The sequence below is a fragment of the Antechinus flavipes genome, chromosome 4 (assembly GCF_016432865.1).
Source record: "Antechinus flavipes isolate AdamAnt ecotype Samford, QLD, Australia chromosome 4, AdamAnt_v2, whole genome shotgun sequence".
NCBI classification, from domain to species: Eukaryota; Metazoa; Chordata; class Mammalia; order Dasyuromorphia; family Dasyuridae; genus Antechinus; species Antechinus flavipes.
This window is the reverse complement of record NC_067401.1, coordinates 52,854,171-52,998,349: the sequence shown is the minus strand read 5'-3', so window position 1 is coordinate 52,998,349 and position 144,179 is coordinate 52,854,171. Positions and strand designations below refer to the sequence as shown.

General features: G+C 37.0%; 4 protein-coding genes and 1 long non-coding RNA gene across 7 annotated transcripts; 4 read left to right on the top strand and 1 right to left on the bottom strand.

Moving 5' to 3' along the window:
• The first annotated feature begins 17,665 nt into the window (after positions 1-17,665).
• LOC127562439 (olfactory receptor 11A1-like) lies at positions 17,666-28,235 on the top strand. Its single transcript, XM_051998157.1, has 2 exons — positions 17,666-17,935; positions 27,117-28,235. The coding sequence occupies exon 2, from the start codon at positions 27,128-27,130 to the stop codon at positions 28,070-28,072; it is 945 nt and encodes a 314-aa protein (XP_051854117.1). The 5' UTR covers positions 17,666-17,935; positions 27,117-27,127; the 3' UTR covers positions 28,073-28,235.
• Positions 28,236-32,975: 4,740 nt separating this feature from the next.
• LOC127562438 (olfactory receptor 11A1-like) lies at positions 32,976-34,508 on the top strand. Its single transcript, XM_051998156.1, has one exon. The coding sequence runs from the start codon at positions 33,053-33,055 to the stop codon at positions 33,995-33,997; it is 945 nt and encodes a 314-aa protein (XP_051854116.1). The 5' UTR covers positions 32,976-33,052; the 3' UTR covers positions 33,998-34,508.
• A 10,027-nt stretch (positions 34,509-44,535) lies between these two features.
• Positions 44,536-63,580, top strand: CD53 (CD53 molecule). Of its 2 annotated transcripts, XM_051993065.1 has the most exons (9): positions 44,536-44,697; positions 51,252-51,344; positions 54,526-54,605; positions 55,709-55,897; positions 57,740-57,814; positions 58,427-58,522; positions 59,397-59,477; positions 61,409-61,492; positions 62,514-63,580. In XM_051993065.1, exons 3-9 carry the CDS (start codon positions 54,543-54,545, stop codon positions 62,583-62,585), a joined length of 660 nt encoding a protein of 219 aa, XP_051849025.1. In that variant the 5' UTR covers positions 44,536-44,697; positions 51,252-51,344; positions 54,526-54,542; the 3' UTR covers positions 62,586-63,580. The 2 variants fall into 2 exon arrangements, with proteins under 2 accessions (XP_051849025.1, XP_051849026.1); XM_051993066.1 differs by lacking the exon at positions 51,252-51,344.
• Positions 63,581-76,062: 12,482 nt separating this feature from the next.
• LRIF1 (ligand dependent nuclear receptor interacting factor 1) lies at positions 76,063-129,271 on the bottom strand. 2 transcript variants are annotated; one of them, XR_007953103.1, is made up of 6 exons: positions 128,628-129,271; positions 100,094-101,600; positions 98,714-98,968; positions 95,514-96,059; positions 82,487-82,573; positions 76,063-82,232 (listed from the first exon to the last, which is right to left on the bottom strand). XR_007953103.1 is itself a non-coding variant. In XM_051993064.1 (4 exons), the coding sequence occupies exons 1-4, from the start codon at positions 128,693-128,695 to the stop codon at positions 95,598-95,600; spliced, it is 2,292 nt and encodes a 763-aa protein (XP_051849024.1). In that variant the 5' UTR covers positions 128,696-129,271; the 3' UTR covers positions 92,088-95,597. The 2 variants fall into 2 exon arrangements, 1 of the variants encoding a protein (XP_051849024.1); XM_051993064.1 differs by lacking the exons at positions 76,063-82,232; positions 82,487-82,573 and having other exon boundaries at positions 92,088-96,059.
• On the top strand, positions 129,246-138,371 carry LOC127559348 (uncharacterized). The gene is made up of 3 exons (XR_007953104.1): positions 129,246-129,342; positions 133,952-134,030; positions 135,310-138,371. It is a non-coding gene; the product is annotated as an uncharacterized LOC127559348 (long non-coding RNA).
• Positions 138,372-144,179: the final 5,808 nt, after the last annotated feature.

Genomic DNA, 144,179 nt, shown 5'->3' with positions numbered 1-144,179 from the left:
TAGTGAAACACTGGATATTTTTACCTACTTTGTTCCTTACCCCACTTTACTTTTATATATTATCTTCTTCCATTAAAATGTAATCTCTGTGAGGGCAAGAACTGTTCCTCTTTTTGCTTATAGTTTTGTTCTTGGTACTTAAAACATACCTGAAATATAGGCAATGCTTTATCATTGAACAACTATCTTGCTAGGTCAAAATACAGGAAAAACCTATGACCTCTTTATTTTTAGAAGCTTTGCCTCCCTCAATACAGTCCAAGACTGCATTAACTCTTTTGGTTGCCACATTAAACTGCTGACTCATACTAGGCTTCCAGTTCATCATAGCCTGCCTCTCCTACTATGTTCAGTTGGATTCTATATCTGACATTGGACCCACACCCAGATAGAGGCAGTTGGAAAAGGGTCCTTATCATGTTTTTACATTCACAAATTTCTCCTAATGTTAAATCTGTGTTCACATTTGGAGACAAAGGACCTTGGTTCAGGTCCTGCCTCAGTTACTACCTATCTGTTGGCACCTGTTTGTTTCCATGCTTAACTTTTATGATGCTTCTTCCTTTATGCTCAACTCCTCTTCTTCTACCCAACTTCCTAAATTCTTTTTCCTAAAGGAATTTTATAGATGAAAAAACTGAGACTGAGAGTAGTCAAATGGCCTTCCCAGAAAGATACTAGTAAATATCTCAAGAAAGATTTAAAACCAGGCCTTCCATATATAGATGGGCTTAAGTGATTGGGGAATGGAAAGTAGAGGTTGTATGATGTAAAGGAAGTGATTTTTGCTTAGGCAGATGACAGTTCAGTTTTTACTAAAATTAGTAAAGGAAGATTACTCATAGGCAAAAAAATGGCATCATGAAAAAATTTAAGTCATGTTTTAAACACTGCACTGGTAACTACAAAATATGAAAAAAGTATACAGAAAAGCCTCTATCATTTAATGTAGTTTTCTGCAGGATCAGTTGGAAATATGGACAAGAATCATATGGGATGAAGTGAAGAAAAGAATGGGTTGTAATCTGTATCAATAGAGAAAATATTCATATTGATAAGATCAACAAAGTATGTCAAATATAAATTTTCCATTCATATCTATATCTGGCAGTGGTGGTTTTGTGGTTCTACCATTATGTGCCATTAAAGGTATTTAGTTGGAAAGAACTAGTTTTTGCCTCTTGACTGACGCTTATTCTTGTATGGGTGTTATTTGTTGTCCCAGCCCTTCCTTTAAGAACATGCTATTTTCTTTAGTCAATTCTCTTAATTCTTTAGAGGATAGGCTTCCTTTTAAACCTATATTGAATGAGTAGGAGTAGGAGCTGCCCCATTGCCGAACTGGAACTGGCCAGTTAGGCAATAAAGCTCCCCTTCCTTTCCCTTCCCTTCCTTTTTCCCTTTTCTCTTATGTTTTCTTTCCCTTTCCTTTGTCCATATAGGGCATCATATCTTTACCTGTTGGTACTCTGCCCAAAGGAATGTAAATTTTGTTTGCTAAGACCTCAAAAGATATTTTAAGGTTCCTAGATCATGTCTTAAACCCAAATCACTCTGGGTCTCATTGATTGACCAATAACAGGCCCCAGGTGAAGACCTCTTTGGTTATGGTTTGCACCCTGACTGGCTCAGAGTGAATGTAAATGGCAGATGTTTTTGTTTTGATCAGAATCCCTGAAGGTCTTCTCCTCCCAGATTGTTATTGTTGGTGGTGGTGGTGTTTTTTGTTTTTTGTTTTTTTACTAGATAAAAAAGACTATTCTTTGCCTCATTTCTTATTTAGTCTTAATCACTGATTGGGCATTGCCTCAGTCAAACTGAAACCTGTTAAAGACCTTACCTTAAAAAGGCCAAGGTCTCCTACTGCATTCAGAGCCATCTCCAGTCATCCTGATCTGTATTTTGCCACTGAACTCAGACGGCTCCAGAGGAGAAAGTGAGACTGATAACTTTGCACTCCCACACTTAAATCCAGTATACTTCCTGTCATGGCATTATCTCTCTGATGTCATGGTTTTCTTCAAGTACAAAGGACAAAACCACAACATATTGAATGGAACAGTGGAGAAGAGGAAAACTTGACTAAAGTGACGCCTCTTGTACCAAGCTGCTTGGTTTATATGTGTTTAGAGTGCTCCGTATTCATTTGTTCTCAGCTTTTAGAAAAGTATAAAATATGAATTAATGAAACATCTTTTGTTTATCTTTAATTCCAGCTAGTAGTACCCAGCAAATAGACAAAGGATCCATCTCTTATTTTTTCCCAGCGACTATTTGCCATGATAAAAAATTTCCTAATTCTCTTTCCTGTACACTTACCATTCATCTTCCTGTCTCTTCGATGATATATAGCGGCATATATAAACTGTATTGAAAATCTAGAGAAATCAGATTCATTTAAAGCAAATGGCAAATTATAAAACAAACTCTTAGAAGCAAGTAAATGGGAGCTAGAAAAGTAAAAGAGTCATCAGTTTTGTCCTCAATAACAGATGGCTACAGGCATTCTACATTTACTCCACATGGCTTTCTTATGATTCAACTACCATCTTTTTCTTTTCTTTTTCTTTCTTCTTTTTTTTTACATTCTCTCTTGACAATGTACTTAAAGTCTTATACTAACACTCCTCGCAAAAAGCAGATATAACTTCATACAAACTCACATACTGAGGTGCCTATGTATTATGTAGGCTTTTATTTCCATTAATTTAGGGGCTAGAAATTCCTCAATTGGCTGTAGAAAAGAGGGTAAACAACAGTTAAAACTTTCATTTCAAAGTCAATTTTCTAATTACCAAATTTAGAAGGCCAGTAAATTGGTAATGTACTCAAGAACCATTCCCCAATTGCTAAATAGTCAAAGGATATGAAAACTAATATAATTAAAAGCTAACATAAAAATGATTTCTCTACATCATCAATAATAAGACATTTATATGAAAAAATTTCTAAGCACAATTTAAACCCCAAAAATTGGCAAAGAAGATAAAAGATGAAAGAGTTAAGTACGCAGGTGTTAGAAAACAGAAACACAGATATATTGCTATACTGACAATTGGCTCCGTAATATCTCCTGGATCAAATATGAAATCATCCATTTGACTTTTAAAGCCCATCAGAAACTGCGTCCTTTCTGCCTTTCTAATCTTATATCTCACATGTCCATGTACTCCATGATATGTATGGTAGCTGATTTGCATTTCATGTTTGTTCTCATTGAAGGTATTTGATAACATGGCTGAAAACATGCTAAAAAGCATGGGGGGAAGCACACTACTTTGTTTCACTCCATTGGTGACTGGGAAAACTACACTATACTAATGAACTTTTGGGGGCAGCCAGATTTTGACCTAACTTTTCTATAAACCTTTGTGACTGATAGTATCAAAGGCCATTTGAATTGTCTTAGGAAGATTCTGAGATCACCTGACAGGATAAGGGCCAGACACGAGGTCCTTTCTTGAAAACAGCCAAGCATTCCAACTCTACTGCAGAGAGCACAATTCCATTAGGCTGGCCACATGGTTCCAATGCCAAATGTATGCTTGCTAAAAAGATTATTTTATGGAGAACTCGCTTAGGACAAGAGCTCACAAGGTGGTCAGAAAAAGGGATACAAGGATACTCTCAAGCTCCTTCTGAAGGATTTTAGCATTAATTGTATGATATGGGAGACACTGACACAAAATCTCCCAGCATATCATCCCTCATCAGAAAAGGTGCTATGCTCTGTGAGCAAAACAGAATTGAAATAGCTCAGAAGCAGTGTGAGATGTGCAAAGTTAGAGAACCCACCCCAAACATGGCTATTTGTGTCTGACCTGTGGCAGAGCATTCTGAGCGCGAGTGGTCTGATCAGCCACAGCTGGATGCACTATTACTTGACTCTAACATAGTTATGTCATTTTGGTCTTCTTCAAGAATGAAGGATAATAACCAACCAATTCCATGATATAGTGACACTGGCCCTCTTGTTATTCAATGCACACACATCTCTTGACTCTATGCATTTTTACTTGCTGTCCCCAATCCATGGAATTCTCTCTGTTCTCTCTATCTCTTGGTTTCCTTGGTTTCAGGTCTCAGATAAAAACTTACCTTCTATAAAGTAGGTGCCTTTCCCAATCCCCCTTAATGTTAGTTTATTCTTTCTATATTTTTATTTGTATGTAGTTATTTAGATATTGTCTCCTTCGTTAGGTTGAGTTCCTTGAGAGAAAGAACTTTTGTCTTTATAAACAGAATTTAACTCAGTACCTAGCACATAGAAGGTGCTTAGTAAATACATATTGACTATGTTGGTGGAGCTGTGAATTGGTACAGTTATTCTGAATAGCAATTTGAGGTTTTGCTTTTTAAAAAGTTAAGATATATGTATCTTTTCAGCCAAAGGTTCCCATTAGGCATATATTTTCAAAAAAGTCTAAGACAGAAAGAAAAGTTCCTTAAATACATATTTTTGTGGCTCTTCCAATGGGATGTAAAGTTCTTAAAATTAAATGTTTCATTTTTGTATTGTTCTCTTAGCACTTGTCATAGTTTCTGGCACATAGTAGGAACTTAATAAATTATTTATTGGTTGATCAATTAAACAAACTAAAGCAAATTGAGGAATTGGGGGATTACAATCACAACTTCAAGAAGTATGTCAATTGGAAAAATATAACACTTCCAAAAAGACTTCTTAACAGTTTTTAACAGGGGATAACTAAACAAGTTGTGATACATGAAAGTAATGAGCTATTACAGTGCCCCAACAAACAATAAATACAAAGAATTCATTGAAACATAAGAAGACTTACTTGAACAAATATGTAATAAAGTAAGCAGAATCAGGAGAACAATCTACCCAATGATTACAATAATGTAAGTAGAAATGATAATAAAACAAAGTTGAATATGATTGAAACTAAACTTGGCACCTGAAAGGGATTGCAAAAATGCATTTCCATCCCTTCATTGTAGAGGTGTGGGACCACAGGTATGGAATAGCAATATGTTGCCAGCTGATTGGTTTTGTTGAACTGCTTGGTTCAAGATTATAAAATCTTGGTTATGCAGGAGGGCACACATTGGGTATGGGAAGGGAAGGGATACATACACACATACACACACACACACATACACACACGCACTCACACCTATGTATATTTATGTGTGTTCCAGAAATAAATGCTGTGTAAAAACAAAAGATTACTAAAAATAGATGCAAACAATTAATTTAAAAATAAATTTGATTTCCTCAGTTCAACCCTAGTGGAATTTCTACTGCTCACAGAAAGTATCAGTAGTTAACCACTTCCTCCTACACACAAAGGTACTTCTCCAAATTAAATTAATCTTTGATATATTTTGGTATGCACATTAAACCCCAGGCTCACTATGCAAATGTTTTTTCTCTTTCCCTCCCTCCTTCTTCCCTTTCTCTCCCCCGCCCCCCACCAGACACAAATTTAACAATGAATATTTTTTAAAAAATTTTTTGGGGGTGAGACAATTGGAGTTAAGTGACTTGCCCAGTGTCACAAGCCGATAAGTATTAAGTGTCTGTGTGAGATTTGAACTCAGGTCCCCCTGACTTCAGGGCTGGTGCTCTACCCATTGCACCATCTAGCAATGAACAAATAACCATGAACTTTGTATAGTAGTCTCTTGCTTACAGGAAACTTCCAGATTTATTAAACAGACATAAATTTATACAGCTCCATCAAGATAAATTGGTGTTTAGCTCATTTTTTCAGTCTTGATGTTTGTCTCTCAGTCCCCGTAACATAGAATTGACAAGTGACTAGAAAGCTGCCATTCCCTTCCTCCCCTCCCCCCGTCCCCCCCAAGAACATTCAGTACTTTGCCCAATGTCTCCTTTCCCAGTGAGCAGCCTTAGAACAAACACCTTTACTTGCTGACACAGTTTAGAACCTTACGGTTTATGTCCACACATACATATCCGGGCCATTTCAGGTGTTACAGGAGGCAGATGTGACTTTGCAGTTACTGAGACTTTGGTAAGATGATATTTGTGGCAGAATCGAAGAGCTCGGCCTGTTCAGTCGTCCCTCTTGGCCTGCGGTTTGCATGGGACCCCGCTCACTGGCACTCTGCCTTCCCTCTTCTGGCTGGCTTCCTATCCGAGTGCCCTCCGTGCCCTCCGAAGCATGTCTCCTAACTGTTGGGGTCTCCGAGTCTGTCCTGTGCATCTTCTCTGGGCTTCCTTTCTTGGTGATCTCATCAGCTGCGGGGTTTAATGATCATTTCTGTGCAGGTGATACACAAACCAGCATATCCCGCCCTGCTCTTTCCTTCCTGCAGTTCTGCATCCCTCACTTCAGCCACAAAATCTCTTTTCTCCTCCAAGCCAGAGTCCAAGCTTCTCCATAAAGCCTTTCCTGATAGCCCAGAATACTATCGCCTTCCCTCCTCAACTACTTTGCATTTATTTTCTTTATACTTACCGATTTACTTGCCTCTCTCCCAAACACACATAGAATCATGAAAGGAGGTGTTCTTCCTTTGTATTTGTATTCCTGGCATTTAGCGCAATGTCTGCTATACAGCAAGTACATGATAAATAGTATTGATTTATTAACTAATTTGACAAACTCTTTATCTGACTAATAAATTCATTACTTAGAAGGTAAAAGAATTGATGAAGATCTTGGACTTTATTCTGAACAACAAAGAATAACTAAAGTGGAAATGAGAGAAGCAGTATAGCAGATGCACAAAAGGGGTTAATGAGTTTTTGTCAAGTAGAGGAACTTTAGAAGAAAGTTATACATGTTATTAGAATCCACAAGGAAAGGAAAGGTAATGTTTCCCAAAGTGAGAGTGCGTACTAGACTTTAAGAGAAGTATATTTAGAAGAATCTAGCCAAGATGGTAGAATAGTCAGAAATAGTCCAGCCGAAGTGTATCACGGATCTGAAATACTCATCCGATGGCTTGTTCATATCTCCCTTTTTATGTTTCTCTTGACTTTTGTGTTTGTGTTCCAAAGTTCTACACAGCTTTGGCCTTTTCAACAGAAATGCCTGAAATCATCTATTTTATCAAAGATCTATTTTTTCTCCTTTGTAGGATTACACTTAATATTGCTGAGTAAGGAAATTAAAGAAGAAACAGTGAATTTTTCCTACTCAGATCAAAATAGGGAGACACAGAGAGAGGTCCATGCACATGGGGGTGCAATCTGGCCAGAACATGCTTCATATAAAACTTTCCATTGTGGAGATAGAATGCTACAACACCAAATAGCAACTTTGTGAATCCAACTCTGGGAGTGGAACAGTCATGGATGAAGGTCCCAGTCCACTATGAAGCAGGGAGCAGAATAACAGGGCAGAAAGCCCAGACCCAAGGAGAGCCTGCAGTTTGGTCACTGAACCTTGGGAGTATTCCAGATATTTAACAGGGACTGACTCCAGCAGTGGCTTGTTGGAGTTCAAATCAGAGATAAACCTATAGTTTATGTTGCTCAGATCGAAATTCAAAAGAAACTTGCAGAACTGAGCAAAGGAGGGTAACACTTGAGTTTTGCCCTAGATTAGACTTTATTGGGCATGCTAAAAACATTAAGTTTGTAGCCCAAGCTGTCCTTGAAATTCTAGAATAACATAACACTCAATATACTTAGAAAATAACCACAAAACCCAGAAGGACACAAAACAAGGCTAATCATAGACCATCCTTTTTCCCTAGAAAAACCTGCCTCTAACAAGAAGTCTAAAGTCGCGAAGTCAGATGGGAATAAATGAATTAACAAAAAAGAATACCATTGTATAGAACTATTATAATGACAGAAATACTCAAGACAGAAACTCAGAAATAAAGGATGACTACAAAGCACCACAAGCAAAATTTCAAGAAAAAACAAAGTTTTGGGCACAAGTTCAACTAGAATCCTTGAAGGGGTGAAGCAAAAGTATTGAAAAAGCTGAAACGTTCTCATAAATAATATTAGTGCAATAGAAGAAATAATTGGCAAAGAAATTAGCATGCTGAGGGGTGAAGATAAATGGAAAGAAAATAAGAGTTATAGAAGAAGAAATAGAAATAGAATCAATAGCATCACACACACAACCTTACCTATGCAATTGACTCCTTGAAAATTAGAATGGACCAAACAGAAGTTAATGACTCCATGAAACAATAAAAAATATTTTTTAAAAAGTCAAAATATTGAAAAATTAGAACATATAAAGGTATAATATAAAAACAACCTGCCAAAAATATTGATGAAGGATAGATACTTAAGAGTCATTTGGCTATCTAGGGGAAAAGGAGCCTAGACAATATATTTCAAGAAATCAGAAAATTGCCCAGATCTCTTAGAATCAAAGGGCAAAATGGAAACGGTGATAACTTACCAATCATCTCCTGAAAATAACCTCCACATGAAAACTTCTAAGAACTTTGTATCCAAATCTAGAACTCCCAGGTCAAAGAACAAATAATATACATAGACAGAAAGAAAATGTTCAAATGCTGAGAAGCCAAATCACACAAGATTTAGCAGTCTATAAACCAAGGAAGTGAAAAGCTTGGAATTCAGTGTTCCAGAAGACAAAACATATAGACTTACAATTAAAATATCTTATTCAGCAACACTGAATGTAATCCTATAGAGAGCAAACTGTATCTTTGATGAAATAGAGAATTTCAAGCATGTCTGTTGAAACAGTGAGAGCTATGTAGAACTTTGGCACACAAACACAAAAATCAAGAGAAACATAAAAATATAAATAGCAAGCAGTCATAAAGAATTAAGGAATGAACTGTTTCCATTTAATATGGGGAGGTGGTATATGTGTCCCCTCAAAATTCTATCATTCTTAGAAATCATAGAAGAGTCTAGTAAGACAAGAGGAACTGGAAGTGGTTTTCTTATGTTTTAAGGATATTAGAGAAAGAAAAAGGAGGAGATAAATAATATAATAGGGGAAGGAAAGGAAGAGGGAGGGTAGAAAAAATTGTTTTATGCAATCAGGGTGGTCAAATAGAAAATTTACACACAAGGAGAAAACAGGGGAAGGGAGAAAGCAACAGTTGGACATAGCTTTCATCTAAATTAGTCAAAGGAAGAAAGAATGTACACTCATACAAAACTGCATGCATTTCATTCCACTGGGAAACAGGGGAAGGTAAAACAGGGTAGTTTAAAAGAAGGATTAACAATGCTAACTAAGCAGTATATCACAATGAGACACTTAAAAGGAAAGGAAAAATGGAAGGATAAAGAACTTGTGGACTGATTGGACAGGATAGAAAAGAAGATTAAAAGAGGAGAAGCAAATTGCACCATACCTAGAGTACTGGTGCTGAGCACACTCTTTCCACTCTCTTCTTCATTGTAAAAAGGTTGGGTAAGTAGAAATTCTGATCAACATGATGACCAACTATGATTCAGAGAACTCATGATGAAACATAACAGTCATCTCCTGACTCGAAATACTGATTGATAGATAGATAGATAGATAGATAGATGATAGGCAGGTAGATATAATGTGACATACTCAACACAAGGATTTATTTTGTTTTACCATGCATAGTTTTACAATAGTTTTGTTTTGCTTTTTCTGGGGAGAAAGGAGATTGGAGGGACAGAGGATTAAATTTTCTTCTTTAAAAATTAAATTTTTTAAAGTGTAGGTTGGATAGTTAAGTCAGTTTTTTTTACAGTAAACTAATTTTATTCTGTCTAAATTTATAACAGTATAATATGCAGGTATAATATAAACAGTATAGTTAAAATTTAAAAGAAATAGTAGATAAAAATCTTTGTAACAAGTTTCTCTGACAAGAGTCTCATTTCTAACATATGTAAAGAACTGATTCAAATTTATAAAACTAACAGCCATTTCCCAATTGATAAATGGTCAAAGGATGTGAAGAGACAGTTTTCAAAGAAGGAAATTAAAGTTGTCAATAGCCTCATGAAAAAAAAATCTCCAAATCACAACTATTTGAGAAATGAGAAATGTAAATTAAAGAAACCCTGAGGTTCTATCTTATATTCCTTAGATTGTCAAGGTTGCCAAAAAAAAGGAAAATGACAAATGTTGAAGGGGTTATGGGAAAGCAGACACATTAATGCCTTGTTGGTGAATTTGTGAATTGGTCCATATTCTGGGAAGTACTTTGGAAGTATGCTCAAAATTACTGAACTATACATATCATTTGGCAAAATAATACCATTACCAGGCTTATATCTCAAAATAAAATCAAAGAAAGAGGGAAAAGATCAATAATATTTATAGCAGTTTGTTATGGTGCCAAAGAATTGTAAACTAAGGGAGTGTTTATTAGCTTGGAAATGACTAAATAAATTATATGAATAAAGTAGAAATCATTGTCTCATAAGAAATACAAAAAGAATGGTATCAGAAAAACCTGGGAAGACTTATATGAACTGATGCAGAGTAAAGCCAGCAGAACCAAGAGAACAATTAATATAACAAGCATTGTTAGAAAAAAAAAGTGACTTTGAAGGACTTGAAACCTCTGATCCACATAATGACCAACTGTGATTCCACTAGTCTGAAAATGATGAATGTTATCCATCTTCTGACAGAAAGATAATGGACTCAAGAAGCTAAACGAGATATATATTTTCCATGACCAATGTGAGAATTCATTTTGCTTATGTATATTTTTATAAGATTTTTTTCTTTTATTCAGTGGGATTGGGGAAAGAAAATAAATGTTTGTTAATTACAATTTAAGGGTAAGTTTTTTAAAAATAAACATATTTAGACAAGGTAAGCTTTTTTTAACATAGAGAATATAAATTGATGCCCCAGCCAATAACATTAAAAATCAAAATATATCTGATAAATAGGAAAGGATGGATCTTTAAATATTGAAGTGATGCTTGTATATAACTATATCAAGGAATGGTCTGCCCATATAACTCAACACACAGATTCTTGTTTGACATTTAAAATTCATCACAACTTGATCCCAACCTTTCTAACTAATTTCCTATTGCTATCAATTCTACATTTTTATATTCTAGCCAAATGTACTTCTCGTTCCCTGGACATGAAGTTTCCTCTCACCTCCATATGTAAAGATACAAATTGTCCCCCTATTCCTGTAATGTTCTCTTTCCTCATTTCTTCCTGTTTGAAAACTTACTCACTTCAAAGATCAGCCCAAGTTTAACTTCCTATTCACCCACAGATAGAAAACTGATCGATTCAGTGTGAGAATTAAAGCATTTTTCTCTTTTTTCTTTTTTTTTTCTTTTTCTTCCTTCCTTCTTTCCTTCCTTCCTTCCCTTTCCCCTTTCTTTGTTCCTTCTTTTCTTTTTTCCTTTCTTCCTTCCTTTCTTTTTTTGGAACATAGAAAATCCAGTAATTTGTTTTTCATGATTTCATATTACTAATGGGTTTTGTAATTTCTTAATTTCTCAATGGATGGGGCGAGGATAAGGTGAAGTAGAGAATTTATTCTTTTTAACCCTTCCTTAAGTACCGCATTATTAAATCTCCATTTGGGTTTTTGTTGTTGGGTTTGTTTAAGCTCCTTGAACTGATTAATTACTATTTTTATTGTCTTATTGTTCATAAAGGATATGCCAATATTCTCTTAATTGCCAGATCTAATGGCATTTTCTCAATTCTCATATTTCTTGTTCTGTCTTCAGAGACAGAGACAGGGAGACAGAGACAGAGACAGAGAAGAAGGGAGAAAGAGAGAGGGAGGGAGGGAGAAAAAGAGTCAGAGTCTGTGTGAGTGGGTGAAACACTATTTCTCCTAGTTCTTACATGTATCTAACCACTCCTCATTCACTCTTCAGTATTCTTTGTTGGTTCTTCATCAATACCACAATCCCTCTCCCTATAGCTAGTTAATGTGAACTCCATTTCTTCTGACTCTACTAATATTTTTCTGTATGCTTTCCATAAAAATCTTCCCATATTTTGGTTGCTTAAGCCAATGTGATGGGTCTCCAAACATTGCTGTTTGTGGCTGAGTTAATTTCTGGAAAATTTATCCTCTAGTTAGAGGAAGGTTGCCTTTCTTCTATTTAATTAAATGTTAAAGGAGCCGCAGTGGATAGAGCACCAGCCCTCAGGAGGACCTGAGTTCAAATCTGCCCTTAGACACTTAACACTTCCTAGCTGTGTGATCCTGGGCAAGTCACTTAACCCAATTGCCTAAGGGGGGGGGGGGAGAGTTAAACCTCAGCATTCCAATGATTACAATAATGATAGTTATTGAAATTATGGCTTCTGTTTCTAAAGAGTTCTGATAATTGGCCCCAAACTCACCTTTTAGGGATGCCAAAATTTTTGATTAAAAGGGAAGCATTAACAAAAATATTCACTGTATGATTTGAATTAAGCATGAGCTAGATCATTTATTTTTAACAGCAGCAAAAAAAAAAAAAAAAAAAAAAAAAAAAAAAAAAAAACTATTGCTGAGCGTAACAGAATTCTATCACTCAGCCTCGAATAAATCTGTCCATAAAATATAGTTACAATCATCTGGGAAGCTAAGATTTAATCCTAACCAGGACATATAGAAATTCTACAATTCTGCCAATCATTCATTTTATATTTTACTTACACACTGCACTGTCTAACCACTCCCAGCATTAGTCGGGCCAGTTTGGAGCCAGTCCTTATATTTGCAGTCCCCCTCTCCAGGAAACACTTGCTTGTTGTCATCTGTGACTTCTCTCCCGCCTCCTCCTTTCCTGGAACAGAGTTAACAGGCTCAACTTCTTTTTTTCCCTGAGGCAATTGGGGTTAAGCAACTTGTCCAGGGTTACACGGGTAGGCAGTATTAAGTGTCTGAGCCTGGATTTGAACTCAAGTCCTCCTGACTACAGAGCTGGTGCTCTATCCACTGGGCCACCTAGCCACCCTCAGGCTCACCTTCTAATTGGCTGCTGAGGAGCTGAAAGAGCTGGAAGAACTGGCTGGAAGAAGCATAATTTTGCTTTAGAAGTGGCAAGCTCGTCCAGTCCACTCATTTTGCAGACGAGGAAATTGAGGACCCCGAGGTATTTACTTACACAAGATCATGCAGCTAGTAGGTAGCAAAATGAGAATTTGAACACAGGAAAGCTACAAATCTGTTTCCTTTGAACAGGACAAACTTAAAATTTTGGAACTGCTGCCAGTTTGGTTGTCTCATCTACTGGGCTGACATTTAAGCTTGACAAAGTGCTTTGTATACATCATTGTATTCGGCCCTCAAAATAACCCTGGGAATAATGGAGAATATTCAGCAGAGAGCAGACTCAGAAAAAAAAACTTTGGAACTGCTTTTAAATATCTGGATGCATATGGAAGAGGAATTAAATTGGGCATAATTTGTTCTGAAATTACAAGGAACAATAGGTGGCAGTTACAAAAACAAGATTTAGGTTTGACGTCAGGAAAACTTTTAACCGTTACAGATAAGAAAAAGTGAAATGGGATACTTTGAGAGGTGGTGGGTATTATTGTTTCATAAGAGGTCTTTAAGCAAAGGCTGAATGGTCACTTGTCACAGATATTATAGAAAAGATTTCTTTGGGGTATGGGTGGGACTAGATGGAGGTTGAGGTTCTCTCCAACTCTAAAATCTATTATTCTAGGTTCTGTTATCCTTCTTTCACAGATGAGAAAACTGATTCATAGAAGAATTATATCTTGTGTGTGCATGATCCCACAGCTACTAAATTTCAAAATTAGGCCTTAAGCTTAGATCTCTTCTGATTCCAATTATTTTCCACTATACCACAATTAAACTTATTCAATATAAGATCTTTTAAAATTCTAACTCTGTACTTCTATAAGTAGAGAGGACTTTCAAGACCTTACTGCTTTGACATACTTTGATATGCAGAGGCTTTAATACAAAGGTAGAAATCAGCAGAACTAACAAAAATATGTGGGAAAATATGAATCAGGAAGAAGAAATTAAAAGGAATAAAGACTTGGCGACTATTACAAGGTCTCACAAATATATATTATGTGTATATATATACAAATATGTATATATGCACATAAATGTATATGTGTATATATGCATTTAAATATACACACATATATACATATATTTAAAAATACATTGATATAGAAGAAGAGTTAAAAAGAGCTAGACATGGCATGCAGTAAATAACATCACTGAAAATGCATTTATTTTAATGTATATAAAATAACTCATATGATACAGACCAATTCCAATGATCTTGTGATGAAGAGAGTCATCAATACCCAGAGAGAAGACTGTGGGAACTGAGTGTGGATCACAACACAGCATTTTCACTCTTTTTGTTATTTGTTTGCATTTTATTTTCTTTCTCATTTTTTTCCTTTTTTATTTGATTTTTCTTGTGCAACAAGATAATTGTTTAAATATGTATGCATATATTGGATTTAACATATTTTACCATGTTTAACATATATTGGAGGGAGTGGGGGTGAAATTGGAACACAAAGTTTCACAAGGGTTAATGTTGAAAAATTATCCATGCATATATTTTGAAAATTAAAAAACCTTAATAAAAAATAATAAAAATAATTCATTACTTATACGTGACTATCTATGCACAAGCAATACATACACATTGTTAAAGTTAAAATTAATAAAAAGAAAGAATAAAATGAGAAAAAGACATGCTCTGCATTTAAACAGCTCTAACATGACCTTTTAAATAAGTTACTGATGTTGAAAAATAAGATGCAAATAGATAAAGAACCTTGAAACCAATTACAATAATTTTGTATTTAGCCAGTATAAATCACTAAGAAATCCAGCTAAGCAAAGTCATCCTAAAGCCATTTCAAGATAAAGTTAGAGGAATAACAAATACATAAAAGAAAAGATCTGCAAAGATCTCTTTTTTCTTTTTTAAACCATCACCTTATGAAACTTTAACATGCTAGTACCAGATGTACTTATAGATAGAACCTTGGGCACCTGGACAGCAGGGAGAGATAAGAATTGTCCCAGGGGCAGGTGGCCAGGGAGCAGCAGGCAGAGATGTGCTGCCCTTCCCACTCCCCCAGCAGCTACAACCTATAGCAAACAGATCACCGGCTCACTTATTCCTTCACAGGTGTGTGGCAGGGCAAAGGAGGATGGAAGATTATGAGCCAGTGAAATCCCTTTGACTGGTTCAACCTGGTCCCCAGGATGCCTGTATGCTAATAACTAGCTGGAAGACGAGACCCATCATCTCCCGGACTGGCTTCCACGCTGCGGGACTCATTCCTTGTTAGGCAATTCAGAGTATAACACCATTTCAGTGGTTTGCCTGCCTTATTGCTTCCCTGCACTGCTGACAGAGGGCCACCCCAGCTCTTTGCCGGGTTTTAGCCCCAAGCGGCTCTGAGACTACATCTCATTCCATGTCCATCCCATGGAATGAGGGGCAATGGAAGCCACAGTCCTACTCTGTTTCCCTCAGGTGTTCTCCCGAGTTCTATCCATGTGTGTGAGAATTACTCTTTGGGAATAATCCTCCCTTTTTTCATCATACCTCCCTTTAGACATGCTGATGCCGTCAAAGAAAGAGTCTAATTTTGTTAGTAATTTTTGGAAACCACGAAATTCATGGGCACTTTGGAAATGTTTTTTTAAAAAGTTGAGTTTTTTTATTTCTGTTTCTTTTAGTTTTGTCTTGTTTTTTTCCAAGCAAAACTTTGACTGGAAAGAAAAGCTTATTATTCTTTGCACCAAAGGAGGTTCTGTGATGTTTGATAACACATATGGTTTTTCTCCTCCTCCCATTACCATCACTCATTGCTTTTTATGCATATATGCACTGTCAACAAAGACTATTCCAACAATCCTGAAGGAAGTTTTGTCAACAGCACAAAAGTCATCAATTTCATCAGAACAGACCTCTGGATCATCACATTTTAAAAAGATGTTGTCAAGAAATGGGAACTTTTCAGATGGTTCTTAACTGTGTGACACTGAGTAAATCACTCTCTAAGCCTTGGTTTCTTTCTCTAGAAAATGAATAGGGTACACTCTATGACCTCTTATATTCCTTCTCACTCTACAGTGATGGACCTGTGGTTCTATTATCTTTTCTTTCAAGATAAACTACTGTGGATCATGGTTTTTCAATTGTCATCATAACTGAAAATTTGTGGGTTTGGCTTTTGGTTCACTTTTAGATCCACTGAATTGCTTCATATTTGTGAACATGGAATTTCTAAATTCTTGAAAAAACAGAGAAAAATCTATTGATTCCACTAAATTCAACTTTTATTTGTTGTCTCATGCAAAGCAAACAAAAAAAAGGCGGGGAAACAGTCCCTACCTTTGGGGAACTTATATGTTATTAAATCTAAAGACTAAGAAAGCATTAATGACCTATTAATTAGTGCTCTGTTTAACTTCTTTGTTGATTGCATTAATTTTATTGTTTAAGATGAATGAAAAATATTTCAATGTGTTTACTATGTGCCAAACAATATGTTAAGTGCTAGGTAAACAAATACAAAAGTACAGATGATTCCTACTAACCAGGAGTTTACGTTTTAATGGGAGAGGCAAAATTAAATATATGTATACATATAATGGTGACCAAGGAATAAAGGGTATTTTGATTTGAGATGTAATAAGGATGATAACTAGAGCCATAGGGTAATAGACTAACACATCTTTTCCAATAGCAGTGGCAAGATTGCTTGGATTATGCTTCCAGAACTGGAAAGGGGATGGAGTGTCATAAAGGTATATTTTGCATAAGAATGACTAGTGAAAAAATAATGGGGCCTAAACACATAGTGAGAGAATACATGAGGCACTCACCAATCAGTTCAGGGGTAACTGAGAACGGGAGCTGCTGAACTGAAAGAATTAAGTTCTCCACTCATGGTTTCTATTCTGATGGAACAGCAGGAAGGCTGTTGGGAATATAATGGAGAGAGTAAAATCTAGCTGGGGCCATTTCAGTTTAATGAAATCTCATTCATTGATTGTCAGTAAAAGACAATCACGTATTTGATTTTCATAGAAGTTATATTATTACCTTTCATTTCAATGTCGATTTAGAATGTACAAAGTATTTTCACAATATGTCATTTGATCTTCACAATCACCATGGATGAGGGTAGGCAGACTAGAAATATACTCTCTCTCCTTTTTAAGAAAAGGAACCAATCTGAGACTCCTGAGATCTGTTCTATCGTACAATCACTTTTTCAGCACATAAATTACACATTCACTTTTTCTAACCAGGTTTCAACCTCTCTCAATATTTTCAAATGAGAACCATTGGGGAAATGCAAGGTTTTAACCAAAAATAAAAATAAGAAATCCAAATTTTTAGAACAGAATGACAACAGGACCCAATTAACAAATTTGCTAATTTTGTTTCCTGTTTTTCTTAGCCTTTGGTTTTAGGGGGGAAAGTGTTTTTATTTTTTTTCCTCCAAGAGATCATGTTCAGATCAAAATTTAAAATACAATAGTATGTCCATGATCTTATGAACTACATTTTCCCAAAGTATATTGGAAAAGTAGAAGTGAAACCTTAAAATATACTTTCCCTCTGAGATTAGGTTTAGTTATACCAACATGGATTCATACCAAGATAAACAACAATTCCCCATCAGAGTCATTTGGAGAATGCCCATTAGGGACAGTATCAGGGGAAGTACCAGCTTTGTCCACAGAGGACACAAGTTTGATTGGAGGAGGAAGAAAAGATGCCAAAACTCAATTGTTCCCAAGAATAGTAGTCTATCTGCATTAGGCCATGCTGGGTTTCTTTCTGAATCTTAGGACAGTTTCAGAAGTGGGGGAAAATATTTGGCAAACTATAGTGTTATACAAGCACAAGACATTCTCATTCTTATTTTTAGGCGTAATCAGGATCCTGGATGCTTCACTTCATTTGCTGTAGAAAGTGGAAAAGCTGCTCCATTTTGCATCTGCATCCAAGAAATATGAATATTTATCCTTGGGGCAACTAAAGGTATGTGAGTTCTGCTTATCTCTTGCTCTTCTCTGCATTTCCGCTTTCCTTAGATTAGGTCTTAATTTGAACTAAGCAGTCAACCCCGAAATTTCAATGGAAAAATCAGTTGAACTTGTTTGCTAAAGTTGATCGATTGCTAGACAGTCTTGAGAGGTTGTTGCCTAAACTGATTGACTTTAATTAAATCAGCTTATTCAACTGAATCCAACTGGTTGTTTAAAAGTGGCCAAACAAACCAGTCCCTAGTAGAAACTGCCTGATTCATCATTTTGTTTTGCTGCCAACCTTGTGTTTCTATGTGTCCTTATTTTTCCTAAAAATGCTTGAAAACGGCTTATTACTCATCTCTTTATGGAAGCTATATGTTTTTACTTCAGGTTAGTCAAAGCTCCAACTCCTCCTGGTCTGCATAGTTCCCATGACATCCCGGGAGTCATGTTTTTAGTGTCAGTCTGCATTAAATTCTTCATAAGGAAAGCATGATGTGTGCAGGGTTTGTGAGAAGTTTGACACCTGGTATGTAAAGGGAGCTCTGGGACAGAACAGGACTTACACAGACCTAAGATGGGCAGGGCTTTTATTGGGATTTTAAGTGTCCAATTTTTAGCTTATTAGGTTCAGGCTTTTCTTATGGAAGGAAGTGGGTAAGGCAAATGCTGAGTGTCCGGGGAATATTTTTCTCTAGCTGTCACCATTCCCATAGTCACCATCTTAGTTCAGGGAAAGACAATTTGCAGTAATCGCATAATTGGTCTCCCTGATTCAAGAGTCTTCCCATTCTAAGCCATTCTCCAACACAGCTGTCAAAATGATTGCCTTAATCACAAATGTGATATGTGATTCCCCTACTCAATAAACTCCAATTGTTCCATGTCACCTCTGGGATCAAATAAATATAAGATTTTCTCCTTGGTTTTCAAAAGGCTTTTAAGCTTTTTGTGGCCCAGCTTGATCTTTTTTTCCAACCTAATACATCATTTCCTTTTCCACAGTCTATAATCTAGCCATCCCTCTGTTCCTCATGCATGATGCTCTCTACCTCCCATCTACACACCTTTGTACCAGCTGTGCCTCACGCCCATGATGCCCTCACTTCTTATCACTGCCTCATAGAAGCACCTCCATCTTTAGAAATACCTCCAACTGCTAGAGTCTTCCCTCCTCACTTGCCTTGCATTTAATAACTTTGCATTCATTTTACATTTGTTCTGCATATATATATGTACATACATGTAGACTCCTTCATAGAATAGAAATTCTTTGAATGCACATATTGCTTTTTTCTCTGGATGTCCCCAACTCCTAGCATAACGCCAAGCTCTTAATAAATGCCTGTTGATAGATTGATCGCATGATTGACGGTACAAAAGCAAAACCTACCTAGCAATACAAAGCAGAGAGGAAATGGCTTTCTGGCACATTTTATAATTCACACCCACCTGCCACTCTTTATAGCAGAGATTCAAATTGTACTATTATACTTTTATGTTTTGAAAGCAGAATTCTTCTTTACCAAGAGAAAAAGGTCCCCCAAGTCTTGTTTGACCAGCAGGCTTCTTTTAGCATAGATGAAGAGCAAATGGATCCTTGGTAAGGCTGTCCCTAAGCACAAAGAAGCAAAGACAAAGCATAGATCCGTGGAAAGCTGCCTCCTGGCCCCCAAATGACTCACTTTCAGTTTCTACCCACCTTGTAGTCCCTCTGAATCTAAATGTAGGAGCAAAACCATTTCCTCTGTGAGCTCTTTGGACTTAGGCAGATAACTTTCTCATTTAAAAATTGAATGTTTCATGAAAATATGATGTATTAAGCCATAGAATCCCAGAATATTAGTGCTGATAGAAAGATTTATTTTAGAGCTTTATATTATATTATATATTACAACATTTATTAAGAACTTACTTTGTGCCAGACCCTGCAAACAGATCTTTGAAATCATCTCATCCATTCCCTTCATCTTACAGAAGCAATCAGATGTAGTAGAAAAGAGTCTGGTCCAGATGGAAGACCTGTCTCTGGCCCTTGCTAGATGCATGGCCTTATTTACTTCATTGAACTCTCCAATTCTTAATTTTCTTATACAAAGAAATGAAGGTCATAACATTCAAATGACCTTCTGCACAGATTGACGATGAGGAAAGCATTTTGAGAATTATAGAGTGTTATATACAGAAAATGCTTCCTTTTTATTTTAATTATCACAGATGAAAATACTGGCTTGATATCATCCTTAACCTTTTATCATCAACTGATAGATAAGATTGGCCACCCAGCTACTGAACCACAGTGTCCATCCACGTTTGGTTTCTTTCTCCTCCATAGGAAATTGAACCACAGGGAAGAGGTTTCTGTTGCGATGAGGAGGATTTCACTTATTGGGTGATAACAACTAAGAGTATTGAAAGAAGTTGTACAGCTGTGTGACCTTGAGCAAGTCACTTAATCCAACTGCCTCAGCAAAGGAAAAAAAAGAAAAGAAAGAAAGAAGTTGTATAAGGCAGTCCATAGCATAATCCACATCCATGCATCTTGGATACTGTTTTTGCTTTTCTAGGTGCACTGGGCTTGGCACCTTTCCTTGTCATGGCTTCTCGTGTTCTTTTTTCTTGTTCGTGTAACCTACATGTCACCCTTTTATAGTTTTCTCACATATAGGAGACGTTTCATCTTTTACTTCTTCCTTTAACAGTTTTGTTTATACTTAATCATACTTCCTGGTTTCTACATCATTTCCAGCAAATCACATGAACCATATAACATTTCCAGTGTATAGACACTGCCTTTGTCAGATTATGTCCACAGTTTTTCAATGAGGAAGCAAACTGCTCAGTGCCCAGTATCCATGGTAACCAAATCCATGACCGGCAGCCTAGACAAAAACCTTTTCAGTGTGATGTGAAGGTTCTGAATCTGAGAACTCCTTGTTCATGGTCCAGTTCCAGAGAGCACAACAATGTTCAGGGGAAAATGTTTTCCTCAAAAATTTTATATTCAAACCAAGCTTATGTCTGCTTGGAAGAAAATGATTCTCCCATAAATAGCTATCCACATAATGGCCAGCATCAATTCCTTATTGACTGAAATCTTTTTAATAAAGTTTGCTAGAGTATTAAAAAAAAAAAAGAACCCAATATACAGGCTAGATTGCTTAAAATATGATTGCTTTAATAACAGAAAGTTATAGCTGAGAAAGCTTTGGTTCTAATCACTACATGCATTTTATTTGCATTTGCACATGACATACACACAGGCACTGACAAAGTTCCTTACTTATGGGGTGTCTGAGATTATGATCATCATCCACTTTTTGAGTCAAATGGGAATCCTTGTTCCAACGTGCCCAGGAGATGGACCTAAGGACTTAGGAAAATGTTTGGCTCCCCATGTGAATTATCCATTTAATTATCTACTTCATGCAAAGAAGTTTGCTAAATACTGAGGGGGAGTAAAGATAAATATGATACAGTCTCTATCTTCAAATGTTGCCCATTCTCTCCTCCTTTAACCTAATATCTAGTGATGACCTGCCCTTTCTGATCATAGCCAGGCCCCTAAATATACCTTCAAATTGCCCCATCATTATGCCTTCTCTCCCTGTGATCCTCTCTCTTTTTTTATCTTTTAGTTTCTTCTCTGTTGCCTAAAAACGAGTCTAAGCCTCAGCTATTTAAAATTTGTTTTCATTTTATCCTATTATCCCCTTTATCACCCCATATCTCTCCTTCCTTTGCCAAAACCCAAGGAGGGGACAATCTGTCTGCCAACTTTGCCACAACTTCTTCTCCTCTCACTGACTATTTAACCACTTGAACTTGGTTTTCAACGGTTATCACTCAACTGAAGTTGCTTCCTTCAGAGGTACTAGTGACCCCCACTTTTTCCAATCTGATTCCTTTTCCCTCATGCTTCTTGACCTCTGAACAGCATGCGACATTGTTGACTACTCGCCAATCCTGGATACTCTCTGTTTTCTGGAATTTTATGATTGTTCTCTCTTAGTTCCCCTCCTCCCTCTATGACTGTCCCTTCTTAGTCTCTCTTGCTGGTTCACCTTTTGTGTCACATCTCCTAACTAAATGGAAATGCTCCATGGCTCTGATTTGTCTCGCTTTCTTTCTCACTTGAGGACCTCATTACCTCCCATGGGATGAAATATCAGCTCTGTGCAGATAGCTCCTAGATCTAAGTCTCCTCCATGAACTTCAATCCCTCCTCACCCGAATGCTCGTTAAACATTTTGAACTGGATGTCCCACAGGTGAGTCAAAATTAATATGACCAGAAGAGAACTCACCATCTTTTGCCTCATGTTTCCCACCACACTGTGCTTTCCTCTGGCCAAGGTCCCTTTCTCTGCCATCCTCAGCACTGTCACTTAGTTTAGGCTCTTCACTCTCCTCTCCCCACGTCTCCTACCAGCTGCCACATCTTTCTCCTATTGTTCAGGCCCTCATCACCTTCCCCCTCAACCACTGTAACCTCTTCTCATTCCACTCCATCCTCTGCCCCGATTTTGGAGTTTGTCCTGAAGGGCGGATCAGACCTCCCCTTTTCAATAAATGGCAATGACTCTGTACGATTCCTGCTACTGAATGTAAATGCTTCTGTTTGACATTTAAAATCCTTCATGACTGAGCGCCAACATGCCTTCCCCTACCTATCATACATCATTTCCCTTTGGGGTCCCTGAGGACTCACTGTCTCCCATTTCTGGAATGTGCTCTTTCACCTTTGGATCCCTGGTATCCTTAAAGATGCAGCTCAAGTGCTCCTTTCTATAGGAAGCCTTTCCTGATGTCCCAGCTGCTAATGTCCTCAACCCTTCAAAAAAATCTATTTTTATATCCCTATTATATATGCATATGTCGTCTCCTCTGATAGGAAGGAAACAAGCATTTTAAAAATATTTATTGTGGGCCAGACATTGTGCTAAGGACTTTATGAATATTATCTCATGTAATCCTCACCACAAATCTGGGAGGTAGATGTTATTAGTATCCCCATTTTGCAGAAAACTAAGGTTCTGGCTCACTTAAGTTCATACAGCTAGTATCTGAGGCTGTATTTGAACAGAAATCTTTCTGACTCCAGGCCCAGAGCTCTATCCCCTACACTACCTAAGTGCCTCTGGCTCCTTTAGGTTAAAGTTGATATAATGATTCCTCAAAGGAGTGAATTCTTCAAGGAAGAAGATAAAGGGGTTAGTCTTAGAAAAAAAAAAAAGTCAAAGGACTAGATCCAGAAGGGACCTCAATGAACAAGCTGGATTATTAAAATGTGATTGCATTAATACTAAAAAGTGAAAGAAGAGAAAAGATTATTTGTATACCACCTATGTCAGATATTGTCTGACATCCCACAGTATGACTTCTTCCCTTTTCACAGATGAGCAATCAGCTCCCCATGGTATGAGTGATTTGTCCACAATCGAGAACACTAATCTTGAAATGACTTAATGATTAGGATTAAATAATAAATAGCATGTTCTGTGATTTTTCCTCTGGCGATTTTTTGGAGATATAGAGTGAATACAGTTAAAATGGGTGGTGAGAATATAATCCAGGGTTGGTATAATATGTTAGAAGGATTAAAGAGGAATCAGCATTATTGAAGTGGTTGAGCATGGCATCTGGGCTGAGTATGGGAGGTGAACGGAAGCAGAATTGGTGTGATGGGTTGGAAAAATGAGTGGAAGAGTTTGAATGAAGAGGAGAAGGATGAAGTCAGAGAAGAGAATTTCACAGTTCAAAATACTGGAAGTGGAATAAATGAAGCTGCTCGTTTCTATATTGAAATCTTGAAAACCCATTCCTAAAGATGTGCTCTCAAGCTAAAATAAGGGCTTTCCCTGTAGTGTGATAAGAGTGAATAGAGCCTGAGGGCAAGAAAAAGATCTGAGTTCTAATCAGTTTAGACTAACTTTGTAACTGTAAAATGAGGCTCCCCTGAGTTCCCTTATAGCTTGTTTATTTTATGGTTATTCTCCTTGTCAAGGTGCTCTCCTTTCCCTTATCTGTTGGAGCCATCTTCCTGGTCTATTATCTTTGCCTGTCTGCCTTTTTAGAATGCTGGAGTGTAGCATATCTGTAATTCCAAGTCTTGTTCTGCTCAGTGGTCACTCCTCTCTGGGCCTTGCTTTGTAACTGCCTTCAATATCTGGGCAAAGCAGTTTTAACCCCTTTATTGTATTGTTCATGGACATGCACGTAGTGTCAAGTACACATGCATAGCTTAGCTCAAATTCTATAAAGAGGGATTTGTGCAATGCAGAAGTTACAAGGGTACCTGTGTGCACGTTTATTTATCTGTTCGAAGAGATAAGAAAAAGAATTCTCCTTGCCTGCCACCTCACAGAGATATTCAGAGAAAGAGCCATTTCTAGTGATAATCAACCTGCCTGGCCCTGAATGTTCAAAGGCCCCATACTAGAACGATTGCTATCTAAACCAGTGGCCCTCAAACTTTTGTTCTCAATATCTTTATCCTATTAAAAATGATTGAGGATCTGTCCAGAGTTTCTGTTTATGTGGATTATAGTTAGAGATATTGATCACATTAAAAATAAAAACTAATTATGAATTTGTAGACTCTGAAAGGATTTCAGAGATTCTCAGGCTGTTCTGGACCATGCTTTGAGAACCACTGATCTAGACAATAACTTAAGAAGAAATGGAAGAGGAAGGAGCTTCCAGTTAGTTAGGAAAGACCTGAAGCTCACATACACTTAGTCAGCTCATAAGTCACCCAGACCAGCATCCAGTCAAAGATGTAGGAGTACTCTCTGATCTACCCCAGGGTGCAGATTTCCCTTTGATATTTTTTCCCCTGGAAGACTATCCTTGGTTCCTTGCCAACATATTTCACACCTTCCCTCCATAGGGATACACCATTATGGACCCTGGGCCAAAGAATCCCACAGAAAGAGCAGCATGATGTTGGGGGTGGGAATAGACTGAGAGTCTGAATCCCTTCTTGGGCAAGATAACCCCAGATCCCTTCTAACCCTCAATCTGTGACTTTAGGATCTTTTTTAGGTTTTATCAGACCAATTTCTTGGCAATGTTAGTGCACATAGGCCTTTTTACTTCCAGCTTCCTCAAGCAGAGCTATTGTGGCACTGAAGAGATATATCTCCCTCTTTCCCATAATGGGAAAAATAATATAAATGAGGAAGGACAGCAAATGGGAAGCCTAGCAGATGGCTATTACATGACAAATAAATAAACGTTTTTTTTAAGTTGGAAGGGAAAAAGTACTTAAAAAAAAAGATCTTGTGTAATATCTATCTACTATGTTGCCTGCCAAACTTCCTCTTCTCAGTTTCCTTTGTCTTCTTCCCATCCCTTTCTTTGATCTCTAGCTGTTTCATGTATAAATTCTGTCATCCCAACTAGATTTTGAACACCTAATGAACACTCATGATATCTTCCTTTACCTTGTATCCATGATAGTGTCTACATAGAACTGTGTGTATACAAGATATTCAATAAAATCTTGTTCCCTAACTTCTCCCTTTTGCTTTCTGACTCTTCTCTTCACATTACCTCCATTTCTTTCTTCTGTTCTACCTTTTCTTTATGTTTTCCTCCCTTTTTCTCTCTGTCTTCTCTACCGTTTTGAAATATGAGAGCTGTAAGTGAATATAGGAATGTAAAGATTAATTGTAATTCTTACTCTGCTTTCTTCTCTTTCCTCTTCAACATTCATTCTTACTGATCTTCATTCAGTGCTGAATTTGAAAGAGTTGTTTTCATTCACTGTCTCCAATTTAACATCACTCACTTCTCAATTTCTTGTAGTGTAGTTTCTGATGATTTTATATAATCAAAGCTAGTCTCACCAATGTTATCAATGATATTTTAACTGTAATAAAAATTGTCTTTTCTCAGTGCTTTTCCTGTAGTTAAGTCTGTGGTCCATAACTATTTATTAAACAACTACTATATTCTGGACTCTGTGTTAAGCAGTGAGGATACAAAAAAAGACAAAAACCAGTCCCTGCCCTCAAAAAACTCACAAGCTAATGGGGAGCACAACAAAAACATATGCAAACAAGCTATATACAGAATAAATAGGAAGGAAGGTCCTAGAATTCAAAGGGGTTGGTAAAGGATTCCTGTAGAAGGTGGGATTTTAGACGGGATTTAAAGGAAGCCAGGGAAGCCAGTAGTGAGAGGAGCGAGGGTATTCCAGGCATGGGAGACAGGTAGAGGGATGGAGAGTTTTGTTTATGGAAACGGAAGGTGGCCATTGGGCAACCCTTTTCATATCATTATTCTTCACACTCCATGTCCCAGCAAAAATATACCTGCAATTGTCTCCTAAACTTAAGATTCCATCACTTATCACTTCCCTGCATTTTCAAAAGCAACCTTCTGTGCCTGGAATATGTGCCCTCTTATCCCCATCTTGCAGAATCCTTTCAAAGTCTCCTCTGAAGTTCTAGCTCTTCTATCAACCTTTCCTGATCCCTTTAGTTGTTAAATTACCTTCTATTTACTTATCAATATTTACTTATACTTATTTATGTTGTGTTCCATTGACAGAGGACAAGACATTTCCTTTTTTTGTCACTGTTATCTCCACTGCCTAGCACAAAGTATGAGTTTAATAAATGTCTGTTAATTGAATTTCTATGTTAAGCTTTGAAAGTAAAAGCAATCCATGAAAGATCTAAAATCAGGAATCAGAAACAGCACTTTCCTGCTTCAGTCTGAAGGCCCTGTGCATAAAGCACAGCGCCCTGCACAGAGATGGAAGGGAAAAGATGTTTAATAAGCACCAACGATGTGTCAGGCCCTGTGACAAGCACTTTGCCATTGCAATCTCATTGTGTCATCACAATAACCCTGGAAGTCAGGTGCTGCTATTAAACCCACTTGACCATTGAGAAAAAAGACATAGAAAAAGGTGAAAGGACTTGGCCGGGATGACACATCTTGTCAGTATCTGAGGCGGAATTTGAACTGGGGACTTCTTGACCCCAGGCCCAGCACTCTGTCCCTGCATCCCCTTCTGTCTCTTCACACGCATCTGAGTGCTTATCTCATGGCAATGAGACAAGCAATCTGCCCATCTATCCCAAACCCTCAGTGAATTTAAAACGAGAAAATACTGTGAAGGTTCTCAGGCTCAATGTCATTGCCAAGCTCACATTTCGCCATTATGATCCTCCGTAGATAAGCCAGACATGGCTCGTCCTCCCTGGGAGAATCAGACAGCCATTGTGGAATTTGTGCTCCTGGGCTTTTCAACCCTTCGGCAGCTGAACCTTGCCCTTTTCACCACCTTTTTGGCTGCCTATATCTTCACCGTCACTGGGAACATGCTCATCGTTCTCCTTGTTCTGCTCGACCACCATCTTCACATCCCCATGTACTTTTTCCTGGTAAACCTTTCCTTCCTGGAGATCGGGTACACCTCGAACATTGTCCCAAAGATGCTGGCGAGTCTCTTCGCTGGGCAGAGAGCCATATCGGTGGCCGGCTGCCTCACGCAGTTTTATTTCTTTGGGTCCCTGGCGGCCACGGAGTGCCTCTTGCTGGCTGCCATGGCCTACGACCGCTACCTGGCTATTTGCCGGCCTCTTCACTACGCCGTCCTCATGAATGGCCAGGTCTGCCTCGGGCTGGCCGCAGGCTCCTGGGTCGGGTGCTTCCTCCTCACAGCCTTCTCCATCGTCCTGCTGTCCAGGCTGACCTTCTGTGGACCCAACGAGATCGATCACTTCTTCTGCGACTTCGCTCCCCTCGTCCGGCTCTCCTGCACAGACACCTCCCTGACGGAGACCCTGGCCTTTGCCACCTCCTCTGCGGTGACTTTGGTCCCTTTTCTCCTGATCACAGCTTCCTACTCCTGCATCCTCGCCACCATCCTGAGGATCCCCTCCAATGCTGGCCGCCACAAGGCCTTCTCCACCTGCTCCTCCCACTTCACTGTGGTCACCATGTTCTACGGGACACTAATCGCCACATATCTTGCCCCCTCGGCCCATTCATCCCAGTTTCTCCGCAAAGTGTTTTCTCTGCTCTACACCATCCTGACCCCTATGTTCAATCCCATCATCTACAGCCTGAGGAACAGAGACATCCACGAGGCTCTGAAGAGATATCTGAGCAGAAAGACACTCCAATGAGGCTATGGAAACAGATGTTTGTACAGGGATGGTATCCCATGAGAGCCAGGGGTTTCACACAAACAAAACAAGACCAGTTTTTTAAATACAAAGTATTTGAACTCTTTATATGTATGTGCACATACTTAGATATACACACATATCTATTTATAGCTTGCTTTGGAGATTTTAAGGCATTCTAGGGCATTCCCTACCTCCCAGTGTGATCGGTCCACTCCATATTAGGCCATTTAATTGTTAGGAAGACCTTAGGGCAGTCAGGTGGTACAGTGGAGAGAGCATTCTCCCTGAGTTCACATCTGATTTCAGACAGAAACAAGCAATGTGATCCTGGGCAAATCACTTCATCCTGTTTGTCTCAGTTTCCTCATCTGTCAAATGAGCTATAGAAGGAAATGACAAATCACTCCAATATTTGTGCCAAAAAAACCCCAAATGAAGTCATGAAAAGTTGGACACAATTGAACCACAACAACCACCTTTGTTAAGATAAGCCCAAATCTACTTACATACACACACACACACACACACACACACACACACACACACATATATATATCATGTATCACAAAAAGCTCCACCAACTTCCCTATATACTGAGGGAGAACACCATCAAAATAATAAGATTTTCCTTTTTACACTAAGAGACTCATCCGTTTCACTTTTTGTATGAGTGTTGATGAAAACAGTTCATGGCATTTGTAAAACGGAATCTCAGTTTTCTAAGTTTACTTAAAGCAAAGATTGTTCTCATCTTAGTTCCTTATGATAATAGTAATAGTTAACATTTACTTACTGTTTCAAAGTATGCAGAGTACTGTGTGTGTTTATACAAATACACATTTATGTGTATATGTGTGCTGTTGTTGATGTGTCTGACTCTTTGTGACCCATTTGGGGTTTTCTTGGCAAAGATACTGGAGGGGCTTGCCATTTTCCTCTCCAGATAATTTTACAGATGAGGAAACTGAGGCAAACAAAGTTAAATGACTTGCCCAGGGTCAAACAGTTAGTCAAACCTGAGACCAGATTTGAGGATGAGTCTTCCTGGTTCCAAGTCCAGTGCTCTCTTATTATCCGTATTTTATAAATGAGGAAATTTATAGAAGGATAAATGACCTACGTAGAGTCATACAACAAGCAAATGCTTGAAGCAAGAATCAAACTCAGATCTTCCTGATTTCAACCCAGTTCTATAAAATATACCAACTACCATCCTATAAAACAAGGCTTTTTCAAAAAGCATCTCTTTGCAATGAATAGATTAAATTCTTAGTTTACTATTGGTGGCTAAGCTCTAGATAGACTGGCTTACTCTTCTTTGTCCTTCAATCTGGTGAGAACTTCAAGTATTATGGGAAAGCCACTATGCCAAGTGCTGAAGATTTTTTTTAATTGAGAAGTCCCTTTTCTCAAGATTCTCACATTCTAATGATGCTTGTGACATGAGCACAGGTAAGTAAATACAAAGTAATTTCACTCAGGAAGGAGCAGACTCTTAACAAAGTGGCAGAGAAGAGAATTTCACAGTTCAAAATACTGGAAGTGGAATAAATGAAGCTGCTCGTTTCTATATTGAAATCTTGAAAACCCATTCCTAAAGATGTGCTCTCAAGCTAAAATAAGGGCTTTCCCTGTAGTGTGATAAGAGTGAATAGAGCCTGAGGGCAAGAAAAAGATCTGAGTTCTAATCAGTTTAGACTAACTTTGTAACTGTAAAATGAGGCTCCCCTGAGTTCCCTTATAGCTTGTTTATTTTATGGTTATTCTCCTTGTCAAGGTGCTCTCCTTTCCCTTATCTGTTGGAGCCATCTTCCTGGTCTATTATCTTTGCCTGTCTGCCTTTTTAGAATGCTGGAGTGTAGCATATCTGTAATTCCAAATCTTGTTCTGCTCAGCGGTCACTCCTCTCTGGGCCTTGCTTTGTAACTGCCTTCAATATCTGGGCAAAGCAGTTTTAACCCCTTTATTGTATTGTTCATGGACATGCACGTAGTGTCAAGTACACATGCATAGCTTAGCTCAAATTCTATAAAGAGGGATTTGTGCAATGCAGAAGTTACAAGGGTACCTGTGTGCATGTTTATTTATCTGTTCGAAGAGATAAGAAAAAGAATTCTCCTTGCCTGCCACCTCACAGAGATATTCAGAGAAAGAGCCATTTCTAGTGATAATCAACCTGCCTGGCCCTGAATGTTCAAAGGCCCCATACTAGAACGATTGCTATCTAAACCAGTGGCCCTCAAACTTTTGTTCTCAATATCTTTATCCTATTAAAAATGATTGAGGATCTGTCCAGAGTTTCTGTTTATGTGGATTATAGTTAGAGATATTGATCACATTAAAAAATAAAAACTAATTATGAATTTGTAGACTCTGAAAGGATTTCAGAGATTCTCAGGCTGTTCTGGACCATGCTTTGAGAACCACTGATCTAGACAATAACTTAAGAAGAAATGGAAGAGGAAGGAGCTTCCAGTTAGTTAGGAAAGACCTGAAGCTCACATACACTTAGTCAGCTCATAAGTCACCCAGACCAGCATCCAGTCAAAGATGTAGGAGTACTCTCTGATCTACCCCAGGGTGCAGATTTCCCTTTGATATTTTTTCCCCTGGAAGACTATCCTTGGTTCCTTGCCAACATATTTCACACCTTCCCTCCATAGGGATACACCATTATGGACCCTGGGCCAAAGAATCCCACAGAAAGAGCAGCATGATGTTGGGGGTGGGAATAGACTGAGAGTCTGAATCCCTTCTTGGGCAAGATAACCCCAGATCCCTTCTAACCCTCAATCTGTGACTTTAGGATCTTTTTTAGGTTTTATCAGACCAATTTCTTGGCAATGTTAGTGCACATAGGCCTTTTTACTTCCAGCTTCCTCAAGCAGAGCTATTGTGGCACTGAAGAGATATATCTCCCTCTTTCCCATAATGGGAAAAATAATATAAATGAGGAAGGACAGCAAATGGGAAGCCTAGCAGATGGCTATTACATGACAAATAAATAAACGTTTTTTTTAAGTTGGAAGGGAAAAAGTACTTAAAAAAAAAGATCTTGTGTAATATCTATCTACTATGTTGCCTGCCAAACTTCCTCTTCTCAGTTTCCTTTGTCTTCTTCCCATCCCTTTCTTTGATCTCTAGCTGTTTCATGTATAAATTCTGTCATCCCAACTAGATTTTGAACACCTAATGAACACTCATGATATCTTCCTTTACCTTGTATCCATGATAGTGTCTACATAGAACTGTGTGTATACAAGATATTCAATAAAATCTTGTTCCCTAACTTCTCCCTTTTGCTTTCTGACTCTTCTCTTCACATTACCTCCATTTCTTTCTTCTGTTCTACCTTTTCTTTATGTTTTCCTCCCTTTTTCTCTCTGTCTTCTCTACCGTTTTGAAATATGAGAGCTGTAAGTGAATATAGGAATGTAAAGATTAATTGTAATTCTTACTCTGCTTTCTTCTCTTTCCTCTTCAACATTCATTCTTACTGATCTTCATTCAGTGCTGAATTTGAAAGAGTTGTTTTCATTCACTGTCTCCAATTTAACATCACTCACTTCTCAATTTCTTGTAGTGTAGTTTCTGATGATTTTATATAATCAAAGCTAGTCTCACCAATGTTATCAATGATATTTTAACTGTAATAAAAATTGTCTTTTCTCAGTGCTTTTCCTGTAGTTAAGTCTGTGGTCCATAACTATTTATTAAACAACTACTATATTCTGGACTCTGTGTTAAGCAGTGAGGATACAAAAAAAGACAAAAACCAGTCCCTGCCCTCAAAAAACTCACAAGCTAATGGGGAGCACAACAAAAACATATGCAAACAAGCTATATACAGAATAAATAGGAGGGAAGGTCCTAGAATTCAAAGGGGTTGGTAAAGGATTCCTGTAGAAGGTGGGATTTTAGACGGGATTTAAAGGAAGCCAGGGAAGCCAGTAATGAGAGGAGCGAGGGTATTCCAGGCATGGGAGACAGGTAGAGGGATGGAGAGTTTTGTTTATGGAAACGGAAGGAGGCCATTGGGCAACCCTTTTCATATCATTATTCTTCACACTCCGTGTCCCAGCAAAAATGTACCTGCAATTGTCTCCTAAACTTAAGATTTCATCACTCATCACTTCTCTGTAGTTTTAAAAGCAACCTTCTGTGCCTGGAATATGTGCCCTCTTATCCCCATCTTGCAGAATCCTTTCAAAGTCTCCTCTGAAGTTCTAGCTCTTCTATCAACCTTTCCTGATCCCTTTAGTTGTTAAATTACCTTCTATTTACTTATCAATATTTACTTATACTTATTTATGTTGTGTTCCATTGACAGAGGACAAGACATTTCCTTTTTTTGTCACTGTTATCTCCACTGCCTAGCACAAAGTATGAGTTTAATAAATGTCTGTTAATTGAATTTCTATGTTAAGCTTTGAAAGTAAAAGCAATCCATGAAAGATCTAAAATCAGGAATCAGAAACAGCACTTTCCTGCTTCAGTCTGAGGGCCCTGTGCATAAAGCACAGCGCCCTGCACAGAGATGGAAGGGAAAAGATGTTTAATAAGCACCAACGATGTGTCAGGCCCTGTGACAAGCACTTTGCCATTGCAATCTCATTGTGTCATCACAATAACCCTGGAAGTCAGGTGCTGTTATTAAACCCACTTGACCATTGAGAAAAAAGACATAGAAAAAGGTGAAAGGACTTGGCTGGGATGACACATCTTGTCAGTATCTGAGGCCGGATTTGAACTGGGGACTTCTTGACCCTAGGCCCAGCACTCTGTCCCTGCATCCCCTTCTGTCTCTTCACACACGCATCTGAGTGCTTATCTCATGGCAATGAGACAAGCAATCTGTCCATCTATCCCAAACCCTCAAGTGAATTTAAAACGAGAAAATACTGTGAAGGTTCTCAGGCTCAATGTCATTGCCAAGCTCACATTTCGCCATTATGATCCTCCGTAGATAAGCCAGACATGGCTCGTCCTCCCTGGGAGAATCAGACAGCCATTGTGGAATTTGTGCTCCTGGGCTTTTCAACCCTTCGGCAGCTGAACCTTGCCCTTTTCACCACCTTTTTGGCGGCCTATATCTTCACCGTCACTGGGAACATGCTCATCGTTCTCCTTGTTCTGCTCGACCACCATCTTCACATCCCCATGTACTTTTTCCTGGTAAACCTTTCCTTCCTGGAGATCGGGTACACCTCCAACATTGTCCCAAAGATGCTGGCGAGTCTCTTCGCTGGGCAGAGAGCCATATCGGTGGCCGGCTGCCTCACGCAGTTTTATTTCTTTGGGTCCCTGGCGGCCACGGAGTGCCTCTTGCTGGCTGCCATGGCCTACGACCGCTACCTGGCTATTTGCCGGCCTCTTCACTACGCCGTCCTCATGAATGGCCAGGTCTGCCTCGGGCTGGCCGCAGGCTCCTGGGTCGGGTGCTTCCTCCTCACAGCCTTCTCCATCGTCCTGCTGTCTAGGCTGACCTTCTGTGGACCCAACGAGATCGATCACTTCTTCTGCGACTTCGCTCCCCTCGTCCGGCTCTCCTGCACAGACACCTCCCTGACAGAGACCCTGGCCTTTGCCACCTCCTCTGCGGTGACTTTGGTCCCTTTTCTCCTGATTACAGCTTCCTACTCCTGCATCCTCGCCACCATCCTGAGGATCCCCTCCAATGCTGGCCGCCACAAGGCCTTCTCCACCTGCTCCTCCCACTTCACTGTGGTCACCATGTTCTACGGGACACTAATCGCCACATATCTTGCCCCCTCGGCCCATTCATCCCAGTTTCTCCGCAAAGTGTTTTCTCTGCTCTACACCATCCTGACCCCTATGTTCAATCCCATCATCTACAGCCTGAGGAACAGAGACATCCACGAGGCCCTGAAGAGATATCTGAGCAGAAAGACACTCCAATGAGGCTATGGAAACAGATGTTTGTACAGGGATGGTATCCCATGAGAGCCAGGGGTTTCACACAAACAAAACAAGACCAGTTTTTTAAATACAAAGTATTTGAACTCTTTATATGTATGTGCACATACTTAGATATACACACATATCTATTTATAGCTTGCTTTGGAGATTTTAAGGCGTTCTAGGGCATTCCCTACCTCCCAGTGTGATCAGTCCACTCCATATTAGGCCATTTAATTGTTAGGAAGACCTTAGGGCAGTCAGGTGGTACAGTGGAAAGAGCATTCTCCCTGAGTTCACATCTGATTTCAGACACAAACAAGCAATGTGATCCTGGGCAAATCACTTCATCCTGTTTGTCTCAGTTTCCTCATCTGTCAAATGAGCTATAGAAGGAAATGACAAATCACTCCAATATTTGTGCCAAAAAAACCCCAAATGAAGTCATGAAAAGTTGGACACAATTGAACCACAACAACCATCTTTGTTAAGATAAGCCCAAATCTACTTACATACACACACACACACACACACACACACACACACACACATATATATATATCATGTATCACAAAAAGCTCCACCAACTTCCCTATATACTGAGGGAGAACACCATCAAAATAATAAGATTTTCCTTTTTACACTAAGAGACTCATCCGTTTCACTTTTTGTATGAGTGTTGATGAAAACAGTTCATGGCATTTGTAAAACGGAATCTCAGTTTTCTAAGTTTACTTAAAGCAAAGATTGTTCTCATCTTAGTTCCTTATGATAATAGTAATAGTTAACATTTACTTACTGTTTCAAAGTATGCAGAGTACTGTGTGTGTTTATACAAATACACATTTATGTGTATATGTGTGCTGTTGTTGATGTGTCTGACTCTTTGTGACCCATTTGGGGTTTTCTTGGCAAAGATACTGGAGGGGCTTGCCATTTTCCTCTCCAGATAATTTTACAGATGAGGAAACTGAGGCAAACAAAGTTAAATGACTTGCCCAGGGTCAAACAGTTAGTCAAACCTGAGACCAGATTTGAGGATGAGTCTTCCTGGTTCCAAGTCCAGTGCTCTCTTATTATCCGTATTTTATAAATGAGGAAATTTATAGAAGGATAAATGACCTACGTAGAGTCATACAACAAGCAAATGCTTGAAGCAAGAATCAAACTCAGATCTTCCTGATTTCAACCCAGTTCTATAAAATATACCAACTACCATCCTATAAAACAAGGCTTTTTCAAAAAGCATCTCTTTGCAATGAATAGATTAAATTCTTAGTTTACTATTGGTGGCTAAGCTCTAGATAGACTGGCTTACTCTTCTTTGTCCTTCAATCTGGTGAGAAATTCAAGTATTATGGGAAAGCCACTATGCCAAGTGCTGAAGATTTTTTTTAATTGAGAAGTCCCTTTTCTCAAGATTCTCACATTCTAATGATGCTTGTGACATGAGCACAGGTAAGTAAATACAAAGTAATTTCACTCAGGAAGGAGCAGACTCTTAACAAAGTGGCAGGGAAGAAAACAAAAAAGGTTTCCCAAAAAAGGGGAAGTATTTGAGCCAAATTTTTGATAAAACTATGAATCCTAAAAAGCAAAAGTGATCCATTCCAAGCATAAGGTCTACACAGAGAATAGCAATAAAATAGCAAATTGTAGGTGTGGCTAGTTCCAGTTACCTGGAAAAGAGTGAATGAAAGGGAGCAATATAAAATGTCTACAAAGGTAAGTGAAGACCAAATCATGAAGAGCTTCAAATGTTAGGTTGAAGAGTTTGTGCTTTTTTCTAGGGCAATAGAGAGTCATTGAAAGTTTTGAGTAATGAAGTGATATAATCAGACCCATGTCTTAGAAGTATTTGTTTTTTAGCTACATGAATAATGTATTGGATGAGGGAAGGTCTAGAAGTAGGAAAAACAATTAGAAATAGTCCTGTCAAGATGTGGTGAAGTTGTAGCTTAAGACAGTAGCTATATGAGCTATATAAGGAAAAAGAGAAGAAAGAATCAAAACCTGAAATCAGAGGTGGGACAAAAGAAAGAAAAGAACTTTAACAGGAAATAAACAGTCCATTTAATTTATAAATCACAAATGTTAGGCAAATTCCCTTTCTTTTACTACCTTTTACTAACTACTACTCTTATTTCTACATAGAGGTTGTAAGAACATAGAGAGGAAAGAAATAAAAGTCATAATGAAGTACACATTTAACAATAATGTCTGTGAATATGAGTAGTATTAATTCATGCATAAAATGGAAAAAGAGTGAATGGATTAGAAAAGAGACTCTGACAACATTGTTTATCAGAACACTTTTGAACACAAAGAATTATGTAAAGTTAAAATGAGGAAGTGGAGTAAAATCTATTATGTGTCAGCTGAACTTAGAAAAGGAAGGATAACTAGCAATCAGGATTTCAGAGAAGATTACAGTGAGTTTAAATGTGATAAAAAGAGATAAGCTAGAAAATTATATTATGCTTAAAGGCACCAAAAATAAAAAATCAACATCACTATTTAAGGCATGCACATCTAATAGCATGTCATATAAATACTTAAAGGAAAAGTTAAACAAATTAGGAGAAATAGATAATAAAAATATAATAGTTTGGAACCTTAATGTACTCTTTTCAAACCTAGACAAATCTAATGCAAAGGTGAAAAAAATAAAGAAATTAAAAACCTGACTAGAACATTAGAAAAATTAAAGATCACAGTTCTCTGGTGCTTACAAAATGGGAACAAGAAGTAGTTTACATACCTTTAAGCTTGACATAGTACCTTTATAAAAACTAATATATATTGTGGCATAAAGAACTCACCCAAAATGTAGAAAGACCAAAAAACTAAAAATATTATTTTTTATCATGATAAAATAAAAATAATATTCAGTAAAGAACCATTAAATAAATAAAGAGCAGTTGGCAACTAAATAACTTGCCCCTGAAGAACTAGCAAATTAAAAAATAAATTATAGAAGAAAATGTTACTTAAAAGTAACGATTGGACATCATCATTGGACATCGTAACATGAAAAGCATCTAAAGCAATTGTAAGGGAAACTGCATAATTATGAATATTTCTCATTAATAAAAGAAAGGACAAATCAATGAATTGAGGACACAACTCAAAAACTCAATCCTTTTATAATAACAAATCTACAATCCTCAACAAAGCAACGAAATTGAAATCCTGAAAATTAAAGAAAATATTAATAAAATTTAAGACAAAAGTAACATTGAATTGATAAATGTAACTAGTAGTAGTTTTCTTTTGGGAAGGTGAGAGTGGAACTAATAAAACAGATTTTTAAAATAGACAACTTAATTTTTATTTTTAAAAAAGATGAAAACAAAAATGTTTATAGCAAAAATGAAAAGAACTTAAAAGATGAAAAAAAATAAAGAAAATCATTTAAAAAAATTTTAAAATAAGACTATACATGAACATATAAAACTGTAAAATACTTAGATTAACAAAAGAACTAGACTATTTTGATGGCAGATTTCAGAAAAAGACATTGCAGAAGACAACCTCCCCCCCAAAAAAAACCTCTCTAGGATTTACAAATACATCCTAACATTCAAATAACAAATCATTTCAATTCTACACAAGTTGTGGCTTAAGCAAAGAATATTTTTCCAATCCCTTTCTATGATATCAATATCAAGATTAAATTGATCTTGATATTTCAAAGAGGGAGCACAAAGTAGAGAAAAAAAACTATAGACCAAATATCCCTAAGGAACATGGACACCAAAATTTTAAATAAAATTTTAGCAAATTTACAATAATAAATTAAAAGGATTCTATAATCTGAGTAGATTGGATTACAATTGAGAATGCAGGCTTTCAAGATAAGAAGGATGATAAATATAATAAATTTTGTTAATATAAATAATAAAGCTCTATGATTATAGTAATAGATTCTGAAAAGGGTTTTTGATAGAATCTATCATTTTTATTAAAAACTCTAAAAAGCATAGGGATAAATTGATATTTCCTCAATCTACTAAATTATATCTACATAAATCCAAAAGCAAATATTATATGTAATAGAATAAAATTAGAGACCTTTCCATAAGACCAGGGATAAAGCCAAGATTCTCATTATCACCATCAAAGATACATAATCTTTGAAATACCAGCTGTAGCTATAAGGCAATAAAGAGAAATCAAGGGAAGAACCATGAGCAAAAATGAAGAAAAAAAATATTTCTTTTATAGATAGAGTACTGGGCTTGAGAAAGATTCATCTGACCTCAGACACTTAGTAGCTGTATAACCCTTAGAAAGTCACTTTAACCCTATTTGGTTTCCTCATCTGTATAATGGGCTGGAAAAAGAAATGCCAAACTATTCTAGTAAATTTGTCATGAAAACCCCAAAATGGAGTCACAAAGAACTGGACATGACTGAAATGACTAGACAACAACAACAACAACAATTAGCTTCAAAAACCTAAGGAATCAGCAAAAAATTAATTGAATAGTTATTAAACTTAGTGAAATTACAGGACATAAAATAAATCCACACAAATAATCAGACTTCCTATACATCACTGACAAAATCCAGCAAAAAGACCTAGAAAGATAAGTCACATTCATAATATTTACAATCTAGAGATTATTTGGGAGTGTATCTTACAAAGATGTATCAAAATTTATATAAATCTATCCATAAAACACTTTTGCAGGAATAAAGACAGACTACATAATTAGAGACAAGGATTGCTAATAGCTAGTTTGAGCCAATATAATAAAAGACAATATTACCTAAATTATTTTAGTATTCAGTACTGTATCAAACTACCAAAGGGAAATTTTATAAAGTTAGAAATAAAAGTAACAAAATTTATTCAGTTCATTCAGAGGAACAAAAGGCCAAAAATATCGAGTAATAATAATTTTTAAAATGGAATGAAGGAGTCTAGCAGTGCCAGATCTCAAATTATACTACAAAGCTGTGGTCATTAAAATGACCTAATAATGTTTTTTTGTTTCTTTGTTTCTTTTTTAAGGAAGAGGTTGATCAATGGAACTGCTTGTATAACAAAAATTGTTTTGTTTTATACAAAATGTTAAAAATTTGTACAAACTAGTATAGTTTAAATTAGAAATAGATTACTGGAGGACAGTTTTTATAAGTTTCTCTGATAAAAGTGTTTCATATTCAAGATAGACAAAGAACTGATTCAGATTTATAAAATTAACAACTATTCTCCAGTAGATAAGTGGTTAAACTATATGAATAGAAGTTTTCTAAAGAAAGAAGTCCAAGTTATCAACAATTAAAATAAAAAGTTCTCTGGATAACTAATTATTATAAAAATGCAAATTAAAGCAAATTTGAGGTTCTATATTACTGGCCAAGAAGATAAAAGAGGAAAACAACAAATATTGGAAAAGCTGTAAGAAAAGTCACATTAATATACTGTTGGGGGAGCAGTGAATTGATCCAGATATTCTAGAAGGCAATTTGGTACTATTTCCCAAAAGTCATGAACCTTACATACCCTCTGTCTTCTACTGGCTTAACCCTCCAAAAGAGATCAAAGAAAGAAGAAGACCTATATGTACATATGTTTATGGTAGCTCTTTTCATAGTAGCCCCCAACTGGAAACTAAGGAAGTATTCTCCTTTTGGCAGTAGCTAAATAAATTGTGGTATATGCATGTGATGGAATTTCTTATTGTACCATAAGAAATTATGAAATAGATAATTTGAGAGGAAATATAGAAGACCTCTCTGTACTGATACAGAGTAAAGTGAGCAAAGCTAAAAGAATAATTTATATATTGACAATAATATTGTAGAGGAAAACAATTCTGAAAAGCTTTGGACCTCTGATCAACATCAATAAATTCTTAGTCTAGAACGCTGAAAAGCAAACAAGCCACTCACTTCCTTCCAGAGAGATAGACATTTTCAAATATGGCCAATGTGGCAATTTGATTTTCTGGATTATGAATAATTATGAGGGGGTTTTTATTTCTTTTTTCCCCCTTTGGTTCTCTTGGGGGTGGAGGGTTTACAGGAAAGACAGATAATAAATACATGTAAAAATAAATAATTTGTAAATGACTGAAGAGAAGGGAATGTATGCCAAAAATGTTGTGGCAGGTAGAATATACAAGAAGTGGCAACTGATCATATTTGAGGATAAAATTGAAAGAGATGGAAGAATTGAGAATGTCTTCAAGTTACAAAGCTGAAAAAATGATTTTATATATGTGTATATATGTATCCACATCCATTATGTATGTATATAGAAATTTTAGATGAGGAAGGCATTGAGGAGAAAATACAAAATCTTTTTCTTTCTTTAAAACTCACCTTGAGTGCTATGTTCTAATCAAAGTCTTCTCCAATGCTCACATTTTAGGGAAAGAGAAAAGAGTAAATATTTATATATATATCTATTATCTGCCTATCATTGTGCTAAATGCTTGACAGATATTTCCTTTAAATCTCATAACAATTCTAGGAGATCAGTACTATTATTATCCCATTTTACAGTTGAAGAAATTGAGACAGATCAGTCCGCTGCTCCACAGAGTTGTCTAGCTATCTTGAGAGAAAAATATTGCTTATCCCAATCCCTGAGGTTCCTCAATTACAGTTGTTATTTGACAATCAGTAGCAAATTTCCCTCCTGTTCTGATTTAAAACTCACAGAGATGTCAAAGTGTTTTGGGTTCTGCAGAAAGAACAACCATCTCTAGTCATATCTAGCCTGCCAAGGAAAAACTGGAGTATGAAAGAGTGTAAAATAGTCAAGATCCTTGCTGAATGGCACTGCAACCTGACCGTCTTCTTGATTCTCTTCTGGATTCTCCAAACTCAGAAAAGGAGAACACTTAATCTGTTGGGCTTCTACCAGGAATTATGGCTGTGGTCTTCTGTGCTCTCATTCTAGACTTAGCTATCCACTTCCTCCCTCATGTTCCCCTTTCTTATCACTCTTCCCTTTCCTACCTACTTTCTCTACTTCTATATCCATCATCTTTCCCTTTAAAAACTCTGGTGCTAAGGGATGACCTCACTCCCTTCTGAGTGCACCTATTCCAGGAAGACTTCTGCAAATCAGTGGAATAACCTAGCAAATTGCCAACCTATGGCAACCCAAATATTCAAACTGAACACAAGACTTTTTATAAAAGAAATAGCACTGTCGGATTAGAAATTTTTTTTTCCAACAAAAAAAATTAACAGGGAGAAGTATTCATCTTGAGGAAGACTTGGAGAAAAGAATACTTAAAGGGAGAGGGAATGAATATGTCTTCAAGTATTTGGTAAGATTTCATATGTAATACAGAATATACTTATTCTGCTTGGTCTCAGGAGGAAAAGGTAAGATCAGTGGAGAAAAGTTAAAAGCTTCTCCTTAATACAGGGAAGAATTTCTTAATTATTAGTTGTCCAAAAATGGAATGGATTGCTTTGAGAAGTGGTAAATTCCTTATTCCTGAAGATCTTTGAAGGCAGCTGAATAATTTGTGGGGGGTTATGCTTTAGATTGGAATTGAATTAGATAACTTCTGAGATCTTGCCCAACTCTTAATAAATCTACAAGTTCCCCAGGCTTGGGATTCTATACCATGGAACCCAAAAATGGAAACACAGAATACAAGACCATACAAAGGACCTTGCAGGTAATTTAACTCTTTGCTTGATGGATGAAGTGGCTTAAGCATTTATAGAGCATTTAACAACGTAAGGAACCAGCAGGGAGTAGGAAAAGAGAATATTTTAAAAGGAGATTAGACTTCTCAAATAGGGCAATGTTCCTAAATATCCCAATATAGTTCTGGTCCTGATCCTCACTGTCACACCGTAAGATGCAGGTGAGTCTAATCAAACCACCAGGGAGCACTGGCCCTTGTGTAAAGTTGTAAAGCAGACAAAAGATCGACAGAACTGGTACAAATTTGGATCCAGGAGACTTGGATTAGGGTCAGACATCAGCCTGCAGCTGAAAATACTGGGACCTCCAACAAAGGCTTTATTACCTGGAGTTAGGCCTTAGGCTTTATGCCTGGAATCAGAACAATGGGGACCTTAGGCTTAGGTCTCCTGAACCGGGAACCACCTGAACAGCGCCTCCTATACCACACCTGGATTTGAAAAGATTGGGATTTCAAACAAATGAAAGCCTTGAATGCCATATTCTAACTACAACAAGAAATTCTGAGACCTCAGGCAAAGAATTCTGACCCAAATCTCCACTGCTATCACCCCCAGCTCTCCAATATTGGAAGAAGCCAAGTATAGCAATGTCAGTCTTGGACATCACAGAACCTTAGGAGACAGAGACCCTAACAACTTCCCTATCCTATGGTAGTAAATTCACACACTAATGATTCAGCATCTCCATCTTCTGTTCCAAAAAACAACTCTCTTCCCTGCCTCCTCTTTAACATTCTTCTGTCTTTCAGGTCAGTCTCCAGTCCCTTTCTTCCTCTGATCTCCCCTTTTACTGTGCTCTCTGTACTCTCAAACCACCCACTTGATAAGGAGCAGAGTTCCCATTATCTTAGAACTCTTCTTGACACTTTCCATTTTCTTTGCTGGTGACCTCCATATTCCCTAATGTCTGCTCTAGGAGTTTTCTCCATCATCCATCATTCCCTCTTTTTCTCTCATATTTACTCTCTTTTTCACCCTACTGGCTACAAAAATGCTCACTCCTTAAAATAAAACCCTTAACTTTGTCATCTTATCACACTGTCCTGTGTCTCTCTTCCCTTTTATTGCAAAATTCCTAGAATCGTACACACTGTTTCCTCTCTCCTCTCCAGCCACTCCTCAACCTTTTGCAATACTGATTAAACTCCACCACTCAGCTAAATTGCGCACTTCAACTTTATTTATAATCTTTAAATTGCTAAATCCAGCTGTCCCTTCTTAGTCCATATACCATACCTGGTCCTTACTTTCTAGCAGCTTTTAACACTGTTGGATGATCCACATATCCTCTCTTCTCCTTTATCTCCTTTCACACTATTCTTCCCTGGTTATCCTCCTGTGTCTTCTGACTAATCCTCCTCAATTTCCTTTACTAATTCATCTTCCATCTCCTGATCCTTTAGTGTAGGGGTTTTCAATCCAGTAGTTATGGCCTTCCAGGGGTAACTTTTACCTGCCTTTTCTTGGATATTTACACATTACCTATTTTTTTAATCTCTAAGTGTCTGTTTCCCAAATTTCTCTGGCCAATTAAGCCGAGTTATTATGTTAATGATTGTCAGTAGGTTTGCATTTTAATAGGGCCCTTCAGTGCCTTAACTCAAAGGAGTAGTTCTCATTTCTGGCCTTGGAGAAGACAGAATTTGGGGCAAGATAGATGGGTAGCTACAGAGCCCTGGAAATTGGAGACCATTCAAGAGCCTTTCCATGTAGGAGAATTCTGGGAAGATCCCTGGAACTTCTGGCATACTCCTGCTTAAAAGTCAAGAAATATGGCTGAGGTAGCATTTGAACCAAGGACTTTCTGATTACACAACTACATCCCAAGTACTCTAAACCAGTTTTGTTTCAGACAGTTGATGAATATCAATCATTTGCCTGGTAGGGAAGAGAACACCAAGTGGAACAAGTGACTTTATTCAATTTCCTCCAGCCAGAAATGTCTCTTTTTTGTCTTGCCACCAGACTTGGAAGATTTTGGAAAAGTGTAACTAACAACTTTGTGCAAACTCTCCCTCACTTAAATATAATTCATGGGCAAGTCACTCTCATGTGGTCCTGGAGCCTCTTCAAAAATGGAAGGAACAACAATAAATCTGAAACTGCAATGAATATAATTAAGTGAGAAGAGCCTGGGGGGGGGGGGGGCGGGAAACGGGTCAGACCAAAAAATGTGTGATTATCCTACATTTTTACGGCATTTGTTTGTGGTGGTACAGCAGATGGAGTGCTGGGCCCGGAGTCAGGAAAACCCGAGTGTAAATACAACCGTGTGGCCGTAGGTATGTCAGTCTCCATCTGCCTGTTTCCTCAGCTGTAAAATGGGGATAATAAGAGTGCCTACCTCCCAGATTGTTGTAAGGATCAAATGAGGTGATATTTGTGAAGCCCTCAGCACGGAGCACGCATTCGGCTTTAATAAATGCTTGTTCAAGGCCTTTTCTTCCAGTAACCCTGGGACTGCTCAAGGTCGCTCGGGCTAGGCAGACCCAGAGAAGGTGTTGGGTTGGCTCCGGGTCACCCTGGTAAGTGTTTGTGCCAAACTCAAAGAGATTCCCGACTCTCATGTGCCCAGCCCCTATTATACCCGGAAATCAGCCTGAGCCGGCAGGATGGTCCAGGGAGTGGAGACTGTTTTGCAATGCGTGTGTGTCTGTGTGTGAGGTGTTTGTGTGTGTGTGAGCACGCATGTGCTTACAGGTGTGTTTGTGTGCACATGTGTGTTGTGTGTATATGTGTCCATGTGGGGGGAGCGCTTCCAGAAAAAAGATTTGTCGAAGGCCACCATAAGCAGTTGCTCTCTCCCTGGCCGGCGGTGGGTGGATTCACAATCACTTCCTCTCCTTTCTGACTTGAGCTTCCTGTCATCTCGACAGGATGATAAATTCCGTGAAGGGCTTCACTTCCCTTTTTCGCCCACAGCGTCGGAAGCGGCATCCTCGGCCCGGCCGCCAGCCCGGGGAAAGGGCCCTGAGCTCTGTCAGAAGGACGCCGGACGCGGCTGCCCAGGAACAGTAAGTCCTGTCCCTTATTTTTCTGGCTTGCAATCAGTGCTCCCAGTCAAGGCCATTGCTTTGTTATGGGGAATTGAGGCCAGGCTTCAAGAGGCTGCTTGTGGACCATATCTTCACACTTGGGTCTCCAGAGAAGGAAATGGAGGGAGGGCAGGATGTGCGGCCCCAGGGGCCCGGGCTTACCAGGCTCCCACCAGAGGCTCTTCCAACCGAGGGGGAACTTCAGGCCTGCGCTGCGTCCTGCCCCAAGGACTGAGCTCTGCTGGGGGAGAACGAGGGGAGTCCCCGAGCTTCCAGACCTTGGGGGAGGGCAGGGAGGTTTTAGGGAGACTGGCCATCAGGGAAGCTCCCCTCAGGGCCAGGGAGCGCGATCGGCCCATGCTTTCTTCCATGATTTGGGGCACTGTTGGAACCAGAGCCAGTGACTCGCAGAGGGATTTCGGAGAGACTGACAAAAGCAAGACGCTTTTCACCAGGGCTGGAGAGTAGATTCTGCTCCAGCACGTCTAGACCTGTGACCCTTGGGGCCCTCAGAACTAGCGAGGCTGCGTGGGAACCCAACAAACACCTTAGGCGTCAGAGCAGAATCAGAAACGCCTGGGGGCAGATCTCTGGCTGCGAAACCCCAACGGAGTTAGGGAGGGAAGTGCAGGGCTTCCACTCTTGAGAGATGCCAGTCCCGAAGTCAGGGGGACCCAAGTTCAGGTTCTGTTTTTGACACATTTCAGCTGTGTGACTATTAACAAGTCACTTAACCTTTCTGGGCCCCAGAGAATTAAGTCGGCAGCCATTACAAAGATTGCATCTCCATTAGTGAAAGGGGTTTCTATACTGGGAGTGTCACCAACTGAAGAAGTTATAGCTTCGGGTTTTTTAAATACATCAAACAAATCAATTAACTCTAATAATCTTTTAAATCACAGACTGAACATCCACTAATTCTCCTAATAACAACAGCTACCATTTACATAGCACTAGAAAAAGATTGCTCCGTTTTTATTCTTACAACCCTGTAAGATAAATGTGGTTATTATCCCTTTTTACAGATGAAGAACCTGACCCTAACCCTAAATTCGCTGCTTGCCCAGGGCTATGCAACTAGTGAGTAGCTCAGACAGGATTTGAACCCAGATCTTCCTGATTCCAAGTCCAGCACCGGCTCCCCTTTACTATGGAGCTGGCTCTGAGTGACGCCTCATTGAGGCACGATGTAGTATCAGATTCTATAGGACTGTGCCAGCTGAGAGAAAGCTCTGGCAGCCTTATCAAGCTGCAAATAGGGGCCCAGTGATGAATTGTGTGTGTGTCTTATCAACTGAAAAACTGCCTGGAGACTTTCAGAGACTCATTGCCAGAAGTTTGGCTCCTGGGTAATGATTACTTGGCCATAGTAAGTCATAAAAGCCATCTAATAAATTGTAGTGTGATTGTGTTCTCTGGTCCATGAAGGGATTATTCATAGGGATGGAATCTCTGAACCATGGAAATAATCACATGTTAAAACAATTTCTATTTCATGCTCCTAAACTGATAACTACAGCTATAACCATGCACCAGAGGAGAGCCATCCATTAACAAACAGATCTTCTCCTTGCTGGATTCTGTCTTACTGTAACCCCACAACACCCTGTGAAATAGTTGCCTTTTCTCCTAGGTAAAAGAACTTACCAAGCTCCAATCTGATTATTCCCAGACAAGGGCTGAGGGTACAGAGTTAAAAGACCCAAAGCTACTCAAACCAGGAGGATTTGAGGAAGGGGCAGGAGGAAGAGGTTACACAGAGCCTATGCCCTCAGTCTAGATAGTATTAGGGTAAAAGCTCAGGAAATATGTGTGAATGGATAATCTTTATAAAATGAGCAAAATATTCAGGATTTATAGGACATGCTCTTATCTGTTGGGGAGAGTTCTGTGGTTAAAGAATAGAATGCTCAACATATAAGAGCCTAAGGAACCGAATAAGACCTGAATTTTGGCTGCTAACTGATCTGGACCATTTCATTTTCTCCCCCTGGAACTGAATCTGAACTCTTGAAATCACAGTTTAAGGAGTGTGAGGGCCAAATGGCCAAATGGCCTGAATCTTGGGTCTGAGTCAGTTCCAGCTTGGTTTAAAATGAAAGGATTACTTACCATTGCTCAGAGAGCAGCCAGTCTGACACCAGAAGCCCCGATATCGCTTGAAATCTTTGTTCTGTCTTTAGTACCCATGAGACTTCAGGCAAGTCCTTTGATCTCTCCAGGTCTTGGTGCCCTTCTCAGAATGGCTGGACGAGCCTTCTCCAAGGTTCCTTCCAGCGCTAAACTGCTTACTGTCTTGACCTTCTTAGGCCGTTTCCACAACCATGTTCTTCCACTTCCTCCACGAGTGTTCCAAGAACACTCATTCGCAGTTTCTGTTACAGGAAATAGCCGCTAGCTGTGGTTTGACTGTTATTCTAAAGTTAGTCAGTCAACAAAAATATATTTGTCAAGCACTCCCTAGGTATACCAGGCCCTTCCTTTGGGGAACCCCCCAGTCTAATGGGGAATATCAGAAACAGACACAAGGCAAAGATGATTATAGTCGTGACTCAGTTGTACTTAGAACTTTACAAAGAACAATTCTTCAGCTGCTTGAAGGCAATTATCACGTATCCTTAAGGAGACTGGAGATGAAATGTTATACTGGGAACAGCAATCAGATCGATTTAACTGGAATAAAGCCCTTAGGGGGCTAACGAACAATGTCTGGAAAGGTAAACTAGAGCTAGCTTGTGAAAGATTATAAATTCCAAATAGAAACCTTGGTATTTTGCTCTGGTGGCAATTAGGAATCATCACATCTTAAGCAGGAGAGTGAATAAAAAAGCATTTATTCCAAATACTATACTAAGGGCTGGAGATATAAATACAAAGTGATGACAGTCTCTGCCTTACAGGGATATCCAGGAGTAGGACACTCTGGGTTTGATAGTTATAGAAATAGTGAGTTGACAACATTCTCTATTCAAAAATAACAGCAGAGTTGATTTAATCATATTTCACTTTTCCAGAACTGGAAAGTGGGTCTGGAAGGGGAAGGAATGGGTAGGGAGGTAGTTGATGCTAGGGGAGAGGGAGGCAGCTGATGAGAGTGAAGTGAGTCCTGGCTGGTGCTTTCCTGAAATGGTGTTTCAGAAGAAGTATTCACCAGTCAAGAAGGTGGGGATCTGGGGGGAAGTTCTTCCAGGACATGATCTTTTATTTGACCAATGAGAAGGCTGGCAGAGAGCTGTTGGAGGTGGTGAATGCAGAGAAAAGGGCATGGTCACTCGGTCAGAAAGCTTTATTGAGCCTCCACTCTGCATCTAAGCGCTGGGGATACTGAGAAAGGTAAAAGCCAGTCCCTGCCTTCAAGGAGCTCTCCTCCTAATGAGAAGGCAATATGCAACTAGAAACAAAATACATGTAGCATGAATTGGAGATAATCAACAGAAGGAAAGCACTAGCCTTTAGAGAGGTCAAAAAAGGGCTTTCCAGGGCAGTTAGTTGGTGTAGTGGACAGAGCCCTAAAGTCAGGAGGACCAGAGTTCAAATCTGACCTCAGACATTTAACACTTCCCAGCTGTGTGACCCTGGGCAAGTCACTTAACTCCAATTGCCTCAGGGGGAAAAAAAAGGCCCTCTGAAGGACTTGCTATGAGATGGGTGAGAATTCCAGGCATGGGAAAGTCAGTGAACATTCATAACCAGCATGGAGTCAGGAAGTCCTGAGTTCAAATTCGGCCTCAGATATTTCCTAGCTGTACGTCCCTGAGCAAGTTACTCAAGCCTGACGCCTCCAAAAATAATACAATGTGTGTTCAGGAGATGAAGTATCTTATTTGAGGAACAGCAAGGATCATGTCACTGTTACACAGAGGAGAGCAACATGTAAAAAGAACAGAAAGTCAGCCTTTGAATGCCCAGCTGAGTTTTCTTCTTGGTCCTGGAGGCAAAGGGGGCCACTGGGATTTACTGGATGAATGGCCTGCTCAGATAGAGATATTCCCTTTGACCCTGATAGCTGAGTGGGAACAGACTGGGGTGAGAAGCAGGGAGACCTGCCAGCAGCCTCCCCCAGGAGTCTGGGGTGAGTCCAGGTGACTCACAGGTAAGAGGAGAGATGTAATGGATAAAAACCCGGCACAGGGTACTGACAAGGGAAGAGGGGAACCGAGACAGAGGAGGCTCATGAAGCCCCAGACCACCAGAGGGGGCAGAGAGGTCACCAAGTGGAATAGTGGAAAAGAGATCACAAAATATAGTGATTAGGAAATCATGGGTAACTTTGAAGGCAGCAGTTTCAGCTGAAGGAGGCCAAAAGCCAGAGGAAACAAGGAAGAGAATGAGAGGGAGGAATTAATTACCGGCAGTGTTCTCCAGTTTAACCACAGAAAGATTTTAGTTCAGTGGCCTGGAGTCAGGAAAACCCGAAATTCAATCTCGACTTAGACACTAGCTTTGTAACCTTGGGTCTCAGTTTCCTCAGCTGTGAAATCATGATAATAAAGCACCTATCTCCTAGGAGTTGTAAGGATTAATCCTAAGGTCAATTATCTTGACAAAAGATATTTGTCAAGCACTTAGCACTGGGTCTGGCATATAGTAAGTGCCATCTTAATGCCAGCTGTTACTGTCATTGTTGTAGTCCCTGTTGCTAGTCCGTGGGGCTAGATGGATGGAGGATTTCTGAGTGAGGAGGCGCAGACGTGGTAGGAAGCAGTCAGGAGACAAGGAGGAAATCAAGATAAGTGAATGGTGGAGGGAGCAATCTTCTAGAGAAGATGAGATGGAATGGGATCCCTTGTGCAGGCAGAAGGGCTTGTCTCTGCAGAGCAAAGGCTGCCCTTCTGTCGTCATGTGGGACAATGGTGAGCATCTGGGTGATGGGAGGGGAAGAGGAGGAAAGAAAGGAGAGCTTTTACCAAGAACTCAATAAATAATCCAGTTGGGGGCAGCTAGGTGGTGCAGTGGATAGAGCACCAGCCCTGAAGTCAGAAGGACCTGAGTTCAAATCTCACCTTAGACACTTAACACTTCCTGGCTGTGTGACCTTGGGCAAGTCACTTATCCCCAACTGTCTCAGGAAAACAAATAAATTAATAAAAATTTTAAAAATAAATAATCTGGTCTTTTTCCCATGAAGGTTCTCAGCTGAGCGGTGCAGAGAGGGAGTAATATAAAAAACGTGGAAGGGGTGAAAGATTTGGAAGAGCCACTATAGAGCGGGATAGTAGAGGTGCAAAAGAATAATTTTGCCATAGTAAATTATGAAACATAAATCTGTAGCACATTCAGCTAGCATTATTTCATAATTTTATCCAGCTTTGTTCCACAGCCCCTATGGGGAAACAAACAGTAAGTGGTGGGGGTCATTGAGAGCTGAGGGCTGATCATTGATTCAGTGAAAAAGGAAGGGGATTCAAGGCGATGATGTAAAATTGAACTGTCAAGATAGAAAATGAGACCTCAGCTAGTGCAGAGGCAAGGACCTGGGAAAGAAGTTAGGGGATCAAGAGATTAGATAAGAAAGGGATTTGGGAGGTGGAGTGAATCAGGTATGTAAATTTGTGAATATGAAAGGGAGTAGATTTGCAGGTGATAGCAAGATCCATAGGCTGAGGGAGGAGACCACGTGAAATGAGTAAGTTGATCAAAGGTGAGATTAGGGTGCTGAGGGAGATATTGATATCAGACCTCTAACAGGAGTGCAAGAGGAGACAGACTGTGTGTGAGTCTGTTCCTGAGAAGAGGAAAGGAGAACGTGCTGGAAGTCAATAAGCAGAAACTCCCAGAATTTTGATAGGGTGATAAATATGGAATGAGTAAACTTCAGATGAGGAGAGATTGCTTAGATAAGGAGGTGCAGGGAGAGGGAGAGCAAGCAGTGTTCCAACTCCTCCACTTTGACCAGTGACTCAGAGAGAATGAGGGAAAGTGTCACCATGGCTACAGACATCTTGGACAGACATAATTATTTTCATGTTGTCTCCTTCACATTAGAACGTGAACTTTTTAAGAATGGGGTCTCTGTTTTTGCTTTTCATTGTATCTTGAGCAACTAGCACTATGTCTGGCATATGGCAAGTTGTTTAGTGACTTGACTGACTCAATGATCACAATTATTTGTGGATGCTATGCCCTCCCCTTAGTGGAAGATCAAATTAGCTTTCTTGATCACTATTACACTGTTAATTCATTTGGAGCTTTCAGTTCACCAAAATCCCCAGCTCTATTTCAGATGAACTGCTATCTTGACACAACCATAATATTAGAGCATTTAGCATAGAAGGGGATATGTGGGATCTTTTAGACCAGTCTGCTCCCTCATTTTAGTGATGTGGCAATGGAGAGCCAGAGAAATTAAATGCCTTTTCTAACATCACTTAGATAGTGGAATTCAGACTCAGTCTTCTGATTTCAAATTCTATACCTATCATCCAGGCTCTCTCCCATTTTGTATTTGTGAAGTTGATTTTTTTTTAACCCAAGTATAAAACTTTACATCTAACTGCATTAAATTTTATCTTAATTTTCAATTTGTTCCGTAGGTTTAATCAGTTAATTCTTTTGGATTCTGTCATCCAGTATATTTATCATCTCTCCCAGATCTGTATCACCCAAAATTTTATGCCTTTATCCAAGTAAGTCATTGATTAAAAATGTTAAAATAGCACCAAAGACTCAAATTGTTTCTGTTGATAGCCTCAGAATTGCACACATCTCATCCCTCTGGGGCTGCCTTTTATAAGGACCTACCTATTCTTTTTCTGAACTTTTTGAAATTTTTTGCCAATATTTGTTCAGCTTTCCTCTCTTATTCTATCATGCATTCCAAGACAGAGCATCATTTCCCCACAAAACTGCTATCATTTCTACTTTCATAACCAATTCCTCTTTGTTAGAATTAACTCTAAAATAGATTTATCTACTTTTAGAAAAATGAAATTATTAAAGTCAGCCAAAATCTATTAGCTTATTTGCTATTGGCATAGAGCTCCAGATGTCCAAAAACTTTATCATTACTGGACCATATCTCTGTAGCAGGTTTGTGATTTTTTACTGAGACATCTTTCCTCTGAGCAATTTTCTTTCTCTTACCATTGAACTTAAATTTGGCACTGTTTTGCTTCCTCTCTCTGGTTTCTAGATCTTCTTACCTACATTTTCTTATTTCTTAATATCTCATGAAGTTATTAGCTTCTATCTGCCCAATTCTAATTTTTAAGGAATTATTTTCCTCAGTGAGCTTTTGTACCTCCTTTTCCATTTGCCCAATTCTATTTTTTAAGAAGTTCTTTTCTTCAGTGAATTTTTGTATCTTTTTTTCCCATTTAGCTAATTCTGCTTTTCAAGTCATTCTCTACATTGGATTTTTGTGCCTCTGTTACCATTTGGCCTATTCTATTTTTAAGTGTTAATTTCTTTAACTTTTTTTATGCTTTCTTTACCAAGCTGTTGACTTGTTTTTCATGGTTTTCTTTCATCACTTTCATTTCTCTTCCCAATTTTTCCCCTTTTTTATGTTTCCTTTACCAGGCTGTTGATTTGATTTTCATGGTTTTCTTTCATCACTTTAATTTCTCTTCCCAATTTTTCCTCTACAGCTTTTACCTGATTTTTAAAATGCTTTTTGAACTCTTCTATGGCCTAAGACCAATGCATAGTTTTCTTTGAGGCTTTAGATGCAGCAGTTTTGCATTTGTCTTTTCTGACTTTGTGTTTTGATCCTCCCTGCCAACATAGTAACTTTCACCATTCCACCCTTTTGTGGCATTTGCCACTCCAAAATTTGTTTTGAGGTGACATTTAAAACTGTTTGGAGGGGAAATTTGGGAGAACTTAGGCAAGTTCCTGCCTTTTCTTTGTCATCTTGGCTCCAATATCACCCTCCCCCATAAATACATTTTCTTTAATGTGCAGCGCTTTTTCACCATCTCTTTTCCTTTAAGATATTCTGCTCCTTTTGAATTGTGTGTTTTCTTCCAAATCCACATTCAAGTAATAAGTTCCATCTCATTAAGTTTCAATGACACCAGTAAAGTTGAATCAACCTCCTTGTATTAGAAATTGTAATGCTCTCTGCTTGTTACCTATGTAAATGGCCATGTGTTTCTGGCTTCACTTAGTTTTAGCAACTAGGAAATTCTGAGCGCCTTGAACACCTCATGATGTAAGCAATTGCTACTGCTTTCCTGGCCATTCCATGGGCACTAAGTCCAACCCAGCTCCTCTGATGTCAGTGAGATATTACACGCTGATAGGAGACTCCCACAAATGCACGGAAGTACCTTGCCACTCTGTCCCTTTCTTTGTCTCAATTCAGCCAAAAGCAACTGTTATCATAATGTGGTCAAATGTTCTGAAGAAATCCAACTTCCTGGTCAAACATGACATACTTCATTTCTGTTACGTACTCCAAACTTCTCCTTTGTGAAGGTCACCTTCAAATGAGGGCTTCCTCTAACCTGCACAGAGCAGCACTCACTGCTGATTTCTTGGTCACAGCCGTAGTATCAGAGCATTTAGCTTAGAAGGGGATATCTGGGATCTCTTAGACCATCTGCTCCCTCATTTTAGTGATGTGGCAACAGAGAGCCAAGAAATTAAATGCCTTTTCTAAGATCACTTAGATAGTGGAATTCAGACTTGGTCTTCTGATTCCAAATTCTATACCTATCATCCAGGCATAAGGTAGCAACCCTATCCTAAGAGTAAGAGGTTCCCAGCCTATCCTAAGGCCTTCTTCCTTCCCTCTTTTTTTCTTCTGTACATTACTGGGAATCTCTATTTCTCCTCTCTTTCTGTGACAGTGACTTCATTATCGCCAGCAATGCTTTCTAGATTTTTCTTAGCGATATCCATTCCCAGGTGAATCACCAGCTCCTACTGTGGTACATAATGGTCTCCTTTCTGGCCTCAGGTTTGACCAGACTTTGGAGGCTCTCCATCCTACGGTGAGAACATAAGCCCTACGCAGATAGCCAGTGTCCCCATTGTTGATCAACTGGCCTAGGTTATAAATGGAGCTCCCATGTTGGTTAGTAGTGGGATTGAGCCCTTGAATAGCCCCTTACTTCTAAGCTTTATGAGATGGAGAACCAATCTAAAAAAAAATCAGATTGACTATATAGTTTCTTATGATAATAATTAGAGCTGTCCAAGATAGAATGGGATAACTTGGAAGATAGTGAATTCCTTGTCAATAGAGTTAAGGATATTACATATGGGATTCAAGCTAGATAACCTCTGCGATTTCCTTGCAATTCTATTATTCTCTGATTTTGGGTGCATTGTGATATATTTCTGGTTTCAGAGACTAGAAAGATCTGGAAGTTAGGGGTACTTAGCAAATGGAAAGATGATTCAACTGCAGGGAAGACTTATGATCTTTCCAAAACAGATTCTCAAGTATCAGGAAATTGAGTATTCCAATGTACATAAAGCCACTTTACATAGCCAAAGTTCCTTTGTTTTCTAACCTTAGCTATGATGCCTTGGCTGGTTTTGTCCCTCCATCCTGTAAGTGTATTTCCATTGGTGAGTTCCTCTCAGAACCTCCTAAGGAAGGGCTCAGATCAGCCATCCTTCATTCTCTGTACTTCATCACCATGTTCTCTTCCCCTTTTCTGCTCCCTTTTATGTGTTGTCTTCTCTACCTTAGAATGTAAGCTTCTTGAGAGTAAGAGTAATTTAATTTTAAGATGTGCTTTTTTTTTTTTTTTTTTTTTGCTTAGGTTATATGTTCAGCACAATTCCTGGCACTTAGTAAGCCTTCAAGAAATGCTTGTTGATTGATTCTTCCTCCCAACTTCCCTCCTCTAGGGCAAGACCACCTCAGCATGGGCATGAGTAGCTTGAAAGCACTGAAATATGTGGTATTTTTCTTCAACCTGCTGTTCTGGGTAAGCATTATTGGCTGGTTTGACTTTCTTTTGTCCAATGGCTCTTCACTCCTCTCTCACCATCCTGAAAAAAATAATTATTCCATCCACTGTACATGGTGGAGGTGGAGGGGAAGAGGAGAGAGAGACAGAGAAAAACAGAAAGACAGAGACAAAGACAGAAAGAGGAGAGGGGGTGGAGAATAATAGAGAAGAGAGACAGAGAGAAGGAGAGAGAGACAGAAAGAGAGAGGGAGGGAGAGAGAGAAAGAGAGAGAGAGAGAGAGAAGAGAGAAAAAGGAGAGAGAGGTGCAGCAGAAAGAGAGGGGGAGGGAAGGAGGAAGAGAAAGACAGTTTCCCTCCTTTCTTCCCTCTGTGCCACAATATAGTCCCCATGTAATTAAAGATATTAATAATTTCATCACCCCATGATCTCAAAAGATTTGGAGAATTAATCCCACTTTTCTTAGCTTTTGCCACTCTACTTCTACTATGGGACATGGCTTGAGAGCCACACACTCAGGAATGAAATCCTTGGTGGGAACCATTCTGGATTCCTTGAATGAATGACTGAATTTCAGGCCATCCATTCCTGAAAAGTTTTACTGTGTCAAACTCAGTGATCCAGGCCCAAGGAGATTTGAACATAAGTCTCTGGGTTGGTACCTCGGGTTCTCAAAGTCTCTGCATAGCAGGAAGAGCTAGCTGGGGAGATTTCTACCCTTGTTCCCCCATATTTGGGCAAACTTTCTACCCTTGAACCAAATCTAAACCTCTAAAGGAAGGTGATCCCAGCGGATATTTCAGGGAGGGTGAACTTGGGGCAGAAGAGAGCCAGTACTTGGGAATGGGCATGTTTTAATGGGGACCAAGCCTGCCATGTTCTCTAAGCTGTTTTGGACAGATGGACAAGAGCATTCACTTAAGAAAGTTTCTCTTAACTGCCCTTTCTCCCTGATGTTCCATCCCTTCTGGTGCTGAGGCCTTAGAATCACTAGCCAGACTCTTTGGGGCAAGAACACCGTGGGGGAACAAGGATAGTCAGCCTCCCACTCAAGGGAGAGCCTAGGAACGCTGTGGCCATGACTTTGTCCTCAAAGGTCCCCTGGTCTCGCCTGTCTCAGGTCAGTGGATGCACCATTTTGGGCTTCGGGATCTACTTCTTGATCAGTAATAGTTTTGGAGTCCTGTTCTACAACCTTCCCTTCCTCACCGTGGGCAATGTCGTCGTCATTGTGGGGTCCATCATCATGGTGGTTGCCTTCCTGGGGTGCATGGGCTCGATTAAGGAAAACAAGTGCCTTCTCATGTCGGTGAGTGCCGGGCCTGGGGGGGATTGGGATGCTTCTTGGGGTTCAGTAAATAGATATGGGGGAGGGGGTCCGGCCAGGCTTAGTTAAAAAAAAAAAAAAAAAAACACCCGAGACACAATCGTAGATCTGAAATGTGACCTGACTGCTGTCTCCGACATTACCAGAACCTCAAAGCGGGAGATGTGGTCTCAGAGATGGGGAGCGCCCCCCAGGCCCCTTAGCAATCTGACACACATTTCTCACCCACAAGTACAGCTACACCTTCTTGACCCTTATATTTTCAGCTTATGCTATTGTTTGAGGTTAAATACTTCCTTTTCTTTTGTTTTTCTTCAAGTTTCAAGAGGTCACAGTATATTGTAATATTTCAATATATAGTTAAAAAAAAAAAAGCCTGGATTCATTCTAAGATGAGCCTTAATTTAATAAGCCTTCCTCATACCCCCTTCTCTACAAATCTTTTTAGAATGAAGACTTTTATCTTTTTATCTTAGCTTTATCTAGGCAGCCAGCTGCCGCTGCAGTGCATAAATCTGAACCTAGAAAACTCTTTCTTCTTGAGTTCAGATCCGGCCTCAGACACTTGCTAGCTTTGTGACCCTGAGCAAGTCACTTAACCATGTTTGCCTCAGTTTCCTCATCTGTAAAATGAGCTGGAGAAGAAAACTCCAATGAGATCATAAAGAATAGGATATGATTGAAACAGCTGAACATCAAATTATATGACAAATGTCCTTGTCCTATTTAAGAAATTGGTTCAAGATCTGCAATTTGATAGAGAAACTAGTATCCTCTGGACATTCTGGTTCTGGTCTTTTGTAGAAGAGAATTTTTTGTCCCATATATTATATCTGCCCTTTACTGTGGGCAATTAGCCCCTATAACTATTCCATTTTCATTGTTGTGCTCTTAGCAACTGGCACGTAATGAATCCTTAATAAAGGCTTTTTGACTGATTGAATAAATGTTTCCAAGACTAACCAATAAGGTTTAATAAAAGAATTCCTGGGAGTGATCCACTGTTTGACGCCCTAGATAACAGGAGGAGCTCTGTGAGAACAGGTCACTATCTCCCTACACAGGACACTATGCACAGGATCAAACCATGATATGAACCAACTACCCAAAATTGCCCAATCAGCCTATGCTTCATTCTACCCCCTAATAAGTCTTGGAATACCAATATGGGAGAGAAGGTGGAAATTTCTGTTCTCCAGATCTCCCAGGTCAATAAAGAGCATGTTCTCCATCCCCTTGTATCTGTCTTTTATCCAGCTTTATTCAACAGTCTGTCTGTCTGTCTCTTTCTCCCTTTGTCTGTCTCTGTCTCTCTCTCTCTTTCTCTCCCCTCCTCTGTCTCTTCTCCCTCTCTTTTCTCTATTTCTATCTCTCTCACACACACCAGCCTATATGAGAAAGACGTCTAAAATAAGAAATCTCCTAAAATGTAAAGAAACACAAGCCACATCCATCCAATCAGCATGATTCATTTCTTAATTATATTCTCCCTTATGAACACCATAAGATCCCTGCCTTCAAGATGTAACATGGGTCAAACACGAAGAAAGAAATATCTAAATAAATGTACAACTCGAGATGAACAAAAATGTCCATATAAATACTAAGTGATGGGGCAGGACAGAATGAAACAAATAAAGAGTCAAATGAATAGTCAGAAAAAATAGTTTGTGGAATGACTGGATCTTAAGGTTACAGAATCTCAGAGTGGGAAGGATATCTGGCATGCTCTGGCCCAATCCCATGCTGAAAATAACATGCTCCATCCGTGCTGGTCCCATCGTCGTCCCCATAACCCTAACCCTGTTCTCTCTTTCTTGGTAGTTCTTCATCCTGCTCCTATTCATCCTTTTGATTGAAGTGATTGTGGCCATCCTGCTCTTTGTGTATGAACAGAAGGTATGTAAGGCATAATGCTGTTCCCTGTATCATTTATAAGAAGGAAAAAGTTTGATTTTGTACATGTGTATATGTGTGTGTGTGTATGTGTGAGAGACAGACGGACAGACAGACAGACAGAGAGAAAAGCCATGCAGAGGTTTGTGGGTCTGATTTACATATGGGTCCTGGACTCCTATAGGCTGATTGATAACGGTCATCCTTCTGAGCACCAGGAGCAAACATCCTCCAGCATGTGGTGAAAGCAATCTCAACTGTCAATGCTAATGCAGCTGTCTAAGTCTGCATGACAGGACTGAATTGTTTTTCCTGAAAATGAAATGATATAACTGAATGACCAGTATCCCAATGCCTAAATCGCTTCAATATCTCGGTCACTTTAAAAAATATGGTTTTAAATTAAAATCTCCTAACTGCCAATAAGTTAAATATACGCAGGACATTCATTCTGTCCCTCTCTTATCTTTGGCATTCTCTCCAGCCCTGGGAGGAAAGACTACAGAGGAAGTAGAAGTAAAACAGAGATAAACTATCTGTCTATCCTAGACCGCAGCCTTGCCCTTCAGTGACCTAACTCTTGCTTCCTGACATCTTCCCTTCTGGTTCCCTTAGATCGATGAATACGTGGCTAATGACCTGAACCAGAGTATCCGACGCTACAATTCTGATAACAACACCAAGATGGCATGGGATGGAATCCAGCAGTATGTAAGTCAAGCCGACATCATCCGCAGGCAGCTCTGCCTGATCAAGGGGCCAAAGGCAGGACTAGGCTGAAGCATTCTGGGAGTTTACGCCCTGGAGACTTGGGGAAAGACTCACTGGTATTTAGTTCTCTCCACTTTCTGCCAGCCCCAACTCCCAGAGTGGCACATTGCTCACCGGAGGGAGGGGGGGGGTCAGAATACTTCTCTTTGTGCAGGGCTGCATAATACTGTCCAGAGAATAATGGCCTTGGAGTCATGAAAAGCTGGTTTTGAATCCCCTCCTTGACAGAGCTGAGCTGAATAACTGTGGGCAAATCAGTCCTTTTGAGATTTAACCTTTTTGAGCTTCACACTTTTATCTGTAAAAGGGAGATAATAGCTGTAGTTCCCACCTCACAGCATTGTGGTGTTGATTGAGATGACATCCACATAAAATATTTTGTGAACTTTTAAAGTGCTACGGGCACATCAGCTGCCATTGTTATTTATCTCTGCCTTTGGACTGGTTTACCTGAAAATGGAATGGAGAATTGAACATAGAGATGATGCCCAAACACACCTAAGTGTTCCCCATGCTTGGTGTCCACTGCCTGACCCTGACCCTGCCTGATGGGCAAAGAAGGGGGTGGAACTGGGCCAAAGGCAAAAGACAGGGAGACTGAGTCTGACACGGCCCCTGTGAGCCAAACTTGTGATCCAGATCCAGCCCCGAGGCTGACCCATGTGTGCTAGAATCCCTTCGCTAGCCCAGGCAGCCGGTGGTGAGCTTCTGTGGAGGCGAGCTCCAAAGCTTCGCCAGAGAAACAGGGTTACTCAGTCTGTACTCCTTAAGTCACCAATTCCTTACAAATGACCTTGTGGGGTTTGTATTTCAGCTAGAGTGCTGTGGTGTTAATGGCACGAGCAACTGGAATGGTGCCCCCCCGGAATCTTGCCCCAAAGATGAGGATGTAAAGGTAACTCCAGTAATGACCATCCTATTCTGGTTCTTTAGGAAAAAAGCATGATTGCTTTGGAAACTGTCAAGTAATTGCGAGGTCACAATTCTCCAGGATAGAGACAGCAGACTTTAGGTAAGGAGACGTGACAGGAGATGAACTGGTTAGTCACTGAAGCTGATTAATAACACTTCCATGCCATTTTGGAGCTAGAGTGAGGGAAAGGCCTGCAGAATGTGGCCAGGGCCCTGTACTGGTACGTTAATAAGAAGCACTAAAAGCAAGTCATTCAATTTCCTTAAGCTTCTTCATTTATAAAACTGGTTTACTTGCACAATCCATCCCAACAGCTAGCAAAATACCAGGTATCCTTCAGGTACTGACTAAATACTTGTCACTATCTATCACATAAGTATTGTGTTTTGTGAACCTCAAAGTGCTTTCTAAATATGGGTTATCATTGTTATTAGTGATGATCACTGACAGACTGCTTGGGAGCAGGTAGCATGTTGGATTGGGAATCCTAAATTCATATCCCACCTATGACATTTACTAGCATTGTGACCATGGACAAGTAATTTAATTTCTCTGAGTTTTAGGCAGTTCTTTAAAACTAGAGGTTCAAGATGAGCTCAGTTCAACCTCATCAACAAGATCACAGATTTTTAATGTATTGACATAACAAAAAATAATAAATAGAAGGAAAAGATTGACCTGAAAAGAACAGGGTTTTGTCTCATCACTTCTGAGCCTGTAGTATGACCTCTCCTGTTCAGAAGTAGGAGCCAAGGGATAGACCAAAGTAGGGTATCTCCTTAAGCCCCCTGCAAAACACCTCTCAATGAAGGGGAAATCTGAAGATTCCAATAAGCAATTATGGGGTCCATGACAAAGTATGTTCCCACTAATTGTTTCAGACCTCTAAAAAGAGCATATTCCCTGCCCCCTACACTCCCTGTCCATATAAGAATGGGGCACTTTCCCAGGATAACTGCCCTACCACTCCTGAGCTAATCTGAGGGTCCCCAGTCTTCTCCCGACCTTGGAACTGGAGGATGAGATCCTTTCCACCGTAGGCTTCAGTTTCTCTATTTAATCCAGTTCAAGAAAGAACACACCTACTCTGTGTAAGGCACTGCAAACACAAAGACAAAACAAACCAGACAAATATTTACCTGATTATTTGTGAAATAACAGTTTTTACTCAGCAAAATAAGGAAAGAATCAGCAAAGGAGGCAGTACGTGAGCTGAATCTTGAAGGAAAGGCAGGTGTTCAAAGAGGTGGAAGTGAAAAGGGAAGCTGGAGCACAGGGTTTTGTGAAAGGGTGTGAGGGAAAAAGCATCAGGGGGCAGGCTGGAATTAGCCTGGGAAAGTCAGGGCGTTGAATCACAAACCTGAGAAGTTTTTATTTTATCCCAGAAACAAACTGGAGCCTGTGCAACTTCTTGAGTAAGATGATATACTCTTATTGTGTGCTTTAGGAAGATGACTTTGGCAAGTGTATGAAGGATAGACTCCAGAGAGGGAAAGATCAGGAGCCCAAGGAGAAATGTGTAGTAATAGTGTGAGTGAGAAATGATAGGGAATAAAAACACTTGTTTTTCATGGAACTAGCTAAGGGAAAATGTGAAGACCGTTCTAATCATCTGAAAAAGCCAGATACTTTAAGAATATCCTGACTTTTAAAAGAAAGCGTGATATAGAGAATAGGAAACTGGTTCTGGAGCTTAGATCTAGGTGCAAGTTTGCTGCTTACACATCTGGCTCTGTGAGCACGACTGAATCATTAAATTTCTTAGGACTTAGACAATTCTCTAGGGCTTTTAAGTTGCAGAGAAAGCTGATGACCTGTATTGGTAGGAGGAAGTTACTGATATGGGAGTTCCCTATGGACTTGCAATAACAAGCTCTATCCCCATCAGTCCTTTTATCTTCTGTTTTTCCTAGGGATGCTACATGAAAGCAAAATTATGGTTTCATTCAAATTTCCTGTATGTTGGAATCCTTATCATTGGTGTATGTGTCATCCAGGTAAGAATTCTGTTTCCAGGACTAGTCCAAATGAAACACAGGTGCATCTTTCTGACATCTATCTCTTAGCCTACTCCAAGTTACTCCAGTTTGGGTGGTGGGGAAAACTCAGAGCAAGTCCCACCAGCCAGATACCAAGAAGCCCAGTGGTTGATTTGGTCTCTGACAAATGAAACTCTTTTAGCACAGGGGCCAGCTGGGTAATCTGTCCTTCATGGTCACCAGGTGTTCTGTGCCAGGTGGGTGGTCCAGCCAAAAGCCCTTGCACTGAGCTCGCTGGCCCTGGCTCCAGCTTTGCTCTGAGGGATAACCTGGTTCACATCCAGAGGCCTCCTTTAGAACCTGGAGAGGTGTAGCAGATGGGCACTGGACTGGCAGTCAAGAAGGCTCAGTCAAATCACCCTTTCTCCTAGGCATTTATTAGTCGTGGGACCCTCTCTGTCCCACTTGACCTTGGCTTCTTCATCTGTAAAATAAGAAGTTTGGACCCAGTGACTTCCCAGGTCTTTTTCAGGTCTAAAGCTGTGGTTGTGGGCTCTTTAGGAAAGAGATTCTCACCCTTGAGAGAGAGAAAAGCAGAAATGACTGTCCCCAACTGCCTTTATCTGTTTTTCTCTCTGGGAAACACATGAGGGAGAATGTATGCTTCAGGAGCTTATTCCTCATGGGAGACACCAAACTTCGACTTTCCAACCCTATCACGCCCTGCTTGATGGTGGGGGCTGAAAGCACTTCAAGAAGTTCTCGGGGGATCAGGTTTTGGGGTCTTGCAGTTGGAGGGGTGCGTCAGGTAGGCTCCCCAGATGTCAAAGGCAGGGTTTGCTTTGGGGATGGTCTCTGTAAGCTCAGATGCCATATCTGGGCATATAAAATATGCACCATCCCATGGAGCCCCTGTCTGTTGAGGGCAGAAGCAGTGATGAAGGGGAGCTGGTTACCCAGACTTCCTCGGGTTCATCATGGTCTGTGTGCAGAACATGGTTCGTCCCAGGCAGACCTCAGCTTTGACCTATCCTCCCAGGTGCTCGGGATGTCCTTTGCACTGACCCTCAACTGCCAGATTGAGAAAAACAGCCAGTCTCTTGGAATATGACCAGAACTATCCAAGCTGGACGAGGGACTCCGTGACCGTGGAACAAGCTCCCCTGCTGGAAACCCTTCCTGCATCCTCCTTCTGGACACAAATCCTTGAGTCACCACGCTCAGAAATGGCTGCTTGGCTCTCCGTTGCTGCTTCTCTCAGCCTTGCTCTGCCTCCTCCTCCAACCCAAGCAACTGGTGCAGAATGGATTATGGGTCAGTGGGAATAAAGCTCATTGGGCCCCCCATGATCCTGGGAACTGGGAAGACTTGGCGGGTGCTGAAGGCCAAGAGAAGCTCAGAGCTGAGAATTCAGGCTGACAATTATTTGCTCAGCGTTTCCCACCAATGCCAACTCATTTTTTCACCTTATAAGCACTGACTGCGCGCCAGACATTGGGGCACAAAGCGCCATGGCGGCCTTTGGATGTGAATGGTCTGGCTCTCCTCTAAGCAGAAAAAAAAGGAGGGAGTCTGAAAGGTCCCAGCTTTCTCCAAGCCCTCTCCCTCCAGCCCCCTCACACTCAACCCACTTTATCCAGGGTAAAGACTCAAGATGTCCAATGCAAGCATCCCTCCCCTCCCAGGCAAAGAGAGCCTGAGTAGAGTTCCAACACAAAACCTTCCAGAGCCTCAGCAGGGCAGCCTTCCGCCCTTGGCTAGAGGGCCTAAGCTGAGGAGGAAGACGTGTGCTCCTCCTCTGAAAGCAGAGACTTGGGCTGTGCTCAGGCCCCTTTGTCAGAGGGCCAAGCCCATTTCCCCCAAATACTTCTGGAATAATTTCTTTTTTGATTAAACTTTCACCAACCAGCCAATGGGTCCTCCTGTTGTTCCTCTGAAGAAAATGAAAAATTCAGCGTCCTACCTGGAATACAGATCTCTTCATCTCTGCTAAAGTAATATCAGATATCACATCAAGAAATAATTTGTTGATATTTCTATGTTTTGTCTATTAACCAAGGATTTCTTTGTGTGTTCTCCCACTTGCAATAAATTAAATGCTCCAAATCTTCCTTATTCTATTATTTTGGCTTCTGGGGATTTACACCTTCCTGCCATTGAAAGTTATTAAGGGCAGGGTTTTTAATCACAAAATCTTGGTTGAAAATGGATTTAATTATTGAGGGAGGGAAGAGAGTGATACTGTGGAAGGCAAACAAATAACAGGGAAAGTTACAAATCAGATCCAGGTCAGATACAAGAATATTTTAACAACAAGCTGTGAATTTGAATTCTAAATCAGTGAGTGAGTTCAGAGTTCAGTGGTAAAGAAGCTAGTAAAGAATTATGTGAAAAATTTGAAGAATGGGAGGCTCAAAGACTTGAGAACTACAGACTCTCATTGTGAAATCCATGGTCTGAGTTTTTTGTTCTTTTGTTTTGCTTTTTTATTCCACCCAAATTTTCAGACACTGAGGTTGGATCTCCTGCATCTGTGCTATCCCAGACCACAAATAATGATGATCAGCACAGAGAATAGACATGTCTTTTTAAAATAAGGATAGTAATATTTGCTTGAACTATTATAGAAGCTTACTGTGAGAATAAATTATAATAGTGATCAGGAAAGAAATATGGTGGAATAAAGAAGCAGCAATACAATCCAATACTCTCCCAAAATTATTCTAACAAAGAATGAGGAAAAGTACCAGACTGAATAGTGGTCAGGAATCTAAAGGCATTTTTTTCCAAGTCAAAATTACAGATTCAGTCCACAGGTGAATAAACAGAACGGGGACAGGGATGAGATACAGGCTCAAGCAGTGTCAATCTGTCCCCAGAAAGGATCTCAGACTTGAGAATAAAATTGTGAGCAAAGGTGGGCCCTGTAGCTCTGTTGCTCGGCCCCTGGAGGAGGAATGCATACTTAGTTCAAGGATCTGAGTTGGAGCTTGCTCTGGGAGTGAGCCTACAGTTTTGTGGTTTAGAACCTACACTTTCCCAACAAGTACACAGAAACTAGAGCCAGCAATTGCCAACTGGTGCTCTATCTGGGCAAGACTATAGTTATTTTAAGGTCCAGAAGCTGCTACAATTAGCCCCGAAAGCTAGTAATCAGACCATGCTCTGGATTAGACTGCTTAGGGTTCCTTGAAAGCTTGTAACTTGATGACCTAAGCCATTTCTGAGATCGTTGAACAACACAATTTTGAAGACATAAAGAAGTAGCAGAACCACTCTAATCCCCAATATTTCCTTCAGAAGTGTGTAGATTTTGTCCTTAATGCAAAGTCCCAATGTGGAAAGTAAAACTTGAAAAAATTATTAAATACACAAACAAATAAAAGACATTTGAAATAAAGAACTATTGTGGAGGCAGTGGAATCAAAGACAAAAACTCAAAAGAATAATTCCAAAACATTTATAAGCAAAGCTTAAAGGAAAAAGACACTGTCTACAAGGTCAACTAGAATTCTTAGAAGAAATGAGATAAGACAAAAGAGGCAAAAACCTTAAAGAGATATTTTATAGGAAATGAGGGTTTTAGAGTAAAGAATTGGAAAAGAAAGGGGAGTTCTGGAGGAAACATTTGGAAAGAGAATTAACAGTTTCATACAATGGATACAAAATTTTATCCAAGCAATAGAATCCCTGAAAAGTAGAATATAGACCAAACAAAAGTTAATGGCTTTAGGAGACAATAAGTATAAAAACAATTAACCAATAAACATTTATTAAATGTCTGCTACATGCCAGGCACTCTAACCCAGGGCATACAAAGAGAAAAGACAATCCCTGTCCTCAAAGAGCTCACAATCTATTAGAAAAGAGACAAAAAGCAAATAAATATCCACAAACAAGCTATATATAGGATAAATAGGAAATGGTTAACAGAGGGAAGCCACTAAACTTAAGAAATTTGGGGAAGGCTTCCTGTAAAATATGGAACTTTAGTTGGGACTTGAAGGAAGCGAGGAAGGTCAGCAGATGAAATTGGGGAGGCAAAGCATTCCAGGCATGAGGGATGGTCAGAGAAAATGCCAGGAGTTGAGAGATGGAGTAGTTTGTGGAATAGCCAGTAGTCAAAGACTAAAACAAATTAGGAGAAATGTAAGCTATCTTATTTCAAAAATGATTGATGTGCAGAAAAGGTCAAGAGAGATAATTTAGCAATCACTGAAATTGATCCAATGACCCCAAAAGAAGCATTCTTTAGGGATGAAAACTGCCCAGATGTATTTGAATCAGAGAGCAAAGTAAAAATAAAAAGTATCAACTGCTCAGTTCCTGAAAAATGAAAACTCCTGGGAATGCCATAACCAAAATTCAGAGATTCCAGGTCAAATATATACATGTATGTGTGTGTGTGTGTGTGTATTTATCATTCCAGATTTGCTGTATACCACTATAAAGGGAGAGAGATCCTGAAATAAGATATTCCAAAAAGCAAAAGATAGATTTACAAGGAAGAACGACTTATCCAGTAAAATTAAGTGTAATCTTATAGGAAGGAAAATGGATCTTTGGTGAAATAGAGCACTAACAAGCTTTCTTGATGAACAGCCAAAACTAATTCGAAACTTGGAAATGCAAAGACAAGAGTAAAGAGAAATACAAAATATAAATATGAGTGAGCAATTGGGACTAGACAAGGATAGTATATTTACATTCTAATGGAAATGATTCCTGTACCTTAAGAATGCTAATGCCATAGGGGTCATAGAAGATGTTAAATAAGACAGAGAGGCTGGGAGGGGTTTTGTTATGTTTTGATGATCTTAGAAGAATAAAGGAGAGAGGGAATGCAATGTGCTAGAGAAGAAAGAGGAAGAAAAGGTGGAAGGACTTATTGCACGTAACTGTGGTATGCAAGTAGAAGATAATATTTACAAGAAGGAAGGGGCAAAAGAAACAGGCACTTGTACATCACTTTCACGTAAACTAGTCAAAGGAATAGATATATGATCAAATTTTCATGGCATTTAGAGAGAATGAAGACAATGAGCATAAGAGGGAGGGTTGATTCAGGGAGAGATTGAGCATATGCAAAACAAGCTTCAAACCTGGGTTTGAAAAGAAGTTTTGAAGAACAGGAAGAGTGATTTTTGTGTGGGCAAAGATTGGAAGCTGATTGCATTCACAATAAACCACTGGTGCTGAGTCTACTCTTCTCTACAGACGCTTTCCTCATCAAGAGGTGGATGGAGAGGAAGAACAGCAGAAAAGAATAAGAGAATAGGATAGAGGGAAATGCATAATTAATTATCACAACAGTGAATAGGATAGATTCACTCATACAACAAAATAAAAATATAATGGATTAAAATCCATTAGGAATACAACAATACATTGTTTTAAATAATCATACATAAAACAAAAATACACAGTATCTTAAAAGGGGGCTACAGCAAGTTCTATTACATTCTAGTTGAACTCAAAACAAGGATAGCAATCATGATCTCAGACAAGGCAACAGCAAAAACAGTACCAACAACAACAAAAATCCCTAGCAAAAACAACAAACATTTTCCTGAAAAGGTACAAAGACAATGAATTAATCAGTACTTATCCTATTCACACAGTGGCACAAATACTTAATTTAATGACCCAAATAAAGGGAAATGTTGCAAGAAGCTCTACCAACATAAAAAAGATTTTGCACTATCACTAGATTTTATTTTTACCATAAATTGGTTCAATACTAAAAATACTAGAATTTTTACTAGAATATTATACTAGAAATTGGTTCAATATTAGAAAAATACTAAAAAAAACTATCAATATAGCAATGTAGAACACAAGAACAACAAAACTCATATGTTTATGTCAATAGATGAAGAAAAAACTTTTGATAAGTTAAGCAATAAGAATCTAAAATAAAGAGCCAATCAAAACTACAAAAGGATTACTTTAAAGAAATGGGAAAAAAGTAGTGACAAAATTTATTTGGAAAAACAAGAAGGCAAGAATCTCAAGGAAAAAAAATGGGTGAAACTGAGAATAAAGAGCCCCAGAGTACCAAATCTCACACTGTACTACAAAGCAGTAATCAACAAAATGATTTGGTACTGATTAAAAAATAGGTCATTCAATTGAATCAATTAAACATGTGCAAATTGGGCTGGTACTCTTGTGTTCAATAAGCCTAAAATGCTAGATAGGCTAAGGACTATTAACAAAAACCTTCTAGAAAAAGTGGAATTAAGTCTGGCATAAATGGATACTTGACTTAGGGGGAAAAAAGGTCAAACCATCAGAAAATTAAAAAGAGTAAGGAAGAAATTTCTTGTAGAGTTTGTAACCAAACATGTTACAGAGAATCAGGGAAAATAATATGAAAAAATTGATGGCATACATTTTTTTAATAATAACTTTTTATTGACAGAACCCATGCCAGGGTAATTTTTTTACAACATTATCCCTTGCACTCACTTCTGTTCCGATTTTTCCCCTCCCTTTCTCCATCCCCTCCCCTAGATGGTAAGCAGTCCTATATATGTTAAATATGTTGCAGAAAATCCTAGACACAATATATGTTTGTAGAACCGAACAATTCTCTTGTTGCACAGGGAGAATTGGATTCAGAAGGTATAAATAACCCGGGAAGAAAAACAAAAATGCAAATCATTTACATTCATTTCCCAGTGTTCTTTCTTTGGGTGTAGCTGCTTCTGTCCATCATTGATCAATTGAAACAGAGTTCTTTGTCAAAGAAATCCAATTCCATCAGAATACATCCTCATACAGTATCGTTGTTGAAGTGTATAATGATCTCCTGGTTCTGCTCATTTCACTTAGCATCAGTTTTTGTAAATCTCTTCAAACCTCTCTGTATTCATCCTGCTGGTCATTTCTTACAGAACAATAATATCTCATAACATTCATATACCACAATTTACCCAGCCATTCTCCAATTGATGGGCATTCATTCAATTTCCAGTTTCTAGGATGGCATAAAATTTTAAAGTGTTTGCAAAAAACAAAACGAGTGCATCTAAGAATTGAAGATAAACAGTAAAGTGTGGGGGTAAATATTTAAAGCAACTTTTTTTTCTGATAAGTGTCTCATTTTTACAATATATAAGGAACTGATTGATATTAATAAGAATGAAAGACATCCCATATGAAAAAAATACTCTAAATTAGAGAAATATAAATTAAGACAACTCTGATGTACCACTTAACCTCTGAGATTGGCTAAGATGACAGGAAAAGATAATGATAAATGACAAAGCTGGGGGAAAATTTTTAGAATTAGTATTTCTGATAAAGAAATATATTTTAAAATATATAAAGAACTGTATCAAATTTATAAGAATACAAGTCATTCCCCAACTGATAAATGTTCAAAGGATATGAAGACAATTTTCAGATAATGAAATTAAAGCCATCTATAATCATATGAAAAAAAGGCTTTAAATCACTATTGATTAGAAAAATGCAAATTAAAACAACTCTGAGGTATCACCTCACATCTCTCAGAATGGTTAAGATGATAAGAAAAGATAATAATAGATGTTAGAGGGAATGTGAGAAAACTGGGATACTGTAATGCATCGTTGGTGGAGTTGTGAAATGATCCAACCATTTTGGAGAGCATTTTGGAACTATGCCCAAAGGACTATAAAACTCTGCATATCCTTTGATCCAGCAGTGTTACTACTGGATCTGTATCTTAAGGAAACCATAAAGGAGGGAAAAGAACCTACCTGTGCAGCTCTTTTTGTAGTGGCAAAGAATTGGAAAATGAATAGATGCCCATCAGTTGGGGAATGACTGAATAAGTTATGAAAGTAATGGAATATTATTGTTCTATAAACAATGATGGACAAGCTGATTTTAGAAAAGCCTGGAAAGATTTACATGAACTGATACTGAGTGAAATAAGTAGAATTCTACACAGTAATAGCAAAATTGTGTGATGATCAACTGTGATGGAGTTGGCTTTTCTCAACAATGCAGTGATTCAAGGCAATTTCAATACATTTAGGATGGAAAATACCATGCACATTCAGAGAGAAAACTATGGAGATGGAATGTGTATTGAAGCATGGTATTCTCACCATTTTTTTTTCTTTTTTCTTTTCCTTTTATTCCCTTTTGGTCTGACTTTTTATTTGCACAACATGATAAATATAAAAATATATTTAAAAGGACTGCACACATTTAATCTATATTAAATTACTTACTGTCTTGGGGAAATGGAGGTAAGAAAGGAAGGGAGAAAAATCTGTAAGTCTTACAAAAATGAATGTTGAAAGCTACATTTACATGTGTTTGGAAAAATAAAATACTATCAAAAATTTTTAAAAAGGATAAAAGACATTCCTCACTTGACAAATGGTTAAAGGATATGAACATCTGTCAATAAGCATATGAAAAAATGATCCATATATAACTAATAATTTGAGAAATGCAAATCAAAGTAATTTTGAGGTTCCATCTTACACCTCTGAGATTGACAAGATGGACAAAGAAACAAAGGAAAATGACAGATATTGGAGGGACTAAGGAAATGGAGGTACACTAATGCCTTATTAATAGATCCATTAGCTCAGCCATCCTGGAAAGCAATATGAAGCTATTAAATCATGCATACACTCTGACCCTAGGATACCACTATCAGACTTATACTTTCAAAAAATAAAATCAAAGAAAGAAGAACCCATATTACAAATAATAATAATAATCCTAGCAGTTCTTCTTTTGTGATGGCAAAAATAAATAAATAAATAAATTCTGGAAATTAAGGGGAGTGACCATCAATTGGGAAATGCCTAAAAAAATTATGGTCCTGAGTATGAGTGTAATGGAATATTATGGGTAGAAAAATAAGAAATAAGCTACTACTCTGTTTCATATATTGTGCTAGGCAAGCACTTTACAAATATCTCATCTTTTGATCACAGAAGTCTGAGGAGGTAGGTGCTCTTATGATTTCCATTTTATTGATCACAACACTGAGGCAGGTTAGGTGACTTACCCCGAGTCATACAGCTAGCAAGTGTCTAAGACTTTGATCTTGCTTATTCCTGTGCTCTGTGTACTATGGCACCCCCAGCCGTCTATTGTACCATGAGAAAAAAATGAAAGGTATAATTTCAGACAATCCTGAAGAGACTTATATGAACTGAATAAAGGTGAACTAGGAACGTAGGAAAATAATTTATATAATAACAACACTGTCAAGATAAATAACTTTGAAAGATTTAGGAACTTTGATCAATGAAGTTAACAATCATGATTCTTGAGGGCCATTTCTAAGAAGATCAATGCTACCCAATTCGACAAAGAAGTGATGGACTCAAGATACAGAATAACACATGAATTTTTGAACATTATTAATTCAGCCATTTGTCTTGCTGTATGTCATAATAAGAGAAGTTTTTTAAAAGATTATAGAATTTTGGATAATGGCTAAAAAATGATGGTATAAAATTGTAATGGAATATTATTGTATGAGCTGATATATAATGAACTATGAGCCAGAAACTATAATTTATACCATAATAACACCATTAAAAACAAACAACTTTGGCTTTTTTAACATTTAATTTGTTATTTATTTTTAGCACTTTTTTCTTTTTAAATTTTGAATTCCAAATTCTCTCCCTCTTTCTCAATCCTTCCCACACCCACAAAGAAGGCAAGCAATATATCCATAATTCATGCAAAACATATTTTCTTTTTCAAAATAGCTTTTTATTTTCAAAATATATGCAAAGATAGTTTTCAACATTCACTTTTTCAAAACCTTGTTTTCCAAATTTTTTCTCTCTCCCTTTCCCCAACTCCCTCCCCTAGATGGCAAATAATCCTATATATGTTAAAGATGTGCAATTCTTCTACACATATTTCCACATTTATCATGTTCATAATGCACAAGAAAAATCAGATCAAAAAGGAAAAAAATGAGAAAGAAAAAACAAGCAAGCAAACAACAACAAAAAAGATGAAAACACTATGTTGTGATCCACATTGAGTTTCCATAGTCCTCTTTCTGGATGGCTCTTTCATCAAAAGTCTATTGGAATTGGCCAGAATTACATCATTGTTGAACAGAGCCACATCCATCAGAATTGATCATTGCATAATGTTGTTGCCATGTACAATGGCATCTCTTAGTTTTATTCACTTCATTTAGCATTAGTTCATGCAAGTCTCTCCAAGCCTTTCTGAAATCATTGTATTGATCACTTCTTACAAAACAATAATATTCCATAACATTCACATATCATAACTTATTCAGCCATTCTCCAAATGATGGGCATCCACTCAATTTCCAGTGTCATTCAGAAAGACTGCCACAAACATTTTTGCCCATCTGGGTCCCTTTTCCCTCTATGATCTTTTCAGGATATAAGTCCAGTAGAGACATTGCAGGTCAAGAGGTATGCACATTTTGATAGTCCTGTGGGCATAGTTCCAGATTGCTCTCCAGAATGGCTGAATCAGTTCACAATTCCACCAATAATGTATTAATGTCCCAGTTTTCCCACATAACCTCCAACATTTATCATTATCTTTTCCTGTCATCTTAGACAATCTGGGAGGTGTGTAGTGGTATTTCAGAGTTACTTCAGTTTGCATTTCTCTAATCAATAGTGATTTAGAACATTTTTTCATATGACTAGGAATGATTTCAGTTTCTCTAGCTGAAAATTGTCTGTTCATATCTTTTAGCTCTCAGTTGGAAAAAAGCTTGTATTCTTTTAAATTTGAGACGATTTTCTTCATACTTTAAATGAGGCCTTTATCAGAACCTTAGAGGTAAAATTTTTTCCTGGTTATCTGCTACTCTTCCAATCTTGCCTGCATTTGACTTTATTTGTACAAAACCTTTTTAACTTAACATAATCAAAATTATCCATTTTGCATTTCATAATGTAGTCTAGTTCTTCTTTGGCCACAAATTCCTTCCTTCTCCACATATCTCTCCACATATCCACTATCCTTTGTTCTCCTAATTTGCTTATAGTATCACTCTTTATGTCTAAATCATGAATTCATTTTGACATTATCTTGGTATAGGGTGTTAGATGTTGGGCAATGCCTAATTTCTATCACACTGTTTTCCAATTTTCCCAGCAATTTTTCTCAAATACTGAGTTCTTATCCCAGTAGGGGGTCTTTGGGTTTATCAAATACTAGATTACTGTAATGACTGACTTTTGTGTCTTGTGAACCTAATCTATTCCACTTATCAACTACTCTTATTTCTTAGCCAGTGCCAGATGGTTTTGTTAACTGCTGCCTTATAATTTTAGGTCTGGTACAGCTAGGCCACCTTCATTTGCATTTTTCCATTAATTCCCTTGAAATCCTTGATCTTTTACTTCCAAATGAACTTTATTTTTTTTAGCTTCATAAAGTAATTTTTTGGCAGTTTGATTGGTATGGCACTGAACAATTATATTAATTTATATAGAATTGTTATTTTAATTATATTAAGTCAACCTACTCATGAGTACGTGATATTCTTCCAATTGTTTATATATGATTTTATTTTGTGTGGAAACTGTTTTGTAAGTGTGTTCATCTAGTTCCTTTATCTTGGCAGGTAGACTCCCAAATATTTTATATCATCTACAGTAATTTTAAATGGAATTTCTCTTTGTATCTTTTGATGCTAGGCTTTTTTGGTAGCACATAGAAATTATTAAGCTGGGCAATTTATGTTTTTGTAAGTATCCATCCATTTCACTTAAATTATCAGATTTATTGGCATACATTTGGGCAAAATAACTCTAATTATTGTTCTAATTTCTTCTTCATTGGTGGAAAGTTTACCCTTTTAATTTTTGATACTAGCAATTTGATTTTCTTCTTTGCTTTTTCTAATCAAATTAACTAAATGTTTATCTATTTTGTTGTTTTTTCCATAAAACCAAAGTTTTGTTTATTATTTCAATAGTTTTCTTACTGTCAATTTTATTTATTTCCCCTTTTATTTTCAGAATTTCAAATTTGGTATTTAATTGGGAGTTTAAATTTATTCTTTATCTAGCTTTTTTAGTTGCACATAGTTTATTGTAAATTAGTTTCACATAATTTATGTGGATTTATTTTGTATACTGCAACTTTGCTAATATTGTTAATTATTCCCAGTAGTTGTTCTAAGTATACCATCATATCATCTGCAAAGTGTGATAATTTGGTTTCCTCATTACCTACTCTAATTCCTTCTCTTTTCTTTTCTTATTACCAAAGCTAACATTTCTAATAAAATATTGAATAATAATGATGATGATGGGCAACCTTATTTCACCCTTGATCTTATTGTGAATGCTTCCAGTTTATCCCCATTACTCATAATGCTTGCTGATGGTTTTAAATAAATGCTACTGATTACTTTAAGGAAAACTCAATTTATTCCTATACTCTATAGTGATTTTAGTAGAAATGACTGTTGGATTTTGTCAGATGCTTTTTCTTCATCTATTGAGATAATCATATGATTTCTATCAGTTTGATTATTGATTTAGTCAACTATGCTAGTAGTTTTCCTGATATTGAACCAGCCCTGCATTCCTGGTATAAATCCTACTTGGTCATGGTGTATTATCCTGGTGATAACTTGCTATAATCTCTTTGCTAATATTTTATTTAAGTTTTTACATCAATATTCATTAAGGAAATTGGTCTATAATTTTCTTTCTATTTTAATCCTAAGTGGTTTAGGTATCAGCACCATATCTGTGTTATAAAAAAAATTTAGTAGAACTCCTTCTTTTCTTATTTTTCCAAATTATTTGCATAGTATTGGAATTAATTGTTCTTTAAATGTTTGGTAGAATTCACTTGTAAATCCATCTGGCCCTAGAGATTTTTTCTTAGAGAGTTGATTAATAGCTTGTTCAATATCTTTTTCTAAGTGGGATATTTAAGTAATTTATTTTCTCCTCTATTAAGCTGGGCAATTTATGTTTTTGTAAGTATCCATCCATTTCACTTAAATTATCAGATTTATTGGCATACAATTGGGCAAGATAACTCTAATTATTGTTCTAATTTCTTCTTCATTGGTGGAAAGTTTACCCTTTTCATTTTTGACACTAACAATTTGATTTTCTTCTTTCCTTTTTCTAATCAAATTAACTAAATGTTTATCTATTTTGTTGTTTTTTTCATAAAACCAAAGTTTTGTTTATTAGTTCAATAGTTTTCTTACTTTCAATTTTATTTATTTCCCCTTTTATTTTCAGAATTTCAAATTTGGTATTTAATTTAGAGTTTTTAATTTGTTCTTTATCTAGCTTTTTTAGTTGCACACCAAATTCATTGATCTTCTCTTTCTCTATTTTATGCAAGTAAACATCTGGAGATATAAAATTTCCCCCAAGAACTGCTTTAGCTGCATCCCATAAATTTTGGTATGTTGTCTCATTTTTGTCATTCTCTTGGATGAAATTATCGATTGTGTCTATGATTTGTTGTTTCACCCACTCATTCTTTAGGATTAGGTTATTTAGTTTCTAATTATTTTTTTAATCTATTTTCCCCTGGCCCTTTATTACATGTAATTTTTATTGCATCATGATCTGGAAAAGATGAATTTATTATTTCTGCCTTTCTGCACTGATTTTGAGGGGTTTTGTGCCCTATTAAATGGTCAGTTTTTGTATAGGTTCCATGTACCACTGAGAAAAAAGTATATTCCTTTCTGTCCCCATTCAATTTTTCTTAAGGTATATCACACCTAACTTTTCTAAAATTCTATTTACTTCCTTAATTTCTATCTTATTTGTGGTTTAATTTACCTAGTTCTGGTAAAGTAATATCCCCTACGAATATAGTTTTGCTGTCTATTTCTTCTTGCAGCTCTCTTAACTTCTCCTCTAGGAATTTGGATGCTATACTACTTGGCACTCAAATGTTTAATATTGATATTACTTCATTGTCTATGGTACCTGTCTACAGCAAAATGTAGTTTCCTTCACTATATCATTTTGATTTAACCTATTTTTGCTTTGGCTTGATCTGAGATGAAGATCGCTATCTCTGCATTTTTTTTTTTTTACACATCTGCTGAAACATAGTAGATTCTGCTTCAGTCTTTTACTTTTACTTAAAGTATTATCACTCTACTTTGAATGTGTTTCTTGTAAACAACATATTGTAGGATTCTAGCATTTAATCCAGTCTGCTATCTGCTTCCATTATGTGAGAGAGATCATCCCATTCACATTCACAGTTAAAATTACTAACTCTGTATATTTTCCACCATCTTATTTTCCCTGAGTTATACTTTTCTCTTTCCTTTCTCCATTCTCTCCTCCCCAGTGTTTTGCACCACTTTCCTCAATCTGCTCTTCCCTTTTACAGTCCCTCTTCTCTTTCTTATCCCTTTCCTTTATTATTTCTCTTCTCCCTTCTATTAGCCTCCCCCTTCCCTTTCCCCTTTCCCCTCCTACTTCTCTATAGGGTGAGACAAGTTTCTCTACCAAATTAAATATGTCTAATATTCTTTCTTTGAGCCAAATTTGATGAGATTAAGGTTCACATGATGCTCAACCCCCTCCCTTCTTTCCCTCAATTTTAATAGGGGATTTTTTTTTTTGCCTTTTCATGTGATTTAATTTACCCCATTTTATTTCTTCTCCTTTCCTCTTCTTTCAGTACAATCCCTTTTCCACTCCTAGTTTCTCTTTTATATCATCACACTAAAGTCAAATCATACCTACATCCTCTAAGTATACCCTTAACAAAGATACAGTTCTCAAGAGTTAGTTTTTCTTGTTCTTCCCTTTTTATTTTATCCTTCTCTTGAGTTCTGTATTTGAAAATCAAATTTTCTGATCAGCTCTGGTCTTTTCATCAAAAATAAATTAAAATTTTACCTAAAAGATAATGCTTAATTTTGTGGAACAATTGATTTTTGTAGTCCAAAGCTCCTTTACCTTTCAGAATATCATATTTCAGGCCCTTCAATCCTTTAAAGTGGAAGCTGCTAGGTCCTGGTTAATCCTGATTGTGGCTCCTTGATACTTGAATTGTTTCTTTCTGGCTGTCTGCAATACTTTTTCCTTGATCTAATAATTCTGAAATTTAGTTACAATATTCCTTGGAGTTTCTATTTTGGGGTCTCTTTCAGGAGATTATTGGATTTTTTTCAATGGCTGTTTTACTCTCTGGTTCTAAGATATCAGGGTAATTTTCCTTGATTTCTTGAAAAATGTTTTTAGATTCAGGACAGACAATCTAAGAATTATTGGATTACCTGAAAACCATGATAAAAAAAAAAGAAAAAAAATCTCCTGGATCTATTTTCCAGCTCAATTGTTTTTCCAATTCGTTTTTTCTTTTTTCATTTTTTTTTTTTTTACATTTTCTTCTTTTTTTTCTTTTATTTGACTGATTCTTGATGTCTCATTGAATCATTCATTTCCATTTGTTCAATTCTAATTTTCAGTGGACAATTTTCTTCAGTTAGCTTTTTTATCTCCTTTTTCATTTAGCCAACTGAAGTTTAAATGAGTTGTTTTGTTGTTTTTTTTTTTTTTTCCATTTCACCAATTCTATTTTTTAGGAAGCTGTTCTGTGTTTCTATTTCATATAATTCTATTCTTCAAGGAGTAGTTTTCTTTTACCATTTCACCAAATGCAATTTTAAAATTTTCTTCAAATAATTTGTGTTTCCTTTTTCAAACTCTCCTGCAAAGCTCTCATTTCCTTTTTCTATTTTTCTTCCAAATCTCTTTTAAGATTCTTTTTGAATTCTTCCAAAAAAATCCTTTGAGTTGGAGACCAACATATATCATCTTTTGAGGCTTCATCTGGAGATGTTTTCCCCTTAGTGTCCTTAGGGTTTGAGATATGTTCTTCCCTGTTTCCACAATAACTATCTATCCTTAGAGCTCTTTTTGTTTTTCTGCTCATTTTAAAGATTGAGGTGTGCTCTTAGGGCAAAGGGGAAATTGTTCCAAGTATCCTTTACAGGCAACAGTGGCTTCACACTATCCTGGAGGGCTGGTACTGCTGGCTACCTTCCCAAGTTGGGTGGGCATGGCCAGTCCCACTTCTTATGCTGGGATTCAGGGGCTCACTATTTGCCTTTGGTAATTGTGTTGAAGGTCTCACGCTAGTGTGCTTATCCACTGGCTTCTGAACAAGGACAGAGTAGCCAACACTGCTGTATTTTGGCTAAGAGTTTTCCAGTAGATTCCCTTGGTGTGTAGAGGTTTCTCTGCTCTGGGTCTCCTTGTACTGTGCCTACACTGGGCACCTCCTTCTGTAGCCCAATTGATACAGACTTTTCTCAAAGTTCTTCCAAAATAACCTTCTGCTAGAAACTTGTTAAATCCAAATATTTGTGGATTCTATTACTCCAAAACCAGTTCAAAGGCTTGATCTGGTGTTGATTCTGAGGAAAGCCACGAAGAGCTCAAAGACCTATCTACTCTCTGTTATCTTGGCTCCACCCTCCAACACATATTTTCATATTAGCCATATATAAAAAAGCAAGAAAAATAAAGTGAAAAAACTTAAATTTGCACTGAGTTATCAATTCTTTCTCTGGGTGTTTTTAGCATTTTTTCATCAAAAGTATTTTGGAATTGTCTTGAATTGTTGTATTCTCAAAATAGCCAAGTATTTCACAGTTGATCATCATTATTGTATTGCATTTACTCATTTCTTCTTACTTCACCTTGTATCAGTTCACATAGATCTTACCATGTTTTTTTCTGAGACCACGCCTATCGTCACTTCTTATAGAATAATAATACTCAATCACAATCACATGCCACAACCTATTCAGCTATTTTCCAATTAATGAGCTTCCCCTCAATTTCCAATTCTTTGCCCCACAAAAAGAACTGATATTGTTTTATACATATCAGTTCCTTTTCCTTTTTCTTTCATTTTTGAGATACAAATCTAGTAGTAATATTGCTGGATCAAAGGGTTTGCACACTTTTATACTTTTTGGGCATAGTTCTAAATGGTTCTCCAGAATGGTTGGATCAGTTCACTAGTCCACCAATAGTTCATTAGCATCCCAATTTAAAATGTCTTTCAAGAGCTTCAGTTTCTGCATTAGTGTTTGGAGCTAAGATATCAGGATCATTTTCCTTGATAATTTTTTGAAATATGTTATCTAGCTTCTTTCTTTGATAAAGACTTTTAGGGAGTCTAAGAATTCTCATATTATCTCTCCCCAATCTATTTTCCAAATTAGTTGTTTTTTCAATGAGATATTTCACATTTTCTTATTTTTTCACTCATTTGACTTTGTTTTATTGATTACTGATGTCTTATGGAGTCATTAGCTTCTGCTTACCCAATTCGATTTTTTTGGGGGCGGGGGGGGAGGAACTGAGGCAATTGGGGTTAAGTGACTTGCCCAGGCACAGCTAGAAAATGTTAAGTGTCTGAGACCAGATTTGAATTCAGTTCCTCCTGACTTCAGGACTGATGCTCTATCCATTTTGCCACCTAGCTGCCCCTGTCCAATTTTAATTTTTAAGGAATTATTTTCTTTAGTAAGACTTTTTACCTTTTTTTTTTTCCATTTTGACAATTCTACTTTTCAAGAAGTTCTCGTCAGTAGATGTCTGTGCCTCTTTTACCATTTGACCAATTTTGCTTTTCAAGGAGCTCTTTTCTTCAGTGACATTTTGTACCTCTTTTCCCATTTGAACAATTCTACTTTTTAAGATGTTCTTCTTTTCAATGGATTTTTAAGCCCCCCTTTTTTTTTTTTAAACCATTTGACTGGAGTGTAGGGTGTTCAGGAAAAACTAGCACCTTGTGAGATGTGAGGTCAGTTGGAGTCCTTTTCAGAGCTGTTTTCCACCTCTGGTGTTCATTTGATTCACCCAACTCTTATCTGTGGCTCCAAGAGGCTGTAGGATGCACAGCAGTGAGAACCTGGAAACCATTTTGGCAGACAGGCTAAACTAGGTTAACGATAACTGAGAGGTCTCAAACCCATCAATGAGTTAAGGGGGTGTCTCCCTCAAGCATGTAAAGACTTCCCCTGGGAGAATGGGCAGATGAGAACAATTTGTTCCACTGGCCATGGAAACAGCTGAAGCAGGCATTGTGGAGCACTCAGAGCTCCTTAAGGAAGCCCGAGTCATCCTTGCATCTCAGGCTACTGCCAGTCATCTTTATTCTTGGGTCTTGCCACTGGACTCTAATGACTGGGAGAGATTACTAGACTAGCAAACTTTGCACAACTCTGCCTCACTTAAATCCAGTTAATGCATGAATCAAAAGTCATCACCCATGCCATTTTTACCCACTTCAAAGCCCTGTGGCAACAGGCAAGTGATGAAGCAGCAGGTACAGATCACTGGGGTCTGTAGTCACAACCTTACAACCAGACAGTTCAGACTATAGGGTTGTCTTTTTACTGGCTGAAGCAGAAGTAGGATTCAGCAGTCCCTTGGGTGTCTAAGTAGCCTTTTTAAAGGTCTGCACTGCTCAACTTCTGGCATGGAGAAAAGAGCTAGAAAAAGTTCCCTAAAAATTGTCTACTTCACCCAACTCTGGGCTGCTTACCGCAGCAGGTGACAATACCACCTGCAGTGAAAATGCCAAAAAAAGGTACAAAAACTTCTGCAAAGATAATTCTACTCATCATCAGTACATTGAATATGTGCGCATTGATGGACAACATAAAATCCAGTAGATCTGAAAGATGAACAGCTCTTGGGAAAGAAAATTTAGTAGCTACCCCATCCAAATTGCAGTCTGAGTGAAACAAGACTGATACATGACGGCCAAATTCCCAAAGGTGGAATTGGATATACATTTTTTCTCGAGTGGCCACAGTGATGGGGAGAGCCAGGAAGTGGCATAGATTTTTCATTCAAAATTAATCTGATCAATAAGCTTGTATGTTTCCCAAAAAGAATGAACAACAGTCTTGTGGCAATGTGATTTCCTCTTGCAGGAAAGCATTATACTACCATCATCTGTGTGTATACTCCAACCATAACAAACCCTGTTGAAGTAAAAAAAAAAATATTCATGAAGATCTGGAGGCCACCATCACCAATGTACCAAGAGATGACAAGCTTATAATTCTGGATGACTTTAACACCCAAGTAGGCAGAGACTATCATGGTAGGGAGTTGTTGGGAGTAATGGAGCTGGAGATAACAATAGCAATGGTCACTTACTACTAAAGACTTACGAGTCTCATGACCATAATTCCAATTACTAACACTATCTTCCATTTAACTAAATGCAATAATTTTGTGGATTCATCCTTACAGAACAATATTGGCATTTAAGAGATTATATCACTGTAAAGAGAAGAGATAACCAGGATGTGAGAATAATGAAGGTGCTATGTGGCACAGAGTGCTGGACTAGTGATAGATTTATCTTTTCTAAATTAAACAGGAAAGTGGCAATCCCGAGGCAAGACAATGTTCTTAATGCTAACAGATTAGAGTATTTCTCCAAGTGTTCATTACTAATTTGGAGGTAAAGCTGAGCCAACACAAAGTTGGCAACCGTGGAACAAAAAGTGAGTGGACAGCTTTCAGAGATTTGGTATACAGTGCTGCACTTACTCATCTGGGGTTAAAACACTTGCAAACATCAAGTTTTACTTGATGAAAATGATGGGGAAATTCAGGAGCTGATAAACAAAAAATGAGAACTCTACATGATTTACCAGCAGAATAGTTTGTGGGTTTTTTTGAGAAGTCAGTGCTTAACTCCATCAAAAATAAACTGTGAGCAAAGCTTAAAGAGATCAAGATTCTTGGCTCAGATGAAATTCAGTTTTATACCAACAATAACAATCCAATGCACTTTTATGATGCCCTGAAGGCTATTTTTGGGCCAAAGACTTACAGTGCATCTCAACTCTTCAAAGTTGATTTGGCCATATTTATTAGGGATAAGGAGATGATCCTGGAGAGATGGACTGAATACTTCCATTGTGTTCTCAATAGACTCTCATCAATCAATGCTGGAGCCACTGATCCTCTACCTTATATTAGATTCAATTGTGGTCTACCTTTTAACTAAAGAAGTTTTAAACACCATTAGGCTTCTCTAATGTGGCAAAATGATTTTATTCCAGCTGAGATTTGAAAGACAAGAGAGTTCACTGCTCATACAAAAGCTGATGGAAATTTTCTGGTTTATACGGCAAGAGAAGGAGATCCCCTAGAAGTTGAAGAATACCTTCAACATCCATCTCTATAAATATAAAGGAAATAGATTATTCTGTGACAAAATGGGGGGGGGTCTTTCTCTTAGTCACAACTGGCAAGATTCTTACCAGAATCCTCCTTAATAAGTTGATCCTTCACCTGGAAGATGACGATCTACCTGAGAGTCAGTAAGGCTTCAGAAAGAGTCGAAGAATAGTCAGTATAGTGTTTTTTTGCTTTTTCAACTTTAGGAGAAATACCTATAGCAAAATAGAGGTCTGTACACAACATTCATTGATATGACCAAGCCTTGTGATACTGTCAGTTATGAGGGATTGTAGAAAATTATGGCAAATTTTGCCTGGAGAAGTTCATCAATATATGCAAGTTTCATGATGCCATGATTACCTGGGTTCTGCTTAATGAACAATGCTTTCGTGCTTTCCCAGACACCAATGGAGTGAAATAGGACTTTGTAATTTACTTCCATGCTTTTTAACAAGAAGTTTTCGGTGATGTTGTCAGATACCTTCAATGAGGATGAAAATGGCATTGAGATCAGCTACCACACTGATGGCAAATTCTTTAACTTGAAAAAGCTACAAGTCAAAACAAAAGTGAAGGGAGAAGTTGATATGTGACTTTTTTTGCACACACAATCCAAACTCTAAGACTGAGATGCAACAGAGCATGGATCCTTTCTCTGTTGCTTGTACTATTTTTGGCCTTAGAATCGACACCAGAAAAAAAAAAAAAAAAAAGGTTCTCCACCAGCCAGCACCAGCATCCATACATAAAACCATTGTCTATAGCAAATGAAGAAATTTTGATTGTTATGGATAAGTTCACTTACTTTGGCAACATACTTTCCAGGGATGTTCACATAGATGATCAGGTAGGTGCACACATTGCTAGAGCTAGCTCAGTGTTTGGGAGGTTCCTAAGGAAAGTATGGGAGAGAAGAGGCATTAGACTACTTACCAAATTGAAGATCTAGAAAACTGTTGTACTGAATTCATTGTTGCATGCTTGTAAAATCTGAAGTCTATCAGCACCATGGCAAAAAATTGAACTGCTTCCATTTGAATTGTCTAAGGAAGATTCTGAAGATCTCATAGCAAGGCAGGGTACCCAACATTAAAGTGCTTTCTTGAGCTGAATTACCAAGCATTCAAACTCTTACTAAAGAGTGTGCAATTTGTATAGGCTAGTCACATTGTTCAAATGCTAAGCATATGTTTATCTAAAAAAAATTTTTAAAAAAGGAAAAGTCACATAAGGGCTCACATAAAGGTCAGAAGAACTGGTACAATGACATTCTCAAGGTATCTCAGAATAACTTTGGAATTGACTGCATGACTTGGAAGACATTTGCACAGGATGGTCCAGCATAATATGCCCTCATCAAAAAAATAGCGCTGTACTCTATGAGCAAAACCAAAATGTGAGATGTAGAAATTTACAGCCATTTTCATTTCAATTGTTCACGAGTATTATTTGTGCCTGATCTCTGGTAGGGTCTTCCCAGCTCATAGTGGTCTGATTAGCTATAGTAGAACACACTGTACCTTGATCTCAACATAGTGATGTATTTGGTCCTCTGAGAATGAACAACAATCAATTTTATTTTTAAGATGGTGTTTTCTTCCTTATTTTTTGTGTGCCTCTTTTAAGTTCTCTTTTCATAATTTTCTTGCACTGTTCTTATTGCTTTTCTCAGTTTTTCCTCCACTACTTTTGTCTCTTTAAATCTTCTGGTAATTCTTATTGGGTTTGAGTCCAATTAGCATTTTTCTCTGAGGATTTTTTTGGTAGTTTTTACATCGTCTTCCCTGCCATTATAGTCGCTTTTTCGTGGTCAGATTTTTGTTGTTTGTTCATCTCAACTTTGAACTTTATGTTCAAGTTGGGCTTTGCTCACTTGGGGATGGGGAGGTACTATTCTAAGTTTCAGGCTTTTTGTACTTCTGTTTTCAGAGTTAATTCTGGAGGCTTGCAGTTTTAAGTACTTTCAAGGTAGGGTAATTCCGGAAGAAGTATAGTCACTGCTCTCCGGATCTGTGTGCTGGTCTTTAGCCAGGAAGGGTCCCAATCCCCTTCCAAAGTTCCAAAGCAAAGAGAGCAGTAGTGCTTTTGGCTTCAGTGTCCCAATCCACTGAAGCCAAAAGCACTACTGCTCTCTTTGCTTTGGAACTGTATCCAGGGCTCCTGATCCCTTTGATTGACCATCAGGGCCTCTCTCTGGAACTGCAACCCAGAATTGTATATGGGTAATAGGACTGTCAATCAGTGCCAGCTATCCCCAGTGTCAGCAAGGAGTCCCCTATAATCTTTTTTCTAAGCAGTTGTCTGATGCCTTTACCTTCCCTGGGCTGAGCTCCTGAAGCTGTTGCTGTGGACTGTGGCTGCCTCCATGTATGTAGGCTCCATAATGCTCTCCACCCCAATGACACAAACTCCTGCTAACCTCTTAAAAATTCTTAGGTCAGAAAAATTTTCTCACCTCAACCTTTTATTGACTCTGCTGCTCTAAATTTGAGACATTATGTTGATTCAATTTAATACATTTAATTTGAGGCATTATTTTAAAGTTATTTGGAGGGGAATGTTGGGAAATTTTAACTGGGTGGCTACCCCTAATCTGAAATCTTAAGGACTCTCAACAATAGGAATCTACGATTTCAGAAGAACTATGATAAAAATTACTTCTTACTTCCTGCCAGAGTGCTGATAAGACTCGAGGCTAAAATAAGGCATATATATATATATATAAAATAAGGCAGATATATATATATCTGACCACATATATATATATATGGAATGTCCAATATGGGAATACAGCAAGGAGGTCAGTGTCACTGGATCAAAGAATATGTGTTAGGGAATAAGGTGTAAGAAGAATGGAAAGATAGGAGTTAGGTTATGAAAGGCTAATTGAATGTTAAACAAAGCAGCTTATATTTGATCCTGGAGGCAATAGGAAGCCATTGGAGTTTGCTAATTGATGAAGAGAATGAGGCAAAAGCCATGGTGGGACTGGCACTTTATTCACTGAGTGGAGGATGGATTGGAGTGGGAAGAGACTCAAGGCAGACAGACCCATTAGCAAGTTATTGCAATAATCCAGAAGTAAAGTGATGAGGGTAAAAGTTAAACTGACAGAATTCGGCAACAGAGTGGATTTGGAGTAGTGAAGAGAGCCCAGGCTAAAATCCTTATATATACCTACAGTTAGAAGAAAGGAATTGACCACTAATAAAGCCTCCCATAATGGCTCTTCCAGTCATCCTTTCCTCTCAGATTCTAACCAGACCTCTAAGGCAATAGATCAAGCCTGGATCACTATTACCTCCTTTTAACCCAATAATATACTAATCCAAGCTGAGCCCAAGTTTCCTGAAAACCACACAGACAGGCATAATGGGCAATTTCATTGTAACCCTCTGTCTTGTCCAGAGAAGGGAAGTCAGAAAAGTCTGAGTACTGAAAATGGTAAAGGCACAAGTTAGAGAAGAACCCATCTTTTCACTTGAGGAGGAAAGATTTTTCTTTTCTGCCTTCCCACATTGGTCATGGCATCTAGCACTTATCTAGAGGGAGACTTCCCAGCATCAGTCAGAAAGCCAGTTTCATAAAGAGATGCACAGTTAAGGTCACTGACACATTCCAGACAGACCTAGATATAGAACGGCCAGAAGCAGCTTCAAGAAGCATGAACCCTGGCAGCAGAGCAAAGAGCCAAATATTGACTCAGGAAGGAGAAAGTTCTGGACACTGAAAGCTGAGCTTTGGGTAGACTACACTGGAAAGAAATAACAAAGAAGTATTTGATTTGAATTAATTAAAAATAATCATGAACTAGTGAATGTCAGTGTACTAGACAGTGAACCCAAGAGTATCTTATCTATTTTCCCAGCACTGTATCTGATTCCCTGGACTTTACCATATCACAGAAGCTTTCACACACTTGAAGATACCTCTATCACTTCACCAGATCGTACTTCCTAACTGTAGGCATCCATTAGGCTTCTGTTCTAGGCCCTCATTTCTTCTTCCTCTGTATTAGTTCACTAGGCGATCTATCACCTCCTGTGAGTTTAATACCCTTCTCTGTACAAATGATTCTCAAATCTACCTATCTTGGACCAAACTCTGCTAATTTCCAATCTTGCATCTCTAATGGCCTTTCAGATTCCTTAAAATGAATATCTAGTGGTTATCTTAAACTCAGCAGATCCAAAATGGGAACTCGTCTTTCCCCCTAAGCCCTCTTAACTTCCCTGTGATGCAGAGAATAAACTATCCTCCCAGATCTTCAGGCTTACAATCTAGAACTCCTCCTAGATGCCCCACCTCACTTTATATCCTATATTCTCATCTTTCTCCTCACCTCACCTTCTATCCTATATCCAATCTGCTGCCAAGGCCTGTTGATTCACCTTTCCAACATCTCCCAAATCTGCTCCCTTTCTTTTTTGACTCGTCACCTCTGGTATAGACTCTCATCACCTCAAATCTGGGCTACCACGAGAGCCCAATGGTGTTTCTGCCTGCCTCAAGTTCCTTTCCAATCAAATCCATTCTCCATTCAACCACCAAAGTGATTTCCTAAAAGGCAGATCTGACCTGTCATACATACACTCATGCTCACTCAATGAACTTCAATAAAACCCTAACACCCCCAAGAACAAATGCAGATCCTTTGATATGCAGAACCTTTCAAAACCTAGTAGCCCCTTCCCACCTCTCCAAGGTTCTTATATCTTATATGTCCCTGTCCCTCCCCTCCATGTATTCTTTCATCTACTGTTCTTGCTGTTCCATGAACAAACCAATCCATCTCTCAACTCATGCATTTTTAGATTATCTACCCTGCCTGCAGTAGCTCCCTCCTTGTCTCTTGACTTTTCTTTTACATAGCTTCAAGTCCTAAGTAACATCCCATTTTTATTTTATTTTATTTTATTTGTTTTGCTGAGGCAATTGGGGTTAAGTGACTTGCCCAGGGTCACATAGCTAGGAAGTGTTAAGTGTCTGAAGCCAGATTTGAACCCAGGTCCTCCTGACTTTAGGGCTGGTGCTCTATCCACTGTGTCATCTAGCCGCCCCAACATCCCATTTTCTAAAGAAAACTTTCTCAACCCTTCTAAATTCCTTCTCAATTATTTTCTATTTATGATGCATAAATTAATTTGTATATTTTTGCTCGTGAGCCCCTTAACAACCTGGACTGTCCTGAGAGCCTCTTTTTTTCCCAATCTCCAGTGCTTAGTACAGTGCCTTACCACAGCAGGTACTTAACAAATGTTTATGGCCTGATTACCAGCCCAAGAAAGCAAACATGAATGCAAATGGGCTGTCCCTGAAAGCCAGATGACACTGAAGCAATAATGATACCTAAGGCAGGCAGGATATATGAGGTAACTGGAGGCCGGGTCACAATCATGAGGGTTTGGAGCTTCACCCCAAAATGCCAAGAGCACCATTTCGTTTCATCAGCCTTTTCTGCCTCTGCTGTCTGTGGATGGCTGGTGACAAGAGCAAGATGGCTGACAATGGACTGTGATGACATAAAAAAGGCAAAAATGCTCAAAGACTTCAAAAGAAGTTAATCGTGCTGAAGCAGAAGCCTGAGTTTAGATTGTACCATATTGTTATTCCAAACTGACTGATCCCATGCACAAAAGTACTGAAGGACATCCTTCATCTGGATTGAAAGGATCCTGAAGATAGCAATAATGATTTTACTAGTCCAGAGAGTAGTAGATGTTATCTAAAAGTGAGACTTGTGCTTATTGTATTCAAAAAATCTTCTCAATCATTATTAATGACTTTTTAGTCATTAGAGAATATTAATTATTCTTAGAGAATTATTAATCCTTTAAAACTTATCTATATTTTTTCCTCTGGAGGAGGGCAAAACTGTCATATCTTAAGTAGTATCTGACCATTTCACCAGGTATAAACTGTATCCAACCAGGAATTAGAAAGCATACAGATCTACTAAAGTTGTGAGATATAATTCTCATTAGTTCTCTTCCAGCGTCCATTCTAACAAATGCAGATTTTTGAGAGCAAGTTTACTAAGAAAATGCCGGCTTTAGCAAGAAGTCTTAACCATCTCCAAGCATGTTACTATATTCAGGCAAATTGTTCAGGTACATTACCGTGCCTTATTCACTGAAAAGCCACTGAAAGAAAACATTCTGCACTTAATTGGAGTATAGGTAGAGATGGCAGACAGTTTAGAAGTCATAGAGAAGAGGAAAAAATAGATTGTGGACTCCATGGGTTCTTTTTAAAAGAAATTCTGATTCTTCTTTCCATATATAAGTTATAAGATCATATACATAGCATTGAAATGAATGAGTGACAGCAATGGAAAATTTTCTGACAAGTGCCTCAAGGATCACAAAACATTCTCTTCAAAGTTACTGTGAGGTAAACAATGTGGGAAGAAAAGGAATTCTGAGCACTTGTAACTGGTTTATGTTCTCAAAACTAGGGCTTAAGACAAGATTCGAACATAGGTCTCTTATCTCCAGCACTCTACTTCACTATGTTCCTTTAATAAGAACTATTGTCAGAGCAGATGAGGGGACCTTTTGTCAAAGGGTAATCTTTTTTATAATCATGATTTTGGGGAAGAATAGAGCTGGCATCCACTTACTGGCCAATCCTATCACAATGACAAACTGGAGCATGTTCAGGAAGACAAAAGTAGGTCAATAGTAAAGGGACTGGTTGCCACCTAAGATTGAATGATGCAAGTACTCAATTTTTAGCCAAGGGACCCTGGGCAAATCATTTAACTTTGTTTACCTCAAATTTCTAATTTGTGAAATGAGCTGGAGAAGGAAAGGGCAAACCTCTCCGAAAACCATTCCACTGCTAAGAAAACCCCAAATGGGGTTACAGAAAGTCAAATATGACTGAAATAACAACAATAATGTTTAGTCAATGGATGTTTCGCCTAGAAAAGACTTAGCAAGGACAAAATGATGAACTGCAAGTATTTCAAGTTATCAAGTTGCAGAAAGAAAAGGACTTCTGTTTGGCCCCAGTAGATGGAAATTGTAGAAAATGTATTTCAGCTTAACAATAAACAAAAAGGTTCCTAAGAACCAATGTTCAACATTTTAAAAAGCACCAACTCAGGAAGTAGCATGTTACTTTTTTCTGGAAGTCTTCAAACCCAGACATTCATCAACAATATTGTAGAAGGGATTCCTGGCAAAATGCTGAATAAACTAGGTAATTTCTGAGGTCCTTTTCAACTCAAAGTTTGATATTCTCTGTATAGTTACATTTAAAAGGATATGACCCATGGCAAACTAAACTTTCCAAGTCCACAGTATTCAACAAAATTTATAAGGACAGAATCTCAAGGTGAAGAACAGTCACTATGGATGTAAACTGGTACTTCCTCTGCAACTTAAAATTTGCCTAATGCAAAGCTGTCAAATGCAAAAAGAAATGGGAGTCATTAAATATACATAAAGATTTCTATGGGTCACATATTGGCTTTTTAAGTGTATTATCCATGTTTTATATTTTTATTATTTTGTTAATCATCAATCTGGTTTGGACTGACCTTGGAGGTGTTGCGGACCACATACTTTTGACACCTCTGGTTTAAAGAGCGGAGGCTAAATATATGTATGAATTATAAGATCTAGAAAAATGGTACCAAAGTGACTATAATCTTCAATCACAATATATCTGATTGTGTTATTAATTTTGAGCTTCATACATTAAGATAGAGTTGAAATCACTAAGATGATGAAGGATGTCAAAAATCTCAAGTCTTCAAATAGTTAAAGATTTATGGAAAAAAAAATTAGTTTTAGAAAGCAGAATTAGCACCTATAGGCAGAAGTTATAAGAAGAATGAGAATGGGGGTTGGGATGGGAGTGGGAAAAGAGAATTCAAGTCAGAATTTTTTTTGAGTTGAGTTCCCAGTCATCAAAACTTCTAACTACAATGTCTATCTGAATACTTATTGAGAAACATTACTAAGATTTCCTCAGTGAGTGAAAAGCTGGCAGGTCCCTTGTACTTTTAAGATTTTATGCATCAAATTTGTGCTTTCAAAATGTTAAAAAACAAAACAAAACAGTGGTTTGCTTTCTAGTGGGCTTTAGCTTCCACTAGGGCTATGGGTCCTGTGTTCACAGGTTCCTATATATTTAGAGTTGGGACCAGTAAAGTCATTCTATCCACCGCTTTTTCCTTTTCACTATGCTGCCTCATATCATTAGCAATGACTTCCTCACAATCCACTGTATTTCCCAAAGAGCCTCTCTTCAGGGAGGCTGCCTTAAGTCAAAGGAGTAAATATAAAACCCATACTCTTACCCTTATTGTATTTATTGCTTTACTCCTATTCACTTCAATGTTGTTCCCCCCCGCCCCCCCAGACTTACCTGCCACTTCTACAATGCCTTCTGTAATGGTCTGGCTCCATAATTAATAGGGTTGAGAAAAATCACTTCTTTCTCATTTCACCTTCTGGAATTCACAAAGACCTGTCCTGGCTGCAATTAAACCCCTATTCTCATACTTTCCCCCATACCACCTAGGTCTCTGGAGGGAGTAGGCTCAAAATGTAGTTCAAATCCTACATAAGACTGGTCTCAACAAATTCATATAGATGTGCCACGACTGTCAGGTTAAGTCCTAATCTCACCTTCTACTGTCCTATGTTCTTTCCTGATAGTCCAATATACCTTTTACTATAGGGACCAATTTTTAGGGAATAGTGAAAAATAAGAGACCAGTTAAGTTTAGGTAACAGATGCTGTGACAGACCTGGTTAGTGCCGTTTGTGTGATTTAAAAGTGGCAGAACACACGTAGACAACTTGATTTCAGGAGGGAGGAGAGCATTAGCGGGTAGGACCAGGAAAGGTCATTCCTCCTTCCATCAAACCATGATGCTCGGCCAGCTCCAAATCCAGCCTGCAGCACCAGCCACCAAAGCAGCCTCTTCTGGACTCTGGAAAGCTAACGTTCTACGGCCTCCCACGAGCCAGAATGGAAGAGATGCAGAGGCCACAGCCTGTTGCCTGGATCACACAGCCATCTCTCCTGATAAGGCTGTCTCTCACTGGACACCACGAACAGGTCTCACAACAAGAATGAAGGAATACCCAACAGTCACAGGGAAAACTGGCCCAGGCTTTCCAAATGCCTCCAAAGCACAAGTTTCCCATTCATTACACATTTAGCGATCAAAATTGATACTGTCCACAATTTCTAGTTTGTTCAGGGCATATTCTTCTGCTTCTCCCAGAAGAGGGCTCCTGACTTTTCCACAGAAAGACATTGTTCCAGGTATTCTGCAGGAGTCAGATATCCATTTCACTATTCTCCCCTCACTAACCATCCTTAGTTAAGGCAAGAGTTTATCTGGAATAAATTTTCCACACTTCCAATTCAGAAGAGTATTCTAGTGTCTCTGGGGAGGCATAAGCATTGTCATTTTACTTGATTCCCCAGTATCAAAACAGTCAGTGGGGAAGTCTCAATCTCATGGGTACAGACTTATTACCATCGTACCCACAAATAAGGTAATGTAGACCCAACAAACAAGGAGCATTCCATAAAGCTTACTAAAGATTACTTCTTCCTAGTAATCAGTCCTTCCCCCTTTCCAGGCTTGATTGGGCTTTCTACACTCAAAGGTGAAAAAGGAAAACTGGCTTCCTAAATTGGAACGAAATTTGATCGCCACAGCAATTCTTGGACCTTGTGGAATGCACATTTAGGTTTAGTCATATTCTCGCTCTCAAATAGCAAACCAAATCAATTTGGCTTGGTGACTATAAACCAAGTCTAAGTGTTGGGGAGAGATTCCACCCTCTCTGTTCCTCCTCATCATCTCCCCTCCTCTGCTCTGGACCCATACTCACAAAATGGGTTCAAATACTGAGAAACTCCTTTAGAAAATCAGTCATCTTAGCCTTGGGACTTTCCATACAAGGATTAGAGATCTGAGGTAGATGTCTTCCTCCCTCACCCTCTGGTAAGAATCCAATTGTCCTGAATAAAAAACTTTTCCATAATTATCTCTATGCATAAGACAAACTGGATCTGGATAAATTCCTAAATACTCTTTTCTATACAAGAACACCAAAATTTCTCATGGAAGAGTTGTTCTCCATTCAAGAAGTGATCCCTTAAGAAGTCCAGGAAAATTTCCTCGTTTCCTATTCCAAGATACCCCAAATTTCCCCTAATGAACCCCTATAATTCATATGGAATTCCAAATTCACCAGGAAATGGATATATGGGCTCATCTAGAGATAATTGCATAATAAAAGTCAAATAAGTAAGAAAATGTGCAAGCTTTCCAAGGGAAAAGTTAATTTGATTACTTATATGTTGATTACTTAGTATTTTCAGATGCATAAACAAACCTTAAACTATGAAATTGCAGGACACAAGGACTCTCAGTAGTATAAACTTTCTAGTTCTATTTAAATGCAACAAGAAAAATATGAACATTTTCCAACGAGGCACCAACATTTTAGCAAACTCCATACATCTTTTGTATGGCACAGACAGCAACACATTGCATGTCATTTCCCAAATGCGTCTGTTTACAAATAATCAAATAAACATGAAAATAAAAGTTTATTACTATTACTGCTGCAAAAACATTACCAAATATATCCTAAGAAGAGTACCATCTTTGTAAATGGAGTATAAAAGATCATATGCCACAAGAAATACTAATTTTCTGAGTTCAAATGAGCACTCCATCAGTGCTGCTGATCCATCAGTGATTGTCTGAATTCTTTACAGATGATTATCTTATAACTGAGTTTTATCATCTAGGTAATTCTATAAACTGCCCAAGAGATGGGAAAATCTTTATTTTATTATTTGGGGTTCTCCAATACAACCTACTTCCAACCCTTTTTTGGATCTTTCTGAATTTACATTATTAATACATAAACATACTCTTCCCAACATGATTTAAAGCAGGAATCTCAAATCTGCCATACTTAAAGGATGCTTATAGCTTCCTCAAATCATATTATCCAGTTCTACCCTTTACATATTTGTTTAACAGCAACTGAATTATTAAGTATATGAAGAGAAACAAATATTTAAATAGTAGTTAACAAACATAAAATTTGAGTCTGAGAACACTGACAAACATGCTGATTAGAATAAATCTATGAATTACATAAATTATGCCAATAATCAGCAAATTAGTGGATGTGCTTGTGTTGTAATTTCTGTTCATTATTCTGTTCCGTTCATTATAGTCTCAAAATACAAAATGGTGGGCAAAAAGCCTGGCAAGGTGAAAAACAAAAGGATGCTAAGCATAATTTATCAGTTATTTTTTTTAAAGTTTGTTTCATGGGTTACCATGGCAAAAACCACTTATCACTAGGTGGAAAAACTCCTTTAAGAGAGAAGAAAGGAACTGTAAGCTACTAGGAGAAAATGGACTGGTCACATGTTGAAAGTGAGGGATTATAGGCAGACCACCAGCGTGCTCTACTAGTAACTCTCTAAATGTCAGTAGTATTCAAAGAATTTCAGAACACTGGATGAACTACCTGTGGCAAACACAAGAACTGCACAGCATGAGCAGGTATTCATGAGTGATAATCTATAGTGCTGAGGGGAATTTTTGAATATAAAAGATCATAGAACCATCTGGGTGTTTTGTTTTGTTTTTAAATACCACTTCCATGTTCCAAATGCTTCTAAAGCAGGGATTTTTGACCCTTTTTTGGTATCACAGTCTCAGTTTGATCCTCAGAATGTTTTTAAATGCTTCAAAATACAAAGAACTACAATGAAAATTATACTGAAGATGAGTTTTTTTTGGTTTGTTTTGCTATCCAAGTTCATGGGGCTCCTGAAATCTTAAATACTCAGATTAAGAACTCTTGGCTATAAGGATCAGGTTAACTGAAATGAAAACACAAGTACAATTCACTGATCTGCTCATTACTGATGGACACTAATGGGCCTTACTCATTGTTGCTGTAGCAGATAGATCAATGCCAGAAATCCAGTTGTTATCATACCAGAACTATACCTAATCCAATTTTGGTTTGATTTCTCTTCCCCCTAATTCAGGGAAAAAGTACATTCACTGAATTTAAAGGAGTCATGTCTTTGTTCTCTTGATATATCCTATCCCAGAGCCAAACTGACACTGAACTTAAAGAGAGAATTATTATCCTTCAGACTGAGACCCCTCTCTGCAAAGTTTTGGAAAGTTTAATCAAAATTGCATAAGAAGTATAGGATTATATAAGTAGGACAACACAGAGGGAGTTGGATAGGTATTTGTAGTCTCTATAGAACATAAATTAAAGACCTGTATTCGTTGGGTATTAAAATGTCCAACTCCTCCTATTCTCTTCTACAAAAACTAATTATTAAGATGGCAGTATTAAATTTACATTTATATAGTACTTAAAGTTTACACAGCAATTTCCTTACAACCTTATGGCAGGCAATTCTAGTTTTAAAGATGGAGAAACAGGCCTCAGAAGCTTAATGACTTTTTCATGGTTACAGACCTATAATGAGTATTTATTTAAACCCAGATCTCCTCGCAAAATTCATTATTCATTCTACTACACTTACCATTTCTTTTACTGGGTTCTCTCCCTCACCATATCCCCCATGATAACTTCCTAAGTCCTTATTAGTTGCTGGAGTTTTTTCAGTAAGGATATAAATTATCCTTCTTGCATTTCATTTATACAGGAAGGAGAAATAATATAGGAAGACAGATTATACCCCTAACAATATTATTGTTCTTGGTCAATTTGAGACATCATCCAACTGCAAAAGAATGTTTCTAGAAGATGCTTTTCCAATGTCAAATTTAAGACCATTACTGAAATCTTTTTTTTTTGGTGACTGATGGGAGGCACTAATTTCAGCTTTTTTTTTTTTTTTTTTTAATGATTATTTTTGGCTCCAAAATCAATTCTTCCTCCTAGGAATCTGTTAATAACCAAATAAAAAAATGACACCTTTCAATGTTTCCCACCCCCAATGCTTGAAATTCCTCTAAAATCAATGACTACACTTCAGCAGCAGCTATAAAATAGTTTTCTTGTTAATTTAAAAAATGTACTACATAGTTAGTTTGTTACAATCCAAAGCAATGAGTATGTACTAAAGAATGGTTACTAACCAAACTATGTTTCATATTTCACTCCAGGTAAAAGGTGTATTTAGGAGAAAAAAATAAAAATAAAATATTGTAGTTAAATCCTAATGGAAATTCCCACTTCAAAGATACAATACATTCTAATTCGTGGTTCAAAAATGTTTCGGATCACAAGATACAATCTGGTAAAAACTACAAAATATAAGGTCCTCATCTTAAAAAAAAAAATCTGTAACATTTAAACATTGTGGTTATTACTACCTTTCTTCCATGGAGTAAAAAAATATATGTGTGTATGTATCACCCAATCCTCAATATATGAGTGAGGTAGGAGAACAGGTATCATTATCTTCATTTTACAGATAAGAAGACCACATAAAATCATTAAGCAACTTTCCCAAAGTTATCTACAGAATTCTGCGGCAGAGCTAAAAACAGAGGTCAGATTTTCTTCCTAAAGGATTTCTGGAGTCTTATCAAAATTAACTGTTGGAAAAGACACATGACAAGCTTAGCATTCGAAAGTTCAAATCAAAATTATATAAAAGTATCAAATTTTCCTTTACAAAAAAAAAATCACATCTAAGACAAATTTCAGATATTCCAAGTTAGAACTACTTAGAACAAACAGTTCTACTTCAGTCTCTTAAACCCCTTTAAACACATTCAGTAATTCAGTGACAAAAACAATGTTTTAGATTCAAAAAAGCTTTCAGATTACCTGTACATTTAAATAATTTATACAAAACCACAAGCGAGGAAATAAACACTTCATTAAGATCTTTTCAAGTCAACAGCTACATTTTTAACTTTGTTGCATCTTTTTACGAATTTCTTCAAGAGCTGCTTCTCTTTCTTTCAGTAGCTGCTTAAGTCTTTTTATTTTTTCATCTCGTATAGTTTCATCCAATTCTGGCAATGTTGTAGGGAAACTCTCATCAATATAACAATCTTGACTATCTGGAGGGTCTTGATCAAAAGAAACAGAGGTTGGACTACATGTACCTCTGTCAAGGCCACCTGGGGCATGTAGTTCTAGTTCAGGAGAATTCTCTTGACAAGACTTCATGGAACCAATGAGATTATTACTCTGTGGTGATAAAGCTGAAATGGGTAATATACTGTTAAGAACTTGAGGAATGGTGTGATCAGTTCCTGTGTCCATAGATGAGTTCACATCATTCCCAGATTTCTTCTTCTTGGTACTGTCTATCTTCATAACAGTTTTTGCTTTTCTTTTCTTATCCAAGTCCTGTTGTAATGTAAGCTAAATCCCAAAAGGAAAAAAGGAAGAAAAAAAAAGGTATTATTTACATCATATTAACAAGCTTAACACAATTTGATAGTTGGAAAAAACTTTTTTGCATTAATCAAATAAATATTTGTTGTTTCTGCTCAAAAGAATGTAAAGTCCTTCAGCAGAGGAATTATTTCTTTGTTGTCTTTGGATACCTAACACAACACCTAGAATAGGAGGCACTTAATAAATGCTCATTAAATTGACCTGAATTTTATCAATCTGTCACAAGCTCACTTTGTTAGTCTCACTTACCCATGTCATATTATAGTATGGGGAGGGCATAACCTCCTCCATTTTACCCCTCCTCCTATAATGCTTTTTTATCTCTTTGCTTTTTTAAGAGGAAAAATAGAGAAAACTATTATCCACTTTAATGTATGATAACACAATAAATAAACTACAATCCACTGATAATTTTTAGACAATTATTACTTAATTCATATTCAACTCAAATGACTATGACTAAACCAAAGTTATACTATTAGCAAAGAATCTTACAAATTAATCTGCCTAATTTCCTTCTCTTCTGTGGATGGGAATAACATAAAGATAGGCATAGAGAGGAGAAATGAAAATGAGAATATGAATGATTGTTTCATTCATTCTCAATAAGCACTAAACATGACAACTCCTAATGATTATTTTCCTAAACTCCTGTGGAACATATCTGGCCCATCAAAAGCTAGGTTTTACTCCAGGATATTCTGCTCCTAGGCAAAGTAGAAAACTGAATATAATACTGCACATCTGTCTTCAAATGCATTAACATTAGCATTGAAAGGCCTCTGACACCAAGGTCAAATTATTTCATTTTTTGAATATGTCTTCTGATTTTATCTGATAAATGTGCTTTACACTTGAAAAAAGCAAAGATTAGAAATTCAAAAATTTGAAGGGATTAAGAAACTGCTCTATAATATAATCCCAACAAATGGTGATCCAGGATCTATTTAAAATTGGCAATGATTGGGCCCCCATTATCTCCTGAGACAGCACTTTCTACTGGCTACAATTAGAAACTTTTCCTTATTGAATCAAAATCTGTCTAGTCCTTCCTATCTCCTGTTCTTAGTTCTACTCTCAGAAGCCAAACAAAAGATATCCAATTCTCTTTCCATAAAAGTCCTTCAAACCAATTATCATACTCATTCCTTCATCCAATCTTTATTTGATATAATTTCTAGTCTCCTCCCCCTCCTGACACAATATCTCCTGAGACAGCACTTTCTACTGGCTACAATTAGAAACTTTTCCTTATTGTATCAAAATCTGTCTAGCCCTTCCTATCTCCTGTTCTTAGTTCTACTCTCAGAAGCCAAACAAAAGATATCCAATTCTCTTTCCATAAAAGTCCTTCAAACCAATTATCATACTCATTCCTTCATCCAATCTTTATTTGGTATAATTTCTAGTCTCCTCCCCCTCCAGACACTGAACGTGTTCTGGTTGGTCAATTTACTTCTTAAAATGTAGCAGCGACAAGTATATGTACTACTTGAGTTATATAGTCTGACTGGGTCAGACTCTGGTCAAGCTATTATCTCCCTTGGCACCTATGGTTGCAGTTTATTAATCTGACTGTCCACTCAAGTTTTTTCAATGAAATGCTGTCCAGCTGCTTCTTCCCCAACTTGTACTTGTGGAGAGTATTCCTTTTAATCTGAGTATAAGACATTATATTTAACTGTTAAATGTTACCTTATTAAATCTGGCTCCTATTTGCATGAACTGATTAGAATGAAGAAAATAAACCAGAAGAAAAATTATACATTTATAACATGGTAAAGAAAAAATGATTTTGAAAGTTATAAGAACTCTGATTAATCCAATGATTAACCACAATTCCAGGGAACCAATTGATGAAGCAGGCTGCTCATTACCTGATCCAAAAGTGACAGATGCAGGATATAAAATGGAGCCAGATTATCTTAGGGACATGACAAATTCAGGAATTTGTTTTGCTTAACTTTTATATTTGTTAACAAGGGTTTTTCCTCTCCCCATTCCATGGAGTGAAGGTAGGGTAAGAGAGTAATAAAAAAAATTAAATAAAAATTAAAAATTCAGATCTTTAATGTAATTCAGGACTTTTTTTGGACCTTTCATTCACTTAGTTAACTTTTTTAGTTTCATTTCCTCTACAAAGAAAATAGTATTTCCCGAAGCAATCCATTTTGCTTTTAGATAGGTATCTATGTTTGTTAGAAAGCTTTTCCTTAGTGAATCAAAAAACATTTTGTATCCTAAAAAGTTTAGTGAGGGAGGCTGCTGAATTTTTGCTGCCACAAAAAGTTGAAGATGAACACCTATTTATATAAATGATTTTAGATATAGTGCAGTCTAGAAACAAGGAATGTTAGGTGACTTCTGGTTGTTCCTTTTGGCTTTATGATTAAAAAAGAAAAAGTATTAAGTACATTATCACATATCTTAAAAAAACACATGTACTACATCCTTCCAAAAAATTAATTTGGGATTCATGTTTTTATTTTTGTTGGCAAGTACTTAAAAACATAGGCAAGAACTTTCTGCTTAAAAGAGCTAAAAATCTTAAAAATATTAATGAATAAATTTATGTTCCTTTTTTGGAACCTACAGAAGACATTTTAAAATTATTTTACCTCCTGGCTTTCTTCCTCTTTCTCAGATGTTAGATCCACAATTATCTTTGACTCTTTGGAAGAAATATTGTTTGTCAAACTGGTAGGGGAACATAAACTTGTGGAGTCAAATTGAGGAATTCGGGTGAGGCGCACTCTCAAATCTTTTGTGATACCAAAATTCTTTCTTAATTCAGCATACTCCTTCCGACATGATTCCCTCTGACTTCTGCTGTGAGTATATGTGTCCAATACAAACTCCATCTCACCCTGGTTCTAAAATCAGAGAGAGAATACAACATATAAACAATGCTGTAAATTACTCAAGCTGTTTCAACAGACCTGCAATTAACTGATTACCTCATCTTACTTAAAAGAGAACAGCATGTTTTAAAATCCTAAATGGCTAAGCTAGGTACAGGAAATCCTTGTACTACCACCCACATTCCAAAAATTGAATTCCACAGTGTGAAACTTAAAAGCTTCCCTACAATTTCTCATTTAATTATATTTTTACTAGTCTGACTTGATTCTATACCAAAAGAGTAACAGGTAATTACTACTGCTGCTGTTACTACTACTAATACACATGAAATTCAAAAGTAAATGAATCACAACAATTAAGAAATATTACTTCATGACTTTCTGGAAATTAAAATATCTAAAAAAGCTGACCTGTTTAACCAGTCTAGCAAGTAACAATCAGAACTTAGTTGTCTACTTCCTTGTCCATTCAACAACTTCTATGACAGAAGAGAATGAGAGAAAACCAAAGAATGTACTAAAAATGGCATGTATATGAATGGTTATGTTCATGAGGAACTGAGCTTAGGTGAGAAGGTAAAGTATTCAGAAGAGAAAATCAAGAACTCAGGAATTAACTGGCTCTGAAAAAGTTAATGAGAAAGAGAAGACACCTGCCTCCTCCTTCCTAATTCAAGAAATCAACAGAATATCTTTTTTTCTCAAAAAAAAATGTAATATAAAAGTCATTCTAAAAGCACAATGTTGATCAGATCTAATGTTAAAATCAGAGTTACGGTTAAAATATAAAGTACCTAATTATGCTTTGAATAAGCAATGTCAATCCTAAGCTCTTCCAGACCAGAGTGCCTGTACTTATTTTTAGGACTTGGTAAAAGTGATTCCAGTGCAAGGTTCTGCATGGACTTGTCAATTACACTCTCCTCTCCCAGTTCCCTCAGGTTATTTGCATGCTTCAACCCCAGTGGTTGCTACAAAATACAATTTCATAAATTTCAAAATCAGTACTTCATCCAGTGTTTCTGTAGAGGGAGAAAAAGGCAACATGGATGACAATCATTGCCCTACTTAGAAAAAAATAATTCAATATGCATGCAAAGAAACATATGAGACATATGCTTGGCTTGGAAGAATTACCTTTGGTTCTTGATCTGTGTTAACACAATGTTTAGATGTAACAGTTGTATCATCAGAAGAACTTTTCTCGTTCGTGTGGTTGACACTTGTTTCTTTTTTGGCATTTTGCGCTGGACTGACCACATCTGGTAAGTTTAGTTTTATGTGCGCAGTCTTACACTGCTCTAGACAAAGGGGTTGCGTAACATGCTGTGGACTTTGTGCAGAAAGAGAGGTACACTCCACTTTATTATTCTTCTCTAAACTTGGAACAGGCTCAGAAGCAAGCTGTGTATCTGAAATCAACTTTGTCTCCTTCTGGGGGATAGTCTTATTTTTTGCCAAGACAATATTTACAACCTCATTAGTGATTTTTGTGACCGAATTGGAATTAGGTGTTTGTGACATGTCTTTTCTTGGTGATGCATCAGAAGCAACAGAATTCTGTTGATCCGTTTGAGATGGCAGAACTTCTGACCCCTTCTTAGCCAATAGATAGACTTTCCCATTAAACATAACCAAAGCATTATCTTTAATGGGTGTGATTTTTGCTTGAGTTCCACCCGAGGTGCCTGAACATAATGGAGGCATATTTAAAGAACTAGTTTCAACATTCTTCATATCCATCAATGTTTTTAAGATTTTTGAAGCCATGTTGTTTGAAGATTTGACAGGAACAAGACAAGGGGAACATTGTGGATTTTCTTTTACAACCCACTTCATTGGTGTATCTCGAGATTGCTGGCCTTCATTATTAGCTACATCTGTGGCAGGATTTTTCACAGGTGTTTGTGAAGTGTTTAGAATCATGGGCTTTGCAGCTTCGGTGGGATTTGGAGGTTTGGGACAAATATTTTTAAAGGTCTTAGGAACTACTGATTTTACTGTATTTACTGGAGACACATAAATAACAGTTGGTATTTTTGAAGCTTCTGCTGTTCCTGAGGTGTTTGTCGCTGCAGCTGCAAGTATCTTCTGCTGAATTGGCGGTGGCAAAGATGATGCTGGTAGAGATTTTACTTCAGCATTGGCAGGAATTTGTAAATGGTGTCCATATGGTAATACAGGAGACTTTACAGTCACTGGTAGGTTCTTAGCATTTACTAACATGTATGTTGTGTCACCTTGAGTAGTTGAGGGAGAAACGGCGATTTTTTGCAAGGCCAGTCTTTCAACTTTCATAGAATTACTCTGAGCTGTTGAAGCTGAAGCCAAACTTTCTTTCCCCACCGAGGCTACTCTAGCATTTTCAGATTTATCAACTGTTGCTGAAAGGAAATAATTTCCAGAATTGGTTGCCTGAAAAACAGGAAACTGAATGGATGCAGTGGTAGGAGTGCTAGCAAGTTGAGTCTGAATAGTAACATGAACTGGATTTGATATATTCCCTTTTGAAGTATCAGATGTGACTGAAGATTGAACTAGTGGCAGAAGGTTTCCAGGGGAATTGGGAATTGGAAGCAATTTCAGAAGATTTTTTCCATCCAGGCCAGTCGTCTGAACTACTTGGTACATGCAGCCTGCAATACTTAAAAAAAAATTACATATAAATGAATATAAGACACTACAATGTGCATGTTTCTATTTTTAAGAAACCAGAAGCATTTGCAAATATGATCTTTGAAAGCAATGAATTCTTCAGTTAGCCCTGTGATTTTTAGCTCTCAAGCTGATAAAGCAAGAGGAAATTAAGTCAAATTTAGTCAAAAACACAATTTTTATTCTTCAAATAGAAGCAATAACCAGTTGATAAAGTAAAATGCTGATTCAAAACTTGTATGTGATCTAAAAAACAGGAATGAATTCTTAATATTTTAAAGATTCACATATTAAGAAGAAATGTCCATTTCCCCACTTATACTATCTCTTCCCCATATTTTTTTCTCTTAATTCTCCAAAACTTGTCTCCTCTCCTCACATATGTGGTAATTCTCATCTTCTTTTCTCACTGCTTCTTTATCACTTATTCAACAAACAATTAAGTGCCAACTGCAGAGCTGTGAACTAGATGATTTCTTTACCTTCTCTTTCCACTGGAATCAACTCCTGATCCCTCATCTACCAGTTCATCTCCTTTCTGTCTACTTCTTTGATTATCAATTGCCTCAAAGTTCTTAAGGTGTGGCACCCTTCCCACTGCCCGAAGCCCTGATTCCAAATGATTTTATTAGCTATTTCAAAGAAATAAAATGCACTTACTTGTTATTCCTGTTTTCATTATATCTGTCCATCTACCTATCTACAAAAGCACCCACCCTTGTTAACAGACTTTCAAATATTTTTGATAGTGGGAAAGAATCTCAGAAGGCTCTGAATATAAACAATATACAAAAGAACCCCAAATGCAACATAATCTCTGCTCTTGAAGACCTCTAGAAAAGGAACCCACCACATTTCAGAGTACAGCATTCAAATTCTGATCAGCTCTAAGCTTTTTTCTGACATCAAATCTAAACCCATATCTCTCTAAAACTTGAGTCATTTCTTCTGTCCTTTACTAATACCTCAGGCAAAGTGAAATACATAAAGATGAACTTTTTTTTTTAAATGCCATTTTTTCATGATCTTCTAACCAGGAAAACCTTTAGTTGATTCAAAATGCTAAAACCTAGGAAAGCTGTGTTGCGTTCTTAAGGGAGAAAAAAAAATTCAACATTTTTCATGTTGAAATGCTGCCATCTTGTGTCGTTTGTAAAAATCCAGTACTACAACTGTTTAAAGTTAGAATAACTCATATACAGCTAAAAAAAGGGTCACTTAAATAATGTTAAAGGCTATTTCAAAGTTGCTTGCAAATAAGCTATTAGATCCAGCTGAGCATGGAAAAGATATTAAAAGACTAAGAAATAAATACTGCCAAGAAAAGATAAATGAAATTATATCTCAAAAATGACAATATGATTCATCTCATACATCTTATATGCTCAATGAGTCAGTATTATGATGGAATTGCCAAAAAAGCAAATGCAAAATTTTGGCTTACATTAAAAGGAGCACAGTTTTCATGAATAGACAATAATCCATTTGTATTGTTTTTGTCAGATTATAGTTCTGAAGTATTGTGCTCATTTCTGGATGTCACAGTTTAAAGATGACATATTAGGATATGTTTAGAGAAGGGCCTTGAATATATGACATATGAGGATTAGCTGAAGGAATTAGACATATTTAGTTGGAAGTAAAGACTCAGTGGATACATGAAAGTTCTCTTTAAGTATTTGAAAGTCTGTCACGTGGAAAAACAGAATAGTCTTATTTGGTTTGCCTGATCCAGGAGCAATGGGTAAAAGTTGCAAAGAAAAATTTGGGTTAGATGTCAGGAAAGCTTTATAAAATGCTGACAGAACTGTAAGAACCAGAATGGCTTAGAAGGGAAGCTAGATGATCGTTTGTAAGGCTGCAGAAGGAATTTCTTTGCTATATGGGATAACTGATATTTATTCCAACTATCAAATCTGCTATTCTATGATGAAGCACCTGTTTTGTGTTAACTTTCACTGAAGTCACTTTCTGACTCCTTTTTATTGTCTGGAAGTGACTTGCTTCTTGAAAAACCTGCCAGTGGAACATAGTCCCTGGTTACTCCTAACCAGTTGGAAAGGATTCACTGAGACCACAGACAAATCTGCATGTTTGTTGCTTTACAATCAGTCCAGTTAGGTTTGAAGGCATTATCACAAACAAAGCCACAGTGATTCACTTTTTTTTTTTAGTTACAGAAACGTTAGATCATCTGAAAGGATTATAATTAGCATCAGTAGAGGCCATATCAATATCAATGAAATGACAAATCCTTAAAGTATAAAGATTTTTATATCTAAACATAGAAAGGAACACAAAGACCAGAATCTACACATTAAAAAATTAACAAGGTGAGCAGGATGTAATTAAATAGAAAAACAAACTAAGTATATAATCTCCCTTTTACTTATTACTACAAATTTCAAAGCTCAACTTTTAAAGTCACACCTCGACCTATTCCACTAAATACCATCTGCATCTAAGTCACTAAAGACAACAACCCATAAGATCATATAATCTTCCATCTGAACACTAGAGGAAAACTGCAAGTCCATTATGTTCATCCCTCTCATTTTATACTTTTCCAGGTTTACACACATTGCCTTACAACTCAGTTGGTGTACTTGCCATCCCCTCTATTCAACATTCCTCGTATTAAAACTTTACTTCTTTGCATAGATTGCAGGGATGGATCGTTTTCCTTCCTTATTTCTTCATTGAGAAGCTCCAAATCTTCTCCTTATTTAAAGAAAGAGTTTAATTCAGGCATCTTCTCATTCTTACCTGGCTATATTACTTTGAGACTTCCCTGAAAGACTTCTCCACCATACTTCACGAACATCATTACTAGGATAGAGTCATCACTTTACAAAATTTCATTAGCCTTGGGACTCTCCTCTGCCTCTCTGATTGAAAAATGAGGCTATGATTTCCAAACTCCCATTTAAGTCATTTATATTTGATAGTCGATGACTGACAGAATATACTTAATGAGGGCCAATAAACATGTATTCCTGGGGTCTTGGAAAATATTAGCCAAGTCAAAATTCTTAAATCTCAAGAATACAATTTTGCACTTATATGCATTTAATTTCATTGCATTAAATTTACCCCACCATTCTAGCCTGTCAAGATGTTCTTGGATGCTAAATGCATCCCTGAAATTAAAGGAGGAATCAATCCATAGATCCCAGAATTACAGATCTGAGCACTAGGAGTAACCTGAGAGGCCATCAAATCCAAACTCTTCAGTGGATTCTTTGAGTCTAATCATTTAGCCAATACTAAATCTGCCTAACCAAACAAATCTTGGCTCATATTTCTCCATTCTCCATTTATCAATTGTTGCTGAAATCTATATATTGTATTCATGTATTCCCCTTAACTATCAGTCAACTAGCAATATTTGGAGAAAGAGAGGAAGAGGATGGTACAGCTGGCACGACTATTATTAGAACACATCACATCAGACTAGCCTTATTTCCTTAGACAACTTTTACATGCTTAATAATAAGTTACATGCTTAATAATAATAATAATGTCATAAGGGAGATGATAGACCCATTTCACTCTTCTCTAATAAGACCAGATCTGTAGTTCTATATTCCATTCTGGATGCCACATTTTAGGCATGGTATGGACAAACTAGAGCATTTCCAGAGGGAGGTGACCAAGTTAGTAGAAGATTGGTCATGCTATCTGAATATCTAGTCAAAAGTACTGAGGATGTTTTAAAGTGAAGACTAGGGGGGAGCTAATAGGCTTCAAGTAGATGCAAGCTATCATTCTGGAGAAGGAATTAGAGAATTCTTACAGTTGGCCCCACAGAGGAGAACTTAGAGCAAGAGAAAGTCTTTCATAAGATATCTATTGTAAGAAAAATGTCTTCTCTAAATTATGACAAGCTGACATCCAGCTTTTGCTTGAAGGCCTACCATAGTATTTCATTGAGAAATTCCAAACTTCCACTTGAAAGAGCTCAATACAGGCATCTCTTAATTCTCACCTACCTATGCTACTTTGGAACTTCCCTGATGGACTTTTCCACCATGCTCTAGGAAGTTCATCACTGGGATAAAATCATCAGCTTGCAAGATTCATTAGCCTTGGAACTAATAAAACCTGAGTCAATAGAAAGATGACAGTATCCTCACCAAAAAAAGGGAAATTTGGGGAATAGGTGGTTTGGGGTTGAGGGACAGGTGAAGGAAGGAAACAGAAATTCTATTTTGGACAAGCTACCTTTAAAATATGTATGGAACAAATAGTTCAAAAAATCCAAAAAAAAAAATTGGATAATTTGGGCCTGGTGGTCAGGAGAGAAAATGAGGCTGAATATACAAATTTGGGACATGATTCTTAAACTAATGGGAAGGCATAAAGTCACTAAATAAAAAGAGTACAAAGGGTTAAGTGAAGAATATTCAAGAAAAAGATAAGTATATTCCACTTTTATGAGTTTGGGGTGATATGGATAACAATTCAGTTAAGGAGAACATGAGGGATAAATTAAATCAAGTAGAAGAACCAAAAGAGTGAAAAGAGAAAAGAAAAGATAGTCCAGGATAGAGCTATGCAAAGGAGAAGAGATATTGAGTCAGCAAAAAGAGAATGAGAAGGAGCAATCAGATCAGTGGGAGAAACAGAACATCATAATGTCAACAAAAACCCTGGGGAAAAAGAATATCTAGGAGGAGATAGTAATCAACAAGTTTGAAAACAGCAAAGTTGGGAGTTAAGGACTAAAAAAAAAAAAAATAAAATAAAACAAGGAGATAAATATCTTGGAGAAAGGAATGCTAATTGAGGGATGGAGGGCAGAAATCAGATTTAATGAGTTGAAAAGTGAATACAAGGTCAGAAAGTAGAGGGAATGAGTATAAATAGCTTTTTCCAGGAGTTTGGCAGTAAAATATAGAAGAGATATAGCACAAGTTTAAGGAATGGAAAAGTCAAATGAAAGTTTTGGTCTCTGTTTTCCATTAATGGCAGAAATCTAGTCATATGTGTAGATTGGTAAAGATGGAACCAGTGGACAAATGAAAAAGCAACTTCTTGAAGAAGATGGGAAGCAATTAAGATTAAGTCCCATATTGAGATATTGAGATATGGCCTTTCTTTATGAAGGTAATCAGGTGGGAACCATACTCCTCAGTGAAGGTTAGAAAATAAAAGGAATGAAAAAAAATGAAGTTTAAGAAGAAAGAGTGTTGTCAGTTATGAAGCATGTATTCCAAAAGCATGGTGGAAGGAAGGTAGAGGCAGACCTAGAATTTAGGACATTGAGGGGAGTAAAGTTGTATAAATGTGAGGGAATATCAAGTCAAGAATGTGGAATAGGACTCAAAATCATTAGGATGAGTGAGAATATGACTATTACTGAATAATAAGTCCAAGCAGAATATTTAAAAAGAAAGTCTACTTCTATTTTTTCTTTCAATGGAGGAGAGTGAAAAGGGCATAAGAAATATAAAAATGGGCAGAAGAGACAGTGCTTGATGGATAGCATTAGGTTTTGTCTTGTTTTTAATTTAAGTAGGAAATAAGAACTTCAGTTAAGAGATAAGAAGGGTGATGCTCTTCTCATTGCAATGATGAAGAACCTTCTAATTAAATCAAGACAAAGAGGAAAAATGGTATAATTCAGAATCTTGATGACTTTTAGAAAGCATAGGTCTGGCCACATCCTCCCACACTTAATGAGCTCCAGTGGCTTCCTGTTACCATATTGACATATAAAAATCTGTTTGGCATTTAAAACTCTTCATAACTCAGTCCTTGACTACCTTTCCAGTCTTCTTACACATTATTCCCCTCATACTTTGCAATTCAACTATAATTAATGATCTATTTGTAGGTCATCAAATATATCACTCCATCTCCCATCTCCAGTCAGATAAGAAGTATTTATTAAGTACCTGCTATGTGCTAGGTGCTATACTATGCACTATTGATTGGTAGTCTCTACATTTGGAGTACTCTTACCACTCACCTTCTCACACAATCTAACCAGTTTTCTTCAAAATTCAGCTCAAATTTTCTACAGGAAACCTGTTCAGTCCCTTCCTGCTACATTTTACAATTGCTAATGCCAGGTCTTTTCAAAATACCATCATCAGACATACATATTATTTATGTATATTGTCTCCTTCACTAGAATGCATGCTCCTTGATGGCAGAAACTGTTTTTTCCCCCCTATATGCCCAGCAATTTGCAGAGTGCCTGGCATATTATAAGTGAAAGACAAAATATTTACTGCCTAATCTAGTCATCTTTATTCCCTCCACTCAAAAATACTGTTACTCAGTGGCTTCAAAGAAAAAGTAGAAATAGCTGAGGATAGTAAAAAATATTTTGGGAAAAAATGAATCAGAAGTAATGAATGAGGACAGATTTATAAGCTACAATGAAGTCTAAAAGTTATATGTGATATTTTAAGAATCAGGAGTTAGACATGGTAAGTACTAAACAGCATCATATAAAAAGAAACTAAATTTTAATATATAGGAAATGACTCACTGATGTTTGAAGTCATTTCTTGATTAGCTACTGATATAGTCAAAAGACTAATTTATTAGAAAGACAGACAAACATGGTATATAAGGAAAATGTCCAAGCCAGACTAATCTTAATTCTTCTCCAGGGTCCACTCTGCACTCACAAGACTATCTCTACCATGCAACAGAAGCTACCTCACCCTGAAAATTCCCTTTATTCCTGGACTTCTCACACCAGAAGTCTACTCTGTCCCTTTTTCTGATTGGTTAGTTCCTTCCAGAACCTAAACTTAAAAGCACCCAAGGCAGTCATTTGTCTTTGATTCCACTCCTAACTCTGGAGTTTATCCATCAAACTCCAAACTGTGCCCCTTTTCAGCTTTTTATGTATTATCTGTCCTCCATCTGCATCTCCTTCAGAGAAGGGATGATTTTTTTCCTTTTATTGTATTTATATTTCTAACACTTAGGACAACATCTAGGTCATAGTAAGTGCTGAATATGAGAAATAATTCATATAGACCTCTACTATATTACAAACAGTATTCAATTCAATCAATTTGATAGAATCATATCAAAGTTCTGTTTATTAGGCCCCAGATAGCTACAGATTCTAACTAGAGGCTTTCCACCCTCATTTTAGCCCAGTGTGGTGATGACTCAACTATATAGAGAGCTCTTCCTCCACCCCCAATATATTTTTCTATCTCTGGACCATTCTTTCTTGTACAGTAGGAGCAGGTGACCATCTTATGACCACTTAAGTCACTGACTATGATAGCGTATACCATTTCCTCTTGCCTAACCTAAGGAGAAGCTCCTATGTGGAGATACTCCTTGATTTATCCAATTGTAACCCTGCTAACATATTTTTCTTAGCTTAACTGATGCAACACATGTCAATTGATGGAATTATTCTGTATTTGGTACAGTCATTATGGAATGTCTAAAAATCTAACCCTATATCAAGAAGGTCCTGGAAGGAGAAGGCAACTCAAGAAACCATGGACCTTGTAATAAAGTGAGATTGGCTCAGAGTTTTGCCTCAGTTTCTTTTATTGTAGGTAATTAATTTTAATCCCCACATTAATGAGACACAAGATAAAACAGTGACTCATGGACTTTCTGGCCAGCCCCTGTAAAGAACCCAAAAAAGAAATGCACACCAGGTCCAATTTTCCTTAATAGCTTCCTAATGGACACTATCTCTGGGAGCCTGGACTTCTCAATTGATAACTCTGCCTTGATTTGCCCTAATTTCATTTTAAGGAGGGTCCCCGATTGGGCTAAGAGGGACTGTTTGAATTTGTGACTAATTTGTCTAAATGTCTAAGTTTTGGAGCATAGCACTCAAATTCTATTTTTATAAAAACTATGTAGTTATAATTTAAAATTTTTAAGCATAACTATTGTTGGGTTTTTTCCTTCCATTTTTCTAACTTTCATTTGGTAAGATCAGGGAGATTCAGCAGTGGAACTTAGCTAATTTTAAAACTTCCTACTGCCTAGGTTAAAATAGATTCTTTTTTTTGCCTTTAAATTCTTTTAACAAGGAGTAATTACATCATTTTTGTCATCAGTAAAGAAATCTCTCAGATTGGTTGGGGAGGAATTTTCAGTGGCTCATAGTAGGCCAAGGGATCCATCTAATCTAATTTCTTGATGGATAGGGCTCGGGGAAGAGATTCCCTCAAGTGCTATAACACCAACTTGAGAGAGCAATTAATTAAACCAGACTCTATAGTCTTAGAACCAAGATTCTCCATTTAATGGTAAGATGCAAGGCCTATTATCACTTTGGAAACAACCCCATCTTCTTCTGCATTAAAAGGATCATGGTTTTAGAGATAAAGGAAAAGGTTAGTTTCACTTATGTTTGCTTAGGAGTTAAGTCAGTTATTGACAACCAGAGCTAAATTTTCAGTAAGTTTTAAAGTAGGTATAAATATTACAAATTATCCACTTATAAAGGACCTTTAGGCCCTAGTTCACCAGCCTTAGGACCTGAGAGGTTAAGCTTAGAAATTAAGAATTGGAAGTATTGAAGAATTTGCCAAAACAAATCCTTGAGTATTACAATGTTAGCTATAGGAAATATACCCATATAGGAAGGTTTCAGGCAGATAGGAAATTATCACCCTTGCTTCACTTTCTAGGGAAGTAATCTCCAGTATTTTCAGTTAGGGAACTTCTCAGAAGGAACAGCCATTAAGGTGGATCTTCAAGAATCTAGTCTAAATCTTTTAGGGAATGTTCCTCTGAAAAAGAGGTGCTCCTGTTTGGGGATATACGCAAGAAAGATGGGGTCAGGCCTAGGAGGAGAAATGCATACCACAAGATCCCCACTGGGACAGTAATGTGCTCCCTGTCAGGGGATGACTAAAGAAAAAACTATTAAGCAATGTCAAGTTTGGCTTGATAACACAAAGGGTTTAAATGAATTGCCAAAGCATGGAATTTTTGATTATTTAAAAAGTTAATGGAATTTTGCTTAACTATCTCCCCAAATCAGCTTAGGACAAATGAGCTACTGATATTGTTCAATTCATCGTTCTTAGTTTTTATTCCTGTGATTCTAAATTGGCATTCCTCTACATAAGAGGAATGGAATTTTAACCAGCTCTTCTATCAATTAGGGAATAAATACTAAGTGCACCTTTAAGTGGGTGACTGCAATTGACAAATTAAAGCAACTTTGCATTGCTACTATTGTTTTATAAGATTCTAAAAGTATTAATATAGTTAGGAAACAAGACGAATTAGCTTAGGCTGAAAGCAGGATCCCAGCCACAAGATGGTCATAAATTGCATCCTTAATAGAGCAAACAGATCTTGACTTCAAAATCTCCTATGAAAAAAATTAAAAGTTCATGCCTGATTTAATGTTTTGTCTTATGTGTTCTGTATATGGCTGTTTTGTAAATGATGAAATTAAATTTAGGAATAGTGGATTCTTTATTTCAGTCAGAAAGGGATCTTATGCAATCAGAAAAATCTTTAAGAAAATGGGAAATATGTGCCTGGTTTGTCTATGTTATTCATGCTTTGCGCTAACCAAGAGAAAACGGGTGTTTTATCTAGGCCTTTTCTTCTGGTGTAATCAACAAGCTATTTAAAAAAACAAATTTCTAAAAAAGGCTTAAAAGAGAACAAAATGCTTTTTCTTTCTATTTCTAAAACTGGCCAAATAGAATTTGCTGAGATGAAAGACAGATGGAGAAATCAATTGAAAACTGAGATACAATATATATATATATATATAAAATTGGAAGCAAAAGTTACAAAAAAAAAAAAAAAAAAGGAATAACCAAATTTCTCTGGTTTCTAAATTATAATTTGGATGTCTTTATTAAACAATTTGATGAGCTTATGGGGTACTAGCAAAACTACTACATTTAATGAAAACAAGATTATTCCTTAAAAGGGACCTTTTAAATGAGTAGGGATTGAGTTAAAGCTGAAACCTGAATTTTAAGAACTTACCTATTAATCATTAAATATGCTCAGGAGAGACTCTTGAAATAGAAATTCAGGTTAGTGTTAAAGTAAGAAAAAAACTTAGGAAATAGGAAATTAGATTTAAAATCTTGTGAGCGTAAATAATTTAACAACTCAGAATTTTAAAAGGATTTTCTAAGTCTAAAAAAGTTTCTGTTAGCTAATATCTAAGTCTGATGTTTCAGAGTATCAATCTATGAAACAAATCTTAATTTTTGTGTAGAATCAAGTTGAGATAAGTTTATTATAGGGAGGAATTTTTATTAGTAGTAGAGTAAGTAAAATTTAAATTAATTTCAAAAAAAAAAGTTGGTAGAATAGGAGTTCTTTACTGCTTTTATACAACCCACCTGAGGACACCAAGCATGTCCTAATAAGGGATCCCAGGTGGAAGATAATTCCCATAGTGCAGAAAAAGAAATTGTGTTTTGAAATCAAAGAAACCTAAGGTAAGAAAAGTTAAATGATACTATTGCAGTTTAAATCAATTGTTTAAGTAAAGCATGAAAACACAAGTATTGAAATCAACTGATTAGTGAAAATAAGTTTAAATTTTAAAATAAGACTATAATAAGGCTAGAATAAGTTAGGGAAAGAATTATTGAAGATAGAATTAAATAATATGAATAGAAAAAAATTATTTAAAAAAACAAAATAAATGGATTAAAAAAACAAAATAAATGGATTTAATTTTGAGTTATTTGAAAGGAAATAAGAGAAAAAGTGATACCCTGAGCCCTTCAGAAAACTAAAATCTCTAGCAGATAGTCTAGTGGTACAATTCATTATATTCCTGTGCCATAGTTGGGCTTTCACCAATCCCTTTGGGCATTGCCAAAATAGTTGAATGAACGATTTTCCAGCACAAAAGAGGTTAATTTTGAAGTGATAGATTATTTCTTCTCTAAAGTTATCTTGCTAGCTAAAATCTGTGACACCCTAAAATGAGGAACTTGTACTGAGTTATTTTTGAGTCAATTTGCCTGTAGTTTACCCAAAAAAATCTGTGATTGTAACTAATTCTACTTGCTTAAAAGCCTTTAAAGAAATTGATATAAACTGTGTAATTGTAACTACTAAAGAATTAGTAATTTAGAAAATTTAAAGGAATTGGTTTGTTTCTTTGTAACTCAAAGGAGCAATAATGGGTAGTTGGGAGAATCACTATGAATTGTTTGCCACTGATCATTGTAAATCAAAATTTATTGGGTTGAAAATATTGTTATGATAGTAAATGAAAGAATCTAATCAATACTTTTATGTACAAAGAGAATAACAAAATATTTACACTTATCTCCCCAGGCTATTGGGAGATAGTTGTGAACTAACACAGTGCCTGGCTTGTGTAAAGGATGAGCACTATAGTATTCAAACCTTATAGGAATACAACTGAATAAGTGCTATCCCATTTATAGGTACTTTTTCTAAATGGCATAGAATGTTAAAAATTGGCAAATTATAGACTGAATACTTTAAACAGGCTTAAATAACTTTCAAAACATAGAAAAAAAAACTTGGCATATGGTTGGCAATATATCAACTACTATGATTAGCATGATAATGCCAGAAGTAATTAAGATAAATGACTTTCTGTGAATTGATCTCAAAGGTATTTAATGGAACTACTATCACATAACTGGTGATGTTTTAAAGCCAATAAGGCTAAGAGAAGTTGTTAAGACAAGTTTCTTCCTCTTTTCAATCTGAATATTGTTACATTATAAATATATCCATTATATGATTATTACAGTATATATTTTCAAAAACACTAGAAAATAATAATAAAGGACTTACTGTTAGGAGAAAAGCATGGTAAATCCTCTTGGAAAAACTTTGTCTGTGAAGTTCCTTGGGATGAGCCCTATTGACAGGGTTTTGTGAAATTCTACAATACTATCATTTGAGGAACTAGAGCCTCTCTCACCCAAAGTGGAGAAACAAAACTTTTGAATAATAAATGGGTTATCATTTGGGATCATTTGTAAACTTATGTAATTGTATCTTTTAGTGCTACAATTTTGAATCAACTATTCACTATGTATGAACTTGTGATCTTGACGTAGCAATAGAAATAAAAGGCTAAATAGGTCTTTTGGGTCTGGGTAAATGAGATAGGTAAGCCACTTTTCCCCAGGTATGTATGCATGTACACATATATACATATATATATATATATACACACATACATATATATGTGTTTATTTTTAGTTCACAAGGCAGGGATCAGTGTAGGGATAATAGAATAGTAGAAGGCAGTATTAAATAAATTCAATTAAGCAAGGATGAGTTACTCTAGATACGACTCTAGTGGCAAATTACATGAAAGCGATTTGTCAACTTGTGTAGCTTTTAATCAGCTTATATTTCAGAGGTCACAAAAGCCATCTATTAGTTTACACTGCCTTTGAGCATTTAAAAAAAATATCACTGAACACAAGTTAATCCTTGACCAAGGTTGAATTATTCCCTAGTTCTAAAGCCACAGCTCCCTCTCATACCATAGCTTTCAACATGTAAATTATGCCCAGATATTACCCATTTGCCTATATGGGCACTTTTCTACTGGGAAATCACATCTCACTCTCATCCTATCATATTCTAGAAAAAGTCTGATGTATTCCCTTTGGGATTATCTGTAGACCAAGATGGTAGAATGACAATTTGAATGATGGTTGTAAATGAAATTGGTGAATGTTTAAAAAAATTCTAAATGAAATTTTAAGGCTAATATATAAGAAAAATAACAATTATCTAGACCTAAACTATGATTAGTGAAATTTTGCTATTCAAAGAAGATTCTCTTAGGACATCAATTTTCTGCTATGCCAAATCTTAAATCCAGGTACAATCCTGCATAAGGCTGTTAGTTTTCAAAGGAAATGTCATATGCCCCTGCAGTCTGAGAACTGCCACAGATGGATGTGGTCTCTGGGAATAATTAAGAGAACCACCTTGCAAAAGTGAATGAAGATAGGATTCTCTCAATCCATTCTCATCTTTGTAAATTAAGAAATTTTCTTCCCTAGCTAATTCTGAACCTGACCATGACATCCTGTCATACAATTGATTATCTCTGATTCATACCTGAAATTAAACAGAACTAATGAGGAAGAAGAAGAGAAGAAAGAAGATGAACATTAAGAAATATATATCATTCCAGTGAGAGATCATTTTGAATTGTCATTTGAATCACAGATAATAGAGACCACGAAGTCTTAAAATTGGTGGATTATTTAGGTTTATTAAGAGACTACCCTGTACCATTCTTTCAGCATAATATTAGTAGTAGATATGACACAATTTCCAAAATTGGATTAAGAATTTAACATGTAAAAAAATGTTTGAACCATCTATCTAATAATATTGAGACAAAGATTTATTTTCCAAATCAGTTACTTATGATGCAACAATTAAATTTCTCTGAAGTTTTAGGTGAATTGTGTATTATTAATATAATGATTCTTCTTTTTTACATATTAAATTTTTCTTAAGTCTTGGTATCTGAAACATAGATCTAAAAGAAAGAAGCCTGTCAGAATTGACCTGAGAACATGACTTGTTTTAGAAAATATAAAATTAAATACTTTCGAACTCTTTTCATTTACATCAAGGATGTGATCCTTAATGATTAAATCCACCTAAACCTATGAAGCTATGATAACTAGAACCTGTTATTAGCTTTCATGGTATTGTAACTGATGTTATTTGGAATCTGATTTGGAGTCTGACTATCAAGGAATCCTATCAGGGCAACGATCCATGATGCCAATAAACCTATGAGGTTGACATCTATACACTACATGTGGAGTCTCAAAGGAAAGGCTGCTTGAACATAAGCTGCTTCTCCTGACTTGATTTACCCACTATGACATTTCCTCTCAAAACAGAAAATATTCTACCAACTGTTAAGCCAGACTTATTTGGCTATGTATGTATGAATATGAGCATGCACAAGGCACACTTACACACATGTGCACACGCACACACACACACACACACCAGACTCTAGCCTGAACTTAGGGAAGCAATTTTCCCCTACTGTATAATGTCTCTATTTTCTTTCTCTGGAAAATGTCTATAATCATGGCAGATTATCAATATAAATATTAAATCTTTACTTCATAGGTTAATATTGGGGCACATTTCAATTATTACAATGAGATACAGGCATAAGGTTTGAACTATTTAGCCTAAATTTTAGTACTTCCTAAAATTAATGTGAGGATAAATCGATATTGAAGGAATAGTTTATGGAACTAAATTGCTATTTTATTATTTAGCACAAACATCTTTAATTTTGGTTTAAAAGACAGAATAATAGAATATCTTGTATTACATAAGTGGGAAAAGACAATTTTATTTGGGTTTATTATTACAACCTAGATACTGAGCATGTCTTAAAAGACAAACATGCTTTATTTTGAATAACAAATAACTGTCTTGAACATGACTATTAAATATATTTACACATCTCACCCCAGAGCTTTTTCCAACAACTGCAATTATTTTGGTAACTTTTAAATCAATTTAGTTGTGTATTAGGGTCATCATGCTTTTTTTAAAAAAAGTGTTCTATTATTTCCTAACAAAATCTCATCCTCCTAGAGGAGGGATGAGCAGCTAAAAGAAAATAGAAAGGAAAGTAAATTGTGATAATTTTTCAAGTTGCCTTTAGTAAACAGTTGGAAGATTAGATAATTATAAATGCCAAATATAAAATTTGGGTCTGGAATTGTTTAATTTTTCAGTTTTTTCAATTTTCCAATCTAAAAAACAAATTCTCTTGTCTAGTGAGATTCATATTAGTGCTATTAAAATTTGAGTTGGCTCTTCCTAGCTGACCTGATTTTTGTCACAGCAAACTAGATCTATTTTGTCAGAGGTTTTTAATAGAGAAGGAGATATCTCTGCAAGTGACATCAAATGGAAAAGCAAATCTACTAGAAGATGCTCTGAAGCCCCATTCATTCCAATATTCCTAAGAGGAAAGCTCCGCAAAGGACCACAGCACTGAATCAGAAGATTTTTCAAAGATTCGAACAACTGCATGTGATGCAAATAGTGAGCAAGTACAAGACCATCATCATCCTCTCCATAAATCATTCCTAATCTATCTGTTCCTGAGTCTAGAGTAACTGGAATTTTGAATCCTCCTTTTCAGTCTTCTGCTTTGGTTTTGCTCCACCACCCATACAAATGATTAAAAATGATAATACAAAGAGTCCTTTGTTCAAAGAACTCAACTTATTCCTTATTTTCCTTCACTTCCTATACTACAGTCATCTAGATCTGTTTGTGTAATCTACAGGAATGCTGCCTCTCATAGCCATGATAGGATAGCTATTTGTCAAAATTGCTTTTATTATTTTCATAAACTTAAAAGATTCCCAGAACTTGTATACAGGGCAAACAATGCTTGAGCTGCCATACTGAAATATATGGTCTACGGTTCCTCAATTTTCATTTTATCATGTAAGGCATGTTTTACAATTATCTTTCTCTTGTGGTTCTTGACAGTCACCTCAGACATTTCTTGTATATTTAAATATATTATGAGTTAATACTTAGTCAAATGGAGCATAATCATTATAAGTTGTACCCATTTTCTCTCTTTTCTAATGTCATTTTTGTGCCTCAGTAAGGAGATTGCCCCCTTCTGGTTTTGTATCATCCACGGAGAAATGCCTCTCCATGCATTTAGATTGAAACAATACAAAGAAAGAACAGCAAATTTCTGTGGATTGAAGGGGGGGAATGTGAGAAATAATTTATTTGAACTCTTATTCTATTCCAATAAGTATTAATAAATTTATATAATCATATCTCATTAGGCTGTGAGCCTTATTAGGAGCTGTGAGCTACAGATTCTTCTAATTATAGGAAGTTAACTAGAAGCCCTCCACCCTCAGGTTTCTTTGTTGTGACTAAGCCTAGTATGGTGAAAGTGATTGATCTACATGGAAACCCCCTTACCAGTATACTTTTGTACATCCAAACTATTCTTTCTTATCCAACAGGAGCACGTGACTATTTCATTCAACTTGTGACCCTGCTGACATAATATTTTGCTTAGCTTAGCTTATATAGCACATGTCATTTGATGGAATTATTCTGTATTTAATATAGTTATTATAGAATACCTAGAGAGCTAATCCTATAAACATAGGATCTTGAAAGAAGAGGACATTGAGGATTTAATTCACAAAGTATCTTATAGAAGGGAAAATACCACGGGGGGAAGGGGAAAACTTCAGACCTTAATACCAAGTGATGGTAAAGAGAAATAATAATTCTATCTTTACTTTTTTTTTTTTAAGTCAGAAGCCTTAGATGTATTAGATTTGAAATTACACTAAAAAATCATAATTAAATTAAGTATTTGATATTGACCAAAAGAGATAAAAAAATGTAAAGAAACAAAAGATCATGGTAGCTTAGTATTCAATAAACATAAAGACCTCAAATACTTGGATAAGGCTTCATTACTATACAAAAATTGCTGAGAAAAAGGGGAAATCCATTTGGTAATGATGTTTTAGATATATACAAAGATAAGTTCCAAGTAAATATGTTATAAATAAATTAGAAGATTAAGGAGTAAAACTTTTTGCAACAGTAAGTATCGATCAAATATGGGATGGATAGAATCAAAGAAGGAAAATGGACAACTCTGATAGCATAAAACTTTAAAATTTTTCACAAATAAAACTGATGTAGCTAAAACTAAAAGGAAAAGTTACCCAAAGGAAAAATGTGCAAATTTCTTAGAGGAACCTAATATCCAATATATACAGGGATCAGATGCAAATTTACAAGAACAAGAGCCATTCTCTAACAAAGTACATACATACATGAAGAGACAGTTCTCAAGGAAAATTTCCAACTATTAATAATGATATTAAAGCTATTCGAATACAACTTTCCATATATCTTTCAGCATTCACCCAAGTAGTGCCTTTCCTCTCCCAAAATCATCTTGTACTTTTTTTTGTAAATCTATCTATGACTATATACACATATACAAATAAATATATATCCTTATGTTCTTTTTCACAATAGAATATAAACTACTTAAGAATTAGAATTGTTTAATTTTTGCTTATAAGCTTAATATAGTGCCTGCTACAGGAGGAGTTACCTTGGAGTTCTCACTTTCACTCCCCAAGTCTAAGCTGTTGTCAAGGATTATTAATTTTACCTAGAATTCAAGCCTTTCTCTCCTCTGACAGTGTCCCATCCTAGTGCCCTCATCATCTCACACCTGCACTATTTCAATATGTTGTCTGCCTCCCTAAAGTGGCTCTCACTCCAATCTACCCTCCACTGAGTCACTAAAATGATTTTACAAAGGCACAGGTCCAATCCTGTCACTCAATACACTCCAGTGGCTTCATATTGCTTATAGGAGTAAATACCAAATGCTTTATTTGGCATTTAAAATCTTTGATAATTTATCCTCCTCCTACTTATCTTGTTCTCTTATACCTTACCTCGACACACATTCTTGGATCCAGTGACATGGTCTCCCGGTTATTCCACAAACAAAAATTTCCATCTTCTGGCTCCAGGAATTTTCTCTGGCAGTCTCCCATAGCTAGATCACTCCCTTTCCCTGCTGTGACTGACTTACCAACTAAAATCCTACCCTCTATCAGAAGCTTTCCCTTGATTCCACTTTTTCCCCTTGTTATTATTTCCTCTTTATCCAGTACATAATGTGTTTTGTATTTTTTGCATGTTAATTCCCTCATTATATTATAAGCTCCCCAGGGGTAGGGACTATTTTTTGCCCCTTTTTGTATCCCCAGCACTTAAACATGTTTAGTATATAGTAGGCTCTTAATAAATGTTAATAGTCTCTTAACAAATGTTGTTTGATCAAAAGAACAGTCAGGACATATAGAGTTCCTTTAAAAAACAAAAAATGCCATGAAAATATGGAAATATGTTTAGAAGAATTGCATATTTTAACCTATATTGCACTACTTGTTATCTAGTGGAGGGTGTGGCAGGAAGCAGAAAAATTTAGAACATAAGGTTTTGTAAGGGTGAATGTTAACTATTTTTGCATGTATTTTGAAAGTAACAAGCTATTAAACAAAACAAAAAATGACTTGAAAGTTGCAAAGGCCCTAATAAGGTGGACAGCATCTATACCGTCTTCATCCCACAGAAAGCACTCCTGTAAGAGTGCTATTATAATAATCTCAATGGATTTGAGTCTCCAGAACTCTCCCTCAAGCCCACCAAATCATCTAATATACTACTGATAGATGAATCTGTTTTAAACATCATTTTAAAGTTTTTATTTTAACATTTAACACCTTCTGTAATCTGGTAGTTAACTTCCTTTCCAAACTCATCTCTTTATTATTTCTCTAGAGCAATCACCTATTCTGGCCAAACTTGTTCCAAACACATAGTGTGATCAGTTCTGCTTATCTACAATACTTCCACTCCCCATCTTACTCTCCACTTACCTTCCTTCAACAGCCCACTTTCAGCTTCTTCTCCTCAAAGAGAGGAGACTGATGATCACCCCAGTTTTCAATGATCAATCCCTCCTCAACTCCTACAAAATTTATTGGCTGATCAAAGAATGTGATTCTTAGAATATGCCATATTCTGCAGGGCCGGTTCAATATTAGGAAAACTATCAGTATAATTGGCCATGTTAATAACCAAATTAACAAAAACCATATGATTATCTCAATAGATGCAGAAAAAGCATTTGATAAAATTCAACATCCATTCCTCATAAAAACACTTGTAAGTATAGGAATAAATGGACTTTTCCTTAAAATAATCAGTAGCATCTATTTAAAACCATCAGTAAGCATCATATGTAATGGGGACAAACTGCAACCATTCCCAATAAGATCAGGAGTGAAACAAGGTTGCTCACTATCACCATTACTATTTAATATTGTATTAGAAATACTAGCTTTGGCAATTAAGAGTTGAGAAAGAGATTAAAGGAATAAGAATAGGCAATGAGGAAACCAAATCATCATTCTTTGCTGATGATATGATGGTATACTTAGAGAACCCCAGAGATTCTACTAAAAAGTTATTAGAAACAATCCACATCTTTAGCAAAGTTGCAGGATACAAAATAAACCACATAAGTCATCAGCATTCTTATATATCACTAACAAAACCCAACAGTTAGAGTTACAAAGAGAAATTCCATTTAAAGTAACTACTAATTGTATAAAATATTTAGGAATCTATCTGCCAAGGGAAAAATCAGAAACTTTATGAGCAAAACTACAAAACACTTCCCACACAAATTAAGTCTGATCTAAGCAACTGGAAAAATATTAAATGCTCTTGGATTGGGTGAGCAAATATAATAAAGATGACAATACTACCTAAACTAATCTATTTGTTTAGCGTTATACCAATCAGACTCCCAAAAAACTATTTTAATGACCTAGAAAAAATAACAACAAAGTTCATATGGAAAAACAAAAGGTCAAGAATTTCAAGGAAATTAATGGAAAAAAAAAAATCAAATGAAGGTGGCCTAGCTGTACCAGATCTAAAATTATATTATAAAGCAGCAGTTACCAAAACCATCTGATATTGGCTAAGAAATAGACTAGTTGATCACTCAATAGGTTAGGTTCAAAGGACAAAACAGCCAATAACTTTAATAATCTAGTGTTTGACAACCCAAAGATCCCAATTTGGGGATAAAAACTCATTATTTGACAAAAATTGCTGGGAAAATTGGAAATTAATATGGCAGAAACTAGGCATTGACCTACACTTAACACCGTATACCAAGATAAGGTCAAAATGGGCTCGTGACCTAGGCATAAAGAATGAGATTGTAAATAAATTGGAAGAACATAGGATAGTTTACCTCTCAGACCTGTGGAAAAGGAAGGAATTTATGGCCAAAGAAGAACTAGAGATCATTATTGATTACAAAATAGAAAAATTTTGATTATATAAAATTGAAAAGTGTTTGTACAAATAAAACTAATGCAGACAAGATTAAAAGGGAAACAATAAACTGGGAAAACATTTTTATAGTCAAAAGTTCTGATAAAGGCCTCATTTCCAAAATATATAGAGAATTGACTCTAATTTATAAGAAATCAAAATCAAGCCATTCTCCAATTGATAAATGGTCAAAGGATATGAACAGACAATTCTCAGCCGAAGAAATTGAAACTATTTTTAGCCATATGAAAATATGCTCCAAGTCATTATTAATCAGAGTAATGCAAATTAAGACAACTCTGAGATACCACTACAAACCTGTTAGATTGGCTAGAATGACAGGGAAAGGTAATGCGGAATGTTGGAGGGGATGTGGGAAAACAGGGACACTGATACATTGTTGGTGGAATTTTGACTACATCCGGCCATTCTGGAGAGCAATTTGGAACTATGCTCAAAAAGTTATCAAACTGTGCATACCCTTTGATCCAGCAATGTTTCTACTGGGCTTATACCTCAAAGAGATACTAAAGAAGGGAAAGGGTCCTGTATGTGCCAAAAAGTTTGTGGTAGCCCTGTTTGTAGCGGCTAGAAACTGGAAAATGAATGGATGCCCATCAATTGGAGAATGGTTGGGTAAATTGTGATATATGAATGTTATAGAATATTATTGTTCTGTAAGAAATGACCAGCAGGATGAATACAGAGAGGCTTGGAGAGACTTATATGAACTGATGTTAAGTGAAATGAGCAGAACCAGGAGCTCATTATATACCTCCACAATGATACTGTATGAGGATGTATTCTGATGGAAGGGGATTTCTTCAACAAAGAGAAGATCTAACTCAGTTTCAATTGATCAAGGATGGACAGAAGCAGCTACACCCAAAGAAAGAACACTGGGAAATGAATATAAACTGTTTGCATGATTGTTTTTCTTCCCAGGTTATTTTTTACTGTCTGAATCCAATTCTTCTTGTGCAACAAGAGAACTTCAGTTCTGCCACATATATTGTATCTAGGATACACTATGACATATTCAACATGTATAGGACTGCTTGCCATCTAAGGGAGGGGGTGAAAGGAGGGAAGGTTAAAGTCAGAACAGAAGTGAGTGCAAGGGATAATGTTGTAAAAAAAAAAATTACCCAGGCATGGGTTCTGTCAATAAAGTTATTAAAAAAAAAAAAAAGAATACGCCATAGTCCAATATTTTATCTCTTTTCTTAATAGAACCAGGTATCAAACTAGACTACAAAGAAATACTTTGGTACCGCTCAGAAATGATTAGGCATATGATAAGACAAGCAAAATAGCCGAGTGTTGATAAACTCAAAGAACCCAGCTATTGCAACAAGGACTCATTTTTTGAAAGGAAAAAATAATGGAAACATTTAAGTGTCTATTTCATTAAGAACTATCCTCAAAACTCTGGGAAATAGATAATATCCCATTTTTCAGGTGAGAAAACTGAGGTTAAATGCCTTGTCCAAGGCCAGAGAGCAAGTAAGTGTTAAAGAACATCAATCGACAGCATAATCAACAATGAGAGTCTGGATCAATCATGATATGCCCACCTCATGATAGAAAAATGACAGACTAAAAGTTTATTTTTCTTGTCCTCTCAAAGTGGGGAGAAAAGGGAAAGAAAGAAATGAATTTTTTTGAAAATAATTTAAAATACATCTTATCTGTCTTTTTTATATTTATATTCTCACTCTCCCATTAGACAGTAAGCCCCTTGAGAGGAAGAATTCTATTTTATCCCATTTTGTATCTCCAAAACTTTCATAAATCAGAAGGTTTATACTGTCTTCTCTCAGCAGTACTCTACACTTTGGGAGCATAGTCAACAATGAAAAGGAAACACCACAAAGACTGACATTAAGGAAAACTGACTTCTAGAAAGAATGATTTCTATCTGATACTTTCATTGCTTTTTTATTCCCTCCTACTTTCCTAGCAAGTCTTCTGATGTGCTACTCTCAAAGGGACGGCAACAACACACTGATTACATCCAAAGTCTTTTCTCTATTATTTTTCCTGGAATTTACTAGACTTTGATGTTAGTAACCACTTCTACCCACTTGAAATTTTCCATGTTTCAAATACATTACAGAATCCTGGTTCTCCTACCTTAGCATACATTCTATTTCTGCCAACGGTTCTAAATACCCCTAGGTCTTAATTCTCAGACTGATTAATTTACTAAAGGAGGATACCTTACAAATCACCAAGTCCAGTACTAGGAATTTCAAATAAGGAAAGAAGGTCACACAGTTCACTACATAGGCAAGATTAGAACCCAACTTTCCTTTTTCCTAATCCAGTAATCTTTCCTTTATACCAAAAGTGGAATTATTCTTTATGCAGTATTATTGTAGGCCATAAGATCCCAGAGATCTTATGACAATATTCAGTGTTTCAACGTTATTTTTTTTGTTTGTTTGTTCGTTCAGGTGTAAGGCACTGTGCTGGTTGTTGGAGACACTAGAGCAAAGTAACATTTTCTATCCCAGAAGAACTTATAAACAAATAGAAGACAATTTGAAAAGGGAAACAGAACAGGAAAAATCAGGAAAGGCTTCTCAGAGATAATATCTGAGATCAGACTTGAAGGAAACTCTAAAATATCTAAGAGGCAGAAATGAGGAAGGCACACCGAGGCAAGAACCAAATACAAGAACTCTTAAGTAGGGCACTATTTTAAGTGACATTTTAAGAACAAGTGAGCCAGGTTAGCTAGAATAGAAAGAAAATTATGTAAAATAAGCCTGGAAAGATAAACTAAAATCAAATTAATGTGACCTCTCTGTGCCTCAACTTCCTTTTCTATAACACAAATAAGTTAGATTAAATGACCAGAGTTCCTTCAAGCTCTAAAAGATATATTCATAAAAGAGCTTGTTTTATCTTTGAGGTACCATTCCCAACCATCCCAGGGTACATCAGTTTTTATTTTTACTCTCTTAAGACTCTTGTTTGTCCAATTCAAAGAAAATAATTCTTAAAATTGAAAAGAATGTCACAGGTCACATATTAGCTAGATGTTACTCAGTTTGACTATTTTCCACTTGTTCCATTGTGATCTCTTGTGAGTCCAAAAATAAAGCCCTTAATGGCAGAAATTAAACATTGTAATTCTTTTGTAGTGGGTCCCCCAGGACCTAACAGTGGAAAGTCACTAAGGTTGGTTCAACTGAATATTGCCACAACAGCAGATCTCCAAAGAACCATTAGGATTATATTATTAGTATTATTAATTTGAGGATTTTCATAATGTCATTACTGGTGACTCTAAAATTTAAATATGTATATATATATTATATACATTACATATAAAAAATATATATATTAAAGGTTTTATTCATTTGTCTAAATAAGTGTCTGTAGCTAATATCCATAAAACTCGAAGCCCCATTCAAAACAGAAACCAAATTTGTTATAATTTGTACAGAGGTTAATAATATTATCTACAATTTCTTAACAATTATTTGTTTTAAATAACAATGCTGAAATTCAAAGTTGTAGAGATTTTTGGAGCTCCGAATATGTCATGCAATGTACCTTCTAAAAGTCACGATTCTCCTTAATTTTGATAGTTTCTAGTTTTAAGCCAATGTTCACTTTCCTCTCCATTTCAGTGTTTCCTGCAGAAGTACAAAGTGATTCTGCCACTCAGCATGTAAACATATACTTACTCAACCAGCTAGAATAAAAAATGAAATTTGATTTCCAGACAATGGGCTGAGAAAAATCTTGAAAATGAAAATGAAACACAGAATACTAAGATATACAATAAATGGGATCAAATATATATTTCCTCAAATAAATAGAAAAATCTCAAAATCATAGAGGCAGAATGGAACCTACACAGAACATTTATCCCTATCTTTCCTAATTTTACATAGGACTCTGAAACCCAAAGAAGGACATTTACAAAACACATTTTAAAATACAAAGACTAACTGATTTCAAAATTAACATCTGTTTGTCTCAGATGGTGTCTTACACTACCAACAGCCAGGAGCATCAATAGTTGAAATTCACTCAGTATGAATCCCAAGGCTTTCCACTTTTTAATAAAAGTTTTCACTTTAAAAAAAAGCTATACTTAATTTATTTCAAGATGAGCTGGTATTGATTTGTATGGTCGTTCAAAGTTCAAATATACTTCAAAACTTTAAATTTAATTTCTCCTAATAATTTTGAAAATTATGCATCAGCTAAGCAAACCTAGCTAACATTGGCAGCAACTCATTTCAGCCTAAATATAATATTAAGAGAATATGGACAGTCTCATTAAGTCCAGATTTATAAGGTCAAACGATTAATCTGTCATTTAAAAAAAATTTTAACTAGAATTTAAGTAGAAAAATGGGATTTTAATACATAAAAAGGCTAACAAATATAAATACATAAAGACAAGTAACTTGATAAATTTTATTTGGATATGTAATGTATCTCCCTTTCTTTTCTTAATTTTTTAAAAACTGAATTACTCAATAAGAATTTAACAAAGTTACTAAAAATAAGTTACTAATGTCACAAAGTTACTAAAATTAAAAAGAAATGGCTCCAAAACGTCAGATAGTGTACTCAAAGCCTGGGCTAGGCTAACATCTTAACCTAGCATGACAGTCATCTGGATGAGGAAAAGAAAAACTAATAAGAAACAAATAATAAAATCCTCATGACAATGAAAATATTGAGTGGGTAGAAGAGTAAAATGGAAGTCATAAACAGATAAATATATATAAGAAAACCTGATTTAATTAGGCAAAATGCTGAATTTTCCTTATAAATTCTAAATATTTGACAAAAAGAAAAAATTGAAACACTTAAAATAGGTCAACAAATTAAAATCGTTTCTTCTCTCATGTCATTAACACAAAGCATAGAGTTTAAAACATCTATTATGTAATACGAGAAAAATGAAAGTAAAGGAACATAGTCTGTTTTTAAAAGAATACTGCCTTGGGCAGACAGAAAAATGTAATTCTTATTCAACATTTTTAAAAAATCTGTTTTCTCTTTAGTATGCCACTTATTCGGCATTTCTCATTTCCTGTTCTTTCATTATGCTTAAAATTTATACATATAAACACATTCATTAAGGAAAAATGCATATGAAAAGCACTATGTTAGGCTCTGAAGGGAATACTAAAGCAGATTATAAACCAAAACCTGTTTTCTGCTCTTACAATCTAAGATCGCTAGGGGGCGCCAGAGCGCTAGCCCTGGAATTGGGCCTCAGACACTGGTGAACCTGAACAAGTCACTTCAGTTTGTTCTTTTTATCCTCTCGGTTTTCTCATTTGCAAAAGAGGGATAATATTGGGCACATAGTAAGTAGTATGTAAATGCTAATTCTCTCCCCTACCCTCTAAGAGCAGAAAATGTAAAATTCTCTATTGTGATATCCTTTCTCCCAAGATCACAAATACTTATTCAACTCCTGGCTATCCTCTTAATTATATCCAGATGAAGATGTTCTTCCTTTAACCATAGCATGACAGGGAAAGAGCCTAAGAACAAGAAAATGATCACCAGCATCCTTTTTTCCTTCATTACTCTATCCTTGAAAGGAACTTTCAAGAGATGCCAATGGTTGGATCTTCCTTTTCAAATTTCCTATGAAATATGAATCATCTTCTACCATTCCAAGACTCTGGGCAGCTTGCCTTTTTTGATCTGAATCACTTCTGTGTCATCTTTCTGGAGTGATTGAAGCATCTTCAATAATTTTCTCAGCTGATGGAGCTAGTTAGTACGGTGGACAAAATCCTGGGCCAGGTGTCCACAAGACTGGAGTTCAAATCTGTCCTTGGTCACTTACTAACTGGGTGACTCTGGGTGAGTTTCATGACCTGTCTCCCTCAGTTTCCTCAACTGTAAAAAAGGATCGTAACCGCCCAGGGTTGTTGTAAGGACCAAATAAAATATTGGAAAGCATCTACAGTTTTAATACTTTTCCTTTCTTCCTCTTCCATCATTAATTGCTGTCAGCACCTACATAAATTTTTAGGAATATCCACTAATAATTCCTTGCTGACAATCAGATTGTTTCTTTAGATCAGGTGACAACTTACCCTACATGCTAAGCAAATGGTAGAACTGGTTAATCAGACCATTTTGGGGGGAAAATGTTTCTTCATACAAATGCTTTTTAAAAAGTACAATGGATTTGGTGTCAGAAAGCAAGAGTAATAGATGGGGTCTAATCCTGGCTTGATGAAGTATGAAGCCCTAAGAGCCGATTTTCACGTCTCTACAACTGAGATAATAGTGGCCTTCTCTTCTCCACTGGGTCAACCAAAGGGCGCTCCATTAAGTTTAGTGAGCACTGCTTCAGACATCACCACTTGCTTTCTCTTCTTCCGGTCTTCTTTCTCCAGGCAACCAAAAGCCTACTGCCTGCACCACTCGGCACCACCGGCCCGGGAGCGAACTTCAATGTCAATTTCAGCAGCTGGATATACCTGCCTCCTGATTGGTCTAACAACTGACCTGGAGGAAGTGTTCTCCAAACTCAGCTTCCCCAGTCACACTGACTGCCGCGCGAGCCCTCCCACCGCATTAGCTTCCCTGTGGGGTCTGGCTCTCATTGGGGAAACCTCCAGGTGCCCTTTCCGGCTCGGGCCCAAACCTTCATCTTTCTCCTTTTCCCCAGACGCAGCAAATACGCTGCTCATCACGGAAGGCCCGCCCTCGGCGCTCGCTTCCTGTCCCGCGAGGGCCGCGCCGCTTTGAGCCCCAAGCCCTCGCCTGCCGCAGGCTCACAAAAGCTACGATTTTTGCCGCGCTCTCCAAACCGGGCCCGCCCTCCGCTGGGCTCCCACCATTGTGGCTGCCGGATCTTCGAGAAGCCTGCGCAGGACACGCGCGCCGCCACGCAGCGCCATCGGCCATGATGGCAGTCCTCTAGAAGCTCTTCGGAGGCGACGGTCCTGCGAGGGCGGGGGGGGCAGCGAGTCGATGGGGGAGGGGGAGGAACCTCGGCGCGGGGAGGACAGGACGCTCTCGGGAAGGGCCGTGGCCCAAGCCCGAGGACAGGCGGGGAGGCGAGGAGCCGGGTACTTACCATGGCGGGGCGGCGCTGCCTGAAACGTCCTCGGGGGGTTTCAGGACGACCCTCGGCAGGTTGGACATGCTAGGGATAGGGAAGGGGTGAAAAGCGGGGACGCGGTGAGGGGGTGCAGAGACAAAACGGAGCGCGAGCTCCCGAGGTTTCGGCACAGGGGCTGAGATCAAGGGCGGGAGCCGTCGCAGCGCTGGTGGGGGTGCCAGTTTCCGTGTCCTAGAGCGAGGGACCCCCAAGGGCGACCTCGGTCTGTGCCCGGGGGAAGTGGACGTGAGCGTACGAAACCCCGCCCAAGGCCGCACTGAGAAGGATGAAAGCGCCAGGAGGGAGGGGCCGTGGCGTAAGCCCCGGATGTCGGAGTTGGCTGGGGAAGTAGCGGGGTGGAGCTTCCACGCACAGGCCGCTCTAGTGTGTGTCACACTGTAGGGGCGGCAGGGGGCGACCAGTTGATTGTGGCCGGAAGGGAGGAGCTGGGCTTTTGGAGTAGTGGAGAAGGTGGTGACTGGGTGAATCCAGCCCTCTCGACCCCGCCCACTGAAAGAACAAGCCAGAACGAACTTTGGCTAGCTATTTCCGGAATCGTCATATCCGGCTTCGATAGCCACTTGCTGAATTGAGCTCCGCCCTTCCGCGTTCAGCCAATTGCTGATCATTTCCGTTCCCTGTCCTTCCGGATCAATCGACAATCACAAAAGAAAATTCTCAGAGAGGGATTGTAAGTTAAAAACGGTTCCGGGTCTACAAACCGTTTCCGCTCTGGTTTCTACCTCTTTCTCTTTGAGTAGTACTTTGACTTACACTAGGGGGTGATATCCCTGTTTCTGTAATAGGTTTCCATCTCTCAAAATGGCTGATTTTGACCTTTCAGTCTCTCCACCTCACCCACCCACAGACTGTAGTGTTGTTGGAGCTCTGGTAAGCCAGAACACCCACCCAGCCATTTCTTGGATTTTACTTATTCCCCCTTCTGTTTCCCACTGGACAGCGCCACCTTCTGCCTTACAGCAGGCTACCTCTTCAACAGTTTTTAAAGAGCCTAAGGAGTCAGCCTTCAAAGGACATAGGGTCTCAAGTCACCTACTACAAATGAAAAGATCGTTTATTTCTCATAAGACAGAAGATACTCTTCTTTTTAAAAATCCTATTCAGTAAAAAAGGTTTTATTGTGTGCCAAAAGCTATGATAGCCTCGTGGGATAACAAAGTTCAAAGGAAAAGTGAGGGGCAGCTAGATGGCGCAGTGGATAGAGCGCCGGCCCTGGAATCTAGAAGACCTGAGTTCATATCTAACTTTTAAGTTGTTAAGTAAGACACTTAATGCTTACTACCTGTGTGATCTTGGGCAAGTCACTTAATCCTTAAAAAAAAAAAAAAAGAGACACATATACATACATACACATATGTGCTAAATGATAAGAAAATGTCCTTGTCCTGGAATATGTTGAAGGCAAAACCTATACACAAGTATGATTAAGCAGAAATGTAAGAAAACTCAGACAATTCAACCCATGCTTTATCTAAGAATCTCCAATTAGTAGTCATTCTCTATTTCATCAAAACTTTATTGATGAAAAATCCACTACTTTCCTCAATAGCCCATTTCTATGTTTTAGTTTTTCATAAACTGAATCTAAAATCTCTAAATCCACTTATAGTATCTGACAGGATTCTTAATCCATCAGTAATCACGTCTATCTTACATATCTTTAGTTTCTCTTTTTCCAACATTTTCTTATTCTACAAACATGTCTTCCCAACCTTAAAAAAAAAAAAAAATTCTTTTTTAAGACAATTGTTTCAACTTCCTCTTCACTACCAATCACCTTGATAAAATGTTCACACAAGAGTCTTCCATCACAAAGCCTTTGCCCCATTGCAACCTTCAGATTTATTAACACTTAATAAGTCATCATGATAAAATCCTCATTGCAAATTTCAATGGTCTGCACAATCCCCAGAGAAGTTTGAATTCTAAATCCATTGTAATTCTTAAAGTATCTTAGATCCAGTAATGTTTAACCATATATATCCCCACCGTCACAAAAGCAGTGTGTAGCTGCCTCTTTTATCTGCATTCAGACTACTTATTTTCTCTTTTAAATTTATTATTCAGAGGAGAAAAAAGGAAAAAATACCAGATTCAAAGTAGACTTCATTCCAAAGCATCATGATTAAAGCCTCTACTGAAAACTTAAATACAGTAAAAGCCATTTTAGAGAAAACGAATCCCTACCTTGAATACAACTTTAAGGTCACAGAATTAATTTGAATCTGCTCAAAAAAAAAAAAAATTGGCAAGAAAAATGAAGGATATAGTTCAGGCCACTCAATATAATCTTTTAAAAGATATAAAGAACATATTTGCCCCAAAAGTTATTTTGTGACAGAAAAACAAAAACTGGGAATAAAGTGGATTTTTACATATTAGAAAATAGCTGAATAGATAATTGTATATGAATTGAATAGAATTCAGAGAAACGTGGGAAAATGTGTATGTATTGCTTAAGTAGTAGAGCAAAGCACAACAATATATAGCATGACTACAATAATACAATAAAGTTGCTTATCTTTGATTTTCAGTGAGAACCAATGACATCATGAGATGATATCTTGAGTTGATTTAAGTGAGGCAGAGTTTACACAAAGTTGTCAGCCTCATTTTCTCTTCCAGAGTCATCAAAGTCCAATTACAACAAAAGTCAGACTCCAGATGACATTGGCATCTTTCATCTCTGACTGAACTCTTAAGCACTGCACACCATCTGCATCATCTGTCCTCATAATCATTGGTACAAATAAAATTTACACTGCAGCAAAACTAAAAAGTAGCTGAACTCAAATTAACTCCAATGATCTTGATCCTGATGAACAAAAGGGAAAAAAGTTTTTCTCAATAGAGAAATGGGAAGTTAAGTGATGGAATATTGTGAGTGGGGTGTGTATATATAATTTCACTATGCCACTTGGTTTTGCTCAACTTTAAGAAAGGTGCAATGGGAAATTACTATGGAATAAAAGCAAAAGGCAAAAATTAAGACAAATCAATATCAGTAACACTGTTTTCAAAGAAATAAGATGCTGAATATAAACTGAACAACAATGCAAAAAAAAAATTAAGCTGACTAAAGGAAAGAAAAGGTTTCATGTATAACAAAATACTTCACCATTTTTAGAGAACTAGAAACCAATTTGGTACCCAATGATTGAAAAATAGCCAGAAGAATCAAAGTGATTGAGTGTTATAGAATATTGCTGTGCCACAAGATATGACAAATTTGAAGAAATGTGGAAAGAATTATATGGGAACTTGCCTAAAAGGAAGAAAATAGAACCAGGTAATGATGTACAATGATTGAATAATAACAGCATTTATATAATATTTTTTAAGATTTGCAGAGCACTTTACATATGTTAACTCATGATCTTGTGATGTGGGTGCTATTATCCCCATTTTAAAGATGAGGAAATTGAGGCATAAAGAGGTGAAGGGACTTGCCCCCTTTCACATGGCTTATAAGAGTATGAGGCAGGATTTGAATTCAATTTTCCAAGATTACAAGTCCTACTCTCTTCCATTCTGTCACCTGGCTGCATGCTATGATAATGTCAATGATTTTAAAAAAAAAAGTGATATAAAACTGAATAGTGTATAATTGTGATAAGCAAGTTTGGTCCTGCACTTTCCTCCACTGTCTCTTCATTACAAATGTGGGAAGAGCATAGGTATATAATATTGGATATATTATCAAATATGGTTGGTTTTGCTGAACAATTTTTTATTTTCTTGCTCTTATAAGAATTTCTGGGAAGGAGAGAAGTTAAATATGATGTTAAAAATAAGGCATTTTTTAAAAAATGAAATTATTTACAGTTCTCACAATGTAAATTTACATTATGCAAATTTGACTTTAGTAAAGAATCTTGAAAGCAGTTCACTTCCCCCCCCCAAAAAAAAAAAAAAAACTTATGTTAACTTTACTGTGAAGTACTACACATTCTGTTTCTGCCCCTCAGCTCCATTCTCCACTGCCTTCTACCCACCCTACAAATAATAATAAAAACCTCAAAGTGAAAGCAGAAAAACAGAGCCATGGAGAGATCAGCTCTACACCACTGCTGCTGTATAGAAGGATTGTGGACTTGGCTTGAGAACTCTAGCACTGAGATAGAAGAGCTTTGCCCCATTCTTTTACCTACATGTCTTGTCTTTTTTCTGTAGAGCATCCTCTCCTATTTGTATTCATGTCTAGTCCCCACACATCTACCTCCATTTGTCCTTACTTTTAGTTCTAGCCAAGCCCCAACATGGTTCCTCTTCCATCTCTTACTGTTTTGTTCCTTCACATATCCTTGAAACATGTGCTGGTCTTCTTCCTCCGTAGGTGTATCTCTGTCCTGCTTCCCTTCCTCCCTCATTTCCCCACACCAGAGAGAAAATTCACATTATGTAAAAATCACTTTACATAGAAGCCTGTGAAATATTTGCTTATGTAAAGTGGGATATCCTTTTGCTAACATAGGAATAACTCCTAAATCATCCATCAGTCATTATTGTGTGATCAGTCCAGTTTTTCCAGGTATACAAGAGAAGGACAACAGCTCTGAAAACCTTCAGTTTGGTAGACAGCCTAATTACTCTTTTCTCTCATGCTTTTATTCAGAGCCTAGCTCTGGCAGTGCACATATCAGTCTCATGATCTATGTACACATCCCTAGGAAGTATACTGTCAAGGTAAGTGAACTTATTTATGGCATCCAAAATTTCTCCATTTGCTGTAACCAGTGATTCCACACATACATGGTGTGGTATAGTGTGGCAGGTATGGAACCTGTTTTTTCATGGTGTTTATTATGAGGTCAAAAATAGTACAAACAACAGAAAATGGATCCATACATTGTTGCATCTTAGCCGCAGAGGTTGTGTTGAGTGCACAGTCATGTGTGAACAAAAGGTCACACATCAATCTACCTCTACTTTAGCCTTGGTTTGAAGCCTTCTCAAGTTAAATAATTTACCATCAGTGTAAGAAACTGGCCTTAGTGCCATTTTTTTGTCCTCATTGAAGGTGTCTTTACAACGTTGCTGAAAACATCATGCCAAAAAACATGGGAGCAAGCACATACAGTGCTGCTCAGTCACCCTTGGTGACTGAGAAAGTATAAGAATATCATCTATCCAGAATCTGTGCAAGCATGCCATAATGAAACTCATGCAATACTAAGGAAATTTTGCCATGAGTGTCCACAAGTCCTCACAAATGACAATATCAAAGGCCTTGGTCAAATTGATAAAAATTTTGCATTAAACCTCTGTTCTGTTTCTAGCATTTCTCCTGGAGTCATTGAGCAGCAAGCACTATATTGATCATTCCTTGGCCCTTTCTGAAGCAACTCTGGCTCTCAGGTAGATGACTATCTTCCATGTGAAGGACCAGCCTATTAAGGAGGACTTTAGTAAGAGTCTTGTTGGCAGTAACTAAAAGAGAAATTCCCTTGTGATTGTCACAGGACAATCTATTTTCTTTTCCTTTAGAGAGATGTATGGTGGAGGTATTCTTGAACTTCTAGGAGATAACCTCCTCTTGCTATATAACTTGAAAACATTGTAAGTTTTTGTATGAGCAGTGGAACCCCTGTCTTGTAAATATCAGTTGAAATAGGTTCAACACCAGATTTGCTCTGTGAAAGAAACCTCAAAACCTCTTTAGTTGGAAGTTTGAGTCAAAACTCTCTATGAGCTAGATACTAAATTCAATTACTAAGGAACTGTATTGTTCCTAGAGGTTGAGGCTATGGCTGCCAATATTTTGATTGGATCATAGATGTGTATTTTGTGAACCTCAAAGAGGAATTGAATGATATAGGGGCAGGAAAATTTAGAAGTAGCAGGGAGAGAGTAAGGAGTTTTCTAACTCTTCCACTGTGACGACCGCGCTAGCACCCCAGACATCCCCAGAATCAGCCGGAGTCAGGATAAGCAAAAGTCCTTAGTCTTTATTCTTGGTCTTTAGGGGTAGAAGTAAAGGGCATGGAAGAGAATCTCTGTAACCTTCCTCCTCTTCCACCACAAAAAGTGACTCTGGCTCTTCTTACTCCACCCCCTAGTCCCTCCTACAATCCTCTGTTTACACCAATCATTGAGCCAGCACAGGATAGTGGGAAGGACCACTTTCCAAGCATATGTCCATAGAGTATTGTCCAATAAGGACCACCTTCCAAGCATATGCCCATAGAGTATTGTCCAATCAGTAATTAGCCCTAAGTGCTTGAACTGACCTTAGTGCAACGACTCAAGAGTTTCAGCCCTCTACATGCCACCTAGAACAATGAATTGGGGGCATCCATGAAAGGGCAACAAGATCTGGAAAACCTGGTCATAGAGAACCTAGGACTCATTGGGAGCCAGAAGTTGGAAGGAATGAGAAATAAACAGATTTAAGATGAAAACAAGTGTGTTGACCATGGAGGAGGCATTCCAGAAGAGGAAAGATGGAACATTGGGAAAAGATGGGTTAAAGAAAAAGGGAATAAGGAATTGGGCAGTAGTAGATGGAGAATAGGGTTTGAATGATCTAGTGGAAGTTCAGAATGAGTAAGATGGGAAAATATAACAGTAGGGTTTTTTTTTTTTTAAAGGAACCTACTTGAAACAGGATGAAATAGGATCATTTGTGCTCCTACAGGTGTTGACATTGACAAAGAGAATGGCCACTTCATCATGTGAAACAGAGGAGGAAGAGGGAGAAGGAAGAGATACTAGCAAAATCACCTGACTAATGTTACATAAGGAGAAGAGAATAAGGAGCTCTTTGTGAATGACCTCAATTTTTTTCTAATGTGATGGACCAACACACTTACCAAATGAATCTGAACAATCAGGAGATGTGAGTGGTTAAGATAAAAGGATGCCTTTCTCTTCACCATAGCAACAGGGAACTAGAATGTTTTTTTTTCTATTCCAAGGAAGGTCAGAGATGGTGAGGTGAGATGATAAGATATGTCCTTGTCCTTTTTCCTCCTCCTCTTCCCTCCAGAGGGAAAAAAAAAAGAAAATTTTATGGGGAATGGTACTTTCTTCTATTATGTAGGTTGGATTTGTATCCAACTGTTGGTTGGTTGCTCCCTTATCTAACCTCCAGTCTTTAAAAGGAAAAGGAATATTGAAACAGGTTCTTTTACCTGATTGTGCTTCCCACCTCATACTGGCTTTGCCTCCAGTCTATCTCCTTTGGGAAGAAAAATGATGCCTTCCATTCAGTAAGATCCTTCTCATATCTAGTTACACCCTACATAGAACAATCTAAATCCCTACAGGTCTTCATTCAAATCCAGTTCTCTGCCCCTACCAACAAATTTCTTTTTCCCATTCCCCTCAACCTACTCCCCCAAAGTTTTGGTCAAACATCACCCATCCCTTCCACTGTGCCCTCTGTAATGCTTGTTCCATGGCAACAAACTTTCCTTCTTTCTAAATCTTTTTCTCTCCAATCTATTTGCTTTTATTAAAATCTAACTTCTCCTTGATGAACACAAACTCTAAACATCCTTTCCAGTATTGTCCTTACCTTCATTCATTCTCTTTAGCTTAGTGGTCAACATAAGGGACTTGGAATATTCCTTGTTCCCATTACTAGGGTCTTCCTCCATCACTCGGTAATCTCTCCTCCTTTAAGCTTTATGTTAGAATCTACCATCAACATTCTAGCAGTTGTTCTCTGTAGACCCCCAAGTCAAAACCCTTCCTCAGTTAATATGTGGCTGGTAATTTTTGTCTTCTCCCCAAATCCTACTCTCATATTAGGGCACTTCAGTATATTAGTAAAGAGAGCACTGATCTGAATTCAAGAAGACCTGAGTTCAAATCTGGTCTCATATTTACTAGATGTGTGATTCTAGGTAAGTCAATTAACTGCTGTTTGCCTCTGTTTCCTCATTTATAAAATGGAGAAAGTAGCACCTACCTCCCAAGGTTGTTGCAAAGATCAAATGAGTTCATTTTAAAGGGCTTAGCACAGTGCTTGGCACATAGCAAACACTGTGTAAAGGTAATTATTATTACTTTGTTATCATTATCTTGCACTAGACACTCCTCTTTTCCCCATCTTAATCTCTTGATGAAGTAATTCAATTCTGTGCTGTCCTCTTTTGAGTCCCTAATCCCCATAACATTGTGCTAATCGTGTTGTGCTGAGTCTCAGCCTTGGATCGATCCCATCATTCGCCACTCATTTCTTGCTGTCCCCAAATATGACCACATCTTCTCCATCCTGAATAAACCCTAACGTGTTCTTTTTATTCCCACAAACTATCATAGCATTTGCCTATTTTTGCTAACCTTTTTAAAAAGACTATTATAGTGCCTTTAATTTTTATTTTCTCTTTCCAATCCCTTACAATCGGGTTTCTGACATTCCACTGAAATTACTCTCTTCAAACTTAGCCATGATCTTTTTGTTGTCATATCTAATGGACATTTCTCAATCTTCATTCACCTTGACCTACCTTTGATATTACTGATCACTTTCCCTCCTTGATAATCTTTTCTTTCTAGGTTTTAAGAACATTATTCTAGTTCTCTACCTATTGCCTCACCTGTCTTCCTTAGAGTCCCAAGTGAAACAACATCTTTAGGAAGCTTTTCCCAACCCCAACTAACTTAATTGTAGTACTTCCCCCTTTATTATTTCCTATTTATCCTAACATGTTTTGTATAGATTTGTTTGTTGACTCCCTCAATAGATTGAGAGTCCTTTGAGGGCAAAGATTGTTTTTTGCCACTTTCTGTATCCCTAGTACTTAGCAGTGCCTGGTACATGGCAGATGCTTAATGTATGTTTATTGACTGCCTAGAAATCAGGCAATAAATGCCAGACATTTTAGTAAGCTATCTTTATTTCCTCTTCCTATCCCATTGGAGGCTAGGGACCAAGCAACACTCTCATGGAGAACAAGCAGAAGATAGTAATGTTTTCTTCTCTCTTCTTCCTTCCTGATGTACATACTTCTATACTCTTCCCACCTCCACTGGAGAACAAGTAAGTCACTCCTGAAGAACATACAGGATATAGCAAATGATGTCACAAAAGATTAAGATACCTGCCTCTCTATTTCTGATTGAACTTCTTCACCATGTCCCAGAAACCTTTTCAGCCAGGACTCTCATTTCATCTCTAGAACTCACCTCAGAAGGACATTTTACTTCTGAGGACTTCCTCTGGTTGCATGGCTCCTCACAGAACCTCCTTTTAAAATATTCTAAGTCATACATCTCTTTCCCAGGCAGCACTCTTCTGTATTTTTCCATTATGCCCCTTCACCAAGTAACTGTTTTTCTTTTCCCTACTACTTTCTTTCTCTTTATTTACTCTCCATCCTAACCAAACTGAGCTACCTGGTATTTACTGAAGTTGGCATTTCATATTTCTGATTCTCACCCATGCCCTTATTTGCTCTCACCTTGACTTCTTAAGAGTCCCTTTTTTCCTTTAAAATGCATCTCATACCACTTTGTACCACTTTCTTGGGGAATTCTTTTCCTTAATTGTTAAAAATCTCAAATTGGAATTATACTGATCTGTAATTTCTTGAATGAAAGGATCTTTTGTTTTCACATTTCCAACACCTAAAATGTTGTCTTGATCATATGATTGATTGAATTAAATAAAAATGAGAAGACATTGCATGTAATCACAATGGTTCCAATGTGACCTCTTTAAGCAAGCTTTTAAGCTTGCCCTTTTTTTTTTTTGAGCAACAAATGTATAATTAATAAAGATAATAACTTTACTGCAATTTCTTACCAGAGATTATCCAAGATAAAACTATTGCCACATTAAGGAGATAGAAGAACCCCTGAACAACCACACATGGAAGATATCTCATCTCTTTATAAAATATAGAGCTATAGCAGTCAAAGAAAACATTAAATTGCAGGAGCAACTCATATAAAACATGGAGAGAAATGATATAACCAGAAATATGGCAGAGTTATTACTATTTTCATATAATAGCAAATTTTAAAACTTCAAAATAAGCAATTGTGCACCAAATATAGAATAATAACAACTGAGTCCACAACATGGAAGATAACACCAACCCCTAAGGTTACATACTTACTAATATAACATCAAAGAATTTTAATACTTTAATAGCTCCTACTTACCATTCTCATATCTAAGCCAATCTGGTGTCAAAAACAGGGAATGGAGTCAAACTAAAGACTGATGATTCAAGTTTTATTTTCAGAGAACCCTGACTACCTCATTTCAATGACTTAGCCTGATCAAAGCAAACATGATGTTTGACATTGATTCTTCCCAGTCACACAAAGGAAAGGGATTGTGAGGTAAAAAGAGGAAGACCTGATCTCAGAATCACAGGCTAGAGAGAAAAGAACCTTAAACCTGAACTATAGGAGGTTAGAAACCTAGTTGAAGTCTATCCTGTCCCCTAATAAGTTTATTCAAAATGGGGAACTGAGTCAGGCAAACCCCATCTTCCAATTTTAAGCAGCTGAGGATAAAAGCCCAGCCTTGTAGCTATGTATAAAAGTGGGAAAGGAGAAGGAATTTATAAGACCAAAGATTTAAGAGAGAAAGCATAGGTTAAAAGTACATAAGCAAACAAAGAGATTAACGTTTTTAAGATTAAGTTTTTACAAACTATCTTAAAACACCCTAAACAAATATACTATAAAGGAAAATGAATCAAAATAATCTGATAAAAAAGGCTAGAGCAAATTCTCTAGACTGTCTGCTCTAGGATTTATATCAGATAAATAAAAATCACTGCTAAAAAATCCCGAATAGTTCAAAAGAGAAACTAGAGAAAACCTTAGTAATGAAGTTAGGACAGGAAAAAAAATTCAGCACAGAATTTAAAACAGAGAAAAAAAAAATCAAACATGGGGAAATCTTTCCAAATACATAGAAATTAGAAGGGGAAAGAAAGGGGGAGGGATAAACAGAGAATAAAGATATAACAAAAATATTGAAGTGAAAAAATATTAGAAGAAGGAAAAGGCAATGTGTGGATTCTTCATAAAACAATGCAATTCATCTTGACATCTGAGTTCAAGAGTTAAGAATCAGAGAGCTCTCAGAAAAACATAACAAATATATACATTTACTGAACTAATGCAAGAAAACCATTCACAAGTGAATACAGTGAAGCTTGACCAATAGAATCTATAGATCACCACTGAAAAGAAAGATAGAAAAAATGTGCATCAGATTCTAAAGTATATAGTGATTAAATTTTATAGTTTTAAGTAATAATGAATTTTACAAGCAGCCAAGAAAAATACCTTTAAATGTGAAGAGGCATTCAAGTTGCCAAAATTATTATAACATTCATAAGAAATTTAGTGCTAAGGTTGCAATAATATATTTCAAAAAGCAAAGGATCTGAAATTAAACCCCAAATAATTCCTGCATTAGAGCCCATCATGAATGATTTTCCATTAACATTTAATTTTTTTTTCAGTTCTGTCCAACTTCATGATCCCATTTTTAACAGAATCTTCCTGACAAAGATACTGTAGAGAAGACAATAGATCCAATAACAGGAATCATGTCCTTAGGTATGGAGTCTGATTAGACAATTGAAGAAAGGAGTGACCATCATAGCTAGCAATGCCTCAATTCTACATTATTTCCTCCTTGAACATATTATAGTGCATCACATCAGAAAGTAGGGAGAATGGAGTAAGAATGAAAAAAGCAATAACACATAAATGTAAAAGAGAGAACATTGATCTAGAATTTTGAAATTTTGACCCTTGTGTAGAATTGTAAAGAACAAAGGTATAATCTATGAACCAGAAATTAAATTTAAAATTTTTATCTTAAGATAGAAAGAGAAATATGGAGGGGGACAAACAATAAGGAAATGTGTTAAAGAGTATGGCAAAAGTAAATTAAAATAAGATTAGAAATGAGATGGAGGAAAGATTTTGAATGGCTTATATACATGAAGAAAAAGGAATCAAGGAAAAATTAATAGCTTGAGTTAAGTCAATTTTGGGAAAGGCTGGTGAGCAATGGTTTGGAAAAACACAAGTGAATAGAAGAGCATCAGTATCATAAACATAATCACAAATATAAAGATGAGAGAAAAGGGATGATGAAGACCAATAATAAAACTAATGAAAAATACAGGCATAAAAAAATAAGATAAATTAACCAATGCACTAAAATGAAAGGGAAGCAGCAAAATGGACAAAAAGAAAACCCAACAATCTGCTGCTTATTTTTTAAAAACCTTTGAAAAAATGGAAATGAGAATCTGAAAAAAAACTATACATAAAATTATGTTTAAATGGGTTATAATCATATGCAACCAAACAAAATAAAAATCAAAACAATGTTAAAAGAGAAACAGAGAAACTGTGCTGAAAGGAACCATAGATAATATCAGTACAAAAAATATGTTCACCAAATAGCACAGTATCTAAATGTATGAAGGAAAAGTAAACTGATTTGCAAAATGGCATAGATACATAATAATTGCAGAAGACTTTAATCTTTATTACAACTATACAAATCTATTAAGTGGAAACAAGATGGAAACTGTAGAACTTAGAGCTTTTGGAGAAGTTACAGGTGAAAGATGTAAGGTTTGTTGTGAATTGGAACTTTTAAAAACTATACATAATTCTCAGTTTTATATGATACTTTTACAAAAAAAATAGATTATGTGCTATGCATGTTGTCACAAACACAATATTGGAAATAATCATCTTTTATAGAACATATAAAAATAGTAAATATAAGGAGCCCCAAAGATAGAGACCTAAGTGGATATTTTAAAAAATCATCCTGAATAGTCATCAGATCAAAGAACAAATCATGGAAAATATCTGTGAAAGAGAATGATAATGATGAAGTAAAATACCAAAATTTATGTGATGCGCCTAAAAGTATCCTCAAAGAAAAAATTTATACTTATGAAAATATGCATTGACACAAAAATGATTTATGAACTGAATATGCAATTTAAAAATTAGAAAATCAAGAAACATACCCAAAATAAGCACAAATGGAAAATCTTTAAAAGAAAATCAAAATAAAAATAATGCAGATGGATAAAACTAAAAGCTGGCAGCTAATAAAATTGATAGTACTCTACCTAAACTGATGAAAAACAAAGGGGATAAAAATCAAATCGCCAAAATAAAAAGTGAACAAGGTACAATCACAGAAAAGAAAAAGAATATTCAAAACCTATTTAACACAATTATATATTACCAAGATTGACAATTTAAAAGAAATGGGGAATTACCTACAAAAATACAATGTATAGAAATGAAAGAACCTAATCTAAAGAATTTAACTCAAATCTCAAAAAATTAACTCTAACTGCAAAGCAACTACCAAAAATGGGGAAGGGGGAGAAGAAATTGTTGCATGGGATGAATTTAGAAGACAATTCTATCAAATTTAAAGAGAAAGTAATACTGAAGATTCTCAAAAATTAATAAATCATTTTGCCAAATCCCTTTGTGAGGCAAATATATTTCTAGTTTTTAGAGTAGGGAGGTATGCAGCAAAGATAAAGAGTTGTGAACCAACATTACCAATGAATAATAATGAAAATTAGTCAACAAAACAAAAATGTAGCAATATATTTTAAAAGTTCACTATTACCAAATTGAATATATATCCAAACATCATTCAATATTAGGGAAAAAATTAGCCTAATTATGTTAGGAACAAGAAAAAAAGCACTAAACATCATGATTCTATGAATACATTATGGAGTGAGGAAGGGAACTTTTGATAAAATACTCATTTACGCTAAAAAAAAAAAAAAGAAAAGAAAAGAAAAAAGAAAAAGAAAACCTATTTTAAATAGTTGGTCCATATCCCAAACCCAAAACTAGCATATTATTAAAAGAAGGAAAATAGAAGCATTCTCTATAAATATAAGAATCAGATCCATTGTTTCTTATGCCCCAGATATTATTATATTCACATACCACGATTTGTTTAGCCATCATCCAATTGATGGCCAGCTACAATGAGTGCAATACTTTACTAACAAAAATTGTCAATATAAATATTTAGCTGTATATAGGGACTTTGTAATTACCAGTGGCTTCCTTGGAGTATAATCTTAGTAATATAACTTCCGAGTTAAAGGATATGAACAGTTTGACTAATTTTTTTTAATAATTTGAAATTACTTCCAAAAATAGTTTTTATTGATTCACATCTAAACTAACGATGCCCTACTAGTCCGATTATCTTTCTATGAGCCCTCAAATATCATCTTTGCTAATTTTCTGATAATATAGTAAAACTTCATGTAGCTTTGATTTTCATTTCTCTTCTCGGTGACTCAAACCATTCTTTAAATTGTTTACAATTCTTTCTTTGGTAACTGTTTACATTATTTGAACATGTATCTTTTAGGAAAAAGGCTTGTAATATATGCATACATATATATTTATGTGTATACATATATATATGTATATATATATATATATACATCTATCTGTCATTTATCTACATAAGTCTATCTTTCTACATAGTTAGATAGATTGCTATAGATAGGAGATTTCAGCACTAATGATTTGGCTTTGACAATGTAATAGAAATGGCAGTACTATCAAGGATAATTTATAGTTTTTATGATATATCAATCAAACAAGGGGATTTTTTAAACAATATACTAAAGGGTTACTCTGTAGGGGAGGGGGGATGGAGAGAAAGAAAGAGAGATACAGAAAGGGGAGAGGAAGGATTTTCTAAGGAAGGAAGAAAGAGAAAGTAGTGTGTGTATGTATATATATATATATATATACATACATATTTGATTTCTACTCTCTTCCCCATCCTACCACATCTTTTTATCCTAGGTATATTAATTTTACTTGTGAAAAAGCTTTTCAGTTTAATGTAATCAAAAGTATCTATTTTATCTTTTGTAATTACCTCTATCGCTTAATATGATTAAGAACTTGTCTTCTGTTGATAGCTGTGAAAGGTATATGATCTATTTCTCTTCTAATTTTTAATATTATAATCTTGTGTGTATGTATATATTATGTATCCAAATTAATTTTTGTAGAACTTGGCAAGATTTTGTTTAAGCCACATTTCTAACAGACTACTTTCCAATATTTTCAGAATTTTTCAAATCAGTAAATTAAAAAAAAAAAAAAAAAAAAAAACGCTTTCCTAAGTAATTTATGTTTTCAGGCTTATCAAACACCAGGTTATTAAAATCCATTTTGTCTTATTCTTCCTTGTCTAGTTATTCCATTACACTCTACTTTCTTTAAAACAAAACAAAAACCAGATGGTAGTATGTACTTTGGAAGTTGTATTCACCATTAATTACTATGTCATTATTTTCCTTGATATTTTGTTCCTCCAAATGGACATTTTTTAAATTCTGTAAAGTATCAATATTTCAAACATTTAATAGTTATTTTGAATAGGTTTCCCTTTCTACTGTGTTTCCCCGATAATAAGACACTATCTTATTATTTTTTTTGGACAGAAAAACACCAAAGGGCTTATTTTCAGGGGAGGGCTTATTTTAATGA

Excerpts from the sequence above, each read along its gene's own strand:
- LOC127562439 (XM_051998157.1), top strand. The coding sequence starts at position 27,128 with ATGGCTCGTCCTCCCTGGGAGAATCAGACAGCCATTGTGGAATTTGTG.
- LOC127562438 (XM_051998156.1), top strand. The coding sequence starts at position 33,053 with ATGGCTCGTCCTCCCTGGGAGAATCAGACAGCCATTGTGGAATTTGTG.
- CD53 (XM_051993066.1), top strand. The coding sequence starts at position 54,543 with ATGGGCATGAGTAGCTTGAAAGCACTGAAATATGTGGTATTTTTCTTC. Across the intron at positions 54,606-55,708 it reads TCTTCAACCTGCTGTTCTGG|GTCAGTGGATGCACCATTTT; the intron begins GTAAGCATTATT and ends CGCCTGTCTCAG. Across the intron at positions 59,478-61,408 it reads CCAAAGATGAGGATGTAAAG|GGATGCTACATGAAAGCAAA; the intron begins GTAACTCCAGTA and ends TGTTTTTCCTAG.
- LRIF1 (XM_051993064.1), bottom strand. The coding sequence starts at position 128,695 with ATGTCCAACCTGCCGAGGGTCGTCCTGAAACCCCCCGAGGACGTTTCA. Across the intron at positions 98,969-100,093 it reads ACACAGATCAAGAACCAAAG|AACCAGGGTGAGATGGAGTT; the intron begins GTAATTCTTCCA and ends CTCTGATTTTAG. Across the intron at positions 96,060-98,713 it reads AAGAGGAAGAAAGCCAGGAG|CTTACATTACAACAGGACTT; the intron begins GTAAAATAATTT and ends TTTGGGATTTAG.